At 41.0% G+C, this 141,936-nt stretch overlaps 7 protein-coding genes, 1 long non-coding RNA gene and 2 other non-coding genes across 14 annotated transcripts; 4 read left to right on the forward strand and 6 right to left on the reverse strand.

Moving 5' to 3' along the window:
* Positions 1-34,791: 34,791 nt before the first annotated feature.
* foxj1a (forkhead box J1a) lies at positions 34,792-41,543 on the reverse strand. The gene is made up of 3 exons (XM_061027122.1): positions 41,330-41,543; positions 39,963-40,594; positions 34,792-37,838 (listed from the first exon to the last, which is right to left on the reverse strand). Exons 2-3 carry the CDS (start codon positions 40,524-40,526, stop codon positions 36,975-36,977), a joined length of 1,428 nt encoding a protein of 475 aa, XP_060883105.1. The 5' UTR covers positions 40,527-40,594; positions 41,330-41,543; the 3' UTR covers positions 34,792-36,974.
* An 8,237-nt stretch (positions 41,544-49,780) lies between these two features.
* Positions 49,781-66,087, reverse strand: LOC132954241 (sphingosine kinase 1-like). The gene is made up of 5 exons (XM_061026757.1): positions 65,485-66,087; positions 57,635-57,784; positions 54,384-54,478; positions 52,853-52,968; positions 49,781-51,701 (listed from the first exon to the last, which is right to left on the reverse strand). The coding sequence occupies exons 1-5, from the start codon at positions 65,909-65,911 to the stop codon at positions 50,789-50,791; spliced, it is 1,701 nt and encodes a 566-aa protein (XP_060882740.1). The 5' UTR covers positions 65,912-66,087; the 3' UTR covers positions 49,781-50,788.
* Positions 66,088-67,568: 1,481 nt separating this feature from the next.
* LOC132954452 (uncharacterized) lies at positions 67,569-69,172 on the forward strand. Of its 2 annotated transcripts, XR_009665766.1 has the most exons (5): positions 67,569-67,722; positions 68,078-68,148; positions 68,324-68,389; positions 68,579-68,633; positions 68,816-69,172. It is a non-coding gene; the product is annotated as an uncharacterized LOC132954452 (long non-coding RNA). The 2 variants fall into 2 exon arrangements; XR_009665765.1 differs by lacking the exon at positions 68,816-69,172 and having other exon boundaries at positions 68,579-68,758.
* On the forward strand, positions 68,430-68,503 carry LOC132954759 (small nucleolar RNA SNORD49). The gene has a single exon (XR_009665850.1). It is a non-coding gene; the product is annotated as a small nucleolar RNA SNORD49 (small nucleolar RNA).
* On the forward strand, positions 68,660-68,730 carry LOC132954758 (small nucleolar RNA R38). Its single transcript, XR_009665849.1, has one exon. It is a non-coding gene; the product is annotated as a small nucleolar RNA R38 (small nucleolar RNA).
* On the reverse strand, positions 69,145-80,446 carry LOC132954433 (fas-binding factor 1 homolog). Its single transcript, XM_061026985.1, has 30 exons — positions 80,008-80,446; positions 79,361-79,391; positions 79,142-79,189; positions 79,000-79,045; positions 78,846-78,915; positions 78,700-78,750; positions 78,441-78,582; positions 78,256-78,336; positions 78,113-78,160; positions 77,719-77,862; positions 77,497-77,629; positions 77,176-77,330; positions 76,990-77,083; positions 76,443-76,898; positions 76,297-76,362; positions 76,126-76,196; positions 74,512-74,720; positions 74,291-74,407; positions 74,118-74,185; positions 73,796-74,002; positions 73,326-73,433; positions 72,634-72,773; positions 72,401-72,519; positions 71,703-71,825; positions 71,203-71,379; positions 70,654-70,830; positions 70,424-70,561; positions 70,254-70,338; positions 70,036-70,166; positions 69,145-69,287 (listed from the first exon to the last, which is right to left on the reverse strand). The coding sequence occupies exons 1-30, from the start codon at positions 80,008-80,010 to the stop codon at positions 69,216-69,218; spliced, it is 3,510 nt and encodes a 1,169-aa protein (XP_060882968.1). The 5' UTR covers positions 80,011-80,446; the 3' UTR covers positions 69,145-69,215.
* A 6,627-nt stretch (positions 80,447-87,073) lies between these two features.
* Positions 87,074-93,578, reverse strand: LOC132954004 (cytoglobin-1-like). 2 transcript variants are annotated; one of them, XM_061026429.1, is made up of 4 exons: positions 93,420-93,578; positions 92,543-92,708; positions 88,403-88,634; positions 87,074-87,788 (listed from the first exon to the last, which is right to left on the reverse strand). In XM_061026429.1, the coding sequence occupies exons 2-4, from the start codon at positions 92,686-92,688 to the stop codon at positions 87,624-87,626; spliced, it is 543 nt and encodes a 180-aa protein (XP_060882412.1). In that variant the 5' UTR covers positions 92,689-92,708; positions 93,420-93,578; the 3' UTR covers positions 87,074-87,623. The 2 variants fall into 2 exon arrangements, with proteins under 2 accessions (XP_060882412.1, XP_060882411.1); XM_061026428.1 differs by lacking the exon at positions 93,420-93,578 and having other exon boundaries at positions 92,543-93,401.
* Positions 93,579-95,920: 2,342 nt separating this feature from the next.
* On the forward strand, positions 95,921-108,258 carry prpsap2 (phosphoribosyl pyrophosphate synthetase-associated protein 2). Of its 3 annotated transcripts, none has more exons than XM_061027146.1 (12): positions 95,921-95,997; positions 96,223-96,329; positions 97,085-97,137; positions 99,650-99,716; positions 99,825-99,997; positions 100,090-100,205; positions 100,711-100,766; positions 101,056-101,201; positions 102,051-102,092; positions 104,631-104,701; positions 105,382-105,528; positions 106,317-108,258. In XM_061027146.1, exons 2-12 carry the CDS (start codon positions 96,247-96,249, stop codon positions 106,473-106,475), a joined length of 1,113 nt encoding a protein of 370 aa, XP_060883129.1. In that variant the 5' UTR covers positions 95,921-95,997; positions 96,223-96,246; the 3' UTR covers positions 106,476-108,258. The 3 variants fall into 3 exon arrangements, with proteins under 3 accessions (XP_060883129.1, XP_060883128.1, XP_060883130.1); XM_061027145.1 differs by having other exon boundaries at positions 95,934-96,089; XM_061027147.1 differs by lacking the exon at positions 102,051-102,092 and having other exon boundaries at positions 95,934-96,329.
* A 2,552-nt stretch (positions 108,259-110,810) lies between these two features.
* On the reverse strand, positions 110,811-112,177 carry LOC132954284 (ras-related protein Rap-2a-like). Its single transcript, XM_061026816.1, has one exon. It carries the CDS (start codon positions 112,031-112,033, stop codon positions 111,407-111,409), a length of 627 nt encoding a protein of 208 aa, XP_060882799.1. The 5' UTR covers positions 112,034-112,177; the 3' UTR covers positions 110,811-111,406.
* A 13,308-nt stretch (positions 112,178-125,485) lies between these two features.
* LOC132954501 (uncharacterized) lies at positions 125,486-129,893 on the reverse strand. The gene is made up of 4 exons (XM_061027059.1): positions 129,789-129,893; positions 129,618-129,696; positions 127,128-127,439; positions 125,486-126,682 (listed from the first exon to the last, which is right to left on the reverse strand). Exons 1-4 carry the CDS (start codon positions 129,843-129,845, stop codon positions 126,336-126,338), a joined length of 795 nt encoding a protein of 264 aa, XP_060883042.1. The 5' UTR covers positions 129,846-129,893; the 3' UTR covers positions 125,486-126,335.
* Positions 129,894-141,936: the final 12,043 nt, after the last annotated feature.

A 141,936-nucleotide genomic window follows, 5' to 3' on the forward strand; every position in this document is an offset into this window, starting at 1 on the left:
CCCAAATAAATATCTTATTTTTACTGTTACAAAGTTAGGAAGCCATTAGCTACATAATCCATAGATATTAACATAATCACATCCAATATTTAAACTTACCTTACTTTGAGAAAGTGATCACAGCGAACACATTTCAGGCAATTTTGTGTCAGCGATCTGCTCCTCTCCATCAGTCACCAAGCAGGGGAAGCAGTCACTCATCGTCTGAAGTCAACCATAACCTAGCAAGAGAATATCACATTTTCAGTTGATATGAAGCTAGTGTGACCTTCTCTATATTGTTCTGCTGTTTTCAACACAAGATGGACAGAGCATTCAGACTGGTTTATTCTGCAACACAGGGGTGCAAACTCATCATGGACGAAAAAGGTGACATGGATCCAAAGCACCTAGGGGGGTCCGGGGGCATGTCCCCCCCGGGAAGATTCTTTTTAGATATCAGCTTTAAAATGTGAATTTACAGATGATTTTAGCATTCAGTCCGACTAAAGAAGCAGTGCAAACAATAAGAAAAACACAATTGCTTGTCTATATCTATGTTCTGTTCTAACTTTTTGATAAAGTTTCAGTGAAACATGAAAAACCCGTGCTCCCAACCTTGAGTCCCTTTTTATAAATGGGATGAATTTGCAGAATAGGGCTTACCATGTTCTACTAAGGCAGGGATGTCAGACATGTAAAATGAGCAACGTAAAGGTTGATATCATGATACGAATATTAACTAAACGGGGCACTTTGAACTATCTTCTCAGCAGGGAGTATCATCAAAAAGACGAGTGGCCGAGCGCACGAGCTGAATGCAGGTTTTCAAGAGAGATCGTAGGAGCGATATTTCTTTAGTTTTATTTGCTCACAAGTTGCCAGAATTGTATCAGAGCCACAGGACTTAACGACAGGCACACCGCTGCACTGCGCACGCATCATGACGGTCTTCGGTTCTGTGCACACTTCTTACCAGTTTCTCCTGTCTTGACTGATGACAAAAGTTTTGGCTGATAATAACAAAGCTTCCTATGGAGTGAGCCACAAAGAGCAGCTCGTGATAATAAAAAACAATCCTCTCTGTCCTGCGTAACGGCCCAGACCGTCTCCACACATCCAGACTAAGTGTAGGTTGTGGACACCGGCGTTGAGCCTGATGCATCTCCCGATTTATTTTACCTCTGGTTATTGTAAAAACAGTAAATTCAAATGAATATTAACTGATTTTATTTACAGATGGTTCATGGCACAGATTCATGGCGCATAAAAAGTCAGAGACAGAGTTAGATTACGATAGTGCGGACACGTAGAAGAACGGACTGCCAGACTCATATCAAAAGTCGTTTAACTGAGTTTACTTAGTTGAAAAACGTGCACTCCACACGGAGCCGATCAGACTGCAGTGCACAACGCTGAAGGATCAATTCAAGTCTGTTGGTTTGGAAACATGTTATCATTTTATAATGCCTCACACTAAAATACCTGAAGATGCATCAAAGACACTCTGTTTGTTTGTGACAACTTATTCATGTGAGCAGGTTTTATCTGTAATGAACCGTAACGAGTACAAACTGTGCTGTGGCCTGACACACTCAGATCTCTCTCTCTCTCTCTGCACTGATCCCAGGGCAGGTAGAATAACCTGTTTCAAAGTTTCTATAGCCTTGAACAGCAATATTTAAATATAATATAATAATCTCAAACAAAACATAATTATTGATATTTTCTTCTGTAATGTGGAACATTTAAATATTTCCATGTGCCAACATGCAGTTTGCAATGACAGAGTTAACCCCTCTGCTTAATGTACTTTTACATTTTATGTGTTAACATGCAGTTTTCTATACAGGTACCTTTTTTTTTCGAATCATACATTAGCCTATATCATGAGTTGAGTTATAGTGATGTCTGCAAAATTAGTCCGGCCCACTTGAGGTCTCATTTGAACAAATCCGGCCCCCGACCCAATAGAACTTTGGCACCCCTGTACTAAGAGGTGATGTGTGAAGAGCAGTCACTATGCAAGTAGCTCTCAGGACAAGAGTCTGGGAGAACATCAGAATACAATCATCCAGTATGGCAATATTTTCACATATCTTCTATCATAAAATATGTAACATTATCAATATATGAACCTGATGTTTTGCTCCTGCTGGTTTTCATTAAGTTTATATTCCCTCTGGCCTTATTACATTTGTTGACCAGCTGTCACTTTAATGTTGACTGAGATAATAATGAACCAGAAATCTGTATGAAGTTACCTTCAGCTAGCACACATTTCTTTCAACATCTTTACCTATGGCTACTAAACATTAAGATCAGACGGCATGTTTAACAGAAGGGCTGACTTGCTAGCCAGACGTTGAATCTTTCCACAGTGTTTTCACAGAAAAATAACGTTATGGTTACGCTAGGACAAAAATTGAAGGATTATCAATACATTTAGGTTGTTTTTTTTTCATTATGGAGCGATCTATTGAAAGAAAAAGAGCAGCCTTCAGTGTTACTCATTGAGCTGGGACATGTTCACTTTGTACAGAATGACAAGAATGATGACTACATTTCATTCATTCAGTTTCAGGTTTATCATGAACTTTGATGTTATTTGATGTAGGAAGTAAGCCCAAGAAGAACTACAAATGTGTTGTTATTTTTTTTTTCTTTTAAGGACAAATAAACAATCAGAGTGGAAGAATAATCAATATATTTATGTTTTTTTATTTTATTACAAGAGCGATCTATTTGTGTGAGAAAGTTGACTTTGATCCTCTCTGTATTGTTTATAAAGAAAGTAAACTTTAGAGGTGAGAGGAGACTGTAAAAACTTGTCTACAAAATGGTCGTGCAACATTCTATGGTTGCCATGGTTCCCCTTAAAGTGCATCATTCATATCAGATCATCATTTCAACTCAAACAAACTCTCAGACAGCCACAGAAAGTTGTTCTCAAGTTGAAATCAGCGATTTCCTCTGAAAATCACGCTCAAACTGCAGATTTTTTCCACCCTAAGAAGGACCAAAGATTTTCTTAAACTGACACGAGCCAAACATCCAACTTGTGTCATGGAAAATGTAAGATTTTCACTTTTTGACTCTCTGCTGTTTACTGTACAGTTTAAACTGTCTGAACTAGACTGCACCAGATTTCTTTTCATCCATTTATTGGAATATATTTAAAATAAATCTTTGAATACTTCAATAATATTTGAAATCTTTTCACATATTCAATAAATGGTTCATTAAAGAAAATAAAATCCCATCAAACACAGCCATGAATGAAATGTAGCCATGAATAAAATGTGTGTTATAGATATTTGTTACAGTTTATAATTCCCAGCAGATATGTGTCATTAGATAAGTGTCAGTAAAAGATTAAATACTATTGAGTGGACAATTCACTTCATTAGTTTCTTCTGGGGGATTTACTGTTCAGAAATAAAAAGATTTTATAACAAACATCAGGTGAAAACAGGAGCTCAGTACTGACATGTTTCAGACTCATCAGTCTCACTCGTCTTTACAGTTTTTTTTTTCTCATTTTAAACTGTAATAGAATTGTTTCATACATTGGAGGGGTTTAGTAATTATGGGATTGTCTGTTTGTGTGTGCAGATTACTTTTTAAAATCTTTGTCATGTTTATGGATCAATTTGTGGGTCCATTATAAAAGCACAAATATGTACAAAATGGCCGAAATACTCCCTGGTTGCTATGGTTACCCTCAATGTGGATCATTTATATCAGATCATTTAAACATAAACAAAAAACCTGAAAGAGTCACAAGAAGTATTTCACAAGTTTCACAGTAAAAAACATTTATAAATTAAATAATTCATTGAGGTAATTTTCATCCTGACAAGAACTAAAGACTCAGAGATTTAAGAGATCAACTTTACAAATGTTCATCATGAAATATGTGAGATTTAAATGTTTTAATGATCTGATCTGTTATGATGCAGAGAGTCAAAACTTTACTGGATAATGTCTCTGTTCTGTTTACTAAATAAAATAAGTAAATTACAGTGATGCTATCTTTAAGACACAGGCCCTAACATATCTAATAAATATTTGGTAAAAACAATTCACACTCCTAACTCTTAAATAATCAAAACATACTTTATATTTATCTTCTCTGTTTATTTCAATCTGAATGACTTAAAAAAACACCAGATTGTAACGAGAAAACTATTTATAGTGTTAATATCAAGTTTGTTCATTTTCAAATCATTATTTTATAAAATCAAAATATAAATTCATGTTTTAAAACATTCTTCATATGTGAAGAATTGAGAAAAAATAAAAAATACTGAATGATCACCAACATGTGCATCAGTTTGTTGTTGATGTAAAGGACATTGTAACGGGGTTTAGAAAGTAGCTTTATATAGAAAGAGTTATTATTCTGTGAAAGTGTTGTTGTTGCATTGACTGTATTTCTGAAGTGTTGTTCTGTGTCTGTGTTGTTACAGCGTGTTGTGCCCGTTCACCTGAAGGACCATGACTACTGTAAGACAGTGAGAGTCTCATCACGCCTGGCCGAGAGAAAGCCTCGAGCTTTCACTCGATGTTCGTGCGGCAGGAACGACCTGGTAAGACATTTGATTTTCATGTTTTGACAAAATAATTTCCAACTTTCTCAAGTGTTAAAGTCAACTGCTATAAAATTAAGAACATTAAAAATTGCTCAGTGATCTCCTGTTTAGCAGTGTTGCATAAACGTGCTCAACATTGACATTTCAATGAGTGTTATCTTGTCTTTAAACTCGTCGACTAGTCTGAATATGAATTAGCATTTGATCAACTGCATCCCTAAAACAGGCCAATTAATATTTATCAAAATATGCAGAAATTAAGTCACTTCAAATTATTCTTCTCTGAACGTCTGACAGACATCATAACACTTAAATCTCATTGAAACCAAATAGTTTCTGCATGCAGTTTAAATTTCCTCCTGAGATTGTAAAAGTATGCTTCTGTGAACTCAACTGCAGCCTGACATGTTTTTGTTTGTTGGTGTTCTTTCAGGACTCAAACCACCACCACGCAGCTCCTGCTGCTGAACCGTCCAGGAAGAGGAAGCGGACCTCCGTGGCCCCTCCTTCCACTTCTCCTGCTCCTCAGCACCCTGCCAACGATGCTGACTCTCCTGCTCTGGTCCTCAGGCCCCGGGCCACAATTCCACCTGACCAGCTACCAACGGTCTCCTCTGTGCTCCCCGGTCCCCAGCCCTCCATCGCTCCTCTGCTCGAAGACGGCCCAGCTATGATCCACCAGCTTTCAGTGCCACAGTACCAGTCGCTTTATCACTCTGTGGTAGACGACATGCTGCGGTACAAGAACGGCCGTCTTCGCCCTTACAGCAAAACTCTTGGACTTCTTATGAAGCAGAAGCTGTGGGAGCGACTGGATCGCCCGATGTTCACAGAAACTGGACACGAGACAGGACTCGTTCATGTGAACGTCTCATACGGGGTTGGAGTCAATCCTCCCCTGTATGATGTGGACGTATCTGGGGAACCGGAGCCCGGAGCACCACTGAGAAAAAGAGTAAAGAACTGATACGATAGTCTTTACCTTAGTTGATCAGTTAGGATCTGTAAATATTAGAAATAATTTAGATTTAAGAACAGAATTTTAGATTTACCGGTAAGTACAAGTTTAGATTTAAATGTAATAGTTAGTTAGAACATGTTAGTGAAAGAACTCAAACAACACCAAGTGCCTGGATAAAAAAACTTTATGCAAACAACCTCAAGTACCTGAACCGTCCTCCACCTTCAGCCTCTTTAAAAGTCCTGCCTCAACCAGCCGTCTCAACATCGAACCTGCCTCCATCCTTAAAAAAAACATCTGCGACCTCCAACATGTGCCAGCAGCTTTTACCATCTATATGCTGCAAAAGAAAAAGTATCTTTTGACCTCCAGCTCAAGCCTCTGAACCCGACCATCAGCCTCTGCCTCCACCTGCTCCAAATTCAATACAAGAGCCTCAAGCTCTCAAGCCTCTGTCATCTACCTGCAGCTGCCTCCACCTGCAGTTTATGACTCTTGCCTCGACCAAAACAACCACCAGTCTAAACATTCAGACTGCCTCCATCCTAAAGAAGAACATCTGTAACCTCCAAGATGTGCCAGCAGCTTTTACCACCAAGATGCTGCACATGGAAAGAACACCTTTCTACCTCAAACTTTACGCCTCTGTTGTCTGTTTCAGATGACAGCTGCCACCAAAGACTCAAACTGAAACACTGCCAAACACCAAAAGCCGGCACCTTCAACTGAAGCCTCTATGAGACGTAACAATCTGCTCTCTCCACCTGCAGCCTCTACCAGACATGACAAGCTGCATCCTCCACGTGCAGCCTCTACCAGACATAACACACTGCTTCATCAACCTGCAGCCTCTACCAGATCTTACAAGCTGCTTTCTCCATCTGAAGCCTCTACCAGACATAACAAGCTGCTTTCGCCACCTGCAGTCTCTGCCAGATCTTACAAGCTGCTTCCTCCACCTGAAGCCTCTATCAGACATAACAAGCTGCGTCATCCACGTGCAGCCTCTACCAGACATAACAAGCTGCTTTCTCCACCTGCAGCCTCGACCAGACGTAACAAGCTGCTTCCTCCACCTGCAGCCTCTACCAGATCTTACAAGCTGCTTCCTCCACCTGCAGCCTCTACCAGATCTTACAAGCTGCTTTCTCCATCTTAAGCCTCTACCAGACATAACAAGCTGCTTTCTCCACCTGCAGCCTCTGCCAGATCTTACAAGCTACTTTCTCCATCTGCAGCCTCTACCAGACATAACAATCTGCTCTCTCCACCTGCATCCTCTACCAGACATAACAAGCTGCTTTCTCCACCTGCAGCCTCTACCAGACATAACAAGCTGCTTTCTCCACCTGCAGCCTCTACCAGACATAACAAGCTGCTTTCTCCACCTGCAGGCTCTACCAGACGTAACAAGCTGCTTCCTCCACCTGCAGCCTCTACCAGACATAACAATCTGCTTTCTCCACCTGCAGGCTCTACCAGACATAACAAGCTGCTCCATCTACCTGCAGTCTCTACCTGCAGCCTCTACCAGACATAACACGCTGCATTCTCCACCTGCAGCCTCTACCAGACATAACAAGCTGCTTTCTCCACCTGCAGGCTCTACCAGACGTAACAAGCTGCTTCCTCCACCTGCAGCCTCTACCAGACATAACAATCTGCTTTCTCCACCTGCAGGCTCTACCAGACATAACAAGCTGTTTCATCTACCTGCAGTCTCTACCTGCAGCCTCTACCAGACATAACGTGCTGCATTCTCCACCTGCAGCCTCTACCAGACATAACAATCTGCTCTCTCCACCTGCAGCCTCTACCAGACATAACAAGCTGCTTTCTCCACCTGCAGGCTCTACCAGACGTAACAAGCTGCTTCCTCCACCTGCAGCCTCTACCAGACGTAACAAGCTGCTTTCTCCACCTGCAGTCTCTACCAGACATAACAAGCTGCTTTCTCCACCTGCAGGCTCTACCAGACGTAACAAGCTGCTTTCTCCACCTGCAGTCTCTACCAGATCTAAGAAGCTGCTTCCTCCACCTGCAGCCTCTACCAGACATAACAATCTGCTTTCTCCACCTGCAGGCTCTACCAGACATAACAAGCTGCTTCATCTACCTGCAGTCTCTACCTGCAGCCTCTACCAGACATAACACGCTGCATTCTCCACCTGCAGCCTCTACCAGACATAACAAGCTGCTTTCTCCACCTGCAGGCTCTACCAGACGTAACAAGCTGCTTCCTCCACCTGCAGCTTCTACCAGACATAACAATCTGCTTTCTCCACCTGCAGGCTCTACCAGACATAACAAGCTGCTTCATCTACCTGCAGTCTCTACCTGCAGCCTCTACCAGACATAACATGCTGCATTCTCCACCTGCAGCCTCTACCAGACATAACAATCTGCTCTCTCCACCTGCAGCCTCTACCAGACATAGGAAGCTGCTTCCTCCACCTGCAGCCTCTACCAGACATAACAAGCTGCTTCCTCCACCTGCATCCTCTACCAGACATAGGAAGCTGCTTCCTCCACCTGCATTCTCGAGCAGACATAACAAGCTGCTTCCTCCACCTGCATTCTCTACCAGACGTAACAAGCTGCTTTCTCCACCTGCAGCCTCTACCAGACCTAAGAAGCTGCTTTCTCCACCTGCAGCCTCTACCAGACCTAAGAAGCTGCTTCCTCCACCTGCAGCCTCTACCAGACGTAACAAGCTGCTTTCTGCACTTGCAACCTCTACCAGACATAGGAAGTTGCTTCCTCCACCTGCATCCTCTACCAGACATAACAAGCTGCTTCATCTACCTGCAGCCTCTACCTGCAGCCTCTACCAGACATAACACGCTGCATTCTCCACCTGCAGCCTCTACCAGACATAGGAAGCTGCTTCCTCCACCTGCAGCCTCTACCAGACATAACAAGCTGCTTTCTCCACCTGCATTCTCTACCAGACATAACAAGCTGCTTCCTCCACCTGCAGCCTCTACCAGACATAACAAGCTGCTTCCTCCACCTGCAGCCTCTACCAGACATAAGAAGCTGCTTCATCCACCTGCAGCCTCTCATAGCAATGTGTGCTGATGCCTTCACCTTGCATCTCTGTAAAGAATCTTCAGCCACTGCCATCGACTGCAGCCACCACTAGAAACCAGTTCCAGGTTGCACCAGCTATATGTGAATTCAAACGCAGTCTAGTTTGAACTCAAGTTTATGCTCTACTAAAATTTAAAGCATTTAGAGCCTCTCCTAAAATTTCAGTCTCTACCTCCACTTTGGCAAAATGTGAGACAGCTGCCTTCGTTGCCCTCAACTCAAACCTCTGTTTGCAAACTGTAGCCACCTCAAACTGCAGTCTCCTGTGGTTAACAGCTATAGCCAGCGACCATCACCCGCAGCATCTCCTTCGACCAGCAGCCACTACTGTATCTCCAACTCAAGCCACTGCCAGAAATCTACAGCAACCTCCACTTGCACTAGGTAGCTAAAAGCTGGAACCCAGGCCTCCAAGTAGAATCTCTTTGCCGAACAGCTGCATCAAAATGCAGCCTCTACAAATGATGTAGCTCCATCAGCAGCCTCTGAGAAAAACCCATCGGTCTCAACCTCCACCTGAACAATATATAGGACAGATGAAGCCTCTACTGGAAACCTGAAAGCATCTGCCAAAAACCTGCAGGCCCAGCCTTCCCCTGCAGGATATGAAACACAGCTACCTCAAATGCTTCTGGCTCAAGCCTCTGCCAGAAGACATCAGCTTCAACCTCCACCTGCAAGTTAAGAATGAATGCTGCTATCAATGCCCTCAACCCAAGCCTCAGCCAGCTCCCTGAAGCTCCCTGAAGTAAAACTGAAGTCTCTGCAAGCGACCTTCTTGGCTGCCATCAGTCATCTGCCTTCAGCTTGCAAGCTTGGCTGGAAGCTGCAGCCAATGAATCCAACTCAGACCACTGCCAAACATCAACAGCTGCTGACCCTGCACAAGCAATGAGCGTCATTCACCAATATCTTGGTAAGATATGTCTTAATTTTTTTCTCAAAAAAGTTAGTATGCTTTTTTCTGTTGTTCTGTTTTTCTGATCAGTTCTATAAAATGATATGAGTAAGTGTGAAGTTTATATTCATAATTTAGCATTTTGCAGTTCAGATCAAACATAACATGATTTAACAAAAAAAGTTGCTCATAATTAAATGATGTATTTCCACATTTTATTTAACCAAACAAGTGCTGAATTTACAAAACAATATATTATTTTGCACTGACATATCAAATCCTTAAAAAATGACGTATTTGGGTTTTAAAAACACATTTCTTCTTGAGAACAGGTGGTGGCCCGATGTGAGGTTCCAGCTCTGCAAGCTCAGCCAACAACCTTTAGCTGTCGCCTCAACCTGCAGCCTTTGCAGGAAAAACAACCCTCCAACTCAATCCTCTCCCAGAAACCTACAGATGCCTCCACTTCAGTTTATGGGTGCAGCTACACATCATGCCTCCAAGTCAAACCTCTATGAACAATCACCGCCTCCATCTTCAGTCTCTGACACATATCAGGAGCTACTGCCTCCACCTGCAAAACATTACAAAAAACTGCCTTAAATGCTGCCAACTCAAACCTCTGCCCGCAACCTGCAGCTTCCTCCACCTGACAGCTGCAGCCCACACCCCAACTCCAAGCTCTGCAAAACCCAAACATCTGACTCCTCAAACCGCAGCCTCTGAGAGCATCAATAAACTTTCACAACCACCAACAAATAGTGGCACACAGACCAATCTGCAACTCCACATACAGACTGTAGCTGATAGCTGAATTCCATAATTCGACTTTAAGCAGCAGCAACACCACACGCTGCTGACTGCACCTGCTGATTCTGACAGAAACCATCAGCCTCTACCTCCACCATTGCAACAAAGACAGGTACTTCTAGTGCCTCAACTCAAACTGCCTCTACCTGCAGTTAATGGACAACAGCTGCAGGTAATGCATCCAACTTCAACCAAACACAAACAGCCACTGCCCCCACCTACAGCCTCTGTGACACATGAGCAGCCACTACCGGCAAACTCCATCAACAATGTGACCTCCTATGTCTGTCTGCAGGCTCATCTTAGAATCTGAATTTAAACCTTTAGTACCAACCAGAAACAATCAGCTTCTACCTCCACCAGTGAAATATAAAAGACTGCTGCCTCTTGTGCCTCCAACACCAATCTCTACCAAATACAAACAGCCACCACCTCATCTGAAGCCAAGCACTGCCAGAAACCATCAACCTCTTCCCTCACCATCACAATATGAAAGACAACTGCAAAAAGTGTGTCAAACTCCAACCTCTGCCAGAAACCTGCAGCAGCTTCTACCTGCAGACGGTGGCTGAAAGCAACAGCATACCTTCACCTGACCTGCAACCGTACATCTCAATCTTCAACTTAAGATAAACAGCTGCAGCTTATGCCTCTAACTCCAACCTGTGACCATTCAGGAAACTATCACCACCCTCCACATGTGCAATATTAAAGCAAGTGACTTCCAGTTCCTCCAACTGAAGATTCTGCCAGCAACTTTGGACCTCCACCTCAAAATTTCAAACTGTCTCATTAAAAGGGACATTTTTTAATAATAAACAAAGACTATTGCACTCTTTCAACAAGACTGTGAACAGTTGTGTTTTTTGATGCTCTGTAAGATCTTTCCATAATTTGTTTAAATATAACATATCAATATTATAATTTATGAAGTTATCATTATGACCTTTTTCAACTTGTGTTTAATGTTTATATAAACATGAAAATGGTAACAAAGGTAAAAGGTAGGAGACACAGTCTCCAGACTGAACATCATTTAGCTCACTTGGGCAGCCTGAGGGGAACAACATAATGTATTCAAATGCTAGTAGATCACAGAAAGGAAAACACTATCTTAACTTAGCAAGTTGGTTAGCATTACCACAGTTGTTACTTACTGTTTGTTGTTCAGTTAGGAGTTCAAACGCCCAAATAAATCTTATTTTTACTGTTACAAAGTTAGGAAGCCATTAGCTACATAATCCATAGATATTAACATAATCACATCTAATATTTAAACTTACCTTACTTTGAGAAAGTGATCACAGCGAACACAAGCAAGCGAAGGTTCAAGACTCATTTTTTCAGGCAATTTTGTGTCAGCGATCTGCTCCTCTCCATCAGTCACCAAGCAGGGGAAGCAGTCACTCATCGTCTGAAGTCAACCATAACCTAGTAAGAGAATATCACATTTTCAGTTGATATGAAGCTTGCAGGTGCAGAAAGCAGGTAACTGACTCACACAGACTTAAACACAGCTACAAACATCTCAGCCAGCACTCTCTTTAACTCAAGACTGAAAAGTCATGTACAGTAACTGAATTCATAACATAACTGTACATTAAATGTAAAACACAAACTTTAGTTGTTAAAATAAGGAGTACAAATTTACCACATTAAACAAAATATTTATTTGGCATTTATCTTAAAATAGTCTAAACCAAATTACCAACAACACTAAAGAAACTTGTAAAACATTTTTACCAAAGTCCGCCTAGCATGTAGCTAATTAGCTTCACTCATGATTAGTATACAAGTAAACATTAATTTGGTTGTTAAACTTTACCAGGTGAAAGCAAGACATTACCATAAACACAAAATATTGTAAACATTTAATGAGAATACTGATTTTCATTTGATATGAAGCTAGTGTGACCTTCTCTATATTGTTCTGCTGTTTTCAACACACGATGGACAGAGCATTCAGACTGGTTTATTCTGCAACACAGGGGTGCAAACTCATCATGGATGAAAAAGGTGACATGGATCCAAAGCACCTAGGGGGGTCTGGGGGCATGCCCCCCCAGGAAGATTCTTTTTAGATATCAGCTTTAAAATGTGAATTTACAGATGATTTTAGCAATCAGACCTACTAAAGAAGCAGTGCAAACAATAAGAAAAACACAATTGCTTGTCTATATCTATGTTCTGTTCTAACTTTTTGATAAAGTTTCAGTGAAACATGAAAAACCCATGCTCCCAACCTTGAGTCCCTTTTTATAAATGGGATGAATTTGCAGAATAGGGCTTACCATGTTCTACTAAGGCAGGGATGTCAGACATGTAAAATGAGCAACGTAAAGGTTGATATCATGATACGAATATTAACTAAACGGGGCACTTTGAACTATCTTCTCAGCAGGGAGTATCATCAAAAAGACGAGTGGCCGAGCGCACGAGCTGAATGCAGGTTTTCAAGAAAGATCGAAGGAGCGATATTTCTTTAGTTTTATTTGCTCACAAGTTGCCAGAATTGTATCAGAGCCACAGGACTTAACGACAGGCACACCGCTGCACTGCGCACGCATCATGACAGTCTTCGGTTCTGTGCACACTTCTTACCAGTTTCTCCTGTCTTGACTGATGACAAAAGTTTTGGCTTATAATAACAAAGCTTCCTATGGAGTGAGCCACAAAGAGAAGGTCGTGCAAATGAAAAACAATCCTCTCTGTCCTGCGTAACGGCCCAGACCGTCTCCACACATCCAGACTAAGTGTAGGTTGTGGACACCGCCGTTGAGCCTGATGCATCTCCCGACTTATTTTACCTCTGGTTATTGTAAAAATAGTAAATTCAAATGAATATTAACTGATTTTATTTACAGATGGTTCATGGCACAGATTCATGACGCATAAAAAGTCAGAGACAGAGTTAGATTACGATAGTGCGGACACGTAGAAGAACGGACTGCCAGACTCATATCAAAAGTCGTTTAACTGAGTTTACTTAGTTGAAAAACGTGCACTCCACACGGAGCCGATCAGACTGCAGTGCACAACGCTGAAGGATCAATTCAAGTCTGTTGGTTTGGAAACATGTTATCATTTTATAATGCCTCACACTAAAATACCTGAAGATGCATCAAAGACACTCTGTTTGTTTGTGACAACTTATTCATGTGAGCAGGTTTTATCTGTAATGAACCGTAACGAGTGCAAACTGTGCTGTGGCCTGACACACTCAGATCTCTCTCTCTCTCTCTGCACTGATCCCAGGGCAGGTAGAATAACCTGTTTCAAAGTTTCTATAGCCTTGAACAGCAATATTTAAATATAATATAATAATCTCAAACAAAACAGAATTATTGATATTTTCTTCTGTAATGTGGAACATTTAAATATTTCCATGTGCCAACATGCAGTTTGCAATGACAGAGTTAACCCCTCTGCTTAATGTACTTTTACATTTTATGTGTTAACATGCAGTTTTCTATACAAGTACCTTTTTTTGTCTTTTTTTTCGAATCATACATTAGCCTATATCATGAGTTGAGTTATAGTGATGTCTGCAAAATTAGTCCGGCCCACTTGAGGTCTCATTTGAACAAATCCAGCCCCCGACCCAATAGAACTTTGACACCCCTGTACTAAGAGGTGATGTGTGAAGGGAAGTCACTATGCAAGTAGCTCTCAGGACAAGAGTCTGGGAGAACATAATAATACAATCATTAAGTATGGCAATATTTTCACATATCTTCTAACATAAAATATGTAACATTATCAATATATGAACCTGATGTTTTGCTCCTGCTGGTTTTCATTAAGTTTATATTCCCTCTGGCCTTATTACATTTGTTGACGAGCTGTCACTTTAATGTTGACTGAGATAATAATGAACCAGAAATCTGTATGAAGTTACCTTCAGCTAGCACACATTTCTTTCAACATCTTTACCTATGGCTACTAAACATTAAGATCAGACGGCATGTTTAACAGAAGGGCTGACTTGCTAACCAGACTTTGAATCTTTCCACAGTGTTTTCACAGAAAAATAACGTTATGGCTACGCTAGGACAAAAATTGAAGGATTATCAATACATTTAGGTTGTTTTTTTTTCATTATGGAGCGATCTATTGAAAGAGCAGCCTTCAGTGTTACTCATTGAGCTGGGACATGTTCACTTTGTACAGAATGACAAGAATGATGACTACATTTCATTCATTCAGTTTCAGGTTTATCATGAACTTTGATGTTATTTGATGTAGGAAGTAAGCCCAAGAAGAACTACAAATGTGTTGTTATTTTTTTTTTCTTTTAAGGACAAATAAACAATCAGAGTGGAAGAATAATCAATATATGTATGTTTTTTTATTTTATTACAAGAGCGATCTATTTGTGTGAGAAAGTTGACTTTGATCCTCTCTGTATTGTTTATAAAGAAAGTAAACTTTAGAGGTGAGAGGAGTCTGTAAAAACCTGTCTACAAAATGGTCGTGCAACATTCTATGGTTGCCATGGTTCCCCTTAAAGTGCATCATTCATATCAGATCATCATTTCAACTCAAACAAACTCTCAGAAAGCCACAGAAAGTTGTTCTCAAGTTGAAATCAGCGATTTCCTCTGAAAATCACGCTCAAACTGCAGATTTTTTCCACCCTAAGAAGGACCAAAGATTTTCTTAAACTGACACGAGCCAAACATCCAACTTGTGTCATGGAAAATGTAAGATTTTCACTTTTTGACTCTCTGCTGTTTACTGTACAGTTTAAATTGTCTGAACTAGACTGCACCAGGTTTCTTTTCATCCATTTATTGGAATATATTTAAAATAAATCTTTGAATACTTCAATAATATTTGAAATCTTTTCACATATTCAATAAATGGTTCATTAAAGAAAATAAAATCCCATCAAACACAGCCATGAATGAAATGTAGCCATGAATAAAATGTGTGTTATAGATATTTGTTACAGTTTATAATTCCCAGCAGATATGTGTCATTAGATAAGTGTCAGTAAAAGATTAAATACCATTGAGTGGACAATTCACTTCATTAGTTTCTTCTGGGGGATTTACTGTTCAGAAATAAAAAGATTATATAACAAACATCAGGTGAAAACAGGAGCTCAGTACTGACATGTTTCAGACTCATCAGTCTCACTCGTCTTTACAGTCTTTTTTTCTCATTTTAAACTGTAATAGAATTGTTTCATACATTGGAGGGTTTTAGTAATTATGGGACTGTCTGTTTGTGTGTGCAGATTACTTTTTAAAATCTTTGTCATGTTTATGGATCAATTTGTGTGTCCATTATAAAAGCACAAATATGTATAAAATGGCCGAAATACTCCCTGGTTGCTATGGTTACCCTCAATGTGGATCATTTATATCAGATCATTTAAACATAAACAAAAAACCTGAAAGAGTCACAAGAAGTATTTCACAAGTTTCACAGTAAAAAACATTTATAAATTAAATAATTCATTGAGGTAATTTTCATCCTGACGAGAACTAAAGACTCAGAGATTTAAGAGATCAACTTTACAAATGTTCATCATGAAAAATGTGACATTTAAATGTTTTAATGATCTGATCTGTTATGATGCAGAGAGTCAAAACTTCACTGGATAATGTCTCTGTTCTGTTTACTAAATAAAATAAGTAAATTACAGTGATGCTATCTTTAAGACACAGGCCCTAACATATCTAATAAATATTTGGTAAAAACAATTCACACTCCTAACTCTTAAATAATCAAAACATACTTTATATTTATCTTCTCTGTTTATTTCAATCTGAATGACTTAAAAAAAACACCAGATTGTAACGAGAAAACTATTTATAGTGTTAATATCAAGTTTGTTCATTTTCAAATCATTATTTTATAAAATATAAATATAAATTCATGCTTTAAAACATTCTTCATATGTGAAGAATTGAGAAAAAATAAAAAATACTGAATGATCTGCAGCAGTTTGTTGTTGCTGTAAAGGACATTGTAACGGTGTTTAGAAAGTAGCTTTATATAGAAAGAGTTATTATTCTGTGAAAGTGTTGTTGTTGCATTGACTGTATTTCTGAAGTGTTGTTCTGTGTCTGTGTTGTTACAGCGTGTTGTGCCCGTTCACCTGAAGGACCATGACTACTGTAAGACAGTGAGAGTCTCATCACGCCTGGCCGAGAGAAAGCCTCGAGCTTTCACTCGATGTTCGTGCGGCAGGAACGACCTGGTAAGACATTTGATTTTCATGTTTTGACAAAATAATTTCCAACTTTCTCAAGTGTTAAAGTCAACTGCTATAAAATTAAGAACATTAAAAATTGCTCAGTGATCTCCTGTTTAGCAGTGTTGCATAAATGTGCTCAATATGGACAGTTCAATGAGTGTTATCTTGTCTTTAAACTTGTCGACTAGTCTGAATATAAATTAGCATTAGATCGGCTGCAACCCTAGCACAGGCACAAATGAAGTCACTTCAAATTATTCTTCTCTGAACGTCTGACAGACATCATAACTCTTAAATCTCCTTGAAACCAAATAGTTTCTGCATGTAGTTTAAATTTCCTCCTGAGATTGTAAAAGTATGCTTCTGTGAACTCAACTGGAGCCTGACATGTTTTCGTTTGTTGGTGTTCTTTCAGGACTCAAACCACCACCACGCAGCTCCTGCTGCTGAACAGTCCAGGAAGAGGAAGCGGACCTCCGTGGCCCCTCCTTCCACTTCTCCTGCTCCTCAGCACCCTGCCAACGATGCTGACTCTCCTGCTCTGGTCCTCAGGCCCCGGGCCACAATTCCACCTGACCAGCTACCAACGGTCTCCTCTGTGCTCCCCGGTCCCCAGCCCTCCATCGCTCCTCTGCTCGAAGACGGCCCAGCTATGATCCACCAGCTTTCAGTGCCACAGTACCAGTCGCTCTATCACTCTGTGGTAGACGACATGCTGCGGTACAAGAACGGCCGTCTTCGCCCTTACAGCAAAACTCTTGGACTTCTTATGAAGCAGAAGCTGTGGGAGCGACTGGATCGCCCGATGTTCACAGAAACTGTACACGAGACAGGACTCGTTCATGTGAACGTCTCATACGGGGTTGGAGTCAATCCTCCCCTGTATGATGTGGACGTATCTGGGGAACCGGAGCCCGGAGCACCACTGAGAAAAAGAGTAAAGAACTGATACGATAGTCTTTACCTTAGTTGATCAGTTAGGATCTGTAAATATTAGAAATAATTTAGATTTAAGAATAGAATTTTAGATTTACCGGTAAGTACAAGTTTAGATTTAAATGTAATAGATAGTTAGAACATGTTAGTGAAAGAACTCAAACGACACCAAGTGCCTGGGTAAAAAACTTTATGCAAACAACCTCAAGTACCTGAACCGTCCTCCACCTTCAGCCTCTTTAAAAGTCCTGCCTCAACCAGCCGTCTCAACATCGAACCTGCCTCCATCCTTAAAAAAAACATCTGCGACCTCCAACATGTGCCAGCAGCTTTTACCATCTATATGCTGCAAAAGAAAAAGTATCTTTTGACCTCCAGCTCAAGCCTCTGAACCCGACCATCAGCCTCTGCCTCCACCTGCTCCAAATTCAAGAACAGAGCCTCAAGCTCTCAAGCCTCTGTCATCTACCTGCAGCTGCCTCCACCTGCAGTTTACGACTCCTGCCTCGACCAAAACAACCACCAGTCTAAACATTCAGACTGGCTCCATCCTAAAGAAGAACATCTGTAACCTCCAACATGTGCCAGCAGCTTTTACCACCAAGATGCTGCACATGGAAAGAACATCCTTCTACCTCAAACTTTAAAGCCTCTGTTGTCTGTTTCAGATGACAGCTGCCACCAAAGACTCAAACTGAAACACAGACAAACACCAAAAGCCAGCACCTTTAACTGCAGCCTCTACCAGACATAAGAAGCTGTTTCCTCCACCTGCAGCCTCTACCAGACATAACAAGCTGCTTCCTCCACCTGCAGCCTCTACCAGACATAACAAGCTGCGTCCTCCACGTGCAGCCTCGACCAGACATAACAAGCTGCTTTCTCCACCTGAAGCCTCTACCAGACGTAACAAGCTGCTTTCTCCATCTGCAGCCTCTACCAGACCTTACAAGCTGCTTTCTCCATCTGCAGCCTCTGCCAGATCTTACAAGCTACTTTCTCCATCTGCAGCCTCTACCAGACATAACAAGCTGCTTTCTCTACCTGCAGCCTCTGCCAGATCTTACAAGCTATTTTCTCTACCTGCAGCCTCTGCCAGATCTTACAAGCTATTTTCTCCATCTGCAGCCTCTACCAGACATAACAATCTGCTTTCTCCACCTGCAGCCTCTACCAGACGTAACAAGCTGCTTCCTCCACCTGCAGCCTCTACCAGACATAACAAGCTGCTTTCTCCACCTGCAGCCTCTGCCAGATCTTACAAACTACTTTCTCCATCTGCAGCCTCTACCAGACATAACAATCTGCTCTCTCCACCCACAGCCTCTACCAGACATAACAATCTGCTCTCTCCACCCGCAGCCTCTACCAGACGTAACAAGCTGCTTCGTCCGCCTGCAGCCTCTACCAGACATAACAAGCTGCGTCCTCCACGTGCAGCCTCGACCAGACATAACAAGCTGCTTTCTCCACCTGAAGCCTCTACCAGACATAACAATCTGCTTTCTCCACCTGCAGCCTCTGCCAGATCTTACAAGCTGCTTTCTCCATCTGCAGCCTCTACCAGATATAAAGAGCTGCTTTCTCGACCTGCAGCCTCTACCAGATCTTACAAGCTGTTTCTTCCACCTGCAGCCTCTACCAGATATTACAAGCTACTTTTTCCATCTGCAGCCTCTACCAGACATAACAATATGCTTTCTCCACCTGCAGCCTCTGCCAGATCTTACAAGCTATTTTCTCCATCTGCAGCCTCTACCAGACATAACAATCTGCTTTCTCCACCTGCAGGCTCTACCAGACATAACAAGCTGCTTCATCTACCTGCATCCTCTACCAGACATAGGAAGCTGCTTCCTCCACCTGCAGCCTCTACCAGACATAACAAGCTGCTTCCTCCACCTGCAGCCTCTACCAGACATAACAAGCTGCTTCCTCCACCTGCACCCTCTACCAGACATAACAAGCTGCTTCCTCCACCTGCAGTCTCTACCAGACATAAGAAGCTCCTTCATCCACCTGCAGCCTCTCATAGCAATGTGTGCTGATGCCTTCACCTTGCATCTCTGTAAAGAATCTTCAGCCACTGACATCGACTGCAGCCACCACTAGAAACCAGTTCCAGGTTGCACCAGCTATATGTGAGTTCAAACGTAGTCTAGTTTGAATTCAAGTTTATGCTCTACTAACATTTTAAGTGTTGCACCAGCAGAGATAGTTACAAGGCATAAGTGATAACTTAAACATCACAGCTAGTTCCTAGTTGATTCAAAGTCCTCCTTAAAATACTGTCATTGTGATGTATCAATATTTAAGGTGGATAAGCAGAGGGGTTTACTGTTAGCCGACAGCGAGCCCTTATGGAAAAACCGTGTAATCCTGCTGCCATTTTCCATGTGCAAAGATGAGTCCACCCGTCCAATAACAGAGTATCGTTAAATTACATGTTAGTAGAAGATTTCACCACTTGATGTCACTGTTATTTTACACCAGCTGTAGATTAAGGTTTTAACTCTCATTTGAAATACAACACTCTACTGGTTAAAATGAACCTTATGTCTCTTACGTCTCTGTGGTGCAACCAAACAATGACACAACTAGTTACAAGGGTGTGGTGTGGACTTTACTATGTAACTTAAGTTAGAGCTTAAACTTAGCTTAGCACTTAGCTGGTGCAACAGGCCACAGTAACCTTACTTCTATCTGCTCAATATGAAAGGCAGCAGCCATCAATGCCTTTCACTCAAGTAAATTGCAGCCACCTCCAACTGCAGTTTTTGGCTAACAGCTGTAGCCCAAGCCTCCAACAGGAGCCTCTCCTAAAAGTTCAGTCTCTACCTCCACTTTGGCAAAATGTGAGACAGCTGCCTTCGTTGCCCTCAACTCAAACCTCTGTTTGCAAACTGTAGCCACCTCAAACTGCAGTCTCCTGTGGTTAACAGCTATAGCCAGCGACCATCACCTTCAGCATCTCCTTCGACCAGCAGCCACTACTGTATCTCCAACTCAAGCCACTGCCAGAAATCTACAGTAACCTCCACTTGCACTAGGTAGCTAAAAGCTGGAACCCAGGCCTCCAAGTAGAATCTCTTTGCAGAACAGCTGCCTCAAAATGCAGCCTCTACAAATGATGTAGCTCCATCAGCAGCCTCTGAGAATAACCATCAGTCTCAACCTCCACCTGAACAATATAAAGGACAGATCTGCTGAAGGCAGTCATCTGCCTTCAGCTTGCGAGCCTGGCTGGAAGCTGCAGCCAATGAATCCAACTCAGACCACTGCCAAACACCAACAGCTGCTGACCCTGCACAAGCAATGAGCGTCATTCACCAATATCTTGGTAAGATATGTCTTAATTTTTTTCTCAAAAAAGTTAGTATGTTTTTTTCTGTTATTGATCAGTTATATAAAATGATATGAGTAAGTGTGAAGTTTATATTCATAATTTAGCATTTTGCAGTTCAGATCAAACATAACATGATTTAACAAAAAAAGTTGCTCATAATTAAATCATGTATTTCCACATTTTATTTAACCAAACAAGTGTTGAATTTACAAAACAATATATTATTTTGCACTGACATATCAAATCCTTAAAAAGAATTACGTATTTGGGTTTTAAAAACACATTTCTTCTTAGGAACAGGTGGTGGCCCGATGTGAAGTTCCAGCTCTGCAAGCTCAGCCAACAACCTTTAGCTGCCGCCTCAACCTGCAGCCTTTGCAGAAAAAACAACCCTCCAACTCAATCCTCTCCCAGAAACCTACAGACGCCTCCACTTCAGTTTATGGGTGCAGCTACACATCATTCCTCCAAGTCAAACCTCTATGAACAATCACCGCCTCCATCTTCACTTACTGCCACATCAGGAGCTACTCCTTCCCCCTGTAAACTCTATCAGTTATGTGACCTCCCAACTCTATATACAGCCTTAGCTTAGAATCTTTAGCTGCCTCCCCCTTTAGCAACAATCAGCTTCTACCTCCACCAGTGAAATATAAAAGACTGCTGCCTCTTGTGCCTCCAACACCAATCTCTGCCAAATACAAACAGCCACAACCTCATGAAGCCAAGCATTGCCAGAAACCATCAACCTCTTCCCTCACCGTTACAATATGAAAGACAGCTGCAAAAAGTGTGTCAAACTCCAACCTCTGCCAGAAACCTGCAGCAGCTTCTACCTGCAGACGGTGGCTGAAAGCAGCAGCATACCTTCACCTGACCTGCAACCGTGCATCTCAATCTTCAGCTTAAGATAAACAGTTGCAGCTTATGCCTCTAACTCCAACCTGTGACCATTCAGGAAACTATCACCACCCTCCACATGTGCAATATTAAAGCAAGTGACTTCCAGTTCCTCCAACTGAAGAGTCTGCCAGCAACTTTGGACCTCCACCTCAAAATTTCAAACTGTCTCATTAAAAGGGACATTTTTTAATAATAAACAAAGACTATTGCACTCTTTCAACAAGACTGTGAACAGTTGTGTTTTTGGATGCTCTGTAAGATCTTTCCATAATTTGTTTAAATATAACATATCAATATTATAATTTATGAAGTTATCATTATGACATTTTTCAACTTGTGTTTAATGTTTATATAAACATGAAAATGGTAACAAAGGTAAAAGGTAGGAGACACAGTCTCCAGACTGAACATCATTTAGCTCACTTGGGCAGCCTGAGGGGAACAACATAATGTATTCAAATGCTAGTAGATCACAGAAAGGAAAACACTATCTTAACTTAGCAAGTTGGTTAGCATTACCACAGTTGTTACTTACTGTTTGTTGTTCAGTTAGGAGTTCAAACGCCCAAATAAATATCTTATTTTACTGTTACAAAGTTAGGAAGCCATTAGCTACATAATCCATAGATATTAACATAACCACATCTAATATTTAAACTTACCTTACTTTGAGAAAGTGATCACAGCGAACACAAGCAAGCGAAGGTTCAAGACTCATTTTTTCAGGCAATTTTGTGTCAGCGATCTGCTCCTCTCCATCAGTCACCAAGCAGGGGAAGCAGTCACTCATCGTCTGAAGTCAACCATAACCTAGTAAGAGAATATCACATTTTCAGTTGATATGAAGCTTGCAGGTGCAGAAAGCAGGTAACTGACTCACACAGGCTTAAACACAGCTACAAACATCTCAGCAGCACTCTCTTTAACTCAAGACTGAAAAGTCATGTACAGTAACTGAATTCATAACATAACTGTACATTAAATGTAAAACACAAACTTTAGTTGTTAAAATAAGGAGTAAAACTTTACCACATTAAACAAAATATTTATTTGGCATTTACCTTAAAATAGTCTAAACCAAATTACCAACAACACTAAAGAAAGTTGTACAACATTTTTACCAAAGTCCGCCTAGCATGTAGCTAATTAGCTTCACTCATGATTAGTATACAAGTAAACATTAATTTGGCTGTTAAACTTTACCAGGTGAAAGCAATACATTACCATAAACACAAAATCTTGTAAACATTTAATATGAAAATGAATGCCAAGTTATTCAGGTGAGTCTATTCCCGCCTCTTCTTCTTCTTCTTCTTCGCAGGATTTTTAAATGCGGTTGGCATCCATCATGTTGCATTACCGCCTCCTGCTGGTTTCAAATATAACCACAAACTTGGAATAAAGAAAAGCAAAATGTAACAAACTCATTCCCCACCCCTTATTCTATTCTCTCACAGTGCTATCCTAACTGCTGTCTACAAACAAGAGAACTATGTCAAATGTCCAACATGTTGTATGTACAAAAAAAAAAGAAGAAAAGTTTTAAGTTCCGTTTTAGCTGTTTAGCAGGTGGGGCTCTAATTAATGATGCAGGAGGAAAAAAATGTTAGTAGCAGGTAACAAAAAACATTGCAGAAGGTGATAAAAAAAATAGTAGCAGGTGATTTTGTTGTTGCAGCAGGTGAAATATAATTAGCAGCAAGTTAAATGTTTTTTATGTTTCATGAAATAATATTTATTTTTATTTTTGCATTTCATGAAATATTTTCACGTTTTGGGTTTTGTGAAATGTTTTTGGTGTCCAGTGAATTGATTTTCACAATCATGAAATATTTGTGTCACAGTAAAATAAGGCAGTATCCTCGGCTTCATGAAGTTAAGGACATATACTATAGTGTTCTGTAATTAAACGCATTCAGCCAGTAGAGGGAGCTAAAGCGCAACATTTATTTCAAAAACCACATTAACAAAACCTCACTTGACTTTTCCTCTTATAAGCAATACTTTCACTGCACAAAACTCATAACACTTTATTCATTCACTCTTACACTTTACTTACATGAATTCTTAACATGTGCATTTATACTTTTACTAAAACAAATTAACAACATGGAGTTGACAATGCATGCATAGTTTTCCTGTGGCACTCTCCTAGCATGATGCTCAGAAAACTTGTGAACTTTTTAATGTGATAATTAAACTACATGGTGCAGAGAATACCTGTGAACTTTTACTTTGAATTCCCCCCCCCCCCCCCCCCCCCCCCCCAAGAAGTTGCTGCTTGGAGTAGATTAGAATACTTTGTACAGCACTGTGGTATATGTGCGCAGGTGCAGGGCCGACTATAATGTCACATGACCTGTTGGAGAAGCTGAATGATGAAGAAAAAACCCTGTGGAGAAGATGTTCCCACTACCAGGAAGTCCTGCACCAAACTCTGTCCACCCCCCAACCCCAGGCTTCAGTGCAGCAGACCCCTCCCCATTCCTGAAAGTCAACAATAAACCACGTTTCCAGTAAGCCGGATACCTCCCCAAGTCCTGCTCATCCCCATGGAGACCACTACGAGACCCTGCAGGCCTGAGTCCTCTGGCCAATCCAGGCCACCCAAGAGAGAGAGAGCCTATATTTTACCCGATATGGATCAAAATGTACATCTCCATGAGACACAGTGCAAATGCTCCTCTCTGTTTCCTCTGTTTGACACAAAGAAAAGACTTGGCAGCCTCTCTGGTGCATGTTTGAGAGCAGAACCAGCACTCAAACAGAGAGTGGCCGTGGAGTACTATATCTTACACCCTCTTTTGTGGACCATGACGTCAGCATTCCCCTTGGAACGGCCTGAGTGACACACTAGCTTTGTTTTGGAGTCGCCACATCTCATTCACGGCCGCTTAACTCCTGAGTCTGAGGCTGCGATGTGGCCTTTCAGGAGCCCTGATTTCTTAATCCCTTGGTTTATAAGGCACTGAATAAGCGGCTGTTTGTATGCTCAGTCCTGCGGGGCGGTGGGGTGCTTCTGCTTTATGGGAACCGTTGACTTGCAAAACACGCCCTGAGGATACAAGTGACTGATACGCGGAGGGATGACTGCCAGCAAGGTCATGGAGCGAGGTCAGCCGCGATGCACCCAGAGGCAAGATGGCCCCTAAAAGACAGCAAAGAGTTCAATTTTTGAATTAGACTGAACTCAACTTGTTTATTATATAACCCAGTAAACATTTGGCATCACCAAAACTATGTCTCAGCCCTGTTGCCTCAAAGCAAGAACCGCCTGAGTTAGCTCCTATGTCTTCCCCTTTATTGTGTTGGGTTCTTCTGGGTGTTTCAATTTCCCACGGCATCTTAAACATGCATGATTGGATCATTCTAATTCTTTTTTCCACCTAAAAAGGCCCACTAAATATCATCACCTTTAAATGCACAATCAGGAAACAGGACATACAGGAAAAGAGTCCCATACATTAAAATGACAGTTTGGGCAATTGGGATAACAACATTGTGAACTGATTAGTTTATTTAAATGATATGATGCCAGGATGATTTCAATCAAGTTTAAGGTGTCCAATGACCTGAACTCCATCATGGTGATTTGAAAAAGGACATGCAATATTAGCAAATAAGAAGGACACTGGACTAGAAGTGCAAGTCGTCCATGCAGGCAGCGCTCCTTACCATTGATGTCTTAAACACGGTCGTATTTGTATCTCTTCTGAAGTAAAAGATCTGAATAATTCTTCCTCCACTGTCTTAAGGGAAAAATAGCTCACCCTGGTGTGACACCCTCATATACTCTGACATCTAAGGGCCCTGCATTCTTTGTAAACACATCTCAAGCATTGGTGGAAAAGGCCAATCCATTAGCAAACAAAGCCACACTGCGAGCACAAACACCTGACATCCTCAACATTATCTGCCCTCTAATTCCTGCAGTCACTGCTTCGGCTTCACACTCACTAATCTGTTCAGTCTGTTGTCATTTGTCCTCATCACAAAGGCCCACCCTCCTCTTCAGCACCCCTATTGCTCCTCTGGAGTAATCCATGTCTTCCACTTGTTTACTCCTCGACTAATAGGATAAGGAGCAATAAACAGTTAGCTGAGGCCAGACTGCTATAATTTTCTCTTCTTTAAGATTTGTCCTCAAGAAAAAACAATCCGGCCTGTTTTCAAAGATTAAAAAAATTATTTAGTTCTGACATATTTATTCTAATGGACAAGAGGCATTTCATGAGTGCTGATATGGAGTATCAAAGCACTGGGCCTTAGAAACTACATGTAACACTTTGCTTGAGGTGGTGGATTTCGGACCCTTTCCACTGTCCTGTCTCTACAGTAAAGGCATAAAAACACCCCCAACAGACACCTCCCAGAAAAAAAAGTGTCTGGTGTATAAAGTGAGATCACACTCAAAGTCAGTATCGGCACATGTGTGATTAATTGCGACAGAGTCCTGACTGTGTGACTTGACTCCCTCTCTTGGGATACTGCTTCTATGAAAAAGAGATTTCCCAAACCTCTGGATTAAGTTTGGGAACTTCACAGCACTTTTGAGGAAATCCCTAAATGAATTTGTTTCCCATCATGAGTAATGTATAGCACTAACAGGTAGCTTCATTAACACCAGTTCAGTTTCCCACAGGCTTGTAGCCCCTTACTAATTCAAGTTGAACTCTGAGGTACAACTGTACTTGATTGTGACAAGAAGGAAGACTAAAATGGAACCTGATTTATAAAAGGTTGGAGGGTCTAAACCGTCCGCTGCCCGTAAGGTCACAAGCCTGCACCTCCTCTGCCCCAAGAGCTACGTTGTTCTGGAAAACTCTGGATCAACCTCCTTGGTGGGGAAGTTTATGAGAAGAAAAGGGGAGGAGGCGATGCCTTCCCCGTTTTCCCCTTTTCCTTTCTTCACTCACACATCCCCCCCCCCCCCACCCCCTCCACCCCCTCCACCCCTGTGCTGCCCTGCGTCCCAGCAGCCTGTTTGCATTCCTCTCAGTTAATAAGTGTTTGTCTGATCCTTGGCAGGGGGTGTAAAGACCCCCTCCGACACAAACACAACGGCCCACCCCCCCCCCCCCCCCCCCTGACTCACCCAGCTGTAAACATGACAGGAGTGACGCTGCGAGGAATAGACGAGTAGGGGGTTTGAGGTGTCATAAATTTCATAGACACACTGCTCGGCCAGTAAGTTGAATTAATAAGCAGAGGGCTGTGACACATGTTGTGGGACTCTACAGAATAAAAAAAAAAAAAAAAGGACACAAACAAACACATTTAAAGTCTGTCTAAAGGAAATCATATCTGGGCATTATGGATAAATTACTATAATGTTTATGTCTGACGGTGTAAACCTTTCATGGATGTTGGAAGAAGAGATATTTGTTCAAACTGTCAGTTAGCTGCAGTTTCTTCTCCCTCCTGTGAAGTAAATCATTTGCAGACTAAAGAGGTTATTAGATCACATATTAAACCTTAACAAAGAACTACAGCGTCGCTTTTCGCAAGTCTTTTGGGAAGATAAGATAATAGGGAATTGGGCTGACGGTGTGCATAAATAGTTATGTTTTATTTTTTCCACATACGTTTTTCATATCAAGCAGCAGTGTCTAGAATGAAGCCAATGAGGAAGTAAGTGTCGGTTCCTGACAACAAATCGAAACCCTGTTGACTGACTTTCAAAAATGCTTTGTTTGCATGCATATACAAAAAAAAACATTGGGCTCTAAAAGCACAGTGTTCATGTTAACAGTAAAGGGTTGAATTTTGATACGTGTTTGAATTATATTTAGGGTAGAAGTAAAGTTTTATGGGCCTTGAGAAAGCAGTTTAGAAAGTGCCATTGCCGTTTAATCAGGTCATACCTGTATGGAAGCTCTAGGTTTGTAAAACTCTGTACGCATTGTTTCTTCATGGTGCACATTGTTTGATATTGTGTACCTTGTAACCATGGAGGTTGGGAGGTTAGACATTTACCATCAGGCCCTCCTGGGAGGAATCCTTAAAGTGTCGTGTGATGAAGCATCACAGTTTACCTTTGTCTTCATGCAGGGTGTAAACACTGGTCTGACCATAGTACTGTAAATATTAATGGAGGAAGCCTGAGTGACGTCACCCTAGGTTACTGCTGGGGGTTTCGAGTCCCATCAGTGGTTGTCTCCATGCTGGAAATGCTGTGTCACCCTAACTTTCAGTGAACTTAACGATAGTCTTAGGGCTGACGGGAGTTTTAAGCCTCTTGACAAACCATTGCACAGTGCCTGGCTGTCGAAAAAAGTCCCCCCACCCCCTGTATAATGTGTTCCGATCACGTGCTAATCAGACAAATTAGATTTTTTGGATCCAAGCTGTAAACATGTTAATTTCTGCTGTGCTTTTCCAGTCAGCAATGGCTTTATTTTCCGAAGGTTGGCGCTCAGATCTTGAAGAATTAACAAGTCTATGGTGACCTCTGGGCACATGACATTAAGGTCTTCCAGCAATAAGTTCCTTTTTTTTTGTGCCTTTCCATTATTTCTGGTCGGACTAGCAACTAAAAAAGCAAAAATTAAATTGTTGTTGAGAGACAAATCTCTTGCACTTCTTCTTCTGATAGATTGATTGGTTCAAATATTGCATTACAGCCCATTGTGTTCCTCCTGTTTTGCTCTCCACACTGATAGTTTTCTTGTAATTTCTCGCTGAAACACTCATTTAAAATAGAACGAACACATCTCGTATCAAAATCAGGTCTTGCTTGGAAGAGAGATTAAAACTAGAGTAATGACTTGAACTCCACAAACAGATCCTTACTCGGGTCTGGGGTAGATGATAACAACACGAGGTTATGTGAAATCACAAATCCACCAGCTGCCATTAAAAAGTCTCACTGCAACAGGCTGATAACAGAATGAGAAAGAGGGACATGTTTTAGAGCAGTGCCAGAAAAATCCTCACTGGGAGCTGTTTGAGAACCGTCCTGGAGGCGCTCTCCCTCTGTCCCATGTCCATTCTGATTACGGTCATTTTGTGGATGCATTAAACACAAACACAACGGAGAAGCGGCACCAGTGAATGGGGCGGCCTCAGACCCTAGGAGGGCTGCTGGGGGTAGAAATATCTGGCTATGTTGAGCAGCAAAGGGGGTCCCAGGCTCGGGCCAGGCTTGACCGTGTGTGTGCAGAGGAGGCCTTTGTCTATGTTGTCGCCACGGCAGCTCACCAAATGAGGGTAGAGTCTAAGATATGTAAAGCAGCACAATTTCAAAGCTTTCCCTATGCTGTGGAACAAACAAAGAAATAAAGAAATCAAATTAAAGTTTGGAAAGGAGTGTGTAAAAAGCGCCATAAAGAAGGAAAGTATATCCTCTGTGGTAAATGCTTCTGCACCGAGCCAAGCCGTGTGTTGGAATCTGATGAGTGATGAGGAATGGAAAAACAAAAAGGCCATTAAAAAGACGGAGTGAGGTGGAGGGAGCCTACTATGCTCTTGTTTGCTTGCAGAGGTATTTTTATTTTCTCATTGATCTGATCCAAATCCCGCAGCCGGCCTGGTGAGTCTCCCGCCACGCATTGAGAGGCAGGTCTGGGCATGCCCGGCCAAGGTCAAACTGTGGCCGCCAAGAACGGCTCAGCCTGCCCCCGGCTGCCACGGTTCTGTTTATGTTTGTTTTTTTTGCCTCCTCTGGGATCGCCTCAGCCGCTCGGACTCTCAGGAGACTTAAGCAGCACACGCAGGATGGATCAGGTGACTCTTTCTCCAACATAATGTGACCTAGCTGCTGCTGCTGCTGCATGCCTTCCCTGTCTCAGTATCACACTGTATAGGGTAACAGTGTATGGTATCAAAGCAGACAGAGAATTAACAAAATTCTCTGCAGACACCTTAAGTGACATTACATTTTATTGTAAAGTCAGATGTATGTGAAGGAAACAACGACCATAGCTGGTGTGAAACATCGTAGACAGGAGTGTAAGCTGAGAATATGTTTGGTAACTGACTCAAGTGTTTAGAGACCATTGTTCTGTCACTGCAGTGACTCATTTACCTTAATGTTACCTGGACAGCACAACACTACAATTAAAGACAACAAAGACTGAAAAGATTTGACTTACTTGATACGTTCATACAGTTTCAATCTAACTTCTTGCAGACATTTATTAGGGGACAGGCAGCAAAAAAAGTTTGGATGAAGTCTGAATTAAAAAATGTGACCTTTTGCATCCACACGTGCAACCCACCCTGATCATTTCAGGATGTTTGTGCAGTCTTTAAGAGGTTGGCAGGAGAAAAATCAGAATACAGTCACCAGATTTGACAGTTTGTGTTCACACATGCACCTGCCCGGACAAAATTAGAAACATTTTATAGGCCCAGTGCATGTGTGAAAGGGACTTGCAGTTACAAGTGTTTTTCCTTGGTCTCCCAGTTTGCTGTGGAGGTTTTCCGGTAACTCCAGAATTGGCTTTGTCATGCTGCTCTTCTGATGCCTCATTCAGTCCCCCAAAACACCTACAAAAGAGCGTCTCCCGGCCCTGCGTAATGAATAAAGAGGCCCTCCCACTGTTTCCCTGGGTATTGTTTCCTTGTTGTAACAGAGAGTGTGTATTGCTCACTAAGCCTGTGATGGATGTCGGATTACCCCTCTGCCTGTGTCTTCCCCGACAAAGAAGGCTTCAGCATGCACTGCAAAGCAGGACACACACACACACACACGCACACACAAACACACGCACACAAACACACACACATAGAGAAAGGCAAACACGCACACATACATGCACTCCCCAAACAAACTGAGGATCCTGCATACAATGATCTACAATTCTTTGTCCTGACCCTGACACCACAAACACATTGGCATCCATACGCCTCAGACAGAACACTCATGTTTGTTTATAATGGCGGAGGGTCCAGTTATTGCATTTTGAACAAGTTTTCATATCCTATGGCTATAAAAATATACAAAGTATATCAAAGGGAATATTACAAGCACTTAAAATATTTTCCACAATAAGGTAAATGCATTCAGAACTTTACTAAGGTGAGAGTATGTTTGCTATATTATATCAAACATGTATTTTTATTGCAGTAAACTCCTCTCCTTTCTGTAGTTTGTCGATGAAGTAAAGGAGTAGAAAGAAGCATACAGAGAAATCAAGAAAATGACTTCAAGTAAACCAATGACTTAGTGTTGTTTTCTTCGTTAACGTATGTAATCCTGATAAACTTGTCTTTATAACTCCATACAAATACCTTACTGTAACTAAGTTACATTCAACCACTCAATATTTTTAAAAAGGTGACTTGTACAGAGACGTGCAAATAACATCAGAGGTCATTTCAGAGCAGAGTTACAACCTGAGAGCTGGTCTGATGTGCCTCAAGGTGTTAGGTTTTTAATTGGCTGTCGGAAATTTATAAAAGATGCATATTCACTTTTAAGGCAACACATACTTTGAGGCATAAGAAATCTGTAACTATCAGTCAAAGGTATTTTGCCAATTGAGATTTTGCTGATTTTCTCTATTGTTTTGGCAATTAGCAAGACCGGACAACAATCACTCACAACCTCCATATCCTTTGGAGTCCCCCAAGGCTCTATACTCAGTCCCTACTTTTTTTTTTTTTTTACATGCTTTGTGTAAGGTCTTATTGTAATGACAATGCTTTTTTTCACTTTTTATTGGACATATGATCTACCTAACAGAGAGCCTATTGTACGTTGTGAAGAAAGTATTGTTTGTACAAACTGCACTAATTTACAAGTGCTTAGTAACTTTCCATCACTAAAGCCTAATAATCAAAACAAAATTGCTACTCCCAGCAATATCTGATGATTTATTTTATAACGCTGCACTTTTGTTTATATGAGGGTACTAATAATTGAGCTGAAAATAATGATAGCCTTTACCTGATTATGCCAACAAAATCATACTGAAAAAATTCAATTCAGGACTTAAATAGAATTTTCAAATAATACTCAAGAAAAGGATCTTCCCCAGGCACTGGATAAAATAGTTATATAGTGGAGCTGAGTGGAGAAGCAGAGGCTGTGTAGTTTTTAAGCACAGAGTTTGTTTTTATGACAGTAAGGAGTCAGCGGAGCTTCATTTTAGTAAGGTAAGCTGAACTTTCACAAAACCAGCCACTGTAATAAATCTGAGGCTCTATCAAGCCTTTCTGTCTGCTACACCATCCCTTCCACTATCAGCCTCACAGCCTTGGTAAAACCAGTAACAAACCCTCACCCATTCCTTCCCCCTTCCTGCCCTACATGACAATGGTACCAGGAGTTACCCAGGAAACAGGCCTTTCATTAGCTGTGTGATAAAAAAGATGTATTCCTCGTCCCCTCTCTGTCCACTTTTTTCACATCTTTGTTGTTTCGTTGGAACCTGCAGATAAGCTTCAGTTAGACCGAGAGAGTTGTACCAGCTCACTGTAGATCCCTCACCACCATCAGTGTTTCTCCTGACACATTCTTCAGTTTAACACCTGTGCAGAATTGAGAAAACTGCAGAGACATTTCTTATCAGCAGTAGCTTCTTCAGAACTGATACTTTAATTACTTTTAGACCACCCAGAGCCTCTATCTTTAAAATATCTGTCTGAACTTTAACTCAATATAGTGTTCTTGAACAGTATGGGGGGAGTTCAAGGTGGGGATGTAACAGTACACAGAAGTCATGGTTTGGTTCGTACCAAGGGTTCAGTACAACAGAAAAAAGCAATATTAATTCCTGAATGCATAATTCTAAGTTTCTCTTCTTTATTTTGAGCCTACATTAAAAATGTATTAGCTGCGTTAATGTATTTGACCGTCTTTGCTTTCACATCCAGAGGCTTTTTAAAAATAGCAGAGGTAAGTTGTTGGACACCATTTTTGTTTAGTTTGTTTTTTGCCTGGCTAATGTCTCGATACGGTCGAATATTTATGAGCATTTTCAATGCGTTTCAAATGACAAACCGACTGGGAACCTGAAATTCCCCCACACAACTGCCAAGATGGATGAGAAGAAATGGAAGTTATTATAAAAAGTGGAAATTTGAACATCTACAATTCTAACTGGGCACACGTACTAAACAACTAGAAATAAAATCTTGTACGACTGTTGTGTCAGTCTTCAGAAATGGTTTTAATGTCAGTGCATTATTATTTATTTCACCCAAAGAGTTTACATTCCCTACCATCTATTCTATCTTAAGGTCGCTTTTGTGGCAGCAAATGTCAACCCACTGGTATATGTATCCTCCTTCAAATGTAATCACTAGTTGAAACCTGTGGCTGCATAGTCATCCTGGCCGCTTTGGGTGTTTGTGTTTAGCACTTTCAGTTTGCAGCGTTTCTGGGTTGGAACATGCACTGAGGGTTAGCGTTTCACCAGGAGGATCCTCTTACCTGCAGCCGTCAGCAGGGCCTGGGAATAATACCTGCATCAGGTTACCACAAGCCTCTCGTCTAACCTGGCCTGCCACATATTGTTATGAGCCCTGCCATCCAGATGGAGAGCCAAGTCCACCAGGTAATAGCTGTCCAGGGGGGCCTGTAGAGAGCTCATGCTAGGGGGAAGGGGAAACATAAGCTCCTCTTTCCAGGAAAAAAGCTCTCAGGCTGGGCATGAAGATGCAGGATCCTGCCCTTCCAACAGAGTGTTGGGTGTCCATTCTACAGTGGTGTACCATTACAGCCCTTCATTTTTCAGCCATCCTTACCTCACAAGTGACCACAGACAGACACGCCTGCTGACAGAAAGCCTGTCTATTCACGCACTGGGGGGGATGCAGGGTTCTTAAATTCTACGTATTTGCATTTGATTACTGCCGCTATTCATTTGACTCCCTGAACGCTAGCCACCAAGCTAATCTGCAACAGGGTCAGAGAGAGACAGTGTGGTCTGAAGCGGGGCAGAAAGGCGGTGATATATGGGGCCGTGGGACACTTGTCCCTGTTAGACCCCACACCAACCCAATGAAGTACTCCAGATCCAAACGCCATGGGGGAACAAGAGTCTGACTGAGCACAGACAAAGCCCTGAAAGAAAAACCCAGCCACCCCCTGCTACTATTACCCATCCACTGCATGATCACAGCAAGACACCCGAAAGAGATGAGCAGGAAAAGACCAGCGTAAATCTCATGTACAGGGACACTAAAGCGAAGGGGGGGTTGAAGGAGAAAAGAGAAAACAAGCCTGAAAAGCCTATAGCCATACCAGCAGCTCTGTCAGGTTGAAGTCAAAAGTGCTTTTAGCTGAATGCTAGGCGTGCTGTTTACCAGTACAATGCTTCCTTGATTTAACTGTTAGCATTCTAACATGTATTCATTAGACGCAAGTCAGCTGTATCATAATTCAAAGTGTTGCATTCAAATCATGAAAATACAACATTGCTTTGCATTCCATCTAGTCATTTTTGAGATATATTTTAATTAAAAAAATTCTAAACATCTGGGAACCATGAAATCCTGTACTGCATTATATTACAATCTTTCAACAAAATGTAAAATTACTAAAAAATAAAGGCATTGCAATGATGCTATGAGGAAGTCAAAGGATCGCCAAAGGAGTAAAATCTGCATCATCAGGTACCATGAACATCCCTCAAACTGGTCCAAATATTTCACCTAAAAATATTTCCCTCAACAAAACCCAACCAGTCCCATGGTGGCTCCAGAATCAATGTCAGAGATCCCCAAAACCAATAGAAGTCATTCTCTGGTGGCCAAATTTCAAAGCCCAGCCATCCATTCACCCATCCATCCATCCATCCACTGTCTATACCCCTTATTGGGAGAGAGGTGGGGTACACCCTAGACAGGTCACCAGTCAATCACAGGGCTGACTTATTCAGACAAAAAACCATTTACCCTTACACTCACACCTACAGGCAGTTTAGAGTCACCGATTAACCTAACAAGCATTTATTTGGACGGGTGGAGGAAGCCAGAGTACCCAGAGGGAACCCATGCATACACAGCAATAACATGAAAACTCCACACAGAAAGGCCCCTGCCTGGCCATTAAGTCGAACAGGGCTGTAAATAATTCATTAAGATGCAATCTTTTTTTTTTCTTTTCTTTTCTTTATTTGACAAAGAAAATTGGAAGTAGAATAAAAACAGAAAAGTAAAGGAATCCATACAGGATACTTCTCTGGCTTTCCAGAAGCAATTATGAGGTAAAATGAAAACATGTTTGTTGTTTAAAAGTGTTATTTAATAGCCAAGAGCTAATACACAATCATTTCAGGGTTTCTTTGTCTTGGAGTCCTTTGTCCTGAAAGAGTGTGTTTACACCTCATAATACACAACAGAGTGAAACTGTTCTCTTTAAAGTAAACCGTACTGACAGCCGTCTACAACTGAATGTATAAAACAAGTATCAGTGTACATTGATTGCACTGTCACACATGAGCTGTAGTATAGACTTAAGTGACTTATTTTCATACAGAGTGATTTGGTTTATCAAGTCAGCTTCCAACAAGACAATCCAAGCATCGCCACCAACAATTCTTAGAGCCAATAACATCTCCTTGCAAAAAGAATGCTAGACATTTCCTCTTTGTCATTAAATACACTGCCACCTTGTCATGTCCCAAAAGTTATGCTGGGCACGTTAAAGGTCAGGTATTCATTTACAATGAGCCATGGCCTTTCTCAACTGATCATTTTAATGTCATATTAGTTCCTCGTTGGAGAGTTTTGCCTTTAGCTGTTTCCTTTCCATTTTATTTTTAGCTCTCGTGTGTGAGTTCTGAACCTAAACCATACTGCTGGATCAAAGAAGGTGGACACTAAGTACTTTAACGAGGATCATTTCAGTCCAGTATGGAATAAAAATGTTTCTGCTCTTTGAAAAAACTACATGCATAATCACAATTAATCTAGTTAAACTATTCCTTATTAATTTTGAAATATGCATACAGATAAAATTAGTATCAAAAGCTCAAATGGAAGAAAACTGAACATAAAAAAAAAAATAAGTAAATCACTTCTACACCAAACATCATTTGGCACATACATATTATTCATCATTTTAGTGCTGCTGTCACAATATATACAGTCAAATTTAATAAATTTTCAGCAACCAATCACATGTAAAACTAAATGCATCTCAGTTGATCACAGTCTTGTCCTTAATGCCACTTGGTTACTTATTCATTTATAATTTTATGTAAAAGTTAAGCCAACTGTAGTGTACACACATAACATGAACACATTTTTCATACTGTAAACAGAGACCATGATGTGCCATTCAGTTTGCATGTTCACACTAGCATTACAAACAGAGATTTTGCTCTTTTACCCTGATGTAACACATTGGGGTTTTCTGCATGTAGTTCAATTTGGTTGATTATAACGCACACATTTGCATCATTGACCTATTGCCAAAATGGACGAAGCGATTTTAGCATATCAGCTATGCCACCTTCTACTGTCAGAGTTTAAACTTCTCCACAACAGAGACATAGTTTACACACATTACATTATACCAATGCTTATTTAAAATTTCACTTTCTTTGTTTTTCAGATCAGCATGCGCTAACTGGCTTGCTAATTGTGGGTGCCTAATGTGGACTGGATACCAAAGAATATGATGTGCCCATTTAAATGAACATAGCTCTTCTAGCAAATAATGCAAAATATCAGCCAAATTCTAGTTAGTCCTGATTGGGCAATGGGATTAATTTAGAGAAAGGCTGAGTGGAACTGCAGCACTGTATAGTTCCTTTAGTACTCCCATGTTGCTAACTGCTAGTTCAAAAACGGAATTTGTTCCTGTCTTCAGTCAAACTTAGTTGAATAAATTCATTTGCGGTCCGAACATATATCATCAGGGAAGAGCTACAACCCCAGTTCAGTGAAAAATTGAAGGATGGGAAGCTAATGTGACTAACTTGCGTTAGCATATCCTTGCTTGCTAGCATGATTGATCTCACATGGTACAGTAAGTCTCTATAACAGGCTCTATGTTCTAAAAAAATGTTTTTGTCACAAATAATTTCTGGTTCCCAATAACATACTCAACACATTATTGTTTTAAGTTTAGGGATGTGCTCTGCCGCTGTATGTTGTGGCATCTTTGTTTAGAAGGCGCTACCAATGTAAATCCTGCATGAATCAGCATAAAAATGTCAGTTTTCAAACAATCTTAAGATTTTGCAAAGAACAATAAAAGTCGTTGAGATGAAAAAGGAGTCTGTTGTTCTCTCGTAGGGTAGCAAAGAGTTTTAGTAGTGAAAGAAGACCTTGAAAATAACAATTCCTCAAAGAAGGGTGTCAATCCGGGTGCTTGGGTCTCCACCAAGTGAGGCTCCTAGGTCAAACAGTTGATCCAGGTTGACAGTGGAGCTACAGAGGAAGTCATTGCGGCCTTGATCCTCCTCTTCTGGCCACGGGCTCTCGAGGAACGCTGTGGCAAGGAAGGTCTCCTCATCAAGGTCTGACACGTCATTATTCCTTTGTGTCTCCACCAACACATGTATGTCCGATGTCCCTGCTGGAGCCTCAACTGGAGAGATGTGGGTTCCCCGAATTGTCAAGTCCTCCTCTTTCATGATGGGGCTCAGGGGTTCTCCGCCATCCAAACTGAGCTCACCACTAAGGGCTGAGTCCAAAAGGGCGTCCCAGTCGAAGTCCCCCTTCAGAGGTCCAATCTCTTTTGGTTCATCAGCGGTGAGCAGAGGTGAGCTGGATCGTCGAGGGGCTTTGGCACCATTTCTGGAACCCTGTGGCTGTTTCCTCTTGTGCCCACTTCTTCCCCTGACCACTGGCCAGGACCCTAGCATTGTCCCTTCAGCCAGATGAGGATCCCAGTTCTGGTCGGCACCAGTCGCCTCTTCAAATTCCCGGAGGAGCCTCTGGGAGTCTGGATTGATAGACAAGCCGTTCAGACCTTCTGTGGGGCTGCAGGGGCCTCTGTACTGGGGCTGAAGGGTAACCCTGAGCCTGTTCTGAAAGGCTGGGTTGATCTGGACTGGGGGCATTCGCCTCTTCTTGTAGGCACCGCTAAGGAGACGCTCAGCATACTGTGGGTCTATCTTCCAGAAACCACCTTTCCCTGGCTCGTCCTTCTGCCGCGGCACCTTGATGAAGCACTTGTTGAGTGACAGGTTGTGTCGGATGGAGTTCTGAAAAGCACAGTGCTGGACTTATTACAAAGTACATTTATACATAAAAGGAATTGGACTTGTTCCAAACAATAAACACATAAAAACAGACTTAAGTTTGTGACAACCTTAAAGGGACTGGTTCTTTTTTGAGGAAATATGCCTTTAGCTTTCTTACGGGCAGTTAGGCAAGAACATTGATATTGTTTAGTGCAAATATTGGAAACTGGAGAAATCAGCCAGCTTTTGCGATGTCCAAAGGTAACCAAATATTTTTTACACTTGCTGCAAAGCTAGTTGGGGGATTATTTATGATATGTGGTCTTTAAAAGTAAACGTACTAAATTGCAGACAATAAAAATTGCATTTCCAAGTAAAACTCGGGAAGCTTATTCTGGCTGTAAATAAAGTTGTGCTTGCTTGTTGAGTTTTTGCGTGAGGGGTCTTTCCCATACTTCATTGAGTTAAAATAAGGTTCCCAAATCGTTTTAGTGACTTATTGATGCACAATGCTAAACAACCTGGCTCTACCTGACACAAAAAATGACACCATCTCCCCTATCTCTGCCACACACTGTCATTTCTGGCTCCATAAAAAAAAATGGAGACTGACACAATACATATCCCAAGGAATTGTAGTACACAAGCAAATTAGAGAGGCCAGCTAGTTCCATTTCTAAAGACACAAATGGTCAATAAAATCAAATTCAACAGGTCATTTTTTTTTCTCCAAATTGATTTTTTCCCAATCTAGCCGCAAAGATCTGCCTATAACTTTGATATATAGGTAAAGGGCAGGCCACTGCTCTTGGCAAAGAAATGGACCCTCCAAAACCATAAAATCCCTTTACTTAAGCTATTTAGTGGATTAATCAGACAAAATATAAGATGTCAATCAGTGATCTTTGGAAGAAATGGAATTTAGCTTTTGTTACAGATGGATGGAGGCTAGATGTTCCCCTGTTTCCTTTCCTTTTGCTAAGTCATGCTAACCAAATGTAAATTTGCCTTGCAGACAAAACACTGGCACTAAGTTCTCCAACTTCTGAACAAATAAACCAGATTTATTTTTGTTTCACCCCCTTCCAACTGAGTGTACATCAGTGTGTTTTGAGGGGGGAACAGATGAAGCACCATACATCACATTAATGCACTGTGTACCCTATAGCATTCATTCATTCACCCCCCCCCCCCCCCCCCCCCCCCCTCACTGAAGTCCAAATAGAGCGGTAACCCAATGACCTTTGTTAAATATTATCTGCCCCATGCACTGCCTTACAATAACAAAATGTCTGCACCAGACGCTGAAACACGGGAGTACAGCAACAGCTTTGTCAATCATTTATCTGGTGAAATTAAACTTTTCTTGAAAATTCCTGCCCTTCCGAGCGGGAATTTGTCACCCTTCCATCACTAGCTTTTGCTGAAGCAGAAAACCCAGTGAGGTATGTAGTCCAAGGAATGCCACAGAAAGGTCAATCTAAAGACTGATGACAACATATTTAAGAATAGTCATAAGCATTTTCACATTAAGCATTCATCTTGTAATTTTACGTCTAATTTAATTGTATTTATTTTTGTTTCTATCAGTTTAGTTTTCTTATTCTTCACCCTGTTGCTTTCACTTTTACTTAAAGGGCTTAAATGTGAATAAATTGGCTTTGGGTATGTGCATCCTTTTTTTTATTCCTCTTTATATGTCCAAATTCAGTTTCTTGGTCCTTTTAACAGATTTTGTTATTAGTGTTTCACTTACCCCCACAGTGCGTTTGCATGAACAAAAGATTAAAATTAGATTTATATTGTTTAATTATGTTTTCTATGAATGTTTTGTGCTATTCATGGTCGCCGGAGTTATTAATTACCCTCACAGCTAACTCAATAATCCTTCCTCAGAGTGTGGCAGCAAGCCCAGGACTCTCAGTGTGTTGGATTTTTCTATTCTGTTTTTTTTAACGTTGCCCCCAGCTGTGATTTGACCCCAGTTCAGAAAGCAGGCCTGACAAAAAAAACTCATTTCCAAACAATGGGAAGTGTGTTGGAAACGAGCCATCAATGTGTACGAGTGTATTGTGTACATTGTTTGAGGTAATTTGTCTGCCTGTGTCTGTGTGTGTTTGTGTGTGTCTGTGTGTGGTCCTTTACCTGCCAGGTGGGATCAGCGTGCCGGTAGAAGCAGAAGTTGTCAGTGATCCACTTGTAGATACAGGACAAAGTGATCTTGCTCTTCTTGCTGGCCTGCATGGCCATGCAGATGAGCGTCGCGTACGAGTACGGCGGCTTAATGTGCGCGTTGGTCTTGTAGTCCACCTCATCTGGACAGTGACCGTGTGCCACGATGCTGGGGAGAGCCTGCATCCGGCTGTAGGCCGCAGCTGTGGGCTTCCCCGGGGTCAGGGGCATGCCGATGGAGGCAGGGTCCCCGGCCAGAGGGGAGGCCGGTGCGTCGGAGCCCAGTGGGTGGTGGCCGAACAGGTGCGGCTGGTTGTGGGTCTGCTGCGGCGAGTTGGCACCGAGGATGGAGAACTCCTGGAGCCACTGCAGGCTGGTGAGGCTGTCGTCCAGGTTGACGGAGCTGCAGAAGCTACTGTTGCTGCTCGTGTTGTTGGCGCTGTCCCGCTCCTCAGCCTGGGCAGCTGCGGTCACCACCTCCTCCTCCAGCCCCACCGAGCCTTCAGGCCACGGGTCGGCACAGCTCAGAGACAGCATGGCTCTCACCAAAACCTCTCTCCTCTTTGTCAGCCAGCTCCTTCTTGTCCTTCTCCCGCTGCCACCACCTGACAGGAATGAAAATATAAACAGGGCATCAACAAAGTGCGAGACTGCAGGACAATGAGGGCCCTATTTGAAAACAGAGCCTCTGTGTGCGTAAAGATTCCCTTTGAAATTCTGTGGTAAATTGTCACCTGGATTTGATGAGGCAATGTCGAAAGTAAGACTCCACTACATTCCGAACATCTTCAACCCCAGCTTTTGATGAGTAGTAGGCTAACCTTTTCTCTCTGTCGTAGAACTTTCCCGAACCCCCCCTCGCTGCGCACTTGACACTCAATTCGGCAAAGAGCGCACGGTTTTGGTTTTTTTTTACCTGTAGGCTTTTAACTCATTAAAATATATGAACCAGAAAAGAAAAGTTATAATTTAAAAAAAAAATCTATCATATTTCGTTTTTATTGCTTTGACGTTGGCATATTTAAGACCATTCATGCGTAAAAATCGCTTCTGAGGCACCAGGGTTCATGATTCAATTTAACTAAGATCACCAAAGTGTGGCTCATTTTCCGTAAAAAAAACAACTTTAATTTAAGCACAGTGCAATACACTGCTACTTATACATCATTAGTAAAACATTTGTTCGTTAAATGTTGAATAAACTTCAAAGAACTTCGCTGTTTTACTTCACACTAACGCATAAATTTAGGGCCTTCTGAAGCAGAGACTCCCAGGTGTAAAAAAAAAACATTCAGAGGATTAAAAAAATATATATTCTAAGAGTAAAGTTGATAACATACCTTCAGTCTGTTGTAGTGTTGAGCAGAGAAATCCTTTAAATCCCAATCGAGCTGGACGTATTGACTGGTCAGCTTGAGTGCACCTGTGGTCAGCTTGTTGGTGAAGTAAAGAAGAAGAGAAATTCCTGTGGATTGAGTGTTTGGCGCTGTGCTCGGCGCTTCTTCTCCTCCTTGGAGGTCTTTAGAACTGGTGTCAGCGGGCTGCAGGATCCGTCGGGGAGGCAGTTTAATACCTGGTTGCAGGAGGTTTGTCCAGCAACCATAGAAACGGTAAACAGCTTCCCGCTCCTCCATTGGCCTCCTGGTTTCTATAGCGCTACATTTTTAATCACCCTCACGTCAACGGTGGCTGCTGCAGTATAGGTTCTCAATCTAAGACCCGGGGACACATCAGGGGACCTCCGTGGACTGTGGTTCAAATTAAAGACGTCTCAACATATTTCTATAAACTCTGGAAGTATAAAAGTGTAAAGACATGAGGCATGGTGGTTGTGGTGTGTAACTTTTTCCTTTCACCTTTGTTATAAGGATAGTTTTTCCTGAACAGTTTTCCTGTCTGTTTTTCGTTGTTTTATTTCTTCACCATTATGAATTATAACTTGATCTTTTTGTTGTGTATTTGCATCATGTTGTTTCCATCTTCAAGAATAGTGTATTTTACTCTATTTGACCTCACAAGCACCTAATGTCAGGAGAAAAAGTCCTATAAACATATATATAACATATCGGAGTCATTTCAAATGGTGGAAAGTTAAGAAGTCAAACAGCCTACTACTAAGTAACAGTTTTGAGATTGGCCTATAACTATTTCCATCTTAAGTTACTGTATTCTCCAGAGCCCCCAAAATCCCAAAAAGTAAAAAAAAAAAAACAAAAAAAAAAAAAACATCTTGTGCACACAAATGAATCTTAATCTGTGTGCACAAAATATCTTATTTTACTTTTTGGGACTTTTGGGGCTCCATGGTTATAATCAACGAAGATGTTGTATTTTTTTTCCTGCACAGCAGTTATTTGAAAACTTTAGTTGCATGTCACATGTAATAATTTATCTCATAAATACATGTTTCTTAAAAGTTTGATGAATTGCAAATTGTTTTGTTCAGTCTCACACTTAATAAACAGAGGCTAAACAGCTGTAACATTTATTTGTTGAATTTAGGCAAACAAAACTCCATATCAAAAAGATCTTCATAAATGGATAAATGTTACAATAATATTATAAAATCTTGATCTTTTAACATACGACTAATACAGTCAACAAAAACAAACAAGTTTACTGATTTCAACAAAGGGTGAGTCATCAGACTGTAGGTTATAGTAATCGTATTGTCACATGGACAACAGGACAGCTCCCTAAATGTGAAGCCAGAACATTTGGAGCTTCCATACCATAGACTACTAAGTAGATTTGCTATTCACAAAGAGAACTATGCAAGCTCGGCAGATGACGATCATCATCAAATATGGAATCAAATAAGGAAATCCAGTTTTTCAGTCTCAAATAACTCAGAAAAATAAGCACTTGAACACAAAGTATTGTAATAATATCACTAATGATCACAGCAGAGTTTAGGTTTGGAAAATTTATGTGATGAGTATTTCAATTTTACAGTTTGACCCATGTCTCATCTGTTCTCATTGACCTATACTGCAGCCAGTCAGCAGGGGGAGCTCTTAAAAAAAAAAAAAAAAAAGCCTCACTCCACTGGAGAGCTTGTTCCGAACACTATTTATCCAGCCTATGTTCCATACTGACAGGCTGCAGTACATGTCAGGAGCTCCGTCCTCTCTGTTTTAACAGATGGGACATGTGTCAAAGGATAAAATCTAAACACTCTGCAAAAACATTTTTCTCTAACATGTTTTCTGTCTTCAGAAAAATGTGCTTATTTTGCTAATTCATGCTGCAGGTGTTACTTTTTATGAGAAGTTTAGTTATAATTTGTTATTAGATACTATAAAAAGGGGTAAAGATTTACAGTTCTGTTTACAAAAGCAGCTCCTGCGGCGGCTTTATCTGTAAGTGTAATGTGTGTTTTGGTTAGTGGAACGCGCTGGACATCAGAAACTGCAGAAGGGACGACTGCACAAGTCTGGCTCTAGATGACGTCACCAGGGCAATATGTGAACCCCAGTCACAAGGATATTTTGGCTTCACTTTGAAAAACAGAAGGACCTCTCTTTGTCTCTGTTATTCAGTCCTTTATTTTTTGTTTTATTATCTCTAAAAAAAAAAAAAAAAAAAAAGATCAGCCAGTAGTTATGGCATTCAATTCCTAGCTAAACGTTTATGGATTAATTTCAGTAACTGTTTCAATGATCCAATATTTAACAAAACACCAGGATTAAAAAATAAACTGAAAGATTTGTGTATCAGAAATGTCCTCGTTCCCTTTCCAATAATCTTCAAACAACCACCTCTGATTTATCTGGTGACGCTTTGAAGGGAAAAAACCCAAGTTTCAAACAATTGACACAAGGTAGCTTCCTGTAAATGAAGTATTTCACACCAGAAGCAGAACACAGCAAAAACATCTCTGAAAATATGAAATCGGCAACAAACTGAAACACAGACCTAGTTTTAATATGTGTGCAGAAGTGTGTGTGTTTGTGTGTGCGTGTGTGTGGATGAGTGTTTATTTGAATGTAGGAATTTGATCATAAGACAGAGAGAAAGGGAAAGGCAACACACATAAAGGTTCGGCCCCCTTGAGCGTTACATTAGTGCGGCTGAGTGGTTTCCTGAGGAAGCCTCACAAAGACAACTGTAAAGCAATAAAAAAGGCTTCCTCATGTCTGCAGTCCTGACGCCTCGTTAAAGTCAGACATGGAGTACAGTGTTCTGTAGATGACTGCTGCTCTTAATGGGACAAACACTCCACAGACTTTCTGCTACAGATTTTGGTGAGGTGTTTTATCCACTGAAGGTCACGTACCCAGATGTTTTGCTAAATAAACGTAGCAATACGGCTAGGACAGTAACAATTATTTAATGAATATATCACTATTTCAAGCCACTTTTTAAGACATGAATATTCCTGATTTCTTTCTTGAATGCTAGGTTCTACAAAAAAGGTGATTTTAATTGTTTTTATTATTTCAATTCTGTAATTTTCAGATGAGGTCTTTGCATCCTAACATCAGAAATAGTGCTGATATCAAACACTGATTTGTCATGGAGGTTAAAATGAAACATATTGTACAATAGCTCGGTTATTTTGACACAAATCAAAGCACTACATCTGTTGACTTTGATGTATTAAGACTACACAGACAACTGTTCCTCGCCTGCTTGAATGAGCGAACAGATTTCAAGGAAGTGGGGAAATGCAAACAAGCCTTGGACACTTGACACCTATCTTTATTTAATTTCTGTTTCTTTGTGTTTGTTTTTGTCTTTCATATTTGTACTCCATCTGTCCATTATAGATTTGGCACTGTGAGGTTCATATTTTTTTGTTAATGAAGATGTTTTTAAAACAAGAAAAAACAGGACCAGGTCCTGGTCTTTATGTCACATCTGATATCCTTGTTGTATCAGCCATAGTAGCCCCTCATTGTTCAAACCCTGCAGGCTCAGCGCTCCAGACCGGAACAACTCCTTTATGCTCAAGTAAGCATCTTCAGACTTCAGTCACAACCACCACCACCACCCCCCTCCTCCACCCCCCTCCTTCTCTACTGGTCCTATCACACCGCTTTCTGCAATGGTCAAAGGTCACAGAGGGAGCAGCCGACCATAGCAACCCCACAGATAGCCGAGTCGACTTGAGATTCATGGGAGGAAAAGAGGAAGAACTTGACAGACAGACAGACAGACAGACAGACGCTCTGTCATTATTTAAAACAAATAATCCTGCAGGCCAGGAGTACGGAAGCCCTAAGAGGACATGCAACCAGACATTTTATTTACTGTGTTTTCCTGTGATAAGGGTTGCAAAAGCCCAAAACAAACATTGAAAGCTTAACTTACCTCATTAGAGTGGGCAGTGGCAGCATAGGTCTATCATAGTGACCAATCGTTTTTGTTTTATTTTCAAGATCGCCAGAAATCTATCCTGTTATCTCAAGACAATCACAAAAATAATTTGAGATCTCGAGAACTGAAATGAACTAGGATATACAGATATAATGTGAAGTAAAGTTTGTTATCTAGATATATCCTCCACAACAACAACAACAACAACAACAAAATAAAAAAAAAACTCCTACTCATAACATGATGAAGAAAATAACATGTATGGATTAATGTCCGCTTTGGGCTTCCGTACTGGAGAAACATGCAGAAGCAAAACCGTCTGTTACCGGGGGTCCCTAAACTATATCTCTGAAACCTTTATTTTTCTTCATGGCCTGCCCTTCTTCATACCTCTGTTTATGTAGAGGATGTTTAATATGACTCTGTTGCTTTATCTCCTCCTGTCTGTCACCCTGCACATCATTAAAGAATCCTCACACACCAGGATAACTGTCGATGTAAGAGGGAGGCGTGTAGGATTTCTGAATTTGTCACTGTAATCCTAAAGACAGTTCCGCTGTCATTGAGACTTAAAGTCTGACTGTTCATATTTCTTTCCCTTTGATAGGATTTCCCTGAGAGGTGGGGCTCTCAATCTTCTTGTGTTAAAGTAGTAACACCTGCTGTTGGCCAGATGGGGGCGCCAAATACCATTTAATGTAAGGAACAGCTGAGGGAGTGGTGATCACAGTGATGGAGGATGTACTCATCATTCAGTAGAATATTCAAATCAACCCAGTAACTCCAATTACCTGTGAAATAAAATGATGAGCGACGCAAAGAAAGCATCTTTTTCCTATATGAATATGTTTATTGGTCTCTAAAAAAGAAATCTATAAACAAAGAATGACAAGAAAATAACAGGAGATGATGGATACCTGGTTGTCAACAGTCAGATTAATGAGCGTCATAACAACCTCACATGGACGTTAGAACATCAGATTCAGTTCACCCCTCCTCCAGAGAGCTTTAGGAGAGAGTCATTGGTTAACCCTTTGTGTTTGCACCATATTATCCTCCACAATGCTAAAACGTGTTTAGATTTTGTGTCTGTACATCGTTTCTCTGCTGTCTTGTAAATGTCTAAGGCACTTTCTAGAGAAACACTTTGTCACACATGTATTGAAATAAAAAGCTGCAGATACGTGGCACATATTTAACAAAACAGATAAATCTTCTTTTTTTTTTTAATTAACCGGACTGTATAACACATTCAACCGTACGACGTGGATCCCCTGATCTACTGCACTCAAACAAACTATTAAAAAAAAACAAAAAAACAAGAACAATGACCCATCACGTCTCTTTAAATCATTTCACGCTTTTCAGTAGTGCGCGTACAATATCCAGACGTAAATGACATGAAAGATATTTGGAGTTAAGCATAGCGTACATGGTACAAAAGGCGTAAATATTCAGAGTCTTATAAAAAAACATCACTGATTGGGTCCTGCCTCAGACAGGTTTCATCACAGTCTATATCTGCAACACAACTTCCTAACATTTAGAAAAATCCAGGATGTTTCATGTTAATGTTAACATTTGTGTTGCTATATTAGAGCAGCCAGTGGAATAGAAAATGTAACAGTATTGTAGCGTAAGTTAACAATGCCCTACACCAAGATGCTGCCATTGATTATTATTTGAAGCCTATGCAAGTATCCGGTCAGTTTTTTTTCTGATGGTAGATTACAATAAACTGGATGTAGACGTATCCTATGGCTAAGATTGATCCATCTATAACTGTAAATATAAAAAAAAGCAGGTAAGAAGCTGTAGTTTGGAGAAATTGCATCGTATGACTTAAGGATGTATTTCCCTATAAACTCGATTTCCTCCAGCAGAGGGACTCCTCACTCCAGTTTCCCCCAGCCAACCACAAGGCCTTTGCATAGCTTATCTCCTGCATATGAGATGAACTTTATACATTTAGGCATGAACACTGCATGTGGAGAACATGGTAATGCCTGAAAAGCACCCGGATAGTTTCACTGAGAATAAAGTTATGTAAGAAGGTAGCGTATGTGTGGCTTTGAATATCACACAGTATGTGTAAATGTAATCTGTAAAGATGTATAATCAAGTTTTAGGCAAAGAATCGGCACTGCAGTGAGGATGGAAGATGGAGGAGGTCAGCTAAGTATGTTGCACTTCATTAAAGGACAGTACAAAAATGATTCATGGGTATAGTCAGGATGAGAGGGTTATACATTTTGCATCCCTGGTTCACATCTTGCACTGTTCATTATTGTCAGATTTATTTTTAGATGATAGGAATAATAGCACATGATAAAAATGATCTAATTCACTAAACTGTAACAGTAGCCATTTTCCACTCATGTCACACTCAGGATGGGAAGCTCAAAAGTGGCTATGACCACTATACTGCAGCGTGCCAGTTTGTCACGCCTATAAATGTGAGGTATAAAAAAATAATTTTCACAACTGATCTGCAACTGAAGGACAAAAACGAATGTTAATATTCAATAACTTGTTAGCTAACGTTACATTAGCAAAGAATTTACATATTTGTCGTTGTGTTGTGCAACACTGATCAACCATATTTCCTAGCTAACAGTTAACAACCAATCTTCATTTGTTTAGCGCCAATTCAAGTAGCAATTAGCAGCAAAGTAGCAGGTAAAAGACTTCACTCAATGTTATGTTTCAAAAGAGCAGTTTTCTCAGCTAGAAGGCCGACGTAGCTGAAAGCTAACATTAGCTGTTGTCTGACACAGCTAACACGTCGCGATTGTTATTCATTCAGCTAAGTCAGATTTCTCTTGAGATTTTCACTTTTTTAAATTTGCAAATTAATCTAAATATGTTAAACTGAAAAAGGTTTTTTCAAGTACTCTCAATCGTTTAGGCTATACCTACAAAAACCTGGAACCTAGTAAGACATAGAGCAGGGTTTGAGCTTTGCCTTGAGCATTACATCAAAGGTATTTGTTGACAAGACATCATTTGGAATAAGACATGAAATCTCTAAAGCTATGGAGTCAGTGTGTGGATTCTACGTTACTCAGCCTGTCTCTACCTGCCTGGATGCTAATGATAGCTAGCATCTGCCTTGGCAGCTGTAGGTGAACCTACATGCAGATTTATTTCTGCTCCACCTCTTCTGAAGCTGATAATTAACATCTGTCCTCACTTAGGTGAGGCATCTGGCGCTTACAGTCCTCAGCTGGATTGAAAACTCTTTCCATGCGTCTCATGAACACAGCCTCTGCTGCAGATCTGTATCATGAACGCTCAACTATGGGTCTCATGTAGTCCCAAATAGTTATATTCTACTTTTGTGGAAGTGTTGTTGCAACTCTCGTGGAAAAAATGCTTTAAAATGATCAAACTGCCCCAAGTTTAAAATCAAAATAACATTATGTAACCTGGCGATGTTGAACTTTGTGAAGTTCAAAGCTACAGTTTTTTTTCTCACAAAGTGAAATATATGATTTGATCCAACTGCGCGGTCAGAAATTTGCATACAGTCCCTAAAGAGACCTTTATTCTACTTTAATTATGTAAATAGATATATTTTTAATATTAATATCTTCTTCCAAGGTCTGGAAGCCAAACTCTTTCATCTTGTACAAGCCCTAGAAACATCAGCAGGATCACAATGTGCGATATCAGCTCATTGCGTTGACAGTGTTTCACTCAGGGTGACACTGATGGACGCATTAAGAACATTAACAAGCTAATCACTATAATTATCTTTTTAGATTATTAGTCTGTAAACATTGTAGCTTTCACTTTCAGCATGAGAGGGGAAATTAGTTTGCTTCCACATTCACACACGTAGTATGTAGACAGTCTGGTTTTTCTTTTCTTATCATTTTAAAATATGTTTTTTTTTTTATTATTATCTCAGAGGAAAACTCACTCTCTAACTGGTAATGATTTTGACTAACTGTGGGAATACTGAAACAGTTCCGGTGCATTTATCTTGACTGGAAATTAACTTGTGTTTATTTGTGTTTAGTATGGGATAATAGCGCAAACGTTTGCACTTCCCTTATTCCTAACAGCATCAGCAACCAGCTGCAAAATATAAAAGGTCACACATGGGAGCAGAGTACTTGACTCCTTCCAGCTCTCATTGATCGCATGCCGATCAATATGCTCTGCTGACTGACCCGGTGTGAAACCATGTTCTCGGCCAATCTTATAGGTGTTAAGCGCTGAAATGCACTTAAAGGTTTCATATGATTATTTTTTAAAAAGCCTCTTCATCTCTAGTTCACACGCTGTTGCAGACGTAAAGCTTAACATTAAGGACACATTAGGTGCTGATGGCTTGTCAAACCAAGGAAGAGAGAGATAGAGAGAGAGAGAGAGAGAATACAATCTTAAGATGGCAAGAGGAGAGGGGATCATATGCACATATGCCCCTCCCCCTCGCTAAGTGCCGCAGAGATGCGAGGGAATGTATGTGTGTGTGTGTGTGTGTGTGAGAGGGCAAGTGAGAAACTGGCAGAGGAGGAGGGGGGATGGGGAAAAGAAAGTGTATATTTATGTGTGAGTGGAGGCAGTTGCTACAGTTTGATGATGAAGTAGGGTAAGAGAACAGACAGGGCAGGAAATGAAGTCCAGCTGAGCAGGTTTCTCCCTGTTCATCCCCACTCTGAGCTGCTGGAGGAAGTTTTCAGTCAGGGAAAGAAAAATATGGTGACTAAAATCTCTGACTAGATCTGCTATTGTTCGATTTTTTTTTTTTTTTTACTTATATAAGCTATTCAAAGATTAAAGATTTTTCCACATCAAATCCCCAGAGGATTAATACCTCCTCAGTAGGACAGCTTCTCTACAGCAGGCCGAGGGGGAGGTGATGCTGTACGAGCGGTTGCCCAGGAGGGAGATTGTCGGTCCTAGTGTAGTACAGTGGGAGACAAGGGGGGCGGGGCTACCTCAGGAGCCTCTCAGGACGGGAAAATGTGCTTCTCTTCACGTGCGACATGCTTATGAGGTCAGACAGCAGAGTGCACAATGCACTCCTCAGCCACTGCACCGCACCGCCGTGTGCCAAAGCTCCTCATGCACAATCTCACACGTACACACACTTGAGTGCACACAGACATGCATAGGGATCCCTAGATCTTCAGCACACACACACACACACACACACAGACAGACAGACAGACAGACAGACAGACAGACAGACACACAATCCCTCCCCATTTCTCTAAGCTGGTACCAGCCAGCAGCAAGGACAACCATCCATATTTTTGACCCTGAAGGAAAGACTGAGAGTGAGAAAGCAGGAGCATAGAAATAGGACAAATTATTTCAGTAGAAAAATAGAGGAATTTCCAGACGCTGATTACATGTCTTTGGCACTTCTGAAAATACAGCATATTCACAGAAACTGACGCTGAGTATAAAAGGCCAAACTAGAAAGCTCTGCAGCCAGAAAAAAAGATTATGATAATCCAAGTTTATCCACATATGAGTCGTGCCAAGCCCGGGTGGATTTGCGCCTGAACAGGCCCATACTCCACCATCTCCCCGTCCACAGCGATCATGCCTTGCGGAGAGATAGGCTCCAGCCGCAGGGCCTTCACCCTCTCATACACCAGGTGGGGGCAGCCGCATGCCAAGTGGGCGCCCTTCTCCATGGCGAGGAAAAGGCGCAGGAGGGCAGGACGGGAGATCCCCGCTGTCACGTAGAACAGATGAATCACCCCGTCGTCGGCCATCGCACCAGGAGCTGTCCACAGGTCCTCAGCCAGGTGGGACTGGTAAATAGCCAGCACCAAGACAAAGTCCTCCTCCTTGACCACTGTCCAGCTCTCTGGGACCGGCTGGTCCAGGCCAGGAAGAAGAGAGTCCACAGGTTCCCTGGTCTTTCCATCAATCTGAGTCTCGGGTCTCTTTGTTGTGATAGCATTGTTGGAGGAGTTGGTGATGGTGTTATGGTTGGAGTTTGTGCTAATGTGTTTATGAAGAGCGTTGTGGTTTGGTGAGGGGTTAGGGAAGAGTCGACAAGGAAGGGAGGTGCAGAGCAACGGCTGCTGAGGAGTTGAGGAGGGAGGGTGGTTCACCTTGATGCTCCCTTTCGGAGGTTTTGGTGCCTCCTTAACAGGCAGATACGCTAATCTTCCCTGATAAGTTCTGAGGGAGGCCAGGCGCACCAGGGTGCCCATCAGGAAGCGGATTGCTCCCACGTGGCGGTACTTCTCACTCTCGATGTCGACATCGGCAACGAAGCCCCACGCCAGGGAGAGGAAGGAGAAGAGGCGCTGCCGAGAGGCCAAGTGGACCGACACCAGATCCATAGAGCCAACCAAACCTTTGCACAGCATAAAACCACAGCTCAGGAGAAGCTCCTCATTCCACGCTGGAGGCGACCTGAAAGACGGTTACACACATCATAACGTTACAGGCAACTACATCATGAAACATCAAACAAAAACATCTATTTAAATATTTATTAAGGAGATTTCAGAAAGTATGAATTATAACTAAACATTATAAAACAACCGTCTAGTCTGTGATGCTTGATGCTCATGTCTTTGGCTTACATTCCCATAACTGATGCTCACATGATGAATGTACTGCTGACCTGATGGTGAAGCTGGTAAAAAAAATGAAAAGTCACCAAAATTCTCAAATCCTTGTCTGTACCAGGTCATCAGCAGTCCAATAATAAACTTGTGATAATCTCATACTGTCACATTTCCATGCTGTGCAATGTTGTTGTTGCCGGCTGTGAACGACCTTTCTCTATAGACTCTGCTCATGCAAAGTGATGGCACAAACAAAGTGCATGCAGGTAAACAGATACTTATACAGACAGGTGTACAAGAGTTGACGAGGATTATGATAATAGGATCATTATATGAAAGAAAGAAAGAAGTATTTCAGGGTTTTTCTTCTCAGAGAAATGCATTTAATGATTGCTGCAGGGATGTGAAATAATTATAGGTATGATTAAAAATTCTTCCTAAATAAAAGACCTGTAATGTTATGACTATTCTAGGCTGGAAAAGTTTTTTAAAAAGTGTTACGATGAATCTGGGAAAACAAGAACTGTGGCTGGAGGGAGAACTTGGATCAATACGTGCACATTTTAAATTCTGGCTTATCCTTTAAAAAAAAATGTGAGGAACTATTTTCAATTTATAATTTTTTAATGAATGTCTCTGATGTTGTACCTTCAGCTTTCCAGCAGATGGAGATAACACCTTGCCCACGAGCTTAGTCTGCTGGTTCTGCAGCTGCACTGTGGACTATAATCACTCATAATGTGCAAGTTTTCTAAACCCATTACATCACTCCTTTGAGAGTTATCAGGAAACCTGAAATGACCTCTGCTGCACAGCGGAGCATTTACAGTCTGCTCCGCTGTCTCTGCTCTCTCCCGAGGACTGATGTGCCCAGTCAGCCTTTGCCATAATTACACACAGAGGAGATAAATCGTTCATTTTTAGGTACTTCTTTTCCCTTTCTTTGTACTGATGGTCCATGCATTTAAATGGCTCATTAATGGAGTGACTCACTGTGAATAGTGGTGGACAGAGGCTGCCAGGGCATTGCCTGAGCCACCTGGTAGAATCCCCAAAGGGGTCTGGATGGCCTCTTGCCAGTCCTCCCGCTCCATCAGGCCATTTATCACCTGAATGAACAAGAACAAACACAAAAACGGAATCAGGCCATGGTCCTACAGAGAAACAGTGTGTGGCCTAGAGAAATAAAAGGGCCTTTTTGATATCTACAGTATCAGGTATGGTGTGCCAGTGAACATGAAACAACCCATGGCTACAGATTTGCAGAGTTCATTCAAAAAATTATTTGTCCCTGAGCAAAAAAAAAAAAAAGATTCCAGTCAATGGCCTTATTCATATTTTTGAAATAGTGTTCATTATGAATTTAAAGAATAGAAAAGCAATGTATCTTTACATCAGGAGAATTAGGAGCTAGAATTACATGCAGGCACTGGGCTTTTTGTTATGCCTGCGTACAAATTAAATTTTTACAGGCCTATGCTGAAATGTGATAAAAATAGAAACATGGGTAAGAGGGTTTACATCATTTTCATCAATGTTTGATTGGAAGATTTAAAATGATAATCTTACCAACAATTGAAATGACATAAGGCAAACTAAAAATACAATACTCCTCTACATTAGCTGTTTGTCTTTAATAACGTCATGTCATAGCCACATCAATTTTCCATGACACATTAAAATCTGATCACAGCAGAGAACACTGGAAAGATGTCTACTATGTTTCAGTGTTTTCCAGCAACCTGCAACAAGATCACTTCTTTGTTTTCATGAGGTGGTTAAAGGAAGCGTTTTCATTTAAAGAGTGCACCAAGAGGAAAAACGTTTCCTTTTAGAAGGTAAATGCTAAATGTCCCATACAAATATGTCAAAACTACTCGTCCTTTGTCGCATCTTACGGTTTGTTGTGTACATAATGTGTTTGAATTACCCAATGAATACTAGGAAACTCCCAGGAAAAAGACATTCCTAAAAGATTTGGGAAAATTCCTAAACATTTCCAAAAATCCATGAACTTTTCTGTGAAACTTCAATGAATGATATATTCCAAGGGGCGTGGCCGGTTCATGGGACAGTTGGATCCTTCCAAGTGTCTGACAAGTGTCCTGTCTGTTAATTGTGCTTTAACATCGTTCAAGAAGTCTGTGCCTGAAATTTCGCTGGGTGAATTTCAGTAACTAAATAAATCAGTTCCAGGTTATATTTTATAACTTAACATTTACAAACTCCTCACTCCTCTGCAGCTCAACTGTCTTCTGGTTCCAAAAAACACAAACACGGCAACAGCAAAATACTGAACTCAAAGTATCAGTTCACAACTAAAAGATGAATTAATGTTGACTACATCCACTCCTTATTATAAGTCTCCTGTTATAATGCAGTAAGTGAAAAGCACATACCCATCATCATTTGAAATGTCTTTTACTCTCCTCTATATCTGTTTTTTTTTTATCTTGGCATTTAAAAAAAAAAACTTTATTCAAATGAATGTGAAACTAAAACTAGTCCTTTGTAGCCCAGGTACCTCAAACAGCAGCCCGTCTCCAGACATGATAACCAGGGCGTCCCATTGCGACAGGTCCGCCTTCTTCACCACCTCCCGTGCATGGTTCTGGTGCTCTGATGGACAAAAACATGTGAAAAAGAAATGAGACAAAAAATGAGTAACAAACTGGCAAAACAATAACAAAGGCCACGGACAGATTTGTCGTCAGCCTCTGGGATAGGATCAGAGGATTAGGGCAGAAACGGGATTCACCCCCCCCCCCCCCCCCCACTCTTCCATTAGCATCCAGTGGCTACTCAACAGCTCCAGCGCAGCTTAGCCACCATGCAAACATCTGTGACTGACAAATATGTATACGCTTATGTGTGAGTGTGTGCATTCAATGGGTGCATGTGAGTGTTAAGCGTGTGCATGTTTGTGCTTGTTATTGGTTAATGCACTGGTGGAGGACTCATACATCATCGGCCTGTCTTTATTGGCAGCGTCCTTGAGTGGGTCCCTCCGCATGGGGTCTCTGTGGGCCAATACTGCAAGCATTAAGGTCCACAGTGCTGCCAGTCCAGACTCCCCTGTGTAGTGGTGTGTATTTGTTTGTGTGTAGAAGAGACAGCATTAGAGAGAGAGAGAGAGAGAGAGCGTGAGAGAGGAAGGCAGACGGTAAAGAAGTTATCGAGTATTCATGCACTGCCATCAAGGAGGAAATATTTCTCGCTTCAGCGCAAGTATCGATCGAGGATAGAATCTAAATAAAAACGTCTCCCTCCCTTTCACTTTGCTCAACCTCTACCTGTCCCCAACAACTTTCTAGTGTCTTTCCCCTCGCTCTCTCCCAGCGGTGCTCCCTGCGTTGTGCTGCTGTTTGTCTTTTTTTTTCCGCTCGTGTGCTTGGGAGGCTTGAGGCGATGATGCAGCGCTGTGTTGACAGACAGAGGCGGAGTGGGGAGAGAAACGGCGCTGCACAGCTGACTCAGCACTCTTAACATGACGGGTTACTTGGCCTGATGCTTCACTTCCCTGCCACTACCCTATTCCAGGGATCACTGCCAAACACAAATGCACACATCAGTCTAAAATCTGCAAATTGACTAAGAGTCAAGTTTTTTTTTTTTTTTTTATTCACCAGTTGTCAATTTGTTGATTCTTCTTTGAACCGCACAGATTTTGTTCTGTAATTACGCTCTTTTAAGGCAGAAATCTAGTGCAGATTCTTCTTGTTTTGACACTTTTCCTGCTCTCGCAATACACCACACTGCCTTCTCCCGAGGTTAACCAGGGTAAAGATAAAGCTTGGTACACTGGATGCTTCATACAGTATGTAAAAGGTACACGCTGACACAAGGGGAGTATCGACTGGTGCCTGTCCTTCCTCAGGCAAAGGCTGTGCGTGTGTGATACATCATCAATGAGCTGTGTGCATGGGTAAATGAATTCTGCCAGTTTATCGCTCATTGTCCCTACAGTACCTGACGACTGAAGGCCCTCAGCGACCCATAGCCCCCACAATCTACTTTCTGATGGCTTTCTCTTTGGCCGTGAGTCGTCAGTTATTCTCTGTCTTTTTTCATCCCCATCCAGCTGCTCACCCTCCTGCAAAAAAAAAAAAAAAAAAGATGCATGCACATATGCATTCTTCCTCACACAACCACTTAATCCCTTTCTTCTCCTCTGTTTTTGCTGTCATTCTCCGGCTCTCACTTTGGGCTGTTGTTAAGATTCAGCTGATGCACCGCCGAGCTGGTGCCATGCAGAGAGACGGCTGATGTGCTAATGCTACCTGTCAAATTGAACCTCCAGTCAGGGTTGAGATTGGGATGGATGGCAGGTGAGAGTTAAAGCTCCGAGGCAAAGAGATGCACTCTGCATGTTTCCTTTTCGCTGTTTCAAAGCAGCTTGTTAGCATTCAGAAGAAAGTCACTCGGAGTTCAGAGCCTCTTATGACAACTGCCAGCACACAACACTTTTTAAGGTCATAAAAAGGTCACCAGCAACTCACACAGAATGTTTAGTAGTTTCAGAGAGTGACATTTAATCTGGATCAGCGAGTGCACTGGCCTGCATGCTAAACGTGTGGCCTGGGATGCATAATAACTGCAGAGAAAATCAAAGTTGGATTTTAGTGGTAACGTGTATGTGGCCCCATTTACACCTGGCAATAACATGACAACCCTGAGTGATTTGATCACAACTGGGCAGCCTTAAAGACAGGTGAGAATGACAAGTGAGCACTTAGACTAGGACACACTAAAATCTGATCATTTAAGCCACATGTATAATATTTATAATTGAACACTTGTTTGTCTTATTGACAAATGAAATATGAGATGATCCCATATTAGTTCATAAGCTTATCAGTTCATCTTGCATCTTATTATTCAATATGGGATGTAATATATTCATTTTTTAAATCAAGATTCCAGCGAAGTGCTGTAAAAGCTACACTGTCACTCCACCTTTGTACTATTACATTGACCCACATAATGGTCTAACTTTAGTGTCCCGGTGTATGTTTCACATATGCACACTTTTGGACACAGGCACCTTTCCACCCTGCTGGCTTCCACGTTTACAGTCGCGCCATTTAGCCGTTGACAGCCTCTGTCACCTACCTCCGATTGCGACCCGGCTCTGTGGCAAAATGACTTTGCTCCACAATTTGGCCTTTGTGACATTTAAATTGACGGCAAGGCGTTCCAGAGACGTAACAGTACTGTCTTGAACAGCCAATGAAAAAGTAATTAACGTCTGGACCCAGGCAAAAGCAGTGAAGTTCAAACAATCACTTCTAAACGACACAACGGTAGAGGACCTTCTTTAGAGTTTTTCTTAAATCACGTTCACACATCTGCTCTCTCTCTTGTACACATAAGCGCTCTGTCCCTCTCCCTCTCTCTCTCTCTCTCTCTCTCTTTGCGGTCTGCATCACAGTTTTTGTTTTACATTTGGGAATCTTCACAGGCTAATGAATGTTTTTTTTAAATATAGTTGGTGGAAGTGAAATACGATCACACACAGTCACTAAAGAAGCACACATAAGGATGTCCACTCCTGATCAGATCACCCAGGAAGTGTTTTAATACCGCGTTAAAGCACAGCATGCGTTAGAGATAAAGTTTGCAGGATGGCTATACCTGCTGGCATTGCTAATCCATATTGGTGTTGCAGGTTTAATCCCTTCAACCCTATTCAATGTACAGTAAGGGTGATCCAAAGAGGAATTCCAGGTAATCACATGAATGATAAAAGTGTGGATGTGTTTACATACTACTGACCTGTCATGACAAGTGTGTAAGGAACAGAGGCCTCCGTGAGCATGCCCTGTACGTGGCCCGTGAAGAGCTGGAGAGCCTGTCCACGACCACTGTGAGGGTTCACCAGGATCATAACTCTGCAGGGCCGGCAAACCTCTGCGTACACCACACCTGAGATAAAGAGAGAGACATGTGGATGTGAAGCAGGAGGACCAGATGAGGTCTTCTTATGCATGAACAAATATTTCAAAGAATGTATAAGGACAGGCTCGTCCCTCGGGGGGGGGAAGAGCATGAAACAGCGAAGACATAGACTGTGACAGCATTGGGATCGACGCTGCTTAATGTTAATGTGACGTGTTGCTTTCTTCTTAGAAGGAGGGCTTACATGCTCCTTAGTCAGGATCACGCCGATTATTTATAGAAATTTTCTGAAATTGCATTAATCCCCATGACGAAATCCTCCTCTTGCTTATATGGCCAAAAGGAAGACAGAGAAATGGATTGAATACCAGATATTCAGATATTTCTAAAGGGTGCTTTACAAAGATGAAAAACTACAAAGAAAGAAGATGACAGTTGACCAATGTGAAGAAAAATAATAGAATCAAAGATCGAAATAGATCTTAGGTGATCTGTGCATCTGTTAAGGGAGTAGGTTGACATTTTGGGGATATATCTTTTTGAATCTGTCGATATAGAAAGCAGCTGGTTAGCTGAGCACAAAGCCTGGAAACAGAAACAGCATGCTTCTGTCCAAAGGTAACAAAATCCAATCCTTAACCTCTTAAACTGACTCATTAGCATTCAAGTTCAATTAATCCTCTTGGTTTAATCCGGGAACAGCTCGGAACTCCATGATGTCTGCCTGAGACGTGGAAATGGTTGAGTGCTAACGTTTGTGGTTGTCTAATTGGAGCTAACATGTTATCAAAATATGTTAGCTCCCTATGTTTATTGCACTAACAGGAGCACAACAGACCATCGTTACAACAGCGTTTGAGCTTCCCACATGGCGTCAGAGGAGAACGGCTGGATTCATGTAATTCTGGATGCCACAACAAGGTTTTTAGGTATTTCAAGTGAATAGGAGTTGAAGAGAAGTTTCCTATAGAGGAGGATTTTCAGCAGATGTCCTTGACCTTTAAAGCAGACACAGACTCACCAGAGACCCCATCAGAGGAATCAGAAAGGTGCTGACTTATGCTATCAGGGTTAGAAAGCTACCAGAAGCGTAAAGAGTTCTCTATTTCTCGTTAGTTCGGAGTCTCAATTCCCAGCACTGTGACGTGTGATGCGTCACTCTTGTTACTGCCAAACGTCTACCTCGTTTGGCCTGTGATGACAGGACGCCACACAGGCATGAAAATATCTCAGAGAAAGAGGTGCGAACCCATCCGGAAGAGCGAGGTGAGTGTGAAAACACACACGGGCACATGACAAACTCTGCCTCCATTCACCCGCACAGAGGTCTCCATTGTTTTTACTCGTATCAGAGCACAACCTGGATTCCAGACACAAAAGCGTCTCTCGCGTCACACTTCCAGAATATAGTGGAAACCAGCTTTCCACTGTGAAAAGAATACCATTCATTAACCAACAGACATCCTTCAAAAGGGCAACATTTTAATTTTAAATCAACCTTTGGTAGCCTGCATCACTCCAGGATTTTAAAATCCCTGACCACATTTCTTCTTTTTTTCAGAGATTAAGAATAATTGATACTGAAGTGAAGAGAAATCAACCTTCAGTGTGATTTTGATTCTACAGCTTTAAACCCATGCTGCTTTACTGTGTTGGACTGGCGACTAGTCCAGTGTGCACCCCGTCTCTCGCCCAATGACAGCTGGAACTGGCTTTTTCCTTTTCCCTCAATCCGCTGGAACTGACTTTTTCTCAAGACATTCCTCCTGAGCTGTGTGTGTGAACATATCAATGCTGTGTGTGTGTGTGTGTGTGTGTGTGTGTGTGTGTGTGTGTGTGTGTGTGTGTGTGTGTGTGTGTGTGTGTGTGTGTGTGTGCATCTGGGTGTGAGATCCATCTGTGATGTGAATTCAGATAACTGTAAGCAGATCCTGCCTGTCACACCGTTGAGCTCACTTCTTACTGCAGTGTGTGTTTTTCACAGTTACATGTAGATACACACACAGGCGACAGGAGGGAGGCTGGATATGACAAAGTGTCAGTGCTGCTAAAAAGCACTAATTCGACATAAGAGGTACCATCTTCTTGTACCGCAAGTGTATCACCACCGACTGTTTAAATGTATAAAAATGTGATGTACCTCCAGTGTCTCAACAGGGGGGGTCAGATTGAGAGGAAAAATGGAAGTTCAACAATGACTCAACATGGGTTGTTTGACACACCTCTCTCACTTCTGTCAGTGAGTGAACCAAAAAACAGGTAAGAAACAGGCATGATGTTAGCAGCAGCTCAGCTTGCAGCCTGTTGGACTTGTTTGGTCTGCTGGAGTTTCAGAGAAACGCTGAAAATGCAGCAAAAGGCTCGTTTCTATAGGCTTGTATTTCTTTCTCCACCCACCAGTTAGATAAGAAAGAGCCTTTCGGATGAGAGTCAAAATGTATTTTAGAGCTTCAACAAAGCCAAGTTGCTTTTTGGAATACTAGCTACTGTCTAAATCCTCAGGAAGGACAAAAGACGGGGAACTCTTTACCTTAAAACCAACAGAGTAACTTCAAACAAGATGTTACCTGTGGCAGCCATCTAGTGAATTTTATTCAAGACCTGATAAGTCCTGATAAGATAATTATATACTTCAGCTGGCGTGATCTGCATTACCTGTTCCCGTGTTTTCGGCAGTTCAGCCTTTTTCACTCAAGCGTTCCTGAAAATGTCTAGGCTGTCCCTAAAATCAGGAATGAGTGGTGGAGTTTTTGCTTTTAAATCAATGCAACTTGTTATTTGGCTGTATTCACAGTATGAAGAAATGAGCGGGGAAATACATACTGGCAAGCAGAAAAGAGGATGAAGCAGCTTCATTACGTCCACGAAGGTCTGCACATGCAGGTCACAGCATTTAAATGTCATCACCCCTGCCCACTCGCTCATGTCCAATTGTCTTGAATATTCCATGCAGGAAATTTTACTAGAGGACTGGTAGAATTTTTTTTTTTGCATGTGTGAAAACAACAAACGAGAGGCATTTAGGATTTTACTCCTATCCGTATACCCACTGTGAACACATGGCTCTCAGGTAAGAGTGAGAATTAACAGGCATGGACGCTGTGTACAGGTCCCTGACTTTTCTGTCTTCCAAAAAAACTCTTCAAAGCAAATTTCCCAAAAAGCTGTCTTCTCCAGACTGGACTGTCGTGTCTGCAGAAAAGCTGCATTCCAAACTTCAGAGTGGAGATTGTTTCTGAAGAGGAGGAAAAGGAGGCAAAGTAAAGTAAAAAAATAAAATCACTACTGTTGCATCACCAGAGAGGAGGAGATGGCTGTTGACAGGCCATCACAGGCGCGTGTCACAGAGCAGTAGACAAAGACTCCTCAGGGACCAGGACGCTGGTCGGGCTGAAAGGTCGTCTGGTGACTCATTGTAGCTCTCCCACACTAAGGAAGCTAACAGAAAGCCCTGGGGAGGAGAGATCACACACTGACAGACACAAACCTGACCCCGCACAGACAGCAGCATTTTCCCATCTCTTCCCCCGAAACCATGCCACCCCGATGCATCCAGTGGCACACAGTCGCTGCGAGCATTCTGATCACATCTGCACGGGATCGCTTGCAGGGATTTTGCTAAATTTAAGGGTGAACTTAGTCACACTCAAACAACAACTTGGTCAAATCAAAACAACCTAACCATCCAAAACACCCCCAGAAACCCACTTAAAAAAGCTTTAGAAAAGTTATCACACATCCTTTGTAGGAATCAGCTCAGTTTTTGTCTTTTTTTTCTAATTTCTTTCTTTATTTAACTATGAAATTCACATCATTACAAATAAGAATTAAATGTTAGACAGGGCTTTACTCGCTCTACTATTTCTTCTTTTTTTTTACCCTATTATAACGCCCCAAGATTATTGATTCAATAAAATCCTGACATGCTTCATTATCTTATTTTTATTTTCTCTGTGACATTTGCATACCCACGAGCTAACACTCAATCACACACTCACACACACCAACACATGCACCTTAAACTACTCGAGAAGCAGTGTTTGTTAGTGTTCGGTTTTCAGTGTTTTTTTCTTTCTTTGTTTTTACTTTAAGTTCTTCTTCTTCGTATTATTATTAATTAAGATTTGGTGTTGTTGGGTATTATCTTACTCTGGTCATATTTCCTAATTCTATGTATGGTATGGTATTGTTCTAAATCAGTCAGATGATTTTTGTACTATTTTTATTTGTCGTTTCCTGTTTTCTCCTCACTATGCTTCCTTTGTTTTGTGACCATAAAGAGTTAAAAAGGATCTAAACAGCCATTAGCCACAGTTGATTGATATTTCATTTGTTATGATTCATTGATTGACGTGACCGTAATCTTCAATTTAACCCCGCCCCCCATATTCAGATTTAAAACAGGATTAAAAAAAAAAAAATGTCAAATTCATTGGTCGACATGTGTTGAAGGATACAACCAGCAGCAGAGGGGGCAGCCACTGGTAGAAAAAAGTCAGAGTGAGTAACCATCAGCTCACTCCTCTGCATGCAATCATTCTGTGGATCTAAGCAGAATCTAGCAGACCATTAGCGTGTGCACGACTGTATCATAGTGTATGCACTTCATTATTTACGGCTCATTCATTCCAATGAAACCTGCTGTGGAAATAAAAAACCCTAGATGGACTTCAACACCCCAACTTGAATTACAGTAATTTACCTCATTGTAAACTCAGCAGATTTGCAGATACAGTGCGTTGCAGTGATATAGCACTTTGACAAAAATACCAGTCTTCCAATGCAATTGCACTTTTAATCCAACCTTTCCATCTGCAATGCCAGATGAGATGCCATGCAATTAACTTTGGGGGTAAATACTCTATAAGGGATTAGCGACTCATGCTGACTTTCAAACACCCTCTATGAAGCAGCAATTCAGTTTGCATCTATTACCACAACATTACTCATTTAAATCCCATAATATATTCCGTTAAATACTGTATTATTGGCTGGCCTGGATGTGGAATGCTAAAACGAGCTTATAAATTAATGAAATGATCACATCGTGGCTGAGACGCTGTGTTCAAAAGGAGTGTGGAGGCTAAAAAAAAAAAAAAAAAAAAGAAATCTGTTGGATGGCTAGCTAGTTCATTAGCATGTATAATCTGAAAACCTCCCAAGCTGGAGCTCTTTGATGAGTCCAGGAAGAGGACAGTGATGTGTGTGTGTGTGTGTGTGTGTGTGTGTGTGTGTGTGTGTGTGTGTGTGTGTGTGGAGAGGGGGGGGGGTTAGCTCTCAGGTTACCATCTGCCAGGCCTGAAACCCAAACTCCTGCTGATTCTATGGATGTTCTTCATCCCACAGAAACCTCTCCTCTTTCTGTATTCACCTCTTGTCTCAGTGTTCACCCTCACGCTGCAAATGAGAAGACAACCTCGTTTCTTAGCGTGCTCTGCTGACACGCACCTTCATCTTTAACAACCAACATTCCAAATTAATCACTGTCAAGTCAAATATCCGTTTCCCTCCTCTCAGACCTGCTCTTCTGGTTGCCCAGGAGTGCATGCATGCCTGCTTTATCTCATACATGTTGAATATTTCTACATAAAGGAATGGGATTTTTTTTTTTTTTTTTTGTCGTTCAGGAACCATAAACAGTATCGACATAAACCTCCAATAAAGCCTCAGCTGCAGTATTAGTTTTCTCTGAATATGCCATCCAATCAAATAACGTAACAAGACCCACGCAAAATTATCATGTCGTCATAATAAACAAAAATAGTGCAGTGATAGCGTGGTGTAATGCAGTAATTCCAAAAGTAAAAGTTCCTGGGGAGGCGGGGCTAAGGCAAACGAAAATAAAACAGCTTTTTTTTTTTAGCATTTATTGTGTTGATCACTCAAATGCAGTTATCATACACTTGTGGAAAAGACATTATGAAGAAAACATGGTCACTCAACAGGAGAGTAACTGTGCATGTACGCTTGAATCTGCAGAGTGATAATGCTTGTTGTAATCTCTATAGCACACTCTGCATGCGACGGTCAGAAAAAAAAAATGTTAGTGTTATACAATGATAAGCACATGAAATGCTATTCGACTGATGAATATCAGAGATAGAATTAGCCGATACTGAAAGTCACGGGATATGCTCATATCGGACGACGGATTTATCGGTCGAGCACTAATGAGGCCATAACAAATACCAATCGTGCAGTGCTTGCATAGAGCGTAATGTTACAGTACAAGCCAACAACATGAAGACAATCTGAGTCTTTGCTCGAATATTCAATCACAGTAGTATTGGAGTGGTACTGGGGTTATAGGACATTTCACAAATCTAGGTAACTGGATCTCTGTTGGGGCAGGAAATTTGTATTATAAAATCTCTCCCCAACTTGACATAGCTGAACACAAATTCTCATGTTGAGACCCAAAAAAAAAACCCCAGCCTTGTCTCATTATCACCACTTCCTCCCAAATGACTGACAGAGGAGTAATCAGCTGCATAAACACTCCTCATATTGTATTCATGTTAATGACTCTCTGGTTGTGTACCAGGGTGCAGCACAGAGAGGCTAATGAGACTTGAAAACAAAGGAACCTGAGGACAGTCTACTTTTTCAACAGAGCGAGACCTAATTAGGTGAAGCGGCTGGATGAAAAAACTCCTTGTTTTGGTGTGATCCCCCCCCCATACTCATAAACAATAACATTCTCAAAGGGAATTTAAGCGAGCAGGAATAATGAAGCCTGAGCAGCATGCTGCACACTCTGCGCTGACAGAGGATCAGTAGAAAATCTAATTACTTAAGTGATCAGTTTGGTGAGTTTGTGTGTGTGTGTGTTAGGATCCAAGATCCAGAATCATTCCTTTCATGTGGGCTGTTGAATGAATAAGGAGGCTGTAATTACTGCTGGCAGGTGGATTACCTTTCAGTACAGGTAGAGCAGGTTATAGATAGCAGGAGGAATGTGTACACCCTCTCTGTAAAACCTGTTTTTTGCTTAATGGATGTGTCGTTACATTGGTGAGATCAGAGTAGGCCTACATACATAAGTTGTTATACTTCCAATGTTCTCACTTTTACAATACTTTTGTCATTCAGTGAAATCAGCTGTTTTGACAACCAGAATACACAGTGACCGAGCTTGTTTACTTATGGGAACCTATCGAAAGTAGGCCTACATATTTCATTTCGAACTGCTTTCTCATAAAGGTCTGTGGGTAGATAGATAGATAGATACTTTATTGATCCCGAGGGAAATTCAAAGCATCCAGTAGCAGGTTACAAAGACGTACGTGACATGAAACATTTGTTACAAGTTAAACCACAAAACCGACGCCCCCCCTCCCATACATACAGGCTATATTAACCCGAAAAGAGATTTAAAGAATACCCCTAGATGAATCAAGCTTAAACTGTGCAATTAAAAATAGACTTGTACAAGAAATGTACATAACCCGTGCAGGGATAAAAAATATATGTGCAATTTAAAACAAGAACCTATAAACAGTTGAGGAAAACAATCTGTAATTAGGCCTGAATATAAAGAATAAAAAGAAAAAAGTGTTGACCTTCTGAAGTTGTGTTGTTTATGTATGTACAGCAAGGTTTAAAAAGCAGATAGTGCAAAATTATTAAAAAAAAACAGACATTAAATAACAGGCAGTGCAAACATTAAATGAAAGGTGCTATTTAAGTAATTGAGGTAATCATAACAAGTGGTACATGATGCTCACCTTCTCTCCGCGGCGCCTGCAGCACGGAGGCGTCTCTGATAGCACGCGCCCACCTCTCAGCCTCCTGGAGGTTCGCGAGCGGGTCCTGGACCAGCGCCACCCGAAAGCCCTGCTCCACCCTCTGCCGGGCCACTCCGGCGCTCATCCAGCGTCTCTTGAACGGGTAGAAACACGCCGTGAAGTAGGCGCCGACGTCCGCGCCGTCCGGCCCTCTGTACGCCCGGCAGCCGACACAGTCCGTCAAGTTAAAAACCATCTTAGTCCGGCCGGGGGACGAGGTGATCCTCTGGACCGTCAAGGCGCTCTCCGTCAAGCTCACCGAGTACCGGACCCGGTCGTTGAGCGTGTCCGTGAACTCTCCGTACAACACGCCCACGACCCCGTTCCGCTGGCGGGATGGGTCCGGTTCAGAGGCGTCTTTCTCCATCACGGACGGAGAAGGCGACGCGTCCCGCAGGCCGGGTGTGCGGATGGCGGAGCGGTGCAGACTCTCTGGTCCTGCCTGCCTGTCTGCTGTCTGTGGGACCCTTTGAGTGGGACGGCAGCAGCTTCTTTTTTTTTTTTTTTCTAGTTCAGAGACTCTCCCTAGTGACTGAAAAGAGGAATGGCAGCGAGGAGCAGGAGGAGAGAAGCTGGCTGTCCTGGCAAGACACTCTGCTCTTCTTTGTAACAGGCTGTGTCACGTCTGCTGGGAGAAGGGTTTCCCTCCGGGCAGTAGACCAGTTGGGCGACATGTTTGTGTTTCTTTTGTCCAGTAGTCTGGCATATTCAGGGCATGTCAGGCTATATTCGTTCTAGATATATCCTAATTGTAAGAGCTGTTTTTACAGTTCTGGCCCCACATACTGTCGCCAAATATTCTTTAATTATTTTTAATTACTTGGCCCATTAACTTTAAATCTGTAGCCTATCAAATGTAGACTATATGTGCTGTTATCTACTGCCTCTTCATCATTGGTAACATCTGCTGCTTCTGTCATTTTCATTTCTTAAACCATGTGTTTCTAAAAAGTTGAGAAGTTGAAAGTTTTGACATTTTAATATTCTACACGGTGTTGTTCATATTAAATTGGACTGGAGTGTTTTTACTGTTAAATAATTCTAATGTGAAATATCTCTGACGATCCACTGACAGTAAAAAACCCTCTTCATGTCCCCCAGAAGACATCTAGTGAATACATTTAGAGGCTTGTTAACTTTCCTCATCCTTCCAGCAAAAGTAGATTTGACTGTAATTCAAATGCTAAGACATACAAAATTGTCATGACTCTTTTTTTTTGAGACACATCTGACACCTCATGGCATTTGATTTTATGGAGAAGCATAGAAACAGCTTACAGGCTATTTGATGAACCTTTATGATCTGTTTGAAGGGGTGCCGTTATAATGGCCTGCTTAGCCAAAAAAAATATTTTTCCTCTGGAGTGGCAACATTTAGGATAATCTATTTTGTTCTGTAATTCTGATGGATTGGCTGCAGGCTAAGACTCAAAGATGAATTGCCATCAACAACTGCCATCAATAATTAAACGCATATTCAATATTCTGCCATTTCAATCGTTTTCTAACAACACTGACCTCAATGCCATCTGAAAGATTAATGATTAAGGCATATTTGTGAACCACATTGTACTATAACTTAAATTTCTTTCCACATAATCAGTTAAATTTAATTTATTTTTGTTGAAATGTGCCATAAATAACGTGTATTTATGGCAATTTTACTTTAAAAAAAATGTATTTGTAATTCATTTTCATTATAGCTCAAAAAAAAATAAGGAGGGCATTGATAAAACAGGAAAACCAGTCCAAGTTTTACCTGATGCATTATTTCCATAGACTGTAAATCTATGGTTGAGTTCAGTATAGTGTCGCGAGATTTTGAGGCTTGCATTAGATTTATTCATACAAGTCTTAATTTAGAAAACATTAATTACATAGTGTGAGATTATTATTTTTTTTAAAGGAAAAATGTATGAATTTTAATTTATTTTCCCGTCTCCTCCACTTTTCTCCACTCCAGTCCAGCTGGTGGCAGTAATGCACCGCCATGCTCGTTTTCTAACCAGCAACACATAAAACAAGAAGAACAAACAGCATCCAGTCTCTTTCAGCTTCGGCAGCATCGTGGACGGTCACTAGCTTCGAGGCTCCCAACTCTTAACATGCTGTTTTCAAACGTCGTGATATATTTCTGTCTGAATATGAACCTTTCTACATTTGAGCCGCCGTGACGAGGTAATTATTCATTGTTATGCGTAGTTAAGGATAATAACATTTGAGTTAGAATTCGAGTTAGCAACCTTGGATTTTGGCTAACACGTGTTGGCCGAGTATGTAGGGGAAAAAGTTGCACACCCTGTTTTAAAGAAGTTGATTTAGAGCAACCAGATAATAGTATTTTATGCACATGGCCGTATACGACCACATGCGTGTTATTTTTTTTTTCATGTAACCGACTGAAATATGAAAGAGAAACACGTGGCCTGCCCTTACTGACTAGTTTATTCATGGTGGCATTTGATAAAGCTTTAAGATGTGGTTTCTCATTGTTTCTTTTTTTTCTTTTTTTTCTTTTTTTTTTACATGACAGGCAGCTGTTGGTGAAGGTGAAATGAGGTTCTTCTCCTCTCCAAAATCTCTGGAATTTAACTCCAATAAAAGGTAAGTCTGACTGTAAATGAGTTGTGTTCCTTTAAGATGCAGTATACATGATGATCTTGTTATCCCTGTCTGAATAAATCAGTGTGGAAATCAATGGTATCTGACTTCCTGCAGACTCCTTTGTGTTGTCACATGCTGTTTTGAGAATTGCCACTAATGAATTGTGTTCTTACAGGGCCGTGGTTCTTCAGTCCCACTTAAAGTGAACTGCTAAACGGTGGATGGAATTACAGTGAAACAGGTGTGTGTGCTACTCTGCTGCATGTTAAGATTTCAACTGAATCAGTGATGAAAACTGCTGCATAGGAAGTGCCGTCTGATGCGATAACTGACGATGGAAATAGCTGTTCTGAGAAATGTTTTAAACGTTTTCATTTTTGTCTGCAGAGATTGAATATGTGATGATTCAGATGTAAATTTCTCTCGGCAGGTCTGAACGTCTGTGGAAGACTGAGGCGGAGATGTTGGTTCTTAAGGTTGGAAAGGTAAATGATTTTGAGACTCGCTCATGTCAAGCCAATGATGAAACAAGTTATCCCTGTCTGAAACTTAGTGTTGAGTCAATGGTAACCTGAGGCTTGACTGGAGAGAATAGAACATTGCATCTTAGGCTGATGAAATAAAGTGTTAAGTTAAAAATCTTGATATTGTTTTTTTTATGTTGCAGATGAAACCAAGCTTTGGATTGATCCAGAGGTCCAACTTCGAAGAATGACAAAAGATGAATTTGTGTGAAAATGGATCTAAAAACATGTTTAATGTTAATGGGATACTTCACCTGTTGAAACATGAATCTGTATTGACATTGGGTCGTATTTGTAGTAATGTGAAAAACATTTTGAAGGTGGTGCCTTACTGACTGAGAAAAGGAGGCAGCAAGTGTCTTTTTGGCTCATGTGGATGAACGATACAAAGCTTAATGCAAATGGGTGAAGTATCCCTTACAAGGATGTACAAAATTCAAGTAATAAGCAGCACAGTTTCTAGCTTGTCTCACAAGAACAGAGTGTAAAGCAGAAGTTCCCCTCAGGGATTAATACTGTTAAAATAAAAAATGTCAATCTGTGTTAAAGTGACCTGTTAGACTTCTTTTTCAAATTGTCCAAGAAGATCTGCTCCTCGGCGAGGAATTCCCGGTCCTGTGTTCAGGAAACAGAAATATTGAAAATATAAGCTTTTATTGTAGCAACTGTTGTCACGTATGATAAACTTGTGATTAAAAGCATACACTCAAAATTAAATGCCTCTGAATCATTTTTCGGTTTAATGAAAATCTTCCCTTGTGATGTTTATATACGTGTTGCAGGGGATTCATGGTTTTATATTATATGGAGGAAGTTTGAAAAAGATCTTTACATGACTTAATTAGTAGTGCTACTGTTCTACACAGTGGATTGTTAATCATCCATCTAAGATGCCCTGATATGACACCAACTGAAACTAAGATGAAATGTACTTTTAATTTGGATTAATTTCCAATATATGCAACCTGGATTACCGGAGGTGAATGTAGTGCACCAAACAAATCAATTGACTTAAACATAAGATCAGAGGGAGAAAAAAAGACTAGTGCTTGTAATGAGTTGAAGCCTTTGAATCAGGCCGGTATAATTAGAGACATGAGCACTTCATAGTTCCCTGGTAACAATGTAAAGAAGATTTGGAAATTCAGAAAAAGTGATCATTGGCTTTTGTTCCAATGTCTTTGCACATCAGGGCACAAAAACATGCTGTATCGATTATATGCCACACCCCTTTTGTATTTTTCTTACTTGCATTGTGTAAAAAGCTTTGTACATAATGGGATGACAGTTTTGTACAATTTATCTCACAGCCCTAGGTTCTTTACATTGTCAATATTTACTTAATTGGCAAAGTGTCTTTTACCTTTTCTGCGCTGTACCTCCATAGAGCCAGACTAGCCTGAAGAGCTGAGGCCTGAGAGTCGGCCAACGAAGTCGGAGGGGGAATATTCACCGTTGAGGTCAGCTCAGGGTTTGGCATGAATGAACCTGCATCTGCAATAAAGAATAAAACCCCTTTTTTATACTGAATATTTAATGCGTTTGTGACTTGATGTTTTCAATAAGCAGCGATAAACTCACCTGGTAAAATTGGTTGAATCATTTGTGGCAAGTGGTTTATGGAATTCTCCGAATCCTTCTGCAGATGACTTACCCTCATTCGCTCCTGCACGCATAGTGTTTGGATGAGGTCACGCATAACCCTTCACGTGCTGGTTACATTTGTTAAGAGATGTGTTGTGGTGACAAACCTGAAGCATTCGTTGCTCTTGCTGCCTCAGCCGCTCTGTCTGCGCGTGGAGATTTCTCAGCCTTGCCCCGTGCTCAGCCTCGATACGCTTTGCCTCCTGCAGCGCTCGTTCTCCCTTCTCCTGCTTGTCTGCTGCAAGCTAAATAGAAAGATGAAGTTTGGTGATAAGAAAAGTATAACAAGTTACATGCAATATACATTGAATATTCTCTCTGTGTTGTGTGAATTTACCTTACTAAAGGCCTCCACCTCTTGGGCTCGTGTCTTGAGTCTCAATGCAGTGCTGCTAATTCTCTCTTTCTCCATGTCGATCTCTTCTCTCAGTTTCTCCAGAGTCTCTTTCTCTTGTGCCAAAGCCACCTGTTTATGTTTCAGCTCTGCCGTATGAAGCTTTAGGTCAGCTTGTTCCTGCAACAGAAAGAGAGTGAGATTACTATGTCACACAGAGCAGGGACCCGATATCTCTTTCACCTTGGAAATACTATTTCTAAAAGTCTTAGTTAAAGGCCCATAAATGTAGCCCTTCCAGAGGGGCGTGGGCGAACACAGCTCACCTGCATTTAAAGCTACAGACACAGAAACAGCCTGTTCTGAGCAGGGCTGGAATAGAGGGGTTTATAGGCATGATAAAATATGGAATCAGAGTGGATTTTAAGAAAGAAACTTCACAAATGTTTGGGGAGCTCTGAGACTTATTTATACTTGTTGAAAAGAATAATAATATATGACCTTGAAAGTATTGAAAAACAGGATGCTCTTCTTTCCTCCACTCCAGCTCACCTGTGCCAGACTGATGATGGAGTCCTCTCTCTTCTCCAGGAGGCTGCTGACCTCCCGTTCGGCCCTCTCGTGTCTCTGCTTCTCCAGTGTGTGGAAATGAGCCCACTCAGCCGCCAGCTTCTTCCTCTCCTCTGCACAGTGCTGCATCACTGACTTCTGCTCCTCCAGTAAGGCGCTCTGACGCACACAGAGACAGGCAAGCGAGGGGTAAAACAAACCGGTGCACCAGATAGCCTAGCGGTTATGTTACGCCACATGTACAAAGGCAATAGTCCTCAAAGTGGGCGGCCCAGGTTCAACTCCGACCCGTCCAACACTATTTCCCCCGTCATTCCCCATTCTCTCCTGGTTTCCTACAATGTCCACTGTCCTCCATTACGATAAAGGTGACCCATAGTCACTGTATACGGTTTATTCGAGCCCAACCGATATTATGGGCTGGCCGATTAATCGTTAGGGCTCTAATGAAAACCTCTGGTGTGCATGTTAATGAGCCTCACCTTAGCTCTTTCCAGCTCCTCTCTCTCCATGTTGATCTGCATGCTGACGGAACGCCGCTCGTCCTCCAGGCCTCTCTGGGTAGACTCTGCTTTGGCCTGCTCTGCTGTCAATTTCCAGCGCTCCTGAGGCAGACAAAAAAGGGGAAAAATATCAGTTTTGATTTCTTAGACTGTATATTAGAAATGAAGGCAGCACCGCGACGTCGTCCAGTGGTTTTAAAGCCTTTGGTTTTTAGTTTTTTCAGGTGCGATCTCGATTTTGGAACCAGATGTGACAACATTTAGGTTGTCACATCTGTCCATCTTAAGATGGAGTGTGTGTTGCTTTTGGACCCTGGTGGGCAGGGCATGGTGGTAGCAACTCTCCTATCATGTATCCCTGTCCTAAAGTCAAGCCTGCTTGTTTCTGGGGTTTTCTCTACATTGACCCATAATTAATAAAATAATCATCAAGCTGATTTCAAGAAGAAAACCCTCTACCCTGAACCCTTTATGAAAAAAGTAAACAGGGTTGTTGTGGTGTTTTCTCATCTGGTTTCATACAATGGCCATATCAAACAAAGCAAGATCTGCATTGGCTTTGCTTTTGAAACCAACAGGCTGAGTCCACTTATATAAACACTTTGGTATGTACTTGTTTTGAAATTCAGTTATCCTCAAATAAAGTGTGTTTTTTTCATTGACCGCTTTCACTTGACCTTCTCAAGCTGTCTCTGCTGCTCATTGATCTGCGTGTCCATCCTGGAAATGATTTCTTTGAGGTACGCTCTCTCCTCCTCCATAGCTTTCTGCTTCTGAGTCAGACGGTCCTGCATCGCTGAAATGCACATTCAGAGAATGACCTTAACCTTCTTGTAATGTGATGCAAACTACAGGATGCTAATAAAACAAATGGTGTGTGTGTGTGTGTGTGTGTGTGTGTCTGAGGTACTTCGAAACTGCTCGTCTCTGTGCCGCACCCCCTGCTCCAGGCACTGAGCCGTGTGTTCGTGAGTGCTCTCCACTCGAGAAGAAAGATCTCCGAGCCGAGAGGAGAACTGCTCCATCTGCTCGATCACCCCCATGAGAGACCTGGAAGAAAGACACAGACAGTGATGGATTTGACAAAAATATCTGAAGTCCTGGCCTCCACGGCTCGTGAGGCAATCTTATTGACAAAAATGGTATTAGTTAGAAAGATGTTTTAAGGGGGGGGGGGGTAAATCACTTTTATATACCTTCAATAATTTTTAATTTAAGAGCATCATTTCAAATTCCCTTGTTGAACTTTTTTTTTAAAGTTGTCAGGCTGCAGACTGTTTGGAAGCTCTGATTTGAAATGTCACATATTATGCAAAACACAATTTACCATGATTTTCTGACACTAATCTGTGTCCCTAGTCTGTCTCCAAACCCCCTAATTATGACAAAAGTCCATCCTCTCTTCCTCAATATGTTTTGCCTGCTCCACTTTTCAAAAAAGTGTGCTCAAACAGGCCGTTTGGAGATGTTCCCTTTATGACATCACAAGGGGCAATAACCCCTCAGCTAGGTGTTTGTTCTGCCTTGCAATCCTCTTCCGCAGAGGGGCGTGGTCAGACACAGCTCATAGTTAGGACTGATGTGGTTTAAACAACATGGTACCTGGTCTGAGAAGTTGCACTCGTCACTGCATCAACCTCCTCGTCCTTTAGCTTCTTCAGCCTCCGGACCTGGTCCTCGTGGTCTTTCTTCATCTCTAAGATAGACTTCCTTGACGACAAAGCAGGACAGAAGTGGGGTTAACTTTACAGTCATACATTACAAAACATGATAAACTTTACTGACGGCCTGCTCAGTTTTTATACAGAGTTATCCTACACATGCAAACAAGACCATAAGGAGGAAGCTTGATTGATTCTAGATATTTTTTTTATTTTTTTTATTTTAACAGCTAAAACTGAAGTTGGGGGTCAGATAAAGTGATTATCAGCATGCTGAAGAAACATCCTTTAAAATACAAACATTTTCCAAATGTAATGATAGCGAGTGATACATTTGACTGTTAAAAGAAAGCAGGGTGAGATCTCCTTACTTACACAGTTTCTCATGGGATATTTAAAGGCCTTGTTTACCTCTGGAGGTCTCTGAGTCTCTCCACCTCACGGTCTCTCTCTTGCAGGGCCTGGGTCAGTTTGCGCTGATACTGAGCCTGCAGCTCCGAGTGCTCCTGCTCTCCTGACCGCGTAACAGCGGCCAGGCGCTCCATCATGTCGTCGCACTCCTGACGCGCTTGCGATTCCCTCTGGGCTGCCATTTCTTCAAGCCGCTTCACATGAGCCCTGGGCCAGGCACAGGAAAAAAAGTCACATTCTGTTGTCAGCATACAGGCACATGTAAACTGGGTAGAGGGCAGGGAAATATGCATGACATATCTGGATGAGGGAAATTAACTACTTGTGTGCAGTGTCCATGAGCTCCAGCAACGATTTGCTCTGGTCACACTCCAACTTCAGTTTCTTTACCTGGACGACAAAACAAACAAGTTTCAAGCTGTGCTAGTAATGAAGGGTAGACTATTTCCACAGTTCATGTGTTTCTCCCTTATCACTACAACAGATTCAACACACCTGTCCCTCCAGCTGGATGATGCGAGCCTGTAAAGCTTGATATTCAGCAGGTTGCTTCTCTTTCTCGAGACCTCTCTGCGGAGACGCTGCGTCCACAAATCCTCCCAGACCGAGCAACTGCAGAAGAGGAGTACGCACACCGAGATCAAACCGGGTCACCAATATTTTTCATGCATTTTGAAGTTATCTGTGAGTAGAAGTACGCATTGAGTTTTCCACACCTGTGATTGTAGAAGCAGCTGCTGCAGGCTGTCTGTCAGTACAGCGGACATGTGTGGGAGCACTGGAGGCTGTTGAGGGGTTTCATTTAGAGCCTGACCGGGCACCCGAGGCACAGCAGATCCTTCATTAGACGGTATTAAGTGGTGGGGATGGGACTGAGGCTGTGGTTCAGTGTGGCTAACGCTGCTAGCAGCCTGAGGAGGAGAATCTGAAGGATGAGAGGAACTAAGAGTTTGTACAAGGTGGAGAGGAGATGAAGAGGAGGGTGGTAGGGTGGAGGGCAGGTTAGGCTGGATGGCGGGTGCATACTCTATAACTATAGAGGGGGCTTGTGGTGTAGGAAGAATGCTATCTGTGCAAAAGGAAGATTAGAATGCAAGTTGGTTATTCCCTAAGATTATGATTTTGTAGTAATACAAGGATGTGCATTTTGTAAATTAGGCTTCAGAAGGGAGCCTGACAGATACATGGGTAAGCCGATATTATTGGACCGGTATATAGGTTGGCCGATATTAGCAAGCAGGTACTGGCCTTTTTCAGACAGAGTTGGGTTATGTTCCTTTGAAAAGTAACTTGCTTCATTACAAGATTACTCCACTTAGAAAGTATCTTGCTAAGTTACAGTGTTGCAGATCTTGTTTTGCTTTCCTAACCTATTTGTGTGTTTTGGATCCTGTTTTGTTGGGGGGATTTTTCATATGTTACTATGTTACCCACTGAGAAAAGCAATGTATTAGAATACTCTCACAATAAAAAGTTGAAGCTCATTTGCGGCTCTTAACCCATGCTAGTTAAACGTCTGCCTTTGTATGTGTCGACGCGACCCTCATTGCACAGCCTTTCTTACAGTCCATCATCTGAAACTCTGCAGCCCAACAACAAGAATAACAGAAACAATATAACATAGAACAAAAGTCAAAGTAATGGGAATATTTGCACAAAGTGAAATCTGCTCTCTCTGCCATCTTACTTGCTGAATGAGCTAGCTACGCATGCATCGCTGACTCATCTGAAGGCTGACTTTCTGCTCATGCGGCTACCTGCACAGTGGAAGAGAAACAGAAACTGCAGAAGCTTCTTGGATTTCTTTTGAGGCGACAAAAGGAAGAGGGAAATTCAACATTTTCTTCAGTAACGGACGATTTGTATGAAAAAGTTTTACAGACTGTTATTATACTTAATCTGCTCACAGGGTTTTTGGTACAGTAAAAAAATACTCAGGGTGCTTTAGAAATGGATTCAATATTTTGTTCGTCCAGCAGAGTGCACTTTTAATCAATGCATTACAATACTCTTTTTACTGCCTGCAGCACATGGAGCAGATTATCACAGCTGGGCAGACCTAGTCCACACTAAAATGGGTTAGAATGTATAATAATTGTGTTTTTTTTCAGAATAAAGCAGCTAGTTCTCAGTAATATCACAGAGCCATAGTGGTGCTAAATCCACATAGAAAAGATCTTCATTTCAACTTAAAAACATTCACTTCATCAGACATCATAGTCGGTGACTTTTCATCTTTACAAATGGTAATAGTTTTGCAAGCGATATTGTATCCCTATCTTATTGAAGAGGTGTTGAATGGTGGGTCACTGTGCAACAGAGGGAAATACCTTGTTTGGTCCTCTTCTCTTCAACAGGAGCAACATTAGCAGAAGGACTGGACTGTGTAAGCAAAGAATTTCTGCACAAAAGAAAAGGAAATATATCAAAAAACTGCAAAATAGCAAAACACTGCCACTTCCATACATGAGTTTGAATTATTCAAAAAGCACATGTGTTACCTTGGTTCTTTGACAGATGGAAGAGTGTCCTCTTTGCCTGTAGGAGCTTGTGTAGTGGGTTGTTGGCTGAAAACAAAAGCAGTTCATCATTCAGTACATACAAACAAGCTTCTAGCAGCTTCTTTTCTAGTTAGCATACACAGTACCTTAAAACTGACTCCTGATCCACTACTTCTTCCGGGCTTGGAGAGTCTTCCTGCTTGGCTGCTTTTGCATCAGAGTGAACCCCTGACCGAGCCTTCCTCCTGCTCAGCGCTCCTGCTAGCCAGTCATCCTCCTCCTCCTCTTCTCCGCTCTTCTCGCTTTTAGAGGCGTCCAGCTTGGTTTGTTTGGGGACACCATCGGCTAGGATCGGGGAGGCTGCAGCCAATCTAGCAGCAGATGGGACAGGACTACTACTCACTGAGGATCTTCTCTCTGTTACAGGAGATGAAGGGGCCTTTGTAGTCGTGGTGGTCTCTTTGGCATCGCCCTTAAGAAAGGATTGGTCGTCGTCTGTCTTGAGGCCTAGCCAGTCGGCTGAGTTGCGATGTCTAGAGGCGGTGGTTGTTTGTTTCGGTTTCTTCTCCGAGGTAGACATGCTCACATCCTCAGTGGAAAATCTGATGACGGGGAAAAACTAATGTTCAGACAATCACGGCAGGTAAAGAGAAAAACCTTCTGTAAAAGACTGACAGTGGCCTTCACACAAACCTGACAGACGGTCTGCGGGAGTGGCGTCCTTCAGGTGTGGACACCATAGTGGGCTGATAGGAGCCGAATGTGAGGTCATCTTCTAAAAGTGGCTCTGAGAAATGGGAACACATTCAGCCTTTAATATTTGTTATTGTTTTTGGACAAGGTACCTGCACACACTTGTGCTAACCATTATGCTATTACCTTTCCCCCCAGAGGTCTTCTCCTGACGTTGCTCCTCTTGAGACGGTGCCTGGTCCCTCATCTCACCGGTTGGAGGTCGTTCGAGGAGACGAGGTGAAGTCAAACTCTGCAGAATCTCGTCAAGTCTCGTACGAGCTCTTGGAGACGGCTCAGTCCTTTGACAGTTAAGACATGTTTTCAAAATACGGGCAAAACAAAGTAGAAGTGCCAGACAGAGAAAGATGCACCCGTACGCACTTAGGCAGCAATTATTTATCATTGAGCGCTATAAATAAGGACAACAAAAAAGTGAGACAGAGGGAGAGAAAACCGAGCTGTTACCTTTCCTTGTTGGGCCAAAGAACGCTCTCTTTTTTCTTAGGATAGTTTTCATCGCTGTCAAGTCCGAGTGCATCCAACAGGTCGTCCTTATCGTCATCAAATGTAAGATCAGCAGGTTTCTTTGCTGCCTTAGCTGACAAACAAAGCATACACAATTATATTTAGGACTTAAGGAGGATTTGAAGTTGAAGTATAAACTACCGCAGGTCATTTAAGGCTCACGTGTTTCAGGCTCCAGGACGGGGGATGCTGAAGGAGAGGCCACAGACTTTTCAGGTTTGGACCGTTGAATGCTGGATTTATATTTGGGCTTTGTATCATCTGGAAGCAGGTCATCAAGTAGATCAGCCAGGGGGTCATCTTCATCTGTAGGGGAAAGTTCCATTCTTAACTTGGGCATTTTTGAGACATCAAACAATGGATGCACACGTTCAAATGATCATTCATTTAGAGCTGAAGCAGGACATCAACATATCCCTATTATAGGATAGGATAGGATAGTACTTTATTGATCCCCAGAGGGGAATTTCAGCAGCACAGACAAGTAAGGTCATTGTGAGAGGGGTACTGCAGTGATTCCTGTAGTGTGTCCTGCAGCCCCCTGGTGGGCATATACCTTCATTTTGAGTTGTCTGAACAAGGCGTTTATCGTCACCTCCAGTTTCTAAACAATTGCCGTAAAAAATAAGAAACAAAACCTATCAGTAATAAACTTTCTGCTCAGCTTCAGAAGTGAATGTGAGAGGGAGGCACACTCACCAGAGAAGGTGAACTTCTTGTAGTTTTGTGAGGTGGTCAAAGCAGGAGTAGAGTTTGGATTCTTTGCCCTTGTGGGATCACCTGAGCGGATCAAAAGAATGAGAAACAGCTCTCTTTGGTTGTTGCTATTGTGTTAGTGCCCGCAAAAATGCAAAGCTAATAATGTGTTGTTTTTTTTAAAATACCTGATTCCTCTGGTTTAAGGTAAGTTTCTGTTGTAGCAGAGTCTTTCTTTGTCCCTTTGTTATCAGACGACATCGTTTGAGCAGGAGCTGAGCTCTGGTTTTTCTTTGATCCAAAAAGCTCAGCATCCATATCATCCATGTCCTGTTCCAGGGAAACCAGACAAAAAACAATACAGAGAAATGTGAATGGACCTCAGATCATTCACAGACGACAAAAGGCTACACAGTCTCCACATTTCCACAGTTATTAATGTCTTACCTTCATATTCTTCAGTATGTCATTTGGATCTGCTGCGGAGACATCAGAATCCTTTGATAGAGAACAGAAAATGAACAAAAAAATATAAGTAATATAACTGTGAAGGTGTGTATATGTGCAACACATTTTGCATTTCATCCTCGTACCTCGGACCCCCCGCCATCCCTCTTCGCCTCCTCTGTGAGCATACTGAAGATGTTGTCAGTAGCAGAAGAGCTGGAGGAAAAAAAAAAAAATGTATCTCACAAACAGCACAAGTGCAAATTTTAAGAATCTAACAGTTAAATTCCTCAAACTAACCGAACCAGCGGTCCACTGCGAGGTGCTCTCCCCCTGACTTGATGTTCTAGAAGGATCAGCCATGAGACATAATATGATTATACATGAAACTTTCACAGTGATGACGACAAAACAAGTAGACTCAAATGAATACATCGCTTACTTGTATCATCAAATAAGCTGTCGAGCAAATCATCATCTCCAAATGAACCTTGGGAATACGTGAGGACGAGACAGCTGGTTTAAATTCATCTGGTTCTATTGCTACCAACTCTGAGACGTTACAGCTTATGCTTTTCAGTTGACAATGCTGCACACATTGTGACACGATTAAGTAGATATGAAGACATTATATATTTAAAATAACACTTGAGCAACTTACTTTTGGATGGTTTGCCCCTTGGCTTTGTTGCCTGTGAAAAACATTTTATCACAGTTAGCTATTTTTATTTTTTTTTTCAGAAATAGCCACATTTCCATCAAACGTCCCGTCACTGGGGTCTACAGAGACTTTTGGGGGTAGCCTACTCACAGAGCTTACACCACAGGGACTGGGGTTTCAAGGGATTTTAGGTTTTACCCCCCCCCCATAGGATTCCTGCTCTGAGCATACTGATCTGAAAGTGCAGAATCTTTGGGGCTGAATATTTCTGATAAGTTAAGTATATACAGCTTTCAGAAGATGATAGAGCAACAAGTAGTGTGGCTGTCTCGATGTGTTGCCATACTTTGCTGAAATATAACAAACGAGGAATACTGGCTCAGTGTCGCCATTCACCAATAAGCCCAGTAATTCAAACTGGGAACAGTGCTTGGGAAACAAAAAGTAAGGCTTTCAGGCTGGAAATACAAAAGGGGACATTTGGGCTTAAAGTCCTTGCTACTGGGAGAAAGGCAGCTTATGGGTGTAACTACTTTGGTGGAGAAGAAAAGTGACATACGTAGATATGAAAATATACATTTAACTCTTTCTAAAAACCTTGAACAAACACAATTTATTATGAACATTTGATACCAGTGTTTCCTCACCATGTTGAATATGCCTTTGTAGCGTTCAGGACTGAGAGTAGATATCTCGTTAAGCGTCTCCTGTCTCCATTGGTAACCACTCTCCTGTGAGCATGTCCATGTTATAAACACAACAAACTATAATGTTGTGTTTGATGGCTTGATGTTTTATTGACTATGACTTTGATACTGTCGTCTTTAGCTGCTTCCTTCACCATTAAAGTGACTGGTTTCTTGATAATTGAAACGAATCACGTCGCCGCTAAATACATCAAACACACGGACACGTCTGTGAGCGTCATAAACACCGCTCATAAAAGAGTTATTTTCACACACACGTAAGACTAAAAAAAAGTAAATAATTAATTCTCAGCTTTAGGTCCACTTAAATCAAAGTGCAAACCCCAAACGTCAATTAAAAAAAAAAAAGATTTAGCTGCAACTGCAACAGCACAAACCTACTAGCCGGCGGGAGACGGATATTTCCTGTTTACAGTGCGCAGTGAATTGTGGGTAATGTAGTTTTCACGTGTCCTAATCGGAAAACGATTTGCTTTTGTAAAAATGTACCTTTAGGGCAGCCCAAGTCGAAAAAGCAACACCTGGGCAAGTCGTAGATTTTTTTTTGTTAACGACGCAAAACATGGCGGACTCCTGGACTGTAAACTGAGAGGACTGCGGTAAATTTGCTACATTTAAAAATAACTTTTTTATTGAATCACGTCTTGCGAATTTATTCTTAAATACTTTTTACACAGTATGAAATAATTGCTGTCAAAACTGAGTTATATTTGAGTTATTATCAGTTCTTTATAATAAAAAATTGTCCCATTACGTCTATGCTTTTCCACTTTTAGACCTGACATTGGAAAAACAACTTTCCATCTTGGTAACTCCGGGCATAAAGTATTTAAGGCATCAATTTGTCTTGTCGTTTACAAACTGAAACTGCTATTTTTGAACTTCCTTTGGCACCTGTCTGCTTAGGCTTCTTGAGAAATCTGCCAAACGGTTTTACCACCAGGTGGCGTCAGAGCTTAGAAAGTTATCAAATCAGAACCGAACCGAATAGCTAAATAATTGATCTTCTCAACCCATATGTTTAATTCAGTGAGGTCTAGGCCAGATGATGCACTTTCAATCAGCACAATGATCATTTCAGTAAGCACATAGCTCAAAATAAGATTTATAACACTTCCTCTGCACCCCCTCCAACCCGAGACAAATTCCAAAAGCACATGATTTGTTCTTATTTGCTGTGTATGGGCAGAGGTATGTTCCACATGAGCACAAACAACTCTGCTGTAGTGCTGTTTAAAGAAAGGAGGTCTGTATGCATATTGTACATAGTTGGATGAAAAATCTGTGCATGTTGTTTGACTTAACTAGAAGCCTAGAAAAGCCTTGCGTACATTTATTTTTTAAGATACTATCAAGAAAAACCTGTATATCTGTAATAATCAATCCATTATCACAAACATGGAGGTTGATTCCTCATGTAATATTTATTGGAGATCAGGTTTGTCACGCTAGAATAAATAGCTTGTGTTTCAACAACCATGGCAATTAATTTAAGGGTTAAGAATTAAGGGATTTCAAAAATGACTCTCAGGGAGGAAAGCACTTGCAGGTGAGCCTCCTTGTGAGATTGTTAAACGACTTTATTACCTCAGAGAAATCCACCCTTTGTTTTCCCCGGGTAACAAGATAAGTTAACCCCTGTATCACGAGAAAATAAGCTTTGTTGACCTCGAGTAAATTCAACAATTAACTTGCGATCCTGAGGTAACTGTATTAAGGAATACTAGCAGGCATGGCCGTCCTCAGCGTCCCTCTGCAGTGTCAACCTTTCACCTGTGATTCATATGCATGCTACTATTAAACACATTTTAAATCATTTCGTGATGCATAGCATAAGAGTGACCCTTTTCTGGAACTCTTTGGATTCCAGGATGGAAATATTAGGTCAAGCTTTTTTTTTTTTAATTAACAGTTGGATCTTTTTTTCCCTTAAAGAACCTAAATGCAAGAAGTTGATCATAAATGATGGTGAAGCTAAAGCACAAATACAATGGAAGTGTTATTTGATTGAAGGCCATATTATACATTCTTCACATTAAAAACATCAATTTATTTGACTTGTAACTGTATTTAATGATAATGATAATGTGAATTGTTAAGAAACCAATCAAAACATTTCAATACACTCTTTAATGAAGAGGAAACTGCATTGAATATGCACCCTCTTAATAGTAAGCAAATCAGACTTTAGTCTAAGCTCATATCAGAAATGGACTTGGCATCCAGTTCTTCATTTGATCCCGTGAGAAAACATAAACCTTTAGGGAGAGTCGCAGCGTGACTGTACCTGTACAATACATTACTTAAGCCTCTAATTCAACAGTAACGATGAGGCCACTCGAGTTAAATCCAGCCGAAGCTTAGACTGTCCTCATACACACATGTAACACCATCCATTACATTTGATGTAACACAAAACAAAACAAAGTCAAAGAAATAGAGGCACAAGTTGTATCTCCTTCACTTCGAACTCAGAGCATGATTCTGAAACAGAAAACATTACAGTGCATTCTGTTTTTTCTTTTTTTTTTACGAGGGTGCAGAATTTGTCTATCTTTATTTCCCAGGCATGGACTTACTCAGCTGCTGTTTCCTGGTTTCCTGTGTTTGAGTAACAAGAGCGTCTGCAGGACAGAAAGATGAAGCCTTGATCAAAACAGGCTTCATTGTTTTCTAGCCCTTTGAAAAAAAAAAAACCTGGTGGGAGTCTTGGCATGAGCTGTCAAGTGCAGATGAATCAGAATCTGATCAGTGACAGACACGAACAGAGAGATAACAGGAAAGCTCTCCGTAGTAACCGAGGGAAGGAAGTCTTGATCGCAGAGGCCACTGCAAAAAAACCCAAAAAAAACAGAGAGAGTAAATCAGGGTGTAAAAAATATACAAGTTTAAACTTTCTTTTCTTTCAGAGAGTCACTAAGAAGCTAATGGAATGTATACCAGATGTGTGCTGATAGTCAAATCTGGTCTGAGTTATACTCGGGTCAAAAGAGGACAAGTCAAGGCCAATATAAAAAATCACTCATGACCCCTCATCTGTTCTTGCTCCGATCTAATGTCAGTTTTCATTTTGCCCCCTCTTCTGATTTTTTTCTTTCGTTTTGCCCTGTCTACTGTTCTTATTTGCTTCATTTTTTTTTGTGTTCCCTCTCGTGTTTTTCCCCTTTTTCTGTTTTTTTGCCCTTAATGTACTCCCTCATCTGTTTTGATTTGCCCCTTTGCTTGTTTTTACCCCCTGGCTCCCTCATCTGTTTTTATTTGCCCCTTTTCCTGTTTTTAACCCCTGGCTCCCTCATCTGTTTTTATTTGCCCCTTTTCCTGTTTTTACCCCCTGGTTCCCTCATCTGTTTTTACGTTGCTCCCTTGTCTTTTTTTTTTTGTTTTGCTCCCTCATATGATTTTTCTGCATAATATTTTAGTACGAGCTGCAGAGTTACCTTAAACTAGATCATTATATAAGCATGGACAATTATGAAAAAATGATCAAGGATGTTTCTAGACCTTACTGCTGAATGCTTGTAATACAATGTTTGATGAAATGTCTTTTTTGTGTGGCTGTTCTTCAATGTCAAACTTTTTCATCATGTCGATGATGTATCCCAATGAGAATACTCCCAGTACATCAAATGTACTGTTATACCAGAAAAAACAGTTTGCCTATCTGTATGGAACATCTATGCTGCATTTTGGAACAATGGTGTGTCACTGTATTGGTTGAAGAGAGGTAATGTAGTCATAATAACCCCTCCAAAGAGATGATGGATTGTTGTCTATATCCTTTAAATCATTTAGTATTAGAAGGGTCGTAGAGAATACTCCGAGCTCAATGTGGGGCAGGAATCTTTATGCATTTGTGCCTCAGCAACATGCTCCACTGCTCCACTTTCTCCCCCTGATTGAAGCCCCATCTCCACACACACACACACACACACACACACACACACACACACACACACACACACACACACACACACACACACCGACTCCAAACACACACACGCGCACACACTCTTACAAAACATTCCATGTTTCTTTGTCGAACTGGATGTTTCCTTCTTCCACTGGGATTTTTCTGTTTTTGAGTTTGCACTGCATTATTTTCTTTCGCACAGCACTCATTACTACATTTATATACAATACTACATTTATACTGTACTGCTTTGCAAAACAGAATTAAAAAAACATGTGTTAAATGTAAAGGGTGGACAGTTGTAGTGTGTTATATATCACATAATGTAATCTCTTCTGTGGAGAGAGAAGTGTTTCAAATTAGCCTGATGATGTCATCAGCTTTGTCACACCTTACCTTTGGTTGGACCTTTGTGCACGTCTAGATTTACATCCAATAATTATGTACCAGTGCAAAGTGGTGTGTCCTTTTGACCTCACAGAGATTATCATTGAATGAAGACTGAGGTTTTGCAGGATCATAGCTATAACATGTTGGGGCTAAGAAAAATTATGTCGAAATGAAATGTCCTTAAAACTTTCAACCTCATGTCACACATTTCTATTCTTCTTCTGTGCAGCTTTGCACTGACTAAAAAGAAAAACTAAGATACACTGTCCTGTAAGTAGAAATATGAATGTGAATATAATATTGTATAACATATTTAAAGGAAAGTATTGGGCATGAAATTAACTGTTAGCCAAAATGCATGCTGGTAAACTGCTGGTATGGAGTTTTAGATATGGCCGTTTAAAAGCATACAATTCTGGTTCTTAAAGACATATTAGAAATATTCCTCTAGTCTAGCATATTTCATGTAAAACAACAGATTGGTAACCATTACACAAAAGCTAACAGTAACATCACTATAGCTGACACCCCCCCTTTAAAGGTTAGAAAATATTATAAACAAGATAAAGATTTAGCTAATCTTTATGTCAGTTTAGTAATAAGCCAGGAATTGGTTCATTGCTAAAGTTATATAACATGCCCATTAGCAAGAGATTTAGGCCTTTCGTCTATCGTTAACCTATGCCATAACCCTGCAGTAGTGAATGGTGATATGTCAGCTAAGAATGTATTCCTTTGGTTACGTATCATAATCACCATCAGATTGTAATGTTAGCCAGGAAAATGCTGACTGCTTGCATTAGCTTCTATCTCACAGTAGCTAATAGGCTAATACATACTGTATGTTGAGCTTGAAATTTGTCATGATGTTCCTCCAAAGGTAGCCTACACTACCCATTGTCTTTGCCGACTATGAAGCAATAAAATGTAGTTGTAGCAGTGATTTGTCCGATTTAGGAAAAACAATTTTCATATCTAGAACACACAGATGTGCAGGTTTTGTAAAGTATTTTTAGTATCCAACCCTGAATGTGATGTCAGAGTAAAATGAGTGAATAGGCATGTACCAGGTTCAGGAAACTTCAATGAAACATGCAATTTAGGTTTCAAAGTGTAGCATCAGAGAGGCACTAAATCTCAGTTTACCTTTACTTCTGCATAGAAGAATCACCAGGGGTGGGCCTTCACCCCCTTGTACCCATCGGTTACATCTTCTATATCTATATTCATTGACTTGAATGACTGTGTTTTCTTACTCTGCGATGCTCAATGCTGTCATTCTTAGTTGTTTGCTGCTCCATTGCTCCTCATGTATGGCGCTTCTTTCTCTGCAGCCTGTTTCTGCCTGTAAAGGGTTGATACAGAACATTATTCTCTTATTCATTGAATGTACATTTTGTAGATAAAAAAAAATGAAAACAGTTCGGAAGAGAAGGTGAACTCATTACAGTAAGTAAGGTTTAGCTGTGTATTAGCTGGTGATTGTGTAAGCTAGCTGTTGCCATGCTGTTCAAGATATTGTTCGTAATAGCCATGTGAGTATAGCTTAGCAGGGCTGGTGGGAAGGGGGGGGGGGGGGGGTTCTGAGAAGGTTGCACTTTGCGTCAATTAGCAGCCAAGAGCTGAAGAGTTCCAGTTCTTTCCCTTCAATTCATCTCTCCATTAAAAAAAAGCTGGAATACACGGTTGTTATGTATGGAGCCACTTAATCGACACACTGCTGCCTGAGGCGAACCCTTAAATAATCACAAGAGTGATTTCAAATCAAAGGCGCAGATAAGACTCACACTACTTCTCTCACTCTCCCACACATGGAAAACAGACATGCACTTGTTTGTATGTGTTGTTATTTGTAGACTGGCTGGAAACATTTTAATGTTTATTTAAGTCTTTTCTCACAAGCCTCAAGCGGTAGAATTGCCTTTTTTTTGAAGAAAAAAAACAAACTCTAAATCCAAATCTTATTACTGATGAAAAGCAGGCTCTCATTTCTGTTCCACAGTTGAAACACAGACAGATTTAACTCTTTAAAAAACGTTCTTTATCAGTACTCACGGCTTGATTTTGTTGGAGAATCTCTGGCGCAGGATAAGTGCGATGGTGGTGAGGACCACCATTGTTGTGCACATGGTCCTCAATACCGACCCAAGGATCTTCGTCCTTGGGACTGATGATATTTCAGAGCATGGAGCCTTCTCCTCCCATTGAAAGGCTTGAATGGTAAAAAGGCAGAGTATATGTGTGGTGTAACAATCTGACTATTCCTGTATTTCGTCCTGGCTGTCACTCATGATTGGGGAGATTAACTGAGAGGATTAGCTTGGATCAAGGAGCGGGTTGGATCTGGTAGGGCAGGACTAGGCGGTAAACAGAGCATGCTGTGTGTTTCTGTCCTGAAAACAACCCAACCAGCAACATGACGTCAACACTGCAAGCAAATAACCTTCATATGGTCTTTTATTGCGAAAAAATAAATCATCACTTTGTTAAAAAGGAATTTCCATTGAATTGCAAATGATTACCTGAAGTACTGAGTTACAATAAAATATGAAAAGTGAGAGCTTGGTGGAACAGATGGGGCCATAAATAGGTATAGTATCTGAGCCACTTATACTCAAGCAGACATGGGAGCAGTAGGCCAAGAACCAGATTAGACCAGATGTATGTTAAAAAGGATTAGGCATTGCAACAGTAACTTTCTCTTTATTTTTATTCAAAAATAGTTAAACACAGATTCAAAGGTGAGTCATGATGAGAAACATGTAAAATCATCTGGATTAAATACTGTCAAAAATCTGAAAAAGTCTCATGGACGGGTCACGCCAGGACTGATAAATGGAAACGTTAGAAAACATCGAATGATATTTAGAAAGTATGGTGTCCACATGGCAGTTTTTAGCTATACACATTCAGTAGAAGGCACATCCAAGTCAAATGTGACCCCTTGTACTCTGCTATAGGTTTATGATTGTGTTTTTGTCCTCTTTGCTCTAGCCTCTAAATGGTTCCTTTACAAGAGTATAAAAAACAAGGAGAGCTTTAATTTACATAATAAGCCTTCAAAGGGCAAAATATCTGTTCCACAGCCTGTGATTACTTAGATTAAAAATGTATTCCTAATCTTTTCACATAACCTCTGTGGAGACACATTGCTCCCTTAAAAAGTCAGTACAGTTAGTTCATTCTTTACAAGGCTCTGAAAAAAAAATAAGAAAATTAGAAGTCTCTGGGTGTTTATGGTCGAAGACCTAAAGCTTCACCCAGTTGAAGTTGGGAGTTTGGTCCAGCCCACTTCCTTGTAGATAGCTGTGATGTTGCAGTAGACTGTAGCCAAGAGTTTGGTCCATGCTGCGGCCACCTCTGGGGTCACAACCTCTGAAAACTCTTCACCCAGGACTTCCAGTATCACACCACTGAGGATCTGGGCAAGACACAACAATAATACTTCAGACACCTAAAGAAAATGTTTGACATTTGGAATAATGCATCTATTTGTTCTTTTAATGCAAGCTTGACTATTTTATTAAGTTAAGAATATCAAATTGCACTATTTATGATCAATAAATGTACCGTAAGTTACATTGCATAAGTGATATTACACACGTTACTTTAAAGTCAACAGTTGCTTTCACTTTTGTTTTCACATGATCAAACCCGTGTATTCAGGTTGAAAGTGATGTTTTGTTTTGGAGCTGAAAGATAGCTACTTTTGTTATTTGCCATTGAAGGCTGCAGCTGGCGGGCAGTTGCTAGCTAGCAGGAGTAAATCTACTTCACAGTACAGTTTTCAAGTGGTGGAGTCATTTTTTTGTCACAGCTTTAGTGACCTTCAGTTTCAGTTTCAGTTTCAGTTTAGTATTTTGTAAACCTATAGATTATTTTTGTGGTGACTGCAATTAGTGTTCTAATTGAGGAATGAGCTGTGTTTGTTCCGTAAAGTCAAAAATATGTATGCAGCTTTCATTTTTTATTACAAAATAAATAACGTGAATAAATTAGTTTAACCACTTTTGACTTTTTCCCCACACACTTTACCTTGAAGTACACAGGCTCCACCTTGTGTCGAAGCGCATGGGCCTTTCCCACGAGCTTCAGCACTGAAGCCACCTTGTCTGAGTTATCCAGGCTCTCCACGAGAGTATTGATGGCATTCATGACTCTGTGGGCGTGCTTCCTGAGCTGGCCGCTGCGCTCCAGCTCCTCTGGCTCCTCGATGTGCTTGAACTGGCTGAAGTACTGCTTGGACGAGGGAAAGTTCACAAACAGCCTAAGAGGGAGGAGGAAGAAGAATCAGAGATATGAGTATGAGCAGCTGCTATGAAGCTCCACTAATCTCACCGCCCTTAAGCCTGCAGTAGCTTGATCCTGCAAAAACCCACATTCATTTTTTTTTTTTGCAGGCAAGATACCATGTGTAAATATTAGCAGTGACAAGAGATTGCTGCATATTTTCCCTTTAAATGTTTGCTTTGAACTTTTTCTTGGTATAACCTTGTATGTTGAATATATATATCTGAAAATCGGTGAGAGGGCAACAGAGAAATTGAGTGACAAAATGGCTATCTATTAACCATAATACCTGTTAAATTGTTTCATATTTGTTGTGATGACAGTGAGGAACGATTCTAGGGATTCAACATCTGCACACTTTTGAAATCAAACCTGCTAAGCGCCCTGCTACGACAGTGCAAAAAGTTTTTTCCCCTTTAACTCACGTCTGCGATGTGCAATAGCACTTTTCTATATAGTGCTTCTGAAAAGCACAACTTAACCAACATAGGCGTACACTTTTTGCTACTCACCTACGGTATCAGCTGTTTTTCTGCAGTCCTGCCTATTTGATCTTTCTTATGTTTACAACCTGTCATCTCTCCTTCAAAGGAAGAATAGAGCTAGCTGGAGCTTCTTCTGATTGGCCAAATTGATTGAGTTTGAATGCATGACGCTTGTACATACAATAGTCTCTCAGATTTAATGCAATTCGGACTGCCTTGCCAACCCTCCTGTCCTGAGGGTTGATTTAGCCCTGATAGTGACTGGGAGGGAAAACAGTTTATGCTTTGGCTTTGAGAATGAATGTAATGGTTTACTCTATCTCAGTGTTTAGATGGTTGCAGAAAGAATGTTTTCAGAAAATGTGGTTTGTAAATAAGTACATGATTTATGTTATTCCTGATAAACGTAATGTAAGAGTCTGTTGATTAAATTAGACTTTTGAAGATTTGGTTTATTGTTGATTAGCCGCAGTTATCAAGTTATCTACTCTGTAATACTTCTTATCTTATCACATCTGACCAATTCATTTATCAAACAATATTTTGTCTAAACGGATCCAGACAAGTCATTTATACAGTACTTGATGTCTCTGTATGTGGCCCTTGAGAACCTTTTGGCGAGTATGTTTTTGTGGTTCTGCTCTGTGGATCCTTTCATGCCTCAAAAAAAATGAAAAGAAGGATCATGCACGACTTACGAAAATGTTTCACAAAAGGTGAAATTACAGAGGGCAACGTGAAGAAAAGAGGAATGTCACTGCCTACTCATGCTACGCCTGATGACTTTATTATTTTCTGCTTTCAATTGCAGTTACAGTCCCTGCAAAGATTGAATACTTTTTATGTTTAATTTGTCATGAAATATGTGTCTGCACATTTGTGTTCACGCTCGGATATGTCCTTCTGTCACACATTGTGCAAGTAATAGTCTGATAGAAAGACTCTTTCTTTCTTTGTTTTTTTTTTTTTTGTTTTCGTATTGGCCCTGTTTGACCCCCAGAGGTGTCATAGAGAATTAGCAAAGAGGAACCTAAAAACTCCCCCCTTCCCTAAGTCTGGGAAAGGAGCCAATGCATCTGGTTGCTGCCTATCTAATCCTGATGTCTCATCTCCTGCTGTCTCTGCAACAGCTAACACCAAAAGGAAGCAAATATTTCCCTGTTAGCTCTCAAACATATGGTTGGTATTTTGGAGGTTTCACTTGCGAGTTGTCTTAATCCCTCCGCTCGGGGTGGAGCAAAGTATGAAGAGTTTTCGCTGCAAACTAATGAGGAGCTGCAGCGTTTAATCTCTCTGTCGTGTAATTGCATGACCTGTGGTTGCATATAAATAGCCTCATTAGTATTTGATATGGTCATTGGACTCTTAATCCTTTCTTATCTATTCTACGGGACTAATTGAAGAGCAGAATCCACAGAAAGTTTCTCATTTCGGGGCTATTTTGGATCGTATCTGTTACCATAAAGACAGATCTGATTGGCCAAAAGGAGAGTTTACCATGGTTGTCTTATCGATCCATCCCCATTCCTCAAATTCCTCAAGGTTACGGGGTCTTTATGCAGGAATGTGAGGGAAAGAAAAATGAGGCCGTGTTTATCATAGACAGAAGAGGAGTTAAATCCAAAAAATCGTTTGCAGCAAATTCCTGAAAATCGGACATGTGTGGGCATATACATTATCCTGCTGAGGTTCACTGTGCACTTTGCATTTTCTCTGCTACACTCCCTCTCAACTTTCACCTCCTGCAATCATGAAGGATTATAAAGGCATGCAGTGTCATGCTGTGAACCTCATCACACGGGAAAGAGCAGGTTTGCTGTTTTGACGGTTTATTTTTTTGGTGGTGGTGGCAGGAACCCTACTACAAATGCGAAAACAATCCTCAGTGGTAGACATCCCGGTACAACTTTCTCATTTCTGATTTCAGTGAGAAGAAGTGATGGACACATGCTGCTGTATAGGTAACCTGCCATTCAAGCATGACTTCATCCAGGGGAGGGAGCCCTTTGAGAGCCAAAGACGTTAGGCTGATGGACTATAATGTTTATCCCCCTCTGCTACTTGACAAATTACACTAAGGCAAAGGGGAGAGGTGTGGACATCACATTAGATTACATGACTTCAGACAATCTAAAAACTTGTTAAGTAAATGTTAGGTGGGGGTTGTTTCTGCTGTATAAATCCAATGAAGAAATCGTGAAACAGACTGTAGATTATAACACCATTTAATCGGCCAAGGTCAGACAACTTTACCAAACACGCATGCTTACAAATCGGTGACCAAGTAACAGTGTTCACAGTGCTGCTTATATTCTGTTAAAAGGTGCAACCCACAAATTCCTTTCTATTTGGGTACATCACTATAAAACAATAAAGATGACATGACACTGATTTGTATACGTAACAGACTGTAGACTTTTTGTCTAGCAAACAGTTGTTGACAATATAGGGTTGGCTCTTACACAATTAAAGATCTGCTACAATTTAGGTGTTTCACCCATATAAGGTTACAGCTTCAGACACCCAAAAGTAGGAGTGCTAACAGGTGGCTAAAAGACTTAAATAGTACATTTCACAAAGTTACCAAGATGAATGAATTTCATGAAAATTCGTACTAACAGTAAATGAGATGATTTAAATATCACTTCCAGTGCATTCTGAAGGAGGATAGCTCAAAAGTCGGGACTCTTGTTTAAATGTGTTTAAAGCTACGGTGGAGAGTTTTTAGACGGTTATGAAACAGACTGAGAATAATACTGATGTGTCTTTATGGCCTACAGAAACAAACCAACCCATCAGGGAAAAGATTGATTGTTTCTGAAAAGTTTTTTTTAATGCCTGAAACCGCTGCCAAGGGGTAGGTGTCAGACGAGGCGATTAATAGCATCTATTTTTTACACTTTCCACTGTCATGGTTCACAGTTACTAATACGTTAGAGTGTTTAAATTCAACAGGATTCTTTTTTTGTCACATGTACAAGACATTAACAAAAGAGCCCCAAAATCGACGCAAATGTAAAGTTCCTAACAGTAGCTTTAAATGGATTTATTGCACGTTTCATTCTTAATGGATCCACTAGGTGCAGTTCCATTATTAAGGATAAAAGCAACAAACTGCTAATTTTACTTTATTAGGAGTGAAATTATTACATGGCAAGAGATGAGGGGAAAATTCTTTTAATGAAATCAAGATTTAATGCATACAGTTTTGTCATTTCCAGCTTCTTTTTCAGTTCGAAAAGTGAGAACAAGCTGTGTTTAAAGCTTCAGTAAACAGCCGTACTCTTCTTCTATTATCCAGATTCTATCAATATCTTCAGAGTAGGCCTGCATCTGACTCAGTGCCCATTGCATTTGAATCATAAACAGGTGAGTGAAACTAAGAAAGAAAAAGAAATACCTGACTAGTATGGCCATCCCAGCGTCATCACAGTTCTGGTAGACTTTGGCCCAGGAGTCCTGGATCATCACCCTCTCCTTGTCCGTAAGTGGGCTTGGTTGCTCCAGGTGATCCACCTCTCCCTCTCCTTGCATCCTCTCCATCATGGAAATACAGCTTTGCCTTACTGAGCACGTGCAGAAGGCAAGGCTGATAAAAGTAGCTCCCCTCTGCACTGCCTTGAAAATAGCACTTTATTTTTCTACCCCTTTTTTTCCTTTTTTTTCCTTGTTTATCCCTCTTTCTTGATAGTAGATGAAGCAAATCTGCTTCCCTTCCCCCCTTTTCCCAGTGAGAATATTTGCTCTCCACCTCTGAATCTCTGCTGAGCGAGAGTGTGTGTGAAGAACAGGCGGAAAAAAAAAACACACACAAGAAAACACACGCAGCGAATGAGGAGGAGCTTCTGTACTCTCTCTTTTACACTCTCTCCTCTCCCCCTCTTCTCTCTCCTTCTTCCCACCTCACCTTTGTAGGTGGTGTTTGATGAAAAGCGAAAGGAGACAAATCCTTATGAAATAAAAGAGTCAGATATGTAATACATTCAGTGGGTAAAAGGTAAGATTATGACGTTAAAGTAAGATAAAGACGCCCATCGCTCTGACCTCTTCTCCCGCTATCGTCACCATTCCAGTCTATCAAAGAGATTAACCTGAGTAATGATATTGAATTTCTCACAAAGCCTTGCAGATGTAAATGTAAAAACACTTTGCAGACTGCAAATTAAACAGCATGACGTCTATCGAAAATAGGGCAGGCGTCATTTGCTTTTGATTCGTGCGTCTAACAAGATAAAGGTCATATCAGAGAGTTTTAAGTCCATTTAGCTTTACTTTACCTGTTTTATAACATGCACAAATCCCAAAAGACGGCCACACAGCACTTTGTCAAAAGCCTGTAGTATCAGTGGACATTTATTTCACTTTAGGCAAGTCAAACACCAATAATTAGCCATGGACCTTGGCAGAAAACTGTCTGATGTGAGCAAACATGGGAGCAGCCTTCAAAATGTTCGAAAAGCTATGATTGAGGTGAATTTATTACCTTTGCACGAAGTTGCAGTGTACGGTATAGCTGCCAACAACTGCAGGCCCTGTTAAACATTGACAGAGTCCTTGTAATCAAGATGGTAAAAAAATGTTGCCTGGGTAGACACTTGTCATATATCCAGGATTGCTGTGTCTGAAAGCTGTTTCTTGCATCTGCCGATCAAGATTTGAAAGACGATTAAAGGTGAAACTATTCAACTCATGCAATTCAGGCACTCCCAATTCACATGACAAAGTCACAAGTTGAGTTTTAAGGTTCTCACGCACCTTGAAATGTATGTAACTAATTGTTTCTGTTAAGGGTGTCGTGCACCAGAACATCTATGAGATTCAGTCAATGATTAAGCATCAGCCAGCTCTGCTCCTATATTGACTGATGTCGCAGCAGACAAAGCCAGATACAAGTCGTAATGATTTATGATTGTTTCTTTTTCCCTAAGAAGCAAGTCCAGACTCGAGTTCATATGAAACAATGATAAACTTTAAACATATTCCCCTCAGAGGATCAGAGATCTTATGGTCTTGTTTCATCCAGACACATTCATCTCTACTTTAGATGAAGGCCTAATGAGTAATGACACCTAGTGGATGCCTGGAGTAATCATGCTTTGAAGTGCACAATGCAATTGTTTGAAATCCAAGAAATGTGGAGAAAGAAGTCAATTATTAGCCCCCTCTGTCATGAACTAAATGCAAAAACAAGATTTTTAAGAATATTGACTAATACGTTCATGAGCAAGATTATCTGCTTGAGTTAACCTCTTTGCTTTTACCTTCACAATTATCTACATCCTTGATTCTATGATAAATCGTTACTATTGTAATATTATTATTGGTATAACATTAACCTTATTCAGTGGCGACTATTTTATCCTTTGATGTCATGCTCAAGGCGAGAAGCTAAAATGCTATAGGCTACTGCTGTGTGTTCAAGGTTGTAATTTGTATAATGTAGAGAATCTGACAAAATATTAGTTTACCATATTTCTATTGATCAGAAAATGTGAAGACAAGGGACTGTCAAAATCTAAAAATAATTAATCTTGCACAAGAGAAGATATTTGGTATAGGGCATAGCTAGCTACAAGACAGCAAGCATTCGGCTAGCTTACATGACCTGCAGCTTAAAAAAAGTTTGCTGCAATCGTCAGTTATCATGTCTTCTTTACATTTTTGTGTCCTGTGTGTTATTTCCTAAAAGTCGAACCTGGGACAAGGACAGCAAATTAGCCATGGCTGGAAGTCCATCAGTTGCACTTTAATTAAATGTAACTATGCCTACATGTATTGTTCTTGCTTAATGAAACACTTAACTTAGCTGTTGTGTAATATAGCCAAGTTATTATGAAATATGTTGTTTTAGCTTGAAATATGACTGAATGCCCCTCCTAATTTAAACAAGCATTGTATTTGGCAAGTGCACATTATTTGGGAAGCAGTGAAATGAGAACAATGGCCAGATTCCCTTAATGACTCATAACCTAAAACACAGCAGTAGGCTATCACAGTATGTGAGTTTTCCATTTTGGCCAGATGTCGGAGGAAAATACTGTATTTACATGCAAACATTAAAATATCATTAATCATTATGTACCACGGAGCTAATTGCAATATTATTGGCCATGCAGGAGATAGAAAAGAACAAAAACTACAGTTAAGTTAGCTAGTCCAAATTAGAAGGTTGGCACTGTGGCCAAACTAACACTGACTAACACTGACAAACTATAGCAAAAAAAAATTTGTGTATAAAATAAACTGTAATACTACACCTTTCATGTGTTGACCGTCCCACCCTCACCACACATACTGTGCAATATTTATTTTATATTTCTGCAATATTTTACATTTCATACTGTGCAATACTTATTTTATATTTCTGCAATATTTTACATTTCATACTGTGCAATATTTATTTATATTTCTGCAATATTTTACATTTCATACTGTGCAATATTTCTTTTATTTTATATTTCTGCAATATTTTACATTTCATACTGTGCAATATTTATTTTATATTTCTGCAATATCTATTTATATTCTGTTATGCTACTACATGTAAATAACTCCTACCATACATTGCCCATCTTACCTGAATGAGAGTTCCTTTTTTTTTTAAATTTCTTCTGTTGTTTTTAGCTGTGGATGCTTGTATGTGTGTGCACTTTAAGGTGAAGCCCAATAATTTCGTTGTACAACTGCATAATGACAATAAAGACATTCTATTCTATTCTATTCTATTCTATTCCCGTCCAGCTGATGGCGGTAATGAGCCTCTCAGCTGGTGTGACGACCGTCAATAAACACAAACGAAGAAGAAAGGAAGCTTGAGTTAACAGTTGTAAGGCTGCAGTGCTACTTAACGGACAGGTGTTTGCCTCTTAACTTGAAAATCATACGCACAATATATCCTGTTATTAATCTTTTGTTTTGCAGCCAAGCTTTAGCTAAGTTCATACAGGGTATGTACGATATATCTGTGTAACTAGCTGACCTAGCGGACTAGTTAGCGGGGGATATTGCTAGCTAACGACGTCATCGGCATCAAAAGCTGCATTGAGCTGACAAAGGTGTGCAACTGTTCCCGTGTCGCAGGTGAAACCAGCGGCAGTGCTAAGGATGAACGTCGCCAAAAGTGGTTACCGCGTGTTTTCCGCAAACTCCTCCGCAGCATGCACAGAATTGGCCAAGAAGATAACAGAGTAAGCACAATGTTTTTGATATATCACGACTAACTGAGTGATAGAAAAGCGTTATTATCCTTCATTTAGTTTCATTTAGTTTGGCCAGCTATTTGCATTGACAAACATATGGGACTTTTTAGTGTAACACAAAACCGTGTGTTGTTTCACTGTCATCATAGGGATGTTTAAAGCTAGTTTTCAATGACTGAATATGAATAAATGGATGGTGGGTCATATTGATATTGACATTGATGTGTAGGGGAAGTAAACCTCAAACCTTGGGTGACATTCCTGATTTCAGTATTCATCCAGTTCTGCTTACTTTATTCCTGTTGTTTCTTATCCATCATTGCACCACGGTCACTTTATTTATCTAATTTCTACCTTTACAGTTATATTGTATATATTAGTTCACACACTGATGATGGTAGTGATCATTCATACACCACCACTGAAGCAGTGGGAGCAATGCAGGGTGAAGTGTCTTGCCCAAGGACACATCGGACATGTTGCTCAGCTGGGGATCAAACACTCGACCTTCCGGTTGAGAGGCAACGACTCTACCAACTGAGCCGCAGCCGCCCTGTCATATCTACCCTTTTATATTTTATATTTTGTATTTTTAAGTTGTATTTAAATTGACACTTTATATTCAGGTTAAAATGTTTCGTCTACTTGCACTGTTGTTAATTTACTGCTCTGTGCCCCCCCGGGGACAAATAAAGTTTTTCTTGAATTTGAATTTGATGTTATTTTGTTCTCCTGTTTCTCAGGCGGCTGGGAGTTGAACTGGGGAAGTCTGTGGTCTTTCAGGAATCAAACCGAGGTAAGGAGAACGTCATCATGGCTTTGAGTGTCAAAGTATGTTGTAACCAGCAAAGGCAGCTGGTAGATATTTGTTTGCTGTTTGTGGATTGTGAGTTTAACTATAACACAATCGATAAGGCAAAAACACATTGCAATAAACTGCCTGATTTATATCAAATGTAAAAAAAAACATTTGGCCTGTCAGATGGAGCTTTCAGCTACTTTCAGATTGGTTTGTGTCAATTTGGGGGGATTTTAGTTTAAATAGTTTTGTTGAGGAATAAAAGACGAGGGAGGAAATTAATTAGATTAAGTAGACACTCTTGTGATTCTCAGTCCATTAATGATTGTGTTAAAAACTTGCACGTATTACCAAACGCACGTCAAAAACTGTACAGTGATCCAGCCGCTGGTTGGCGGGCTAACATGGGTAGAAAAGAGCCGAAAAAAAAGAGGGGAAAACTGTAAAACAGGTCCACTTAATGTATAAAAAAAAAGCCTGAAGCTAGGCTGGCTCCTGGCCTGTTAAATATGAATTCATTTAAACATGTCAGTCCAGCATCACTACATGACACACTAAACATTGCTCATGGGAAGTTTTCTTCAGACCCTGCAGGGCAAGTCTAAATAAACATGTCAGACAGTTTTCTTGTAACTCTGGAAAAACATAACATTTGACTGTATGTCTTGTATCTTTCTTAGAATGAGCAAAGTCATCTTTTTTTAATTTTTTTTGAGAGTCTGTAGAGTTTTTAATTCCGGTATGGAAATGTTTTGGAGGTGACTAATCCATCAGGAATATTTCATATGTGTGTAAAAGAAGACTGAGCCATATTGTTTAGATGGACATAGTTCACATTTTATCATGATACACTGAAGGAAAGGGTGGTTATATCACTTTATATCTTCTGTCAGCTCAGTTCTCTATGATTAGAGATGATTATGATTTAATGATCCTCCTCCTATAATGTCAAGCTACTATTGAGGAAGTTGAACTAAAAACATTCTTCATATTGATAATCAGTTGCTGCATTTAAAGGAAGAATGTGAAACATTTTACACATAAATACAGCAGAAATCAAGTATCTGTATATCTGTAAATGTCTCTTTGAGTCATGACTGTCTACAATGAGTGAGAAGCGTGAGTCCCGCCAGCTGTACTGCTGTCTGAGCCGTGTTTACGTCATGTTTACATCATGTTTACGTCATGTTTACATCATGTTTACATGGACTGGACGGCCTTACGTATAAATCTGTTTCAGTCAAAGACTAGAGAAAGAAGAATAGCAATCTACTCACTGCTGATTTGGATGTCACTTAGGTGTCTTTAGATCACAGTCATTCCGTGTCAATTTATGTTGAAGCTATGATTAGCCTGCTAACACAACAAAGCAGGCCACAGGCAATTGCAGCTCGATCAAAGGACAATTTTGTCCGCCACTTGCGCTTAATTATGCTTAATTATGGTGCGTACTAATTCATAACTCCTTTGTGTGAACATGATTGAAGAGGGATTTGAGGTGTGACGCTGGAGGAGAGCCAAGGCGTTGCCAAACAGCAGTTTGTTTTGGTATAAAGCTGGTGCTCAGTGGCGACATCTACTGGATCAAAAAGTCACACATTCTTCCTTTAAAAAGCCCATATTCTGCCCTTTTTGGGGTTCATATATTTAATCTATGTTCCTACTTTTGTATGTTCACAATAGCTAAAGTCCGAAAAAAGTGTCTGTTTTCATGTACTGCTCCTCCTTGCTCCCTCTACGCTCTGAGTCTGTCAGCTGCACTCTGTTGAGCCCACACTGTTAGACCCCACGTGGGCCAAGTCTGCTCTGATTGGTCTGCCAATCCGCTCTGTCGTTATTGGTCAGTTGCTCAGCACGCTTCTCGGAAATTTCAACATGAGCTGCAGGGCTTGCCACAACGAGCCAATGGGCTTAGATCAGTGATCTCACACTGACAATGACGTCGGACTGACAATTTTTTATCGAGGGGGGCTAGAACCGAGCGTTACATGCAGCTAATGCTACAGCTAACAGGAGGACGTAGGAGAAGCCGCGTTTCCACGGACTTTGAATTTTTGCACACAGATGTGCCTAAACATGCACAGGACACTTGGAAAACACACTAAAGGGCATATAAAACCAGAAAAAGTATAATATGGGACCTTTAAATGTGATTGATATGTGCATTGAAGATATAGTTAACTTATTTATTTAAAACACATTAATCAATAAATGTTTATGTTTTTAAATATGCAGTAATAAGCACAAAAGCAAAACTTCATCTTTGGTCGCATGGCAGGTGCTTACAAAAAAAACCCATAAAATTAATTTCACAATTACAAGACACCTCAAAGGACAGTCCACAAGATAGCGCACATGCAAGTTCATTAACACTTTTACATACAAAATAGACACGTTTGTGACATTATAGTTAACAGTCCCACGTTGTCCCAGGTCATCAGAACAAATACAGAAATAAGATGCAGCCTTGCTGAATCAATCAATGGACCTACTTGTTCTTTCAAAACAGAAACCAGAGTGGATGTGAAAGAATCAGTTCGTGGACAGACTATCTTCATCATCCAGACCATACCACGGTGAGTACAGACAGAATGGCTTTTTCTGTTGTGTTCAATGCTACAGGAATCGCAACATGTGTACTTACATTGTATGTGTCCTCTTTGATCCTTTTGTTACACAACCAGAGATGTCAACACAGCCATCATGGAGCTGCTGGTGATGGCCTACGCCCTCAAGACGTCTTGTGCAAAGAACATCATCGGCGTCATTCCCTACTTTCCCTATAGCAAACAGTGCAAGATGAGGAAGCGGGGCTCAATTGTTAGCAAGTTGTTAGCTTCGATGCTAGCTAAAGCAGGTACGGAAAAACAAAGCAGTGTTAACCTCTCACCACAGTGGCGCTGTTTGCTTGTATTTAATTCCACTCATCTGTCTTTAACCCCCCCAAAGGAATAACACACATCATCACCATGGACTTGCATCAGAAGGAGATCCAGGGCTTCTTCAGCTTTCCTGTGGACAACTTGCGTGCCTCTCCTTTTTTGATTCAGTACATCCAAGAAGAGGTGATAGTAACATTCAAACGTCTCCCAAGTATAACTGTAGTAGAGTTGTTCTGATACTGCCTTTTATACAGTGTGGTCTAGGGCAGGGCTTTCAAAACCTTGACAGCTAGCAACACCCTAAATATGGGGTACCAGTTAATTATCACACCGTCAGCATATACGGCAGAAGCACTGAAAGTGGACAAAAAATAGCCTCAGACACCTCGCACCCACTACACAACCAATACAGCCACTTACTGTCAGGGACACATATACAGGTCTGTGTGTCATGTCTAGCTTTGTGCCCACTTCCATTTTATTCCTAAGGTTTAACTTGTTCTTCTTACTGTTGATATTTTAAAGCTGCATTTGTACATTTTTCTACTTTTGGTTTTTAGTCTGCAGGGCAAACGAAAAAAAGTGTGTCAGAACATCTCTCGTCACCAGTAACCCAACCTGTGTACAACTGTTCCCATCAAGCAAACGGATGGAAACTTTATAACATCTGTTTGTGTCTTCCTTTCAGATTCCTGATTACAGAAATGCCATCATTGTGGCAAAGTCGCCATCAGCAGCTAAGAGGTAAATGCATCAGGCGCTGCTTTGCGCCCACAACTGTCAGACTGAAGAACAGCAGTGGGACCTACAGTTTGTCTTCAACATGAACACATTCCCCACAGTGGCTGTCACACTGCCATACCCAGGACTCACTTTCACCCGTCATTGAACATTAAAAACTGTTATTCATTAATCGTTATCTTTGTCATTATTATGATGTAATTACATGTTAATGCAGTCCTAAAAAAAAACATTCAATTTGGTAAAAACTTTTAAATTAAACAGCTTTTTTTCCCCCTCGTCATCTTTCTAGGGCTCAGTCGTATGCAGAGCGCCTTCGTTTGGGTCTGGCTGTGATTCACGGCGAGGCTCAGTGTTCAGAGTCAGACATGGCCGACGGGCGACACTCTCCACCGTGTGTACGCAACACCACAGGACACACGGGCCTGGAGCTGCCTCGTAAGAAACAACACACACCTTTAACGAGCTGTTACTGCTTTCCACATTTCCTTTGCAGATTTGTCGGTCCATATTTAACCTCCTCTGCAAACATGTCTCTGTTGCTTTTTTTTTTTTACCATGGTCAAGATAAGCAAGAAAGTCCTTACTATTATTATTATTATTATAATTTCTGCTAGCTTAACTACTTCACTGCATTCACGATATAAACCCCGCCCACAGCCTAACACAGCTCTTCTTTGTGCTAACTTGTAGCTGTTTCTCGCTCATGCTATCAAGCATCCTCCATCCTCGGAGAAGCAGATTTTTGTGTCACGTGCATGTTTTAACCTTCACAGAAACGGCTACACTCGCTGCATCATCCACCAGCTGCAAACCCCTCACTGACACTGACAAGAGTGGGGCGCTTATGTACCACATCATCGATTCTTCATTTTCTTTATTTGCTGATATATTCTAACGTGACTCTGGCATCTCGTTTTTTAACATACTTCTTAGAAGTACTTCCTGGTAAGGCCAGTTTAATGAGAAAGTATCAAAGAAGTGTGTCATTGGCAAATGACTCCAAAAGTATTTATGTCCAGTATGCACTTCATTATTTGGTAAATGAATCTCTATTCTTTCTTGTGTTTCTATTCTCACCCTTGACTTAAAAAATCCTCCTTTTAAAGTAACTCACAAATAGCTTCAATGCTCAGAAGACTGTCAGCTTTTATGTCATCGCTCTGATGTTTTTGATGGAATGTGTTTCTAACCAGCGAGAGGATTTTCCAAGTCTTGGCATCATGTGTTTGTCATGTCAAATATTTGTGCATTTGTGTTAACGTGGTGTTTATTTGTTGGTAATAGCAGGCAAACAACAAGCTCCGTTCCCTGGCATAGAGCTCCCAAGTACGACCGTAAACTTAACTCACATCTGACTTATCAAATGATTCCTCTTCTTATCAAATGGCTCCTCGATTTCGTGCATGCCAAGAAAAAAAACAACGGGTTTGCGCCACATCTTGTGAAAAGAATTCAGTCTGGATTCAGGAGAGGAAGCTGGTGACAAAATCCACACAAACGGCACTGTTGGTTTCCAGACTTGTTCAGCGCAATTGGCTGAAAAGTTGTTTTCCCCAAGTATCAAACGCCGTAATTTGCACGTCATGTTTGACTCTAAATGACCAGCTCTTTTTAATTTTTTTTTTTTAAATGCACCTTTCTAAGATTCCAGACCGGTAGTTTTACAAGATGTCCAAACCGCTCTTTGTTTTGTTGTGTTCTGATTTTTTATTTTAATCCATGAATCAAAAACCAGAACCATGCCAAACATGTTTTATTTTTTCAGTTCAGTGTCTGGACTCATCTTGCCAATCAACACATGGTGCACCCATCTAAAACCCGCTCTGAAAAAAACCCCCCTGATTAACATTTGGTCATAACTGCATGTGATGAGAATTTAAAAAAGGCATGCTTGTGAATCTAACATGCAATGTCAGAAGAAACATTACGAATGGCAGTACTCAATCAAAGTTTCTACTCGAGACGTCATGCTAATATTTAGCGTAGCATTAAGCCTTCTGCAAACCTGTAGTTAAAGTTTGCTGATGAAATCTTTGAAATCTACCCCGAGGATTATGTTGATTAGTTCAGTTTAAATGAACTTCATGATATCTGACCAAACATTTCTCAGGTAGCTAGTTGCAGTTTCCTCGCAAGTTGTAAACAACATGTTTTTGGATCGGAATGTTTACTGCTTACAACATGGCTTTTTGCTGTCTTTAATTTCATCGAGTGATAACAGTCTGAATGTGATTCTCCCAGGTGTTCTGATGCCGTGCGACTCGCGGCATTCAGCAAAGTGCTCTGCAAGGCATGCTCCTCCTCTTCTCTGCTTCTTTCTACTGTTTTCCTTCACAATCAGCGGCTTTACTGGCTGATTGTTTTTGTCAGTTGATTGTTTCCTTATTCCCCCCCTTTGAACGACTACATTTAAATGCACGACGATACTGAAAATGCAGCTGTGTTTTTATTTTGTTTGATCCGGTTAGGTGTAGAGAATGCATTTTAAAGCCGCTCCAACTGAACCTAATCCATTCTAATATAGTTAGTTTATTTCACAAAGTGGTGCTCTGGGTAAAAAGGATTTTAAAGCATAAAAACATGACTTTTATTAATGTAGAGTCCTGTAAATGTTTTTCTTTTCCATGTGTATTTAAAGATCCTGTAAAAAGGCTTTTTTTAGCTGGTTATGTAACTAACTGAAATCTACATTGAAACCTCTTATGAGCCATGATAAACAAGACCATAAACGGGCATGATTGATTTTTTCTGTTGTCTTTTTGATGTCTGTAAACGCCCCCACAGGGTAGGTGTCAGACGAGGCGATTTACACTTGGCTACAGAAACTGTAGCATTTGTTAGCATATTCTAAAGCACATTTTCAGAGTGAAACACATGGCAGAAAGAAAGCAGAATGAGATTTTTTGGCACTTTCGCATGTGCAAGACAAGATCAGCAAAGAGATCAAAGGTACCGCTTTACTCCAAAGGGGGCGCCAAAATCGTCACAAACTGAAAGTTCCTCACAGGAGCTTCAAGTTTCAATGAAACATTTCATACTCCTGAATGGAGTAAAATGTCACTATTTTAGCACCCATCATCCCATAAAACCGCTCAAAATTGTCATAGCTAAGAAATTAGTGTGGTTTAATTTCACAGAGATGAAAACAAAACCGAGGCATAGACGAGCTGAAATGGCAGTTTAAACTGTCCAGATTTGAGTAAACACGCGTTTCTTTTCTTTTTTGATTCTGGTCGGTAGAAATGCAGCTGTTGTAAATCAGATTATTGCGTGCATGTAAACGTAGTGCTCGGCAGCGGTGATGTTCGACTTGACGACCGACCCCAGAATTTGGCAAGTGTGTATGAAGAAATCCTCATCAGTGCTTGTCGGGCCACTGTCGTCCCGTGTGAAATCAAATCTGATCCTTCTGGTGCATAACGGAACATATGCAGACTGCTGCCACATTGCCTGAGGGCTTGAAGGTCGTGTGTGTCCACTGTCCAGGCAGTTGTTTTACTTCTGATTGGGTATCCTGGGCAGAAAAACCCTGTGCTTTGATTTTGCATGGCATGTGCTCTCTACAAAGTTTGGCATTTGAATTTAATCTCCTGTCAGGGGTAGGTGGGGTACAATGGGGGGAAGTTTTACAACCGTTGATTGCATTTTCAACTAATAACTGCACAGTTTCACACCAAGAGAATTCCTAAAAATAATTTACACCATCTGATAACACCCATTTAATTTGGCTTGCAGATTTGCCTTAATCGCAGAACATTTTCTCAACCCATTTTACCCAATCTACTGCTTTTAATTAGGCGAAATGAAGTGAACACAACCTCGTTAGAGTGCTCCCACAGGTAATCAGTTCTGCTGTCTTTGCAGTGATGATGGCCAAGGAGAAACCGCCCATCACTGTTGTCGGAGATGTAGGGGGGAGAATTGCCATCATCGTGGTAAGATGAACTGTTTGGGTTGAGTAACTCCATTCTATTGTGAGAGCAGCCAACTGAACAGATGCATTAAGTCAGAAAAAAATGGCCCAAAGGCAAAGAGAGGCTGGTGTAATTGTTAAAGGTTACATATTATTTTCCTTTTCATTATGTTTAAATAAGCCCCAGAGCCCCCCAAAACATGTCTGTGAAGTTTCTTGCTAATAATAAACTCTGATTCTGTATTTTAGCATGCCAAAAAAAAACTTTATTTCAGCCCTGCTCAGAACAGGCTGTTTCTGTGTCTGTAGCTTTAAATGTAAATGAGCTGTGTCTGACCACACCCCCTCTCTGGAAGGGTTTGGGTGGCTTGGGCTATCTTGCACCATGCTCGATTGTTTACAGTAAGAAGGCAGACTCAGAGGACAGAACCAACACCTAGCTGTGGGAGTGTCACCCACATGGGGGAGGGGTTGCTGCCCTTTGTGATGTCAGAAAGGGAAAATCTCCAAACGTCCTGTTTTTTTAGCGCACATTTTCTGAAAAGTGAAGAAGGCAAAAGGATGGACTTTTCTTATAATTGGGACTCGGGACAATATTAGTGTTAGAAAAACATGGTGAAGTGTATTTAACATAATATGTGACCTTTAAGTGTTGCAGTGTGCAGATACTATAATTTCTCCCCCCCCTTCTCTCTCTGTCAGGATGACATAATCGATGATGTCGGAGACTTTGTTGCGGCCGCGGAGATCCTGAAAGAGAGAGGAGCTTATAAAATTTATATCATGGCCACACACGGCTTACTGTCTGCTGACGCTCCACGTCTCATAGAGGAATCTGCCATCGATGAGGTGAGCAGCTCTGAACGTGTTGTTTTTCGATACCGTGCGTCTTTCTCAAATATCTCAAATAAATCTCTTGAAGTCGTTGTTGGCATTTGAATTAAAATCTTCTGTGTCTTCAAACCCGAGAAATATCAAAACAGAAGCTACAGAAAAAGTCAAAGGTGATTTAAAAAAAACAAAACATAAATGAAGAACTTATTTGAAACAATACTTCATCTTAGTGGAGGATTTTTAAAACTGGCTTCTTTAGGGAAGGAAATAAGCTGTTAGTAGATTTTTGTTGCATTTCCTCCTCCTGTAAACCTCTAGTTTAAACTTTCAGTTTCCTCTAACTATCTAGGGTTCACAAAAAAATGTTTTGATTTTGGATTTACCGGTATGGGGCGCCTGTGGCCTTGTGGTTAGTGCAATCACCTCATGTACGGAGGCTATAGTCCTCCAAGCGGGCAGCCCGGGTTCGAATCCTACCTGTGGCTCCTTTTCTGCATTTCATTCCCAATGCTCTCTGTCCCTGGTTTCAGCACAACTTAAAAAAATAGGATTTCATCAAATGTGTTGATATGATCTATATGTTTTATTAAAGACAGATTCCTTGCCGTCCCAGTTAGTCACCAGGCCATGTTAGATCTATAGGCTTGTATTTAAAACATGTTTGCATTTTCCTTGTATGCAAAGTGTAAACATTCTGAAATCTATTAGCAGCTTTAGAATATGTTATTTATGTCACAGGTGCACGAGGAAGAAATTGCTTTTTTAATCGAAACACATACTAAGCCCCCTCTTTGCACCCTCAGGTGGTGGTGACGAACACAGTCCCCCATGAAGTCCAGAAGCTCCAGTGTCCCAAAATCAAGACGGTGGACGTCAGCATGATTTTGGCCGAAGCCATCCGCCGCATCCACAACGGAGAGTCCATGGCCTACTTGTTCCGCAACATCACCACAGATGACTAGAGAGAGAGAGAGAGAGAGAGAGAGAGTGAGTGAGAGCTGAGGTGGGTTCAGGAGAGCAGGTGCACTTTCTCCGAGTGCTGTTAAAAACATGCTAACATCATGTTCCACGTTACGTTATGTGTATGAGGATTACATGTGTCCTCATTCATTGAAAGAAACTCCAAATGATCCAAAGTTATTTAAACTACCGATTCTCTATCTTTAACATCAGATGAAACATTGCTTTGTATACCACTCTGGTACCTCACACCTATGTAGTGAACCTCAGCTGCAAAGTAGAAAAAAAGAGTCTGTAGAAAAACGACTGTTTGCTTTACCAAACATGTTCCAGACGCTCAACTGGCCCTCTTAATCCCCGTTGTGCAGCACTCCTCTGATTTCTTTGCATTTTACTAGATGTGTCGGTATAAATCACATCAACATGACTGGAAGAAAATCTCATCAGTGCCCAAACTTTATTTTTCTTTTGCAGCTTTTTTTGCACCAATTCTGGGAATGTTTGGTGTGACCTAAGACGTTTAACCGTCTGCAGAAATGTATGGATTATTATTGTTTACCGTCGTTTAACTTAATTAAAGCATATATATCTCATCCTCAGTAGTACCTAGCTAAAATGAAAGCTTAGTTTAACTCCTGCTGTTTAAAAATACATCGGCCTCTGAGATTCCCGCTGCAACTCGAGAACAATAGGGCTTAATGTAATGAAACGTTCTGCTCAAAGCATCCGTTTACTTCAAAGAAGAATATAAAATGAAAAGCTCAGCAGGTTTCACTGTGAGACCCACGAATAATCAAGAGATACTAAGTGTGAAGTGGTATGAGCTCATAATTAGGCTTTTATTTTGATGAGGTCACACTTTAGTACACTCTCTTGGTGAAGGCATTTGGACTGAAGCCCACATGAACTCATGGAAGAGGCAGCTTTAAATGCACCGTCTGCGGGAAGTCTCCGTCATACCAGCAGTAGATTGAGCGTAACCACTTCACTTTACAGCTGTGTCAGAAACTGTATACTTACCTTTCTGTATACTTTCATACTATTTATTTATACTAAGTATGAAGTCGTGTTGATTATGTCGTGCATTCTGGATTCAGAGTATGCAAACGTGTGAATGTGAGAAACTCCTGGATGTGTGCAAGATTATTCATATTTCTTTTAGTATGATGATAGCTCACTCACTTGTCTTGACCCAACTATCCCACAATGCTTTGCAGCTTTTCAGACTATCCAATAGCAAAACTAACCTCAGGGTTAGCATGCAGTTCATGCTGTTTGAGTATGTAGCAGGCAGTATGTTAGCATGTGGTTTCAGACACAGCGTGTACCAACAAGCTGATGGTTTCTATGACAACACAATACATATAAATTACATTAAAAACTAAGGAGCCTGCTATTTAAAAAAACAACTGACAAAAATGTGTGAAAAATCCTTCTGATCTGCTACTTGAACCCCCGTGTTGGGAAATAAATACACTCATCAATGATATTTTTGAGACTGTTTCAGATGCATTAAGGATACAAGTTCTCTTTCTGCTCTCTAAGTTGTGGCTCCTCTTGTGTTTGACTAAACTTCATGAGGTTTTCTTATTGTGCTTTACAAAGAATCCTGAGTAGTATACCAGCACCTGTATGCACCATGTGTGTGGACTTTGATTAAACTTGTGGTTTCCTGGAAGAAAGACGAGACGTTTGCTAAAATAACTCAGCAGTCCTTAAAAATATGTGCTTTTTTTTTGTTTTTGTTTAGCAAATTGGCAATAAAAGAGTCGTGTCAGAACTTCAGACTGGTCTTAACTGAGCCCTCCTATTTGAACATTTGCGCCTTGTTGTGCTCTCTTAGTGAATGTCAAAGTGTTGCTTGGGGGGGTGCTGATCGAGCCTTTTGCTCAGGGATATGTACTCACTGAATAAGCCAATGCACAATTATTTGTTTTTGATGTTTTTGCTCTTGTTTGACATGTTGAAATTCTCGTCTTCCAAACATCAGCAGTCCTTTACTTTTGTTATTATTTTGTCTTGTTTTAAATATCCGATTGCTCCTGTTGTGTTGGCACACAGTTTGAGGTCGTTTGTAGCGATGCAGTCGACATGCTGGCTCAAATTGTAAACCTCCCTCCCCCTCTCCCTCCCTCCCCTACCCCACCCCACCCCAGTAAGTGTACTTCCTGATGTCGTCTCTGTTCCCCTGCCTGGTGTCTTTTTTGACGGTGTACAGTTCAGAGACTTGCACCCTTCTGTCTCGCTCCATGCGTCGTCAATGTGTATGAAAATAAAACAGTTGCCTCATTCTGTGCCTTGTCTCTGTCAGACAAGGAAACCTATTACTGTGTCTTAGTGAATTAATTTCTTATCCACAGTGAATGCACTGGTATGTCAAAATGTGTCCGTGTTTAGTTTTAAGTAGAAATTCTTTTACCTCTAATCTTATTCTAACATCTCTCTGTAAAGCCTTTAAAGAACTGTAGGCATTCTGTATTATACACAAGAAGACAGAAGACATTTAAAATCTTAGATGGGTATGTCTGGTATTATAAAATAAAATATTCATGTGCAGTATCCTGACACTTGAAAACATAAAAAACTGGAGGACAAAATCAATTTTTTACAGCAATATATGTTGAAGAGTTATCATTTTTCCAATCTTGATGTAGACTCCTGCCATGCCAAATTAAAAAAATATGAAGATAGTAAAGAAGAAACTAAGTCTGTAGTGACTGTCAGAGATCCTATCCTTGTTCAAAACTTCTCAGGTCTCCAGACAACTCTGAGGAGCTTCGACCAAGTCGAGGAGCAGAGACAAACGAGACACATCTGTCGTTGTGGTTCAGCTGTCAAAATGACGCGATAATCTTAAAGCAAGGATTTTAAAAGCCGTCCTTCAACCAGAGTGATACGTTTAGTCCACACCTGAGCATTAGAAACCATTGTAGTCCTCTTCTCTGTGTCTGTTTCTGTGCTGAAAAGACAAGTGTGGAAACGTTGGTGGGTTTTAACAGGGTACGAAGAGGAACCAGAGATCTGATAATCAAAGGTCACTTCCTTGTCATATTCTGGGGAAAACAATGCACCTTCTCTCTGAACTTTCCTGGAAAGAGGAAGCATACTTTTTTTTCCCCTCCCTCTTTGGGCCGGAGTGGCCCTTTAACTGACAGACGAGATTTGGTTTACAGCTCTTATGTAGACTCAAAGAGAACGTAGAAATGTCAGGCACAGGATCAACAGCCAACATGTTTCATTTTGTGTTGACCCAAAGGCAGGGGCGCTGTGTGTCAACAGGCAAGGCAGGCAACCGCTTTTAGGGCCCCCAGGCAAGTAGGGGGGGGCCCCCAGGTCTGACACTCTTTAAACCACAGCAGAAGCTCAAAAAATATGAAGAGTTTGAAATGACCACCAGGGGGTGGTACAGCACAACTTCGACAACAAAGACACCAAGCCACTGATTGAAGTCTATGCCGATCTTTATTTCATAATGATAATCCAATCAATACCAACACCGCTTTTCACTGAGTTCATAATACAAACATTACAATCAACACAAGTCACAAGTTGTTCAAGAAGGGCTTCAAATGTTGCTTTTCCAGCCTTCTTTTTTTAAAAACTCTCAAGAAATGAAGTTGACTACAAGAAGTTGGAGTTGAATTACTGCCATTATAAGAGCTTAGACCTTATTGTTTATGGTCTATGGTTGAAACAGAGTGATGGAATTACAACAACTTCAAAAGTATCAAACACTGGAATCCTTTTAATTTTACATTCAGATGAAGTGAGGTCTGTTCTTTTTTTTTTTTTAAGATTTATTTTTGGGAATTTAGTGACTTTATTGTAGAGATAGGACAGTGGATAGAGTCAGAAATCAGGATGAGGGAGAGAGAGGGGGTGGGGGTGACATTCGAGCCTGGAGCCACAGGTCGGATTCAAACCCAGTCCGCCCACTTGGATAACCACAGCCTCCGGTCATGCGTCGCCCGCAATAACGACCAAGCTACAGCGCCCCTACGTTGTGATTTCTATTCTAAGATTTCTAGAATTTGATAATTTATAGTGAAAGTAACAGGAGGAAGGCAACACACACTGCACAATGCTGTCACATTTATGGACGTCAGATCAGTAAATTATAATCTGAATGTGTTTAATGAGACGAGTGCTAAGAAGACTGAGTGTAAGTATGAAAAAAAAACAACAGGTTTATTTCTCTTTAAATCAGCAGAGAATAATATCAAACATTTTACATTAAGTAACAATTGTATGGCAAAAATAAAAAAAAATAGATGACATTTCTATCTACATATTTGAAATTGACAAAAAAAACAGCAATCAAATGAAGCACTCTCCCATTGAAAAAGAAATAGATTTATTGGTTGAACAATGAGAGAAAGAAACTCAAAAAGATTTGCATCACAATGTGGAAACAGAGTAACGGCACAGGCTGAATTCTCAACATTGATGGGTTGATTTTTAAAATATTTACAGTTAAAGTTAAGCAGACCATCTGTTGTTCACTTCAACACTTTCGCATGTAAACTTTGCATTAATACCCATCACTTCACAGTTGTTGCACAAACATAAAAAAAAAAAAAAAAAAACATGTAAAAAATCACTTATACACAAATGGAAAGAGCGTTTTTGTACATAAAGCTTCTTCAGTAATGTCAGGTTATATCATGGTATCTTTTGTTAACATTTTCAATAACCAGTCTCTACTTCAACTGTTGTTCAAACACATTCTGTCTCACTGTCAACCTTTTTTTATAATTTTGTCCGTCGCTGTAACATCCCTGTGTCTCTACTGATTTCAAGCCTGATGAGGAATTTACAGTTCAAACCATTCAACACGGTCTCTTGGTTTGTTTCTCCGCACCGACAAACCTCCTTCTGTCTGATTTTTGGCAGCCTTCTTCCTCTCTTTGAGTCTCTTTTGGTGTCCGCGCCATTACGAGATGAGGCAGCTGTTGTTCTTGTTCATGATCGGTCTTTTGTTGGTCACCTTGGGGACAGTTTCCCGTCGCCGACACAGCGCCGGACTCAACCAGCTGGGCAGGTTGGCCTGCTGCAGGAGCTCCTTGAACGCCTCCAGCACGTTCACGTTGTCTTTGGCTGATGACTCCAGGAAGCTGTTGTTCCAGTCGAGCTCCACCTGGGTCAGCACGTCCTCGCTGGACACCTGGCGCTCGTTGTGGCGGTCGATCTTGTTGCCTATCACTACAATCGGCGTGAACTTGTCCTCTTTGACCTCCAGGATCTCGTCTCGGAGACTCTTCACCGCCTCCAGTGACTCGGGGTCGTCCACGGCGTAGACCAGCGCGAAGGCATCGCTGTTCTGGATGGAGAGTTTCCGCATGGCGGGAAAGGAGTAGCTGCCACTCGTGTCCATGATGTTGATGGTGACTTTGACACCTCCAACCTCGAACTCCTTCCTGTGGAGCTCCTCCACCGTGCGCCGATGCTTGGGCTCAAAAGTGTCTTTGAGGAAGCGCTGGATGATGGCTGTCTTCCCCACTCCAGCTGCTCCCAGAAACACCAGACGCACCTCCGTCTTTTCCTTCACTTTAATAGACATGCTGCTGTTTCTCTTCTATTTTTTTTTTTTAAACTAAATTTCTTCTGTTCTTCTCCTCTCTTTATCGGTGTTCTCTCCTCTGAACTGTTCTGATAAAAGTATGGAGCTGACGAAAGAAGAGTGTGAGTATGCCCGTCAGGCTGAACAATGTCTTTATGTACAAACACAGCTTCTGCCCCCTTTTGTACCCGGCCAATCAGGAGAGGGCAGTCCCTCTCTCTCTCACTCCCTCTCTCTCTCGCTCCCTCTCTCTCTCTCTCTCTCTGAACCTGCAGCAGCCAATCACGGATACTCAAGCAAATCAAGTAAAAGGAGAGAGAGAGAGAGAGAGAGAGAGAGGTGAACGAGGTTGCATTTTTTGTGCCCTGCTGAAAACATTTCTACACAGGACTGACACTCATTAGTAGTTTATTATTTCTATATATGTATGCTATAAAAAAGCAGTGTGGTCTAAGCCATAAAGATGATTACTCTCTTTTTACTTTTTACTTTACTCTCTATTTCTCTTTCATTTGTACACTTATAAGCATTTGTATAAAATATTTCATTTTTTTTGTTTTTTTTTTCAGTTATTTTCATCCTGTCTCTGTGACAACAGTTTTATTTTAGATCGTTTATTTCCCGATGAGACACGGAGCAAAGAGAATGTGAGTACAAGATGCGATGCGTAGTTGGCAAAAATACAGGGAATATCATACATTTGGTAAAGTCAACTCAACAGCGCCTTTCTGAAAAGTTGAAAGATTCTGAACTTGAGCGCTCGGAGCAGTGAGTGTTATTCTTATTTTCTCTTGTCCTTGACTAAAACAGCGTTATACGCAAGGCCGTCCTGTCCATGTAAACACGATGTAAACACAGCTCAGACAACAGTACAGCTGGCGTGTCTCGTGCTTCTCTCTCATTGTAGAGAGTCATGACTCAGAGAGACATTTACAGAGGATATTCTGGATTTCTGCTCTATTGATGTATACAATTTTGCATATTCTGCCTTTAAAACTCAAATCGTAACAGACTGGGCGGCCTCTTTGCTCACGTGTCGGACTCTGACTTCAATGTGGCTTCACATCACACGTGACACACTGCCTGGATCTATGTAAATGTTAACTTTGATAGAGGCTTCATTGCCTCCATTCATCCAATTCAAAGATTAAAAAAAATATATATAAATATATATATTTCACTCATCATTATCAGATCTCTCACATGCTCGGCGTGTGCAGACTTGTTGCTAGGACACCACGCATCAATTACCTGAGCTGAAAGGGATTCATGAGCCGAAATGTGCAACTTATTAGGGCCGTCATTCATGACTTGTAGTCCAGCTGCTCACACTGTAGACTGATAATGGGTTGTAATGGGGCACACAGGCTAATTAGGCAAATTGAATACACGTTTAATGTCAGCGTATTTCGCTCACCTAGTGATTTACAATAATGGCCACGTTTTTATTCAGGTGTATTTAATTTGATAATTCAAGTGCAGAACATTTTTCTACACATGGTTTCTCGGACCAAGTCTCCACCAATATTTTATACATAAATCAATTACGTTCCCCGGGACATTGTGCCTGTGTTTGTTATTCAATCATAGATGTGTGTAAATCAGATTTTCCGCTGAGAAAACCGACCTTTTCTTTCTGTAATTCAACAAATACAATTTTCGAAAGTAAAGGTCTGCTTGTATTACAGCTAAAAGAACATCACTAGATGCTGCTGCAATGTGCTGTGTGTCTCTCAGAAGGAGAATATCAACTCAGGACTTCCTGACCTCTGGCTCCCCCTTACTTCTCTGGAGACTCATAGTTGGAATGAAACTAAAGCTCAAGGCCCCCCGAGCAATTCAGCTCCATCTCTCAGATTCTTCACATCATTAAACCTCAGGTGAAAGACCGTGGTATCAGATAGTGTAGCTTCTTTACAGGTCAGGACGCTCCTCAAGAGGAACAAGAAAAAGGGGGAAAAGAATTTGATGTCAGGAAAAACTAGAAGGGTTTCATTTAAAAATAATTTTGTAGAGTGGCTTTTATTGATTTGTTTTGGTCTCTAGCGGTTAGCAGAACAATCTCTAAACTCAGACTGTCTGCCAACTTGTGCTGCCTGCTGTTAGTAAGAACAGTGTTGCTGAGAGCTTTGACGCCCAACAGAACATTTAGTTGTGGTGTGTCCAAAAAGAATGCACCGTACTCTAATGGATAAAGCTTTTTTCTAAGATCTGATTTGACCCATTCATTTTCTTAAAGGTTCAATATGTAAGAAATCTACTGAATTAAATCAGAAAATGACCTTTATGATCAGGCAGTGTTTCCACTAGGTTTACAGCATTGGGGGGGGGGGGGGGGCGACACGCGGACACAAACACTTGAAGGAATCTTGGTGTTCATGCGTTACTTTTAATTAGTTTAGTTTATTAGTTTAGTTTATTTGTTTATTGTTTCGTGGACAGTCCACTTTAATTTACTGTACAGTAAAAGAAGCAGCTTTAGCCTTTACGGCTAATTTCCAGCTGTAGTCCCTGGCCAGTTGTCAGTAGGCAACCTAATGACAGCTGTCCTTTTCTATCGGAAAGGTATCTTTAAATGACTTCTTTCCCTGATTTCCGACTCTATCCACTATCCTATCTCTACAATAACGGCACAAAAAGCCCAAAAATAAATCTTTAAAAAAAACAAAAAAAAAACAGCTCTCTTCATTGTTTTGAATTTGGACTGAAGTACCAATTTGAATCGCTAGGTGTCAGAGTTACATATTGCTCCTTTAAAGTTTTTTTTGACCAAGATATTACAGACCCGACCCAGTATATGTCCAATAATATGTCCAAAATGATTGAACAGTTTGTTGTGGCCCCATCGAGCCACATATTTTTATTGCGAAAAAAGAAGCCACAGGCCGTTCTCAAAAACCCGGACCACCTGCTCGGTGGGCTAGCCTCCAAACATGGGGCACGACCTAAACGCTAGGCCACAGAGTATCTTTGTGCTCACACTGTACATGTTAAATCGGACACACACTCAGCATCACCAACAGACTCAAACTAACTAGTATGCCAAACATAAATTGGGTCAAAGCAGGAAAATAAAAGATCCCGTGTCAGGAGATGCTTCTGTATTTACTCAAGTTACACAAGTTCAACACAAGAATGGTTGGTGTTTATTTAGCAGGGTGTGTGTGCATGTAACTAGCGACGGCGCCTTATCATTAAAAGTGTGACCGGGCTAAATGTTGTCCTTGTCACTCTTAATAGCACATGGCATGACTGTTTGACGAACTGTCAAAGATCATGAGTCTAGTTTAAGATTGCAACTTCCAGCACAGGCTTCAGAAACTGTTATTATTGGCGCGATGGATGTGAAGGGGAACTTCTTGCATGGTTTAAATGCACACAGATGCACCACAGGCTGTTATAGAGGCTGACCCAGAAACATGGCACCATGCTGTAAAGTCATTTGATCTTTACAGCTGAGCTAAGTGGGCAATTTAAGGACGACGCACTCCAGTGGAGGGTATGATGAAGACTGAACAGACACAGGATCTGCACACTTTGTTTGCCCATGGTGTGAAGGCGGGGTGCCTCTGTAGGCTTTTAATCCTATTCAATTGTTTTGTATAGAGCAGCGTAAGAGAGAACAGCTTGTTCCCATCAAACTGCACATGAAGAAATCAACAGATATGTACAGTAGATGTCTTCATCTTAGAAGCCGAAGCAGTTTCTACAATGAGCTATAACCCTAACCCATTCGCTTGACTTTGATGGATGGTCTAATCATTTCAAATAGGATGAGCAGTAACAGTAACATTACCTTGTCATAGATCTTACACCATGGTCTGATATGATTGCGGTTGCAGACCAGTGTGACGGAACACAATTATTTGGATGAATGCAACTTGACAGCACAATTTTATATATCGATTTCTCCCAAGAGAGATTGTAGCATTGGCTGTCATTTAAAAATGAAGACAAGAACTTTCACAACCACCGTTTCACCAGTGATCTAGTTTAGCAGGTTTAAACCTAGTATGTATAGAAACCAGGTTTTTTTCTTCATGTAGCATATACAGTATGTGAGTAGGTAGACGGGTTGTGATAAAAATAGAACTGGTCTGTTTATTATGGGAATAACAAAACAATACTTGATATTATGTTTTGTGATACAGGTTCTCAAAAACACTATCAATTTAAAGTTCACATATTATGCAAAATGCTCTTTACCGTGGTTTTCTAACACTGATGTGTACATATTTTCTTAAGTAAGACACTTTACAAAAAGAGCAGATGAAAGACTATATTATAACATATTACTGTATGGGGCCTAGTGGGGATTTACTCGCCTTTGGAGCCAGTTTAAGTGGTCACTCAAGGAACTGCAGTTTGTTTTTAACACTTTGCCAGTTTTCCTAACCTATGATTTTAAAAAGTCAATTTATTGTCTTTCTTACAGTGAGCCCCTTTGTTTTAATACAGTTAGTAAAATCGTTGCCATTCCATAACCTCACTGTTTGTCTCAACTTTTCTCTTACATTTCTTTATCATTTCTACACACACCATAAAACGTGTATGTCAGCAAAAAAGCACAGAGCCGCCCACTCGTTCCTTGCCCTTGCTCTTAATCCATCCTTTTCATTTAGTGGCTTTGTAACTTTGGAAGGTACATGCAGATCGTCCTCTCCAGTGTGCATTCAAACATCCTCTTTCCTAATTTTTGCAGTTACAGGACCTCTGACTTTGTCCTTTGGATCTGGAACATCATGTCCTGGATATTGAGAGGCGTGTTGGCGTTGGTGTTGGTGATGGAGAGGGGAGGGCAGGAACAGCAGCCAGGGTGGCGACCTGTATCATAACACCTTGTTGTTGTAAAGGCTGTATTCTCTGTATGAGGAAACATTAGTTATGATAACTTTAAATACGTTCATTTTCTCTACATTGCCGCTTTATTTATGTGCCTGAATTATATTTTATTACTAAGTGTCAGGCATTTTTTTGTGACCCATATATTTCTTGTTTTACTCAGAAGTGGATCAGCAGCGATCAGTCGTGCCTTTCTTTCATCTTTCTTTTCTGGGTCAACATCGTTTTGACAAGAAAGCCTCAATTTATTAACGGTTGAAGTGCAGCCTTGACACCTTGGATCTCACCTTTTTCATTAGAAAATCCCAGCAGCCCACAATGAAGCGTAAAACATGTAGGGGTGGGTGAGTGTTATGTTGTGCAACATGTTGTTTGGAGGGGAGACAGGTGGATAACAGGCTTTGTAAAGGGAAAGATATTTGTTCTGGGTTTGAGTGAAATGTTCTAAGTCGTATTATGCTTTTTCATATATTCAGCCAATTTACACAGAAATCCAAGGCAACGTCTGTCAATTTCCCCTCTAGCCAAAAGGTACATGCTATGTGTTTGATTACCCAGCTTGTATTATTCTCTTATTTCAACTGTAACTTAATACTCACTGTGAAAGTTGAAAACAAAGGCTATTTTGGGACGAGCAGGAAATCACTTTGTTGAACATCAATCAAAAGAAAGGTTATGAAAAAAAAAATGTGTGGAAACAGTCGATCTTCTATTTGACAAGTCAAGACAGCGGAGAATCTTTGTTATTGTACTTTGTTCATTCCAACAACGTCTCAGTTGCTATAGTTTGAGATATCCATGGCTGCTCATCTTGTATTAGTTTGAACTATGTTCTCTTCATTCATAAGAATCCTTCCATATACAAGTTGACCCTCTGATATCTGAAGAAGAGCAGCAGAGGATAACATCTTTATATATTGTAGTCCATGCTATTAATTCAGCAAGTGATATTTGCTAAGCTGAGAAGGATTTACACCAGCAAAATGAACTTTTGACACAAAATTCCCTCTTTCAACTGCCATGCAGACGTCTGAACGCGGACATTTAAAAAAAAAAAAAAAAAAGACTAACGGAAAAACAAACCCAGAGCATGCAGAGAAAACTGAGTCCTAGTCCTAAGAGAGCCTACTGAAGTCTTAAAGGCATTGCAGACATTGTGTTCTCTGTTGTGCTCATTACTGCAAGGTTAAGTATTTCCAAGCATCCTTTTTCATATTGTCAGAGGCATCAGGGTGCAGCAAGCCTCTTTTCACTCTGGTGTCTTTTCCAGTACAGTGGCTGCCTTCAATGTACTTGACGAAAGCTGTGATGTAACGATGAGTTTCTTTATTAACCTCAAAAAAAAAAAAAGACCAGGGACGCTTCTCTGCACCTCACTTGACACCTCCACTTTTAGAATCTTTCAAAAATAAATATGATTGTTTAGCAGCCTTGCTCTGTTTCTCCACAGTGATACAACGTTATTATGCAGTTATTGAGTTTTTGAGATAGGGAACCCAGAGGGCAGCAAATGTAACTTGTTTTCTCAAAATTATAGATTCACTCTGAGAATGTCAACCCGACTCCAAGGCAACACTGTGAAATTATATTAATGTACCACATAGATTATTTGCTGTTGGAACATGCCTTGGAGCTTAAAGTAGGAGTTTTTGCAATTCCTTTGTATTTGACCCAGTTTTATATTTCCAACTGTGGTTCTTATTAGCCTAGAATGTTAATAGATCATCTTACGTTGGAGCAGATGAATACACAAAATAATCTTTAACATTTACTCCACCTATTGCTCATTGGTTATGGAAAGGTTATCCCACAACCAAACCCATTTATGTAGCATCAAACAAAGCGTCTGAGCATTGATCCCTGCACACTATTCTAGCGTCAAGAAGAAACCCAAAGCTTGCTGTGCCTTATTACTGTTGCTTAGTTTTGATTGGATGATCGTTGTAGATGTTCAGTGTTAAGCAATTTAACCTTTGAGAAAATCATGGGGAGCCGACAATTGAATTAATCTGAATGTAGTCTGAAGCATAATCACGCGATAAGGAAATACTTACATGCATTGCATACTAACTAGCCTGTGTCGTCTTCCTCTGCCACTTGATAACCATCAATTAAACACGAAAGTCATTTTCAATTTAAAGCACAATTGATTTTTTTCTTGAATTCACATCAGACTGAATTCTCAAGCAGACTGTTAGCTTAAAAGCTATTTGATAATTTACTGTATTTTATATATTGTTTTATGTCTGCTGATGTACACATATCTTTCGAAACAGCTTGAACAGTGCCTCCTATTCAAATCTGCATAAATTAGCATGAAGGCATGTAGATGACCTTAGCTTGACTTTGCGTTGAGCGCTTATCAGTAATTCTCTGAAGTCTCACAGCCACTGGGATGAAATCAGAAAGAGAGGAGAAAGAGTGTGCGCATTAGTGATGCACCGTTCCAATCTCTTAATGTTATGGTGTGCTCTCTTACCCATTTGGTGTATTTGGCCCTTCTTCTTCTTTCTTTGCTTGTGAACTGAACTGTTGTGTTACATTTTCTGTTGCTGCTCTATTGATAGCTGTAGAGTGACTGATGGCTTGTTGCCCCTACTTGTTTGGGTTGCTATGTGTGGTCGGGCGTGGACTGACTCTACCTGTAACTGCTTCGTCATGTCAGCCTGCTTTGTTTGTCTAAACTCATTCTACCGACGCCCCTTGAAACATAAACATAGCAGATATTACCAGTGGGGTTAGGTGACTTTTACTTTAAGTAACTTCGAAGTAAGTTGTTACTTTACTCTTGAGTATGGTTTTCAAGTACTTAATCCAGCACTGGTTGTTAACTAACTCCATGTTATGTTTGATTAGCGTAGCAAAATGCACTGGCCTCATGTTGGCAGGCAGCTGCTAGTTAGCATGATTCAAGCTCATTGTCACAATTCCTTGGCTCAGCTCCTTTGTTAAGGTAGTAACGCTGACAAACTGAGTGTGAGTGAAAAGAGAGGGTTGACAATATAAAGACTTTTGGAGAATGAAACAATCAAACCCTGTCAATGAACATCGCACAACAGGATCTCCACATAAACACACAGTCAGATATGCACACACACACACACACACACACACAGCGCTATGCTCCCCTGCTGGCTCCACTGATACCACCTCTCACAGAGGGGGGATAACTTCGCCCCCCCCCCAATTACACCTCTTCGAAAGTCAGATTGAAGGTGAAACATCACAGGGGTGTTACCGTCGCAGCAGTCTGCATAGGGGAAGAATCATGCATTTACAACTTACGCAACATAACACTTCAGGGAAGGTTGAGTAATCGTTTCAATGAGGTTCTGAAGATATTTACATCAGAGATGTCTGCTTGGTTTGCAAATTCAAGCACATTCTGTCCCCCAAGAAAAGAAACAGCAAACAAATGATCTCGTTTGTTCTTTCAGGCTCGGTCTCCATCGTGCCTCTCAAGGCCTCCTTCAAGGTTAAGACATTATTCAGGCAAATGAGATAACTTCAGGCATTTAACAACCTCGAGGGAGGAAAAACAAACGCAAACGTTTCTTCAGGTTTTATAATATATGTTTTATCTTTCATAATTTCTTTGGAAAACAAAGCTTGGTGCTTGCTCAAAGGCACCTCTGCAGTGCTCAGGAAATGAACTGGCACCTCTCAAGCTACCAATTTCCAGACTTTGTCCGCACCGGGACTTCAACCATTATCTATACTGCTTATTCCATTCAGGGTTAGTGATCCCATCACTCAATGAGTGAGAGGCAGGGTTCACCCACTATAGTCTCCAATCATACCAATAAAAATAGATAAAGATACTTTCCTAAATGTTTGTTATGTTCATATCTTTAATCAAGTCAATAATATTTTTCAGTCAGAAAGTCCTATTTTAAATACAGAACACATTTGGCTTCCTCACAATGACTCTTTTAAAGCCCTATAATCAAGCCCCATTGACGTCCCTGACCAGCTAGTGACCAGACAGTGAGTTCAACGGTGCTTACTTTTCCAGAGTTGGTCTTAATGCAAGTTGGCTGCCAGCTGTAGATGGCAAACACACAAGGAAGCACATACACTCTGTCTAACATACACACAAACACTGCACTCTCATTCATCGAGGAAGTGTGAAACTCCTAAGTGTCATCAACCTCTCGGGGAACGCGTAGTGGCTGGTTAAAGTGTTTGGGTTTCAAGGCGCATGACCCGAGGCTTTGTTTGACCATGTAATGCAGCGAGATAATGGAGAGTAATGTGGCCAGCCATGTCTCCCAATTGGACAACAGCACCCTCGGTTTTTATGTAATGTATTCAAATGTAAACCACTGCTTTTCCCCCAGATCTACCAAAGCTATGTTTACACACTATTTCACTTTTACTGACTATCATACTTATATATAAATAAACTCTGAATTTCCTTGTTGTCAGGCCGTGTTTACATCATGTTTACATGGACGGGACGGCCTTGTGTATAAATCTGTTTTAGTCAAGGACTAGCGAAAAGATAGATCACGGTCATTCCATGTCACTTTATTGAGCTATGAGTTAACCAAAGTGTGCTAACATTAGCCTGCTAACATCACAATGTAGGACACAGGCAATTGCAGCTCGAGTAAAGGACAACTTTGTCGGCCGCTTGCGATTAACGGCGCTTAATCATGGTGAGTTCTAATTGATAACTAATTTGTGCTAACGCGAGTGGAGAGGGGTTGGAGGTGTGACCCCGCAGGAGAGCGGAGGCTTCAGAATAGCGGAGGTGTCGCCAAAAACAGCAGTTTGTTTTGGTTTAATGCTGGTACAAGACATCAACGTCCTACTGCAAAGAACATTAGGGAATACATATTTGTATCATGTCAAGCAACGGTATTAATAGAAATGAAATATATTTAAACAAGGTGATGATACATAGACACCCATGCAAATATAAATGTTCATCTTGAGCAGAATCAATCTTCCTTTGGCTCAAACAAGCATTGACATCATTTCTTGTATTATTCCTTCGCTACATGATTTATAATCCTTAAAATAAAATAAAAAAGGTTCTTATGTTGTTTGATACAGCTGTTTTATGGAGACGGCCCTCTTGTAGTCTCTTTGCTTATATTACGTTTATATTGAATGTTGTACGTGTTGTACATTGAGAGCACAGTACTGAAGACAAATTCCTTGTGTGTGTAAGCATACATGGCCAATAAAGCTGATTCTGATTAAGTCACATCTTTCACATCGCTGCCAACTTTGTGGGTGTGTATACAGTGAGTGTGGTTGTGGATGTATGTACTTTAGGAGGTGACCGTGTGACACAGTGAAGAAACAGGAACCTGAACATCCACAGTTACATAAAATAATTGGAAGGTTATATAACTGTTCAGTGTTTGATGGTTTAATGGTGCTCCAGTGGCAGAGCTCCACTTTTTTCGCTGTCAATTTAAAACGTTTACTGATAACTACATTTCCTGTTCCCACTCACAGCGGTTCACTCACTGTGAGTCATTAAATAGTGACCATTACTAAAAAAAATTAAAAAAAAATGTTACAGCTAGCAGCTGAAGTGGAATAATCAATGTTTTTTTTTTTTTAATTGAATGGGTTAGACTTGAAGTTTAGTCATTTCAAAGATTTTCATCACTCAAAAAACAACAATTTCACTCCAGATTTTAAATCCACCGATGATAGGCTTCTTTCTGAAGTCATTACTGTTGGAGATTAGAAGGAAAAAGGCCTCTTTCTAAAACAGATAAACTTCAATTCATTTGCAGTTTGATTTGCTGGTGCTACGGCCTAAATGGGTGACACGCCCCCCAAACACAAGATGATGATTTTTCATTGATATTTATGGCCATGGTCTTGGTCTCACCCTGCCTTGGTCTTGGCCTTGCCTCGGTTCTCTGAGCACTCTGGTCTCGGGAATGTCTTGTTCTGGTTTAGTGTGGTCTTGACTACAACAATACTTCTACCATCATGAGGTATCACATCATTAGAACCAGAAATAACAGACTGAGGAACAGCTTCATCCCCCCCCCCCGGGAACTGTAGCCTCCATCAACCCCCCCTTTAAACATACTCACACACATACAGACCTTCAAAGAGCTGCTGAAGACTTAACCATTATTCGTTTATCTTTTGTAGATATTGTGTGTTAATGCTCCTGTCTTTAATCTGCTGTTTGTACTTAATAATTCAAGTACAATAATATAACAACACCCTGCTATCCAAGGTTAACAGACCGTTGCTATGCGTACTTGGCCAATGAGAATTCACTGGGAAATTATGAAGAGAACTGTCCAGCCTTGAATGGTCGTTGTATCCCTCCAGTGCTGCTACTTCTTTTTTTTTACAAGCTGTTCCATTTGCAAATAATCTAAAAGCGTCCCATCGCTAAATAAGCGTTGTCTTCTTTACATGGTGCAAAACCTTCAACTTTTCCATCGCACCCTTTAGCATTTTGCCAGAAGGGCCATAAATGGAGTTCTTTAGCTAATAAAGAAATCTTATGAAGTTGTTTGTATTCATTTTTCAGCACCATTTTCATCATCATGGCAACACTATACTTAAAATAACTTTTCACTCTTTATATATATGATCACATGTCTCTCTCATGTATCTGTACAAGCACACACTGTCTTAACCTCGTGGAGGAAAGCTTAATCAGTGAGTCAAAGATAAGTGTTTGGACGATAGAGAAAAACAGAGGGATGTTTGTTCTGCCATGAAGGTGTCACTCAAAGAGAAGATTCATTATAAGCCGTATGTGCAAAGGATCAACAGGAGGGACTGGTAGCAGCTCCACTTGAAGGTGTCAACATGTGTTTTATTCTTAGAATGTATTATCCACTCACGTGAGAATCATGTAGGAAGTGCTGTGACCTCAGGTCTGTGAGAATGCGTTCATGTGACCACTGTCACTTCATCACGTTCTGGTACTTTAGCAGCTAAGGGGCACGTGAGCAGAATTTATGGTCCATTTTTATTTAATGAGAATCTTGCTAAAACACATTTAACTTGATTCCGAGGAAGCAGCGGAAGTAACCTGGGGTTAGCGTGTGTCTTGCCCAAGGACACAAAGGACATGTGACTGCAGGAGCTGGGGATCAAACCCCTGAACTTCCAGTCGGACGACCGACTCGTCCAATTGAGCCACAGCCGCCCTGTTCGTTATTAGAAACAGATAAATATACAAAATTTAGTGTCTGAGGAACCGATTTGGTTTGGGGTCACAGGCCGTCCAACCTGTTGTACTTTGAATCTTATTGTAATCTAGATGATCTGTCCCATCTGAGAGGGATTGAAAAGTAAGCAGGATATGTGTGTCAGCAATCTCTGCATGTGAGCTTATCAAAACAGAAGGTGTGCACACAGACGATATAACAGGCGCAAATTTGCTCTTATAATCAAGTGTAATTAACTAAGAATCAACACATTGATGCCAAATTCTGATTAGAAATAATCCGTTAACCCAGTTGTATGTGTATTCAAGACTTTTCCAGATCCATGCCACCATCCCTTAAATGTTTATTTTGCAGTTTTTTCATAAAACTGTTGTGCACAAGACAACAAATAAAAGCAAATGCAAATCCTCCTCAGATATGTGGCGTTTGAATGTACTGTATATGAAGTTGACATCTGCTTGATGAGGAAACTCCCCCTCCTCCAATCAGAGCCACTTTTAAAGCCAAGCAAACAGCATGTAATTGTTTTTTTTGTTTCAAAGGGACCAATTAAATTTTCTGCTTCAAAAGAGAAAGAAAAGAATTAGAGAAAAGCAATATATCCTTTTTACAAGAGGTTTAAGCACCTTCAAATCACCACGGTAACACTGTCATACCTACTGGAGATTGGAGAACATCAGCTCAACACTATTTTTTTTTGCTCCAGACGAAACAACCTGGAAAATGTAAAAATCAAAATGAAAAAAAAAAAGCATGCAAAAAAACAAAGCTTAAAAAATAAGATAGGAATCAAATCATCCTGTCATCTAACTCTAAGTAAAAAATAAAATCGGTATCATTTGTGTTGTAATTTATCTGTAGTTTGTATCTGAACTGTCTCTCCTGCTTCTGTAGTCTACCATCTTAAAGGTCTTTTCTTTCTTACTCTAGAGCAGCAGAAAGCTAAATGCATTTTTCTTATTCTCAAACAGACACATAATGTGATGCAAGAAAAAACTTTTTTTGCACTGAAGTATTGACCTTCCCCGAGTTTCTCTTCCTGGTTCTGTACATGTGAGCATCTCTGCTGCCGACATGTGAGAACATCGTTGTATAACACCAACCTGCACATGTCCTTGCTTGTTTACTGGTTTGTCTCGCAGTTTTTATATTAAAAGCACTGTCTTCAATCTTCATTGCTCATTTATTACTGCAGGGACTTGTTTCTTTTATCCAGCTCAACATAAACAAGCCGCTGACTGGAGGGGTACAGAACTGAAGCTGTGTTGTGTCTTATGCAAGAGTTAAGTTTTTCTGAATCTGGATGGCAATGTCACTTTAAAGGTAGAGTCAGTAGCTCTAGCAAGTGGATGCTTAAAATAAATTTTTTGGCATTACAACAAACACCAATACTACCAGTTAAACACATTTAAAAAATAAAAATAATTTTGTGACTGAAAAGTAGTTGATATTTAAATGTATTTGTAAGGAGAGCTGAACAGTATCTATGCAGGCAAAGTGTTCTGTCCACACAAAATGAACAGTCATGTTGAGAATATTAACAGACATGTGTATGATACTGCAAATGCAACGCTGCCCTCAAGTGGAAGTGGAAGCCAAAGCATGCTCTCAAAAAATATTTAGGGGGCTTTGAAGGACAAAAATGAACAGACTTTTGTCTCTGCAGAGAAAACAAGCTGTGACTAGACTTCAAATACACGAAAAGTAACAAGGCATGTTAAAAAGAAAGCTTACCCAAATGATGGCAGCTTTACAGCCCAAGTTCAGCCTGTGTTTTGATATATAAGTATTAAAAGTACAATATGTAGAATGCTATTAGAATTTCACTCTAAAATATCTAAATTAATAAAATAAAATAAAAAAGCCTAAACCTTTTGTTATATATATACTGTATATACACCAGATATAAGGAGGTGGGAACTACTACTACTGAAAGTTGCCATGCTGTTTTTGTAAGACCTTGAAAATAAGGTCATTTAAATTATACTTGGATACATTTGCTCATCGGTAAACATATTCTCTTCCTCGGGTCTCTCCTGCCCGTTCGTCTTGACTACGGTCAACGCAGAGTTCGTTTTCATCGGGCGTTGTGTTGGAGTAGCAGAGAGAATCACTCGCATGATTCCCTGCCAGCCTGGACGTAATCTTTTGTTATCATTTCGATAGAGAGCCCCCTGGTTGTAGAATTTACATACTGTGCGTTTAAGTGCTTTTTTTTTGACTACTTTTCCACATGAAAAAAAAAAAAAAAACAACCAATGAAAGCACGTATTCTAGCTGTACATTGGTTTCTAAGTTAGAAATGTCAACAGAAGGATCTCCACCATTGCACAGATCCACTGCAGTGTGAACATGTGTCCTGTTGAAGTCCGCGTCATTGTTTGAAAGGAGAGACGGTTGATGTCAGAAGGTGGCCACAGACGGCATTGATAAGACTGATCGAGATGTTTTGGCTCCAAATCGATTGTGCTGACGACAAATTGCCTTTCATACTGGTCCATCTGGATCTCTGTTCTGGCAGAGTCTGTTAAGTTTAAGTCTCCTTGGGACCAGTGGACGTTGCAGAGGGGAAAATGGCAACTGAACCAACACGTAGCCTGAGTACTATTGATGGAGTAGTTTCGACTCGCGGCACATTCTGTAAAAGATGCCAAAAGACAGTGACAAAATGATCATCAAACATGAATAAATAATCATGCAAGGACAAAACTGGAATGACTATAAGGAATCTAGACAGATTGGACATGTTGGCAAATTTTATGAAAAGACACTGTTGACAAGACTGGACGAGGGAATGCTGCTAGTGCAGCTGTTTGCGTCACATTAAAACAAAAAAAGGAAGTCTTTAGAATGCATCATTCCGAATACATTAAATATACCCTCTTTTGTCTTATATGACATCCTGGACCAAGATAGTTTATAGTCTAAGAGCTAGGGAGAGGAAGACAAAAGCCTGGGAAAGAAAATGCTTGAACAAATTTGTAGAGAAGTTAAATGACTGAACAAAATTGCAGGGATGTGTAGAGTATACACAGGAATGGCTCAATATGGGTTAGCTATGGCGATTCCTTGAGTGGACTCACCTTGTACTGTCACTTGTGTAGGGGACCACTTTCCTCCAACAGTGGAGCGTATCTTGCAGAGGTACTTTCCCGTGTCGACTGGCATCACGTTGGTGAGAGTCAGCTTGAGTGTGTTTTGGGGACTGTTTTCACACTGACCCTTATGTGGAGGAAGACCATTTTCATATTCACACTTTGTCCTGTTTTTAAACACCCATGAAAATACTTTAATGTCCATGGGTCTTGATGGTCTTGCCTCACAGGTCAGTGTCACGTTGTCTCCACATTGTGCTATCACCTGGGGAACAGTGTGCAGCTCCATTGCCCGACTGACTGAATGATCAGAGAGAGAGATCAGTTAGTCAAAAACAGAACACAGCCTGATGATTTACTCTCAAAAATTAACTTCATTCATTTATCTTCATTAACAAAACTTCATTCAGTATAGCTTTTATTATTATTATTCCATGTTATGCTTAGGAAGCAGGGGCATGTCCAAGGGGTGGCACAGGCCTAGTGTGGAATTTGATTGGCCACCCCATGTGTGCCACCAAAGAAATCCTCAGCCATCATTGGCAATCTACCCGGTCAGAGGAGTTACTTAAATTCAAACTGACAAATTACAATCCTCTTTCAGTGATTTTCAGTTTGAGTCTTAATGTATAGAGCACAGGAAATGTGTACGCTTCAACCACTCTTGTGTATTTAATTTCACACAAAAAAATCACCAATGGCTGGAGAGTATACTGTAAGATGCCCGGATGTAATTCATTAAAATAGTTATGGCTGGTCCAAACAGAAACAAACCTATGGTAGTAGTACATATCTGTGAGCACAAACAAAGTTGTGCCATGCCACCCTTACAAAGGTCAGGGCCACCAAAGTAAAAAAAAAAAAAGAAATCTCTGCTCTTTTTATGTACTCTATAGATAATCAGTCTCCGGGTAACAGTTCTTTTTTAGAGTTGGGCCTTTAAAGGGGTCATATTATGCTTTTTCTGGTTTTATATGCTCCTTAGTGTGTTTTCCAAGTGTCCTGTGCATGTTTAGGCACATCTATGTGCAAAAATTCAAAGTCTGCGGAAACGCAGCTTCTACTACGTTCTCCTGTTAGCTGCAGCATTAGCTGCACGTAACGCTCGGTTCTAGCCCCCCTCGAAAAAATGTTTTGCCCGTGTGACGTCTTGTCAGTGTGATATCACTGATCTAAGCCCATTGGCTCGTTGTGGCAAGCCCAGCAGCTCATGTTGCACGCCCATTAAATTCTGTAGCACGGCCACGATATGCCGTAGCCTGCGGTAGCACAGTAGTGCTAAGGTGCTAATGTTTATGCCCCCCTTGGAGCCAAAGTGGCTGCATTCCCAATATGGTAAAAGGGGCGTGACATTTCCGAGAACCGTGCTGAGCGACTGACCAATTACGGCAGAGCCGACAGGCCGACCAATCAGATCAGACTTGGCACACGTGGGGACTCTGAACGTGGGCACTTCAGAGCCTTAGAGAGAGAGGGTCAGAAGCGAGCCGGTGCATGGAGCGGCAGTACATGAAAACAGACACTTTTTTTGAACTGTAGCTATTGTGAACATACTTTAGTAGGTACATAGATTAAATATACGAACCCCAAAAAGGGCATAATATGACCTCTTTAAAACACTTTGTTGGGGAAAAAGAACGGATTATGTCAAAGGTATTAAAGGACATTTTTGGAAAATTATTTTATTGATTTAATTTTCATATTTTTTTGCTGAAAATTGGAATTGAAATATAGATGTTAGTACTGAAAAAGCTTCAGCTAGTTAGTTTAAACATGAAACCAAAACTAAAAAAAAGGTCCAAAAGCTCAATTACCTCCATTCATAAATAAAGCAATAAAACATCAGTCAGCACTTCTAAATATATAACTTTACGCAGGATGTCTTTTCCCCCTTGTAAATTTGCCGGTAATGATGCGTGTGCTCTGGTGCTTTCTTGGATTGTGTCCGTGTGAAGGAGTCCTTTGGATTATTTTTTAACGTCTTAGGTCCTTCTCTGAGAGCACCGACCTTCTTCTAGGGAGGGGCCAAAGCGCAAGAGTTTCCTTCTACTTTACGGGATGTTTTATCTTTGATTGACATGAAAACCCCAAAGGGTTCAAATGGAAACCAAAGTATTTTTGGACCATTATTGGGTGGAACTATGGTAGCTGTAAGCGATGTGAAGTTAAGTTTTGAACGTGTTGCTACAAGAGACAAGAGAGCTATCAAGCATTTATTTGACTTACTTTCAGCCATTTAGGGAATAAGTGTTTCAAACAATGTCAAAGTCGTAAAACAGTGGTAGATATGATGAGACATTTACCAGTAACACAAGAGACAGTGGTAGAAAACATTCAAGACCGTTCCAAGGAAATTTTAGTTTAAACATTTTCTCTAAAGATCTACATCTTGTCATTTTCCTTTATTGAATGTAAAGGTGCACAGCATATGTTACATATCTTTGATGATAGAACACAAAACAAAGGGTTAGGGCTCACCAGATATGAAGACTGCTGAAACTATCCAGGTGATAGAAACCCGTGGGGAAACATGCTCAGTGAATCCCATCACTTGGATCTGTTTAAACCAATAGAACTCCGTTAGAGAAGCACATAATACCTCATCCTAAAGAGCTAAACGTGAGGAGTAACGAGGGTGTCTGTACTCACCACGGTGATCTCCTGATCATAACTAGGAAACGTCTGCCAGGTTAATATCTGCTTCATGTAATGTGTTGGAGCTTAAAAGAAACACTGCCAGGAAGAGAGTCAACTGAGTCCTAAACCTCAGATCATGTGGTGTCTGGTTTTTCACTTCAGCGTGAGGCAACATGCCCCGGAATGAGGGACTCCGCAGAAACATGACAAAGAGCAACAAGTTTCATTTCCTAGATTCTTCATTATAGCTCTATTGCGAAACTATGACACATCCAAATTAGTTTCAGTTATTCGATGTGCTGTTTTTTTTTAGCCCTTCATGGTCATACAACATTAAAGCCATACATATATATCCAACATTTACCACATTCATAAAAAATATTTTGTTGTAAACTTGGATTAAACCAGTGTCAGTCACCAATAAGTATCTATAGCAATCTTTTTATACTTTTTTGACCATGTAAACAATTCCATTTAAAACCAAAAGGCCACTGAGCATTTGATGTCTCATTCTTTTGCAGTTCAACAAAAATGAGTGCTGACATTTCTGATTCTGACATTTTGTCACAAGTTTAATTTTTCTCTCATGCACAATGTAAGCAGCATGTTGTACACTAGTTTATCTGTTCAGGATTTTTGTTGTTTTATCAATCTGTGGATCTAAATGCCAAAGAGAGAGGTGATCTTATGTCAGGGTAGTGCCAGGAAAACATGTTCAGACTGACATTGATAACATTGGTTAGGAACCAACATGGAATTGGAGTTGAGTTTGAAACCAGAGTTTCAACAAAGTTTCATAGTGTTTTTTTTTTAATGCAATGACAATGAAGTGTCTTATCTATAAATCTTCATTATCCAGCACATTGCTTTGTACATTTCCAAGAACAAGCTTTCTTCATTTTTGTCTGGAATGTGGCCGTAATGCCAAAACAAGTAAGTGCGTGTCATGAGTTCAGGAGAAAAACAACTGGGATGAATTGAATGATTAATTTTAACAAAGGCAAAAACTAAAGCTTACTTCTTTTAAGTCTAACAAAAACCCACCAAAAAAAGAGAGACTGTTCTGAGAGGGTAGGGAATGGGTTGAGAGAAAGAAAAAGACAGCGAGATTCAGCCCTGGCATACCCAGCGAAACAGAACCAAGGCTGATGGATGAGACACCACGGTTTGTTATTAGAAACACCTAGAAAGAACGAAGAGGATGAACAATGACAGAGAAGAAACAGTACGTGTATGATGGTTTATAAGGGCCTTCTGGGCAACTTGAAATCTTGCGCATCAGTGTTTTTAGGACCTTGGTGTACACTTAAAGTTTTTTTAGGAATCAAAGATGGCGTGCAGTTTTACAGCCATGGAGCAGACTGTATGTTCCTATGGGATGTTTTCTTGCTCTGGCGTACTTTCAAGGGGTGATGATAATCTTACAACGTCCGGATGCATCTAGAAAAACTGAATTATAAAGTGTTGATGAAGCAGATCCAACTAACTCCAAGGAAATATATCAGCTTTTTTTTTTTTTTTTTTAAATAGCCTTTTATCTCAAGCGTTAATATTGTTCCTGGCCGACTTGGAATGAGCAAACCCCCTGTTCTAGTATCACTCTTGTGCATCATTTTAGTCTAGCTGCAGTTCTTTGAGCATCCACAAAGAGGCAGTGTTGCTCTGTGTATACATACAGATGCAGCATTAGGGTTGGGGTGGTTAATCCTGGGAAGATTCAACCCATTTTTTTTTACGTGTATATACCAAAATTGCATCAAGCCTGTTTGCTTAGCACCACTGTCTCCTCTATGGGTAAAGTATGAAAAATGAAGGAAATGCACTCCACTTACATTGGATCGTGACATTTGGATGTCGTTTTAATACTGATTAAAAAACACCTCATTGAAGTGAGGAAGAAAATAAACCATCCATCCATCGAGGTCAGGTCGAGGTGGCAGCAAGCGCATTAAGTCAACCCAGACTTCCTTCTCCCCAGCAACGTTTCCTCTGTGTCTACCCCCGGGGTCTCCTCCCGGTCGGGAGTGCCCAGAAAACCTCCCTAAGGCAGGCGTCCAGGAGGCATCCTTCATAAAGTCATTACCCCCCCCACAGTTGTTTTCTTTATATACTGCACTATCATCTTGTCAACTGAAGGTATAACTTTTCCAGATGGCAGATATCGCAGAGTGCACAAAAACTGTAGAGCAGACAGATGTGAAGCTGACTCGGTCCCTGGCCTTCAGATCGGCCCCCCTCCTATGAGAGAGCTCATAATAAATGTGGACAGACCTAGCCTGTCCTCGCTCCCTGCGGCTGAGTCGCTGAATCAGCTCGGTTAGTAGCACAATTATGAGTTTCCATGTGACATTTGACAAACGTTAACCTTCTCTCCAACTACAAGGGTACTGTCAGGCTGGCCAAAGTTGTTAGCACGGCAGTACCTCTGTGACAAAACCCAGTGAGTCACAGTGACCCCCCCCTCCCCCTCTGTACTCACGAATCCTTCCATGACACATAGGGGTGACTCGGCTTCTTCTCCCATAGGCTCTGCTTTATCTCCAAAAGAGTCCATCTTAGTAATGACTACAGAGTTTGAAAACAAGAAGCCTCATACCTTGAGTTCAGCTTACTTGATCTGTTAAGTCCATAATGCTGCCACAGAAACCTAATTTACACCTCGACAACAGTTAGCTTCAAACAAGTAATCTGATTGGACAAGCAGCATTCCATGAATGCTTAATAAGAGTACAACAGCAATGAGTTGTCAATTAAAATTACAGCAGACAGTCTTTGTCTGGATTGATCAAACTGTCACCTTGAGCAAGTGTCATCACGCTCTTTGCTTCTGGTTGCACTATAAAAGGGCAGCAGTGGCTCAGTAGTATAGCAGGTTGTCTCTAAACCAGAGGTTTGATGGTTTGATCCCCAGCTTCTTTTGCCGCCCGCTCCTGCAGGCACATGCTGAGGTGTCCTTGGGCAAGACACTAAATCCCAACATCACTCCCGCTGCTACACCCGCACTTTGCACAAAAGCCTCCGCCATCGTTGTGAATGGGTGACTGTGCCGTGCAGTGGAAAAGTGCTTTGAGTAGTCTAGAATATCAGGTCCCAAAGTAGGGGTCGGGACCCCCTGGGGGGGGGCCGTGAGACACTGAGAGGGGGGGTCACAAGATGCCTTCCAAAAACAAATAACAATAGTAAATGATTTAAAATGGCATTTTTTTTACCCCAAAAAGATATTCAATTTGAAATAAATAAGCAGCCAATATGCTTCTATTAAGCATTCTAACAATTATAATAATATAATTTAAAGTGTTAGCCAACATTTCTATATATATGCCCACCATTTTTTTCAACCTGAAATGTCTGCTTGTGTGTGTTGATAATTTAAAAGGGGTGAGGCTTTTAACAGTTGAGTGTTAAAAAGCTGCCAGAACTTAATCCCTTCTGCTTAATGTTTCATTTAGCCCTGATATGCATAATTAACGGATACATGCACCATTTTTTCGAAGGTTACCCTGGCCACTTTTTAAAATGGGAACAACTAATGTGTGCACTGCGACTGTGGCAAAAATCGAGGTTGTCACATGCTTTCAGCATCTGGTGCCTCCCTGGAAGACAGACCCTTAATCTCATTTACAAATGTGCACGCTTGAGAAACACTTTGCGCCTCATAGACTCCTAAATGACACAGTCTTGATTCTTAAATCTGTTTTGACACTCAGTCAAACAAACTTAAGCAACAACTGGTCACACTATCTCGAGCAGCTTAATCCGGAATGGGATCAAATTGAGCACTTTTTTTCCCCCCACTGGTACTCTTATCTGGTGCTTTAATCACCTGTTTAAATATGTATTTCTCACAATCACAACTTTCTCGGGCAGACATGACAGTTGTCTCCACATATAATTAAGTTACAGCTCACAGGAGTCTGGCTAAATGTTGGAAGCCACATCAGTAAGTGTGATGATTATTCTTGTCCAGTCATGCTTGCTCAGACATGGTCTCATCTCTGCTGTAGGTGTCAGTTTGAATCACTGTCAGTCCGCCGCAGCAGCCTCTTTAAGCGTGGATGAAAAAGAGGATATCCTCCTTTGCACCCTCCAACTCCGTCTTCTCTCATTCGCCTTTCCCCTCTCCACCCTCCTCCATCTTCTCCTCCTCAGCTCATCCATCATTTGTTCATTCTTGGAATCCTTGTCCTCGTCCCACCTCTCCTTGCAGTCTACTAAACATGCCCAGCCTCTCTCTTTATGTCCATCGATTCATTTCTCACCCCTATTTCCTCCCATTTCTTCTCTCCTTCCTGATTTGTTCTTTCTCAAATCTTTAATTACCCAGGGAGTTTTTTTTCTTTGTTGTTGTTGCTTGGCTGCACCTCCTCCGCTTTCTAAGCCTCCTCTGATTTCTCTCTCCGTCTCCTCCTTCGACTTCCATGACCTTTTTCCTTAACCTCTATCATTTTCCATCATCCATTTTGCTTTCTAGTGGTAATGGGCTAAGACTCTGCAGCTATTACGGAGTCCTTCAGTGAGCCCCTTGAAAGAGATCTTTAAAAAAGCGCACTCATGCAAAGTAGAGGCTTTTAAACAACCAATGCTTGTGCACTACAAGGGGCGCTCGTCTGCCACAGTCGTTGTTTCGTTGCATTGTCAAATACAGATAATCAACGTCTGAGCTACATATAAGAGCTCCCACTCTTTTTATTTCATTCAATCTTTCCTGCATTGATACATCATTTCTTTATTTTGGACCACCTTTTTTTCTCCTCTGTTTTTGTCCGCCCTCTTGCTTGTCAGCCCTGTCCACGGGCACCCTGCTGGGGATTGGGTCCAACCAGCTGGCTGGGTCACTGTTTGGGAATAACGGGGGTCAACAGCTGCTGTGTGCTTCATGTCTTTGTCAAGCCAGGTCCAGGACAACTGCCATGCCCTTGCATAAATACATACATGCATAAATACATAGAGAGACATGTGACCCGTCCTCGAGACCTTCTGCCACATCAGTCACCATTTACAGACGTTCCCTGGAACGCCCTTGGGCTGTCCCATCTGGCTGACGTGTGTGTGTGTGTGTGTGTAATTGATAAGTTTTCTGTGCCTGTAAATCAGTTCTTTCGTCGACCTTAACGGGCCTGAAATGGTGATTAAAGTGAGATCCTTTCAAATGACAGGAAGCTAGTGCTGCAGGATACTGGAAGAAACTGACATAGCCCTTTCTTTTCTTAGAATGATATTTAGCACGATATGAAACGGATGAGTTATAAAAAAATATTCATCCCCTTGTACTGTGTGTGTGTGTGTGTGTGTGCAGATAAAGACATGAGCTATTCAGACCAGTTTCTTTAACTTGGCTATAAACGCGATTATTTGTGCTGTGAAAATGGGCATTTGGGGCGGCTGTGGCTCAGCGGTAGATTTCTCTCAACGATCCCCAGATCCTGCAGTCGCATGCCAAAGGGACATTGGACCCCAAATTGCTCTCACTGCTGTGTCAGCGGCGTGTGATGGTGTATGAATGGAATTCGTTAATAATGATGGACACTTCGCATAGCAGACTCTGCCATCAGTGTGTGGATGTGATGTGAATGAGTACGTGTGACCTGCGGCGTAAAAAGCACTGTAAGATGGTTGGACTCTTGAACTGATGATTTTTTTAAATATTTTTGAAGGACACAAAGACTAAACCATCCATACCACTGTAAAAACATTAAACCTTCACGTTTTATTCTTCCTTTTAGCTGTTTACCTTTTCTCAATAACTGTATCACGTTCGTTTTTCGTAGTAAGGTTCCTTCAAAATAAAAGCCCGTCTTCATCATACTGGAAGCAAAGTAACCTTTGCTTGGCACTGTCTAAAATACAAAATAAAAGCATGACAAATAACATTTTCTTGAGAAAGTCTCATAGATTTTTATCCAACCTCAACTGGGTTACTTACAAGAACTTTGAGTAGTCAGAAGACTAGAAAGTGCTGTAGCTAAAGTCCGTTTGACTATTTACCATTTAAATATGTGTGTGTGTGTGTGTGTGTGTGTGTGGTTCTTCCAGGGCTTTTGCTGCCAGCCTAAAGTGGACACTAGAGGAACTGCAGTTTCTTTCACTTCATTGGCTATAATTTTAAGCACCTGATATTGCTGCTTGCTTTTGCTCCATTTATTTCAGCCCTCTGACAGCAGCTCTGACACAGGCATGAAATCCAGAGTGGAGAGAGAAGATGTGTTATTTATGTCATCGACCTTTTCTAATGATGATTGAATGTGTATAAATTAGCATGTCTGGCTCTGTGACAGCAACTGTTCGAGACAAACAGGCAGTCCTGTGCTGCCTGTGACTCACAGAGTAGCCACTTCAAGTAAACACTGGCTGCACGTCGGCTTCGTCAAACGGTGCACACGTGCGGTCACAGCTTTAACCAGCACAGGGACACTGATAATTCAGAATACACTGTCTGAAAAGCCATCCGTGTAACTGAACATCTTCATCGTCGACCATACAGCCAACACAATGTGTATGGCAGCAGCATCCTGTGCTTGTTTATAGTCATCAGGGGCGGATCTAGAAGGGTGGCACGGGGTGGCAGATGCTTGTGGGGCTGTGTTTTGTTCTGTGCATGTGTAACAAGTGTTTTTTGTTCAACAATCAAATGTACCACTAATAGCGAATTTTTGACATGGAAAATGGAAAATAAGTCTGGTTCTGCAGAGTTTCTGACACCTACACTGTGGCATTTTGAGGCAATAAAATAACTATAAAGATATGTTCAATCCTAATGCTATTGGTCTTATTTTAATTTTTTTTGAGGTTCATAACGAGGCAGCAGAATTAATTTAAGTCTGTTTCACAGCCAGCTACAAACTCCCCTCAGGAGCAGGAATGAAAACAAGGTTATTATCTTAATGTTTCAATAAATGATCAGGTTTCCACAAACTGCATCCATACACACGGGTCTGAAAAAGGGGGAAAAAACAGTGAATCTGTCTTTTATTTTGAAAATATCCTGTGCAGGTCAAAAGCTCCAAAATCCTTTGTAACCATGCAATCAATGAACAGGAAATTACTTCTGTGTGTCTATATGCCCACAAACACACCTAAATCGATAACCTGTCGTATCAGGTATAGAGCCGGTGTTACAGTTGAATCGGGACTGCAGATCCATTTTGTCCCTCATTAGAGGAGTGTGTAGTCACATTGCCGTGGTGTCCGAGTCTGCAGGGACCTGATGTGGCGCCTGAGGACCTGTAATGCAAAGAGGGAGAGAGAGAGAGAGAGAGAGAGAGAGAGATGTGGGGCAGAGAGGAGAAAAGAAGGTGAAGAAGGAAGGAAAAGAGCAGGAGGTAAAACAAACGAACAACCTGATCGGTGAAGGGTTAAATGGTCATTAGAGGACACACTGGCTGCTGCAATGTTGAACCTGTTTTAAATTGGTCACATTAAATGTCATTTTCCACCGGACCATGAGCGTATTTTCTAACAGAAACACCCAAAACCTCAAGACAGTTTCAGTCAGGAAGGCAAAGAGGGGATTGTATTGATTCACACCATGATAACACTCCTCTAAAATTAGAACAAGCCTTGAAGATTTAATTCCTGAGAAGAAGCAGTTCAGTGTGTGTTCAGCTCAGTATTATTTTGCATTTCTCACTGCTTCCACTTGATGGCACCAACTCAGTTGTTTGCAGTTGTTATGGTGTTTATTTCAGTCTTTTAACATTTATGGATTTTCTAGTTTAAAGAAGACATTTCTTTGGTATTTAATGACAAAAGACAAGCCACCAACACCGCAGTGTGTCAGTGTTACATATGCATCCAGCATGTCCTTATTATACTTTATTTAGACCTTTATTTTTCATACAAAATAGAAAAAAAAAATCACACAAGCCAACTCACCAAAAGCATACAAATCATCAGTTCTTAGCTTTAGAGCTGCCACTACAAATTTTAGCCCTCTGGGGAAAAAGTGTGACACTGCACTCCGTACTTCAGTGCATCATTTAAGTGCACACTGCAGTGTCAGCTGTGAAGATGTTTTATCTCTTGAAGTGTAGAGTCACCCTTGGGGACATCATAATATCCTGTATAGAGACAATGTGCAACACAAGGGGAATAAAGAGTCCCTTTGGTCTGGAGGAAGAACACATATCTGAGGTGAAAGCCGTTTTATTCTGAGTAACATGTTTTATCTACAACCTTTAACAAGATTTGTAGTGGAGCATTTTACCTCACAAGCATGCAGGAGACGGCCTAGTGTGACATGGGCCCTCCTAAAATCTTATTGGTCACCTCACCTCCCCTAAAATAAATTATAATTTTCTTCCTGCCTGGTTCTACCATACCTTGTTTTTTGAACACTAATATGTGTCCCCAGCCTGTTCACAAACCCCCCCCCCCCACTTATGAGAAAAGTCCGTCCTCGCCGTCTTTTTCCTGTTCCACTTTTCAGAAAATGTGTGCTCAAACAGGCTGTTTGGAGATTTTCCCTTCATGACATCACAAAGGGCAGTAACCCCTCCCCCAGGTGTGTGACGCTCCCACAGCTATGTGTTGTTGTTCTGCCCCCTGAGTCTTAAAATTAGTGCATGGTGCGAGAAAGCCTGAGCCACCCAAGCCCAATGATTTTCAGACATACTACTTTATGCCACCCCACTGCCAAAGTTGGCCCCCTTGTCGAAAATTCTGGACACGTCCCTGTTAAGAAGTTGTTTGTATTTCTGTCCCGCAAATTAATATGATACTCATTCACATCATCTTGAAGTTTTTAAGCAACTCAAGCCAGCAGGATCACGAGATATTTAAACGTCATCGTCGTCGTCATCGTCGTCGTCATCGTCGCCATCAATTCTGACAGCTCCAGCTCCAACTTTTGACATCTGTTGTGGCTGCTTCCTGAACTGATACGTTATGCAGACAGTCTAAGAGAGCAGCTGGTAGACCAACACATTTCTGACAGAACAGAGATACTAGCAAAACAGGGAGTGTGGACAGATTCTGGGGCATTCAAAAGAAGGATGGGACATCCAGCCAGCTGGCAGTCCTCATGAAAATGATTCCCTCTGTCCCATAAATGTCTCCCTAGAGAAAACCGATCAAAAACAGTCTCCACAACAGTTTCTGCTCTTCTCTTTTGTCCTGCTAGACCAACTAAAGACACACTGGGTGCAAATACGCTCAAATGGAAGAGCTTCCAAAGCTGCTACCTGTAATCACAACACTGTTAGGTGAGCATGCATGCACATATTTATATCAAAAAAAGGAAAAATCAGTTCATATTCTGATGGCAATGGCTTGAAACACAGTGGGTGACCTTTGTAGACATGATTGAAGGTGCATTTTGGGTCTAATTCATAACTAGGTCAGAACATTTACATTACTTTCAGGTACTTATACATCTTACATAGAGTCAATTATGCTGTGCACATACAGTACTGCTCCTCAAAATAGGTACATATGTATTAGACTAACAGTCTTTACCGTCATAAATACAAGAAAGATGAAAAGCAGGAAATCAAAAACATTTCCCACCATCTGTCTCTCATTTCTGGCTGAGTGTGAGCCGTTATGAGCCGCTCCCCTTCCCTCCGCGAGACGTGCTTTGAGTAGGAGTTTGAGCGCTTGTCTCGGTAACAATAAATATTTCTCTCATAGCAAACTGTCAAAACTGTTGAACAATAACAAAAACAAACCTCCAGGTCTGTGCAGTAAATACAACTCGCACATATCCGTGTTGATGCTTAGTGTGTGTGTGTGTGATGCTGATGGTGTTCATATCAAACATTTCACGGCCTTTAAGGATAACTGAAATGATTTTACATCTCCCTGCCAACATGACACAAAGAACTTGTTTCCTCCCTTGGGTTGATGTGTAAACAACGTTTGAGGTGTGGTCTCATGACGACCATGACCAAAAGTGCTACTCCCTGAAGCCAAAAGGTTTTTGTTTTTCTTTAAACTTTTATTTTTGGGCTTCATGTGTCTTTATTGGAGAGAGGGGACAGTGGATAGAGTCAGAGAGAGATAGTGGGAAATGACATGTTGGAAGGTAGCCACAGGTCGGATTCAAACTCAGGCCATACAGCCTCTGTACATGCAGAACGCAAACTAACCACTTGACCCCCTGCCCCCTTCCAAATTCCTTTTTCAGACTGCAATTAAGCATCGTCGCTGTAACGAAGCTCTGCTGTCATAAGGTCTTTTACTTTCTCGTTTCTTGCATCCATACACACACACACACACACATATGTCAAACAAGTGGAGTAATATCGGTCCCTGTCTTTGATTTTCACGCTGCGTTATGATGTTTCAGAAGCTCAACGTGTAACAGTGGGAGCTCCACATGTACACTCACTCAGACATGCAAATGCACCACTGCGCTGCTCTCCCCTGCTGGCTCCGCTGATCCTCTCTCGCCCCTGTAACGCCTCCGCTTCTACCTCTGATGCCGGCACAGAGAAACCTAAATGTTCTGATCTATCTGATCTATGAATTCCGACTGAACATACAGTCATAAACATAAAGTGTAAAACAGACCGTAGTAGTACAGACATTACAGGCTTTCTGCATCTACCGCTATCCAACTTTCTGAGCCCAACACAGTTTCGGCAGATGGCCGTTCGACATGAGTCTGGTTCTGCTCAAGTTTTCTGCCTGTCTAAAGGCTGTTTTTCCTTCACTGTAACGTTGCTTCATGTTGCGAAGTGCTCATAATGGATTTATGTTTGGCCTTTGTGGATAATGTAACAAAGAGTAAGGTCTTTTATGCTCTTAGAAATGTGTCTTTCTTGTCATATATATCAAACAGCATGGCTTAGAAGTGGTTGAAAGCTATTCGATTCTAATGAAGTACTTTGGATGTCAAGATGAAACAGTTAGAGTCCTTAAAAAAAGAGTAGATGGTAGAGAAGATTGCATTGTGTAAGGAGAAAATCCCGGACGACTTCCACTTAAAAATGGCGTTTAAGTAGAAGTCTATGAAGTAAAAACATGTTTTAATGTTCATAGATTGGCAGTTGTGATTGAGGAGTGTACTCACATAACAGGCAATGTAGAAGGAGAAAGGAAAAGAAAAGCAAGAATCAGGCCTTTTGGAGGTGTGCTATGCATAGAAAGTAGAGAGCAGACATTTTTTTTTTTTTAACATTAAAGAACTTTTCGGTCTCCTTTGGATTGTCTACATTTTTTTAAGTTTTGGGTTCCTTTCATTTGAGGAGAGGACATTTTCTAACATTTTCTCTCTGTGGTTAGATGCAAAAGTTTCACAAGTCGGAGTCTTAACTGTTCCACCAAAAAGGTTTTCTTCCTGCGCCGGCCACAATCCTCCTGCCACAGTGAACCACACACCAGTTTATCCAAAGAATATCTTATCAAAGATAGTCTCGAAAAAGCCTTCAAGCAGTCATAAATGAGTGATGATCTCATAGCCACTGTGTGTCAGAAAGAAAAACCTCCTTCACTAAAGAAGAATATGTTTTTCATACTCACAAAGTTGAAAAAAATCAACGACACAAACACACACACAAAATCATTTTGTTATGCAGCCAGAACAGGTTTTCTGTACACTGCAAGTCAGAGAGTTGACACTTCGCTGAACCTTGGGATGTCGAAGTTTTGTTGCTGCGGGTTGATTTTTTTTCCAGCTGTTCCGCTGGCAGACCTACTTTGAATTCAAAATACATGTTCTACGTAAAATGATTAATTTATTTCCAAATCCTACCAAACGGGCTTCAGATCTTTCAGTATCTTCACTCTTGAACAGCAAGTGACACACACACACACACACACACACACACACACACACACACACACACACACACACACACAAACACTAACACACACACTGACACACACACACACACACACACGCACACACTGTCAAGAACCTTGAGTAGGAAACCAAAGACTATAGAAAGTGTGCAATGACATGGAGAAAAGGAACCACAGGCCGGACTTGTTGGAAACTGTGGCTCAGTGTAAGAGCCGATCGTCTCTCATTCGGAAGGTCGGGGGTTCGATCCCCAGCTCCTGCAGCGACACCTCCGATGTGTCCTTGGGCAAGACACTTAACCCCCGAATCGCTCCCGCTGCTTTGTTTGCGCCGGTTCGTTCGGTTACTTCTGATGGTCACTTTACATATCAGCCTCTGGCATCAGTGTTTGAATGGGTAGGTAGGTCAATCAATCAA

The sequence above is a fragment of the Labrus mixtus genome, chromosome 20, assembly GCF_963584025.1.
Source record: "Labrus mixtus chromosome 20, fLabMix1.1, whole genome shotgun sequence".
In the NCBI taxonomy this organism is placed as follows: domain Eukaryota; kingdom Metazoa; phylum Chordata; class Actinopteri; order Labriformes; family Labridae; genus Labrus; species Labrus mixtus.

What these genes read in the sequence shown, in the direction of transcription:
- LOC132954501 (XM_061027059.1), bottom strand. Translation starts at nt 129,845, where the DNA reads ATGAAGCAGATATTAACCTGGCAGACGTTTCCTAGTTATGATCAGGAG. An exon ending in ATGATCAGGAGATCACCGTG is followed by an intron (nt 129,697 to 129,788) that starts GTGAGTACAGAC and finishes TGGTTTAAACAG; the next exon opens with ATCCAAGTGATGGGATTCAC. An exon ending in TTCAGCAGTCTTCATATCTG is followed by an intron (nt 127,440 to 129,617) that starts GTGAGCCCTAAC and finishes CTGATCATTCAG; the next exon opens with TCAGTCGGGCAATGGAGCTG.
- prpsap2 (XM_061027146.1), top strand. Translation starts at nt 96,247, where the DNA reads ATGAACGTCGCCAAAAGTGGTTACCGCGTGTTTTCCGCAAACTCCTCC. An exon ending in CTTTCAGGAATCAAACCGAG is followed by an intron (nt 97,138 to 99,649) that starts GTAAGGAGAACG and finishes CTTTCAAAACAG; the next exon opens with AAACCAGAGTGGATGTGAAA. An exon ending in ATCATCCAGACCATACCACG is followed by an intron (nt 99,717 to 99,824) that starts GTGAGTACAGAC and finishes TTACACAACCAG; the next exon opens with AGATGTCAACACAGCCATCA.
- LOC132954004 (XM_061026429.1), bottom strand. Translation starts at nt 92,688, where the DNA reads ATGATGGAGAGGATGCAAGGAGAGGGAGAGGTGGATCACCTGGAGCAA. An exon ending in GGGATGGCCATACTAGTCAG is followed by an intron (nt 88,635 to 92,542) that starts GTATTTCTTTTT and finishes CCTCCCTCTTAG; the next exon opens with GCTGTTTGTGAACTTTCCCT. An exon ending in TGGAGCCTGTGTACTTCAAG is followed by an intron (nt 87,789 to 88,402) that starts GTAAAGTGTGTG and finishes TGTCTTGCCCAG; the next exon opens with ATCCTCAGTGGTGTGATACT.
- LOC132954433 (XM_061026985.1), bottom strand. An exon ending in TCCCGCAGACCGTCTGTCAG is followed by an intron (nt 76,899 to 76,989) that starts GTTTGTGTGAAG and finishes CCCCGTCATCAG; the next exon opens with ATTTTCCACTGAGGATGTGA. An exon ending in AGGAGCTGGAAAGAGCTAAG is followed by an intron (nt 71,380 to 71,702) that starts GTGAGGCTCATT and finishes TGTGTGCGTCAG; the next exon opens with AGCGCCTTACTGGAGGAGCA.
- LOC132954241 (XM_061026757.1), bottom strand. Translation starts at nt 65,911, where the DNA reads ATGGAGAAAGACGCCTCTGAACCGGACCCATCCCGCCAGCGGAACGGG. An exon ending in GCAGGCGCCGCGGAGAGAAG is followed by an intron (nt 57,785 to 65,484) that starts GTGAGCATCATG and finishes TCTTTATCTCAG; the next exon opens with GTGTGGTGTACGCAGAGGTT. An exon ending in TTACACACTTGTCATGACAG is followed by an intron (nt 54,479 to 57,634) that starts GTCAGTAGTATG and finishes TTTGTCCATCAG; the next exon opens with AGCACCAGAACCATGCACGG.
- LOC132954284 (XM_061026816.1), bottom strand. Translation starts at nt 112,033, where the DNA reads ATGTCTATTAAAGTGAAGGAAAAGACGGAGGTGCGTCTGGTGTTTCTG.
- foxj1a (XM_061027122.1), bottom strand. Translation starts at nt 40,526, where the DNA reads ATGCTGTCTCTGAGCTGTGCCGACCCGTGGCCTGAAGGCTCGGTGGGG. An exon ending in ACGCTGATCCCACCTGGCAG is followed by an intron (nt 37,839 to 39,962) that starts GTAAAGGACCAC and finishes TGTGCTTTTCAG; the next exon opens with AACTCCATCCGACACAACCT.